The 138,135-nt window shown below is 51.7% G+C and overlaps 6 protein-coding genes and 2 non-coding genes across 16 annotated transcripts; 6 read left to right on the top strand and 2 right to left on the bottom strand.

Annotated features, from left to right (window-relative positions):
- The first annotated feature begins 17,533 nt into the window (after positions 1-17,533).
- On the top strand, positions 17,534-17,676 carry LOC129023763 (small Cajal body-specific RNA 17). Its single transcript, XR_008496911.1, has one exon. It is a non-coding gene; the product is annotated as a small Cajal body-specific RNA 17 (non-coding RNA).
- Positions 17,677-17,765: 89 nt separating this feature from the next.
- LOC129023761 (small Cajal body-specific RNA 18) lies at positions 17,766-17,848 on the top strand. The gene has a single exon (XR_008496908.1). It is a non-coding gene; the product is annotated as a small Cajal body-specific RNA 18 (non-coding RNA).
- Positions 17,849-17,997: 149 nt separating this feature from the next.
- LOC129022842 (RIMS-binding protein 3A) lies at positions 17,998-24,149 on the bottom strand. Its single transcript, XM_054469076.1, has one exon. The coding sequence runs from the start codon at positions 23,653-23,655 to the stop codon at positions 18,715-18,717; it is 4,941 nt and encodes a 1,646-aa protein (XP_054325051.1). The 5' UTR covers positions 23,656-24,149; the 3' UTR covers positions 17,998-18,714.
- A 16,629-nt stretch (positions 24,150-40,778) lies between these two features.
- On the top strand, positions 40,779-96,298 carry UBE2L3 (ubiquitin conjugating enzyme E2 L3). Its single transcript, XM_054469077.2, has 4 exons — positions 40,779-40,876; positions 65,981-66,076; positions 83,948-84,134; positions 94,316-96,298. Exons 1-4 carry the CDS (start codon positions 40,850-40,852, stop codon positions 94,468-94,470), a joined length of 465 nt encoding a protein of 154 aa, XP_054325052.1. The 5' UTR covers positions 40,779-40,849; the 3' UTR covers positions 94,471-96,298.
- A 4,593-nt stretch (positions 96,299-100,891) lies between these two features.
- YDJC (YdjC chitooligosaccharide deacetylase homolog) lies at positions 100,892-102,996 on the bottom strand. 2 transcript variants are annotated; one of them, XM_054469074.2, is made up of 5 exons: positions 102,653-102,991; positions 102,404-102,563; positions 102,110-102,209; positions 101,812-101,989; positions 100,892-101,590 (listed from the first exon to the last, which is right to left on the bottom strand). In XM_054469074.2, the coding sequence occupies exons 1-5, from the start codon at positions 102,814-102,816 to the stop codon at positions 101,221-101,223; spliced, it is 972 nt and encodes a 323-aa protein (XP_054325049.1). In that variant the 5' UTR covers positions 102,817-102,991; the 3' UTR covers positions 100,892-101,220. The 2 variants fall into 2 exon arrangements, with proteins under 2 accessions (XP_054325049.1, XP_054325050.1); XM_054469075.2 differs by lacking the exon at positions 101,812-101,989 and having other exon boundaries at positions 102,653-102,996.
- Positions 102,997-103,652: 656 nt separating this feature from the next.
- On the top strand, positions 103,653-110,174 carry CCDC116 (coiled-coil domain containing 116). 5 transcript variants are annotated; one of them, XM_054469073.2, is made up of 5 exons: positions 103,653-105,639; positions 105,932-106,065; positions 106,840-107,388; positions 107,503-108,102; positions 109,277-110,174. In XM_054469073.2, exons 2-5 carry the CDS (start codon positions 105,994-105,996, stop codon positions 109,985-109,987), a joined length of 1,932 nt encoding a protein of 643 aa, XP_054325048.2. In that variant the 5' UTR covers positions 103,653-105,639; positions 105,932-105,993; the 3' UTR covers positions 109,988-110,174. The 5 variants fall into 5 exon arrangements, with proteins under 5 accessions (XP_054325048.2, XP_054325046.2, XP_054325047.2 ...); XM_054469071.2 differs by having other exon boundaries at positions 106,834-107,388; XM_054469072.2 differs by having other exon boundaries at positions 105,910-106,065; positions 106,834-107,388.
- A 4,962-nt stretch (positions 110,175-115,136) lies between these two features.
- On the top strand, positions 115,137-117,156 carry SDF2L1 (stromal cell derived factor 2 like 1). Its single transcript, XM_054469068.2, has 3 exons — positions 115,137-115,380; positions 115,718-115,914; positions 116,751-117,156. Exons 1-3 carry the CDS (start codon positions 115,194-115,196, stop codon positions 117,030-117,032), a joined length of 666 nt encoding a protein of 221 aa, XP_054325043.2. The 5' UTR covers positions 115,137-115,193; the 3' UTR covers positions 117,033-117,156.
- Positions 117,157-125,029: 7,873 nt separating this feature from the next.
- Positions 125,030-135,253, top strand: LOC129022837 (uncharacterized). Of its 4 annotated transcripts, none has more exons than XR_010125858.1 (4): positions 125,030-125,172; positions 126,854-127,007; positions 131,086-131,282; positions 133,102-135,253. XR_010125858.1 is itself a non-coding variant. In XM_054469067.2 (4 exons), exons 1-4 carry the CDS (start codon positions 130,641-130,643, stop codon positions 134,785-134,787), a joined length of 669 nt encoding a protein of 222 aa, XP_054325042.2. In that variant the 5' UTR covers positions 128,724-130,640; the 3' UTR covers positions 134,788-135,253. The 4 variants fall into 4 exon arrangements, 2 of the variants coding, with proteins under 2 accessions (XP_054325042.2, XP_063518815.1); XM_054469067.2 differs by lacking the exons at positions 125,030-125,172; positions 126,854-127,007 and adding an exon at positions 128,724-130,828 and having other exon boundaries at positions 133,660-133,843; positions 134,688-135,253; XR_010125857.1 differs by having other exon boundaries at positions 125,036-125,172; positions 131,086-135,253.
- The last annotated feature ends 2,882 nt before the right edge of the window (positions 135,254-138,135 follow it).

Below are 138,135 nucleotides of genomic sequence, written 5' to 3'. Positions count from 1 at the left end.
GAGACGGGATTTCACCATATTGGTTGGCCAGGATGGTCTCGATCTCTTGACCTCTGGATCAACCCCCCTTGGCCTCCCAAAGTGCTGGGATTACAGGCGTGAGCCACCGCACCCGGCCACTTTTTTTTTCGGAGCCTTGCTTTGTCCCCCAGGCTGGAGTGCAGTGGCGCAATCTCGGCTCACTGCCAGCTCCGCCTCCTGGGTTTACGTCATTCTCCTACCTCAGCCTCCCGAGTAGCTGGGACTACAGGCGCCTGCCACCACGCCGGACTAATTTTTTGTATTTTTAGTAGAGACGGGGTTTCACCGTGTTAGCCAGGATGATCTTGATCTCCTGACCTCGTGATCTGCCCGCCTCAGCCTTCCAGAGTGCTGGGATTACAGGCTTGAGCCACCACGCCCGGCCCTCTTTTTTTTTGTTTGTTTTTTTTTGAGACAGATTCTCACTCTGTCGCCCCCAGGCTGGAGTGCAATGGCGCAATCTTGGCTCATTGCAACCTTTGCCTCCTGGTTTCAAGCAATTCTCTGCCTCAGCCTCCCGAGTAGCTGAGATTACAGGCGCCCACCACCACTCCCAGCTCATTTTTGTGTTTTTAGCAGAGACAGGGTTTCACCGTCTTGGCCAGACTGGTCTTGAACTCCTGACTTCGTGATCCACCAGCCTCGGCCTCCCAAAGTGCTGGGATTACAGGCTTGAGCCACGGCACCTGGCCATGCTCTTTCCTTTTTATTTGTATTTTTATCTGTTTTTTAGAGACAGGTTCTCACTCTGTCTTCCAGGCTGGAGTGCAGTGGTGCAATCATAACTCACTGCAGCCTCAAACTCATGGGCTCAAGGGATCCTCCTGCCTCAGTCTCCCAAGCAGCTGGGACTACAGGTGTGCACCACTATGCCCAGCTTTTTTTTTTTTTTTTTTGAGACAGAGTTATGCTCTGTCGCCCAGGCTGGAGTGCAGTGGCACCATCTCGGCTCACTGCAACCTCTGCCTCCCGGGTTCGAGTGATTCTCTGCTTCAACCTCCTGAGTAGCTGGATTACAGGTACCCACCACCATGCCAAGCTAATTTTTGATTTTTTTTTTTTTTTTGAGACGGAGTCTTGCTCTGTCACCCAGGCTGGAGTGCAGTGGCGCAATCTCGGCTCATTGCAAGCTCCATCTCCCAGGTTCACGCCATTCTCCTGCCTCAGCCTCCCGAGTAGCTGGGACTACAAGTGTCCGCCACCACGCCTGGCTAATTTTTTGTATTTTTAGTAGAGACGGGGTTTCACCATGTTAGCCAGGATGGTCTCGATCTCCTGACCTCGTGATCTGCCTGCCTCGGCCTCCGAAAGTGCTGGGATTACAGGCGTGAGCCACCGCGCCCGGCCTAATTTTTGTATTTTCAGTAGAGACACGGTTTCACCATCTTGGCCAAGCTGGTCTTGAACTCTTGACCTCATGATCCACCGGCCTCGGCCTCCCAAAGTGTTGGGGTTATAGGCGTGAGCCACCGTGTGTGGCCTGGCTCCACTTTCTTAGGGAGCTTTGCTTGCCCTCTGCTTGGGGTAGTTTGTGAATTCTCTGCTCTGTCTCCCCCAGGTCCTGGGTCTCCTGCTCCTGATCAGTCTGCCATGTGCCATTTGATCTCGGAGTTGTCTCCACCATTAGACTGGCGGGGTCTGTTTTCTGGGGTCTGTGTAGGATACAATGGCCCCAGGATGGGTAAAGGAGGGGACCCAGTTGTTCTTCTGTGATGGGTGGAGACAAGGGCCAGCAGGGCCAGCAGGCCTGTTTCTCGGTGAAACCCGTGGGGAGACAGTCGAACCAGGAACCAAATCCGGCCGGGCGCGGTGGCTCAAGCCTGTAATCCCAGCACTTTAGGAGGCCGAGGTGGGCGGATCACCTGAGTTCGGGAGTTGGAGACCAGCCTGACCAATATGGTGAAACCCCATCTGTACTAAAAAAAAATATACATATATATACAAAATTAGCCTGACGTGGTGGCACATGCCTGTAATCCCAGCTACTCGGGAGGCTGAGGCAGGAGAATCACTTGAAACTGGGAGGCGGAGGTTGCAGTGAGCCAAGATCACACCATTGCACTCCAGCCTGGGTGACAGAGACTCAGTCTCCAAAAAAAAAGTTGAAAAATTAAAAAAAAAAAAAAAAAATGCCGAACTCAGTGGCTCACACCTGTAATCCTACCACTTTCAGAGGCCGAGGCGGGCACGGTGGTGCGTACCTGTAATCCCAGCTACTCAGGAGGCTGAGGCAGAAGAATCACTTGAACCCGGGAGGCAGAGGTTGCAGTGAGGCGAGATCGTGCCACTACACTCCAGTGTGGTGACAGAGCGAGACTTGGTCTCAAAAAAAAAAAAAAAAAAAAAAATCCTGGCTGTGCCACTAGGCCAGATGCCCTAGAACTGACTTCTATGGACCTTAGTTTTCGTACCTGTGAAATGGAACTCAGAGCCATATCTGCTTCATTGGGTTGTGTGAATGTGAGGTAGTTACAGGATGGAGCAGGCAGAAGGTCAGCACAGCCTCGGTGGTTGGAGGAGTGGGGGTCAAGTGGACAGAGAGGGTACCCCAGCGCCAAAGGTAGAGGCAAGGTGAAGCAATGCTTCATTTCCCTGCTGAGATTCCTCTCTAGCAGTTTGCAGGTGGGGCAGGAGTGGAGAAAACACATCCCCTCCTCCATCTGGGCTGAGGAACAGGGTTCTTGAGGCACCAAGAACCTCTTTGGGGCTCTGGCTTCTGTAGTGAAAGGGATGGGCTGTGTGCAATTAACTCACACCTGTAATCCCAACACTTTGGGAGACAGAGTCAGGAGGTCCAGAACAGCCTAGGCAACATAGCAAGACCCTGTTTCTACAAAAAAACTTTTTAAAAAATTAGCCAGGCGTGGTGGTGGCACCTGTAGTCCCAGCTACTTGGGAGGCTGAGGTGGGAGGATTGCTTGAGCCTGGAGAGGTTGAGGCTGAAGTAAGCTATGATAGCACCACTGTACTCCAGCCTGGGCAACAGAGTGAGACCCTGTGTCTAAAATAAAAAGAGGGCCTGGTGTGGTGGCTCACGCCTGTAATCCCAGCACTTTAGGAGGCCGAGGCAGGCAGATCACTCGAGGTCAGGAGTTCAAGACCAGCCTGGCCAACATGGTGAAACCCTGTCTCTACAGAAGTACAAAAATTAGTCGGGCGTGGTGTCAGGCGCCTGTAATCCCAGCTACTTGGGAAGCTGAGGTGGGAGAATCTCTTGAACCTGGGAGGCAGAGGTTGCAGTGAGCTGAGATCACACCATTGCACTCCAGCCTGGGCAACAAGAGCAAAACTCCATCTCAAAAAAAAAACTAATAATAATAATAACAATAATAAGAGGGTGGAAGTGGACCAAGGCCTAATGGCATAGAATTTCCAAATTCTATCTTCCTAGTTTTCTTTGGGGAGCCTTCCTCCATCACCAGGGCCCAGCAGGGCCTCAGATGGCAGGGGATGGGGGAGGCTACACATATCCCTCATGGCCAAGATGCTAGGAAGCCCCTGAGCTGGGGCAACAGCCTCTGCTCACAGTCACGAGGGAGGCTGGGTGCAGCAGCGCTTATCTCGCCTGACCTTGTGGAGACTGACCACTCCCTCCTTCTGGAAAATGTTGCCCCCTGCCCTCTCCACGGCGTCCTCCTTCTTACATCCCCTGGTCCTGGTTGGGGCCTCAGCACCCAATTCTACTCCTTGACCCACCATCCTGGGGTGCTTTTGCCAGGCCCCAGCCCACAGCCATCTGCCAAACGCCTCCCCCTGGAGTCCCTGCGGCGTCTCTGACTCAGCAGGTCTGTGCCTGCCCCTGCTATTCCCCCCACCCAGTGACTCTGCAGAGCACCCTGTTGCCCAAGCCCTGAGTGCTGGCCACTCCCAGGGCCTCACCCTCCCCCACCACCAGCACCACCAATTTGAATTCCTATCTCTCCCTCTGGCCTCCTCCCTAGACCCAGGCCCTGCCCCAGGGTGGGGGAAGGAATCCTACAGATAAGGGCATTGGTCAAAGGGACACACCTGGTTTCAGGCCCCCAGCTCTGCCCCCAACCTGCTAATGACGGTAACAAATGACCACACCCCTCTCCAAATCTGAGTTATTCCCTATGTAAAAGGGGGAAATAATTAAACTAGCTGGGTATGCTGTGCTGAGCAATATGTGAGCTCAGGAAAGGTCAGTTTTCCAGGGGAAGTATGGCTGCTGAGAGCCTCAGTCTAGTGCTTCTCATTCACGAGCCGGTTGGTGCCTTTCCTAAGTTGGAAATGGGTTGGTCCACAAATCCCGTTGCCTGGTCCACGCCACGTCCACGTACCTGCATTCAGGGTGCAGGGTGGAGTAAGACAGTCTGAAGGGAGAGGTGGCAGGATGAATGAGTAATTCCTGGGTGCATTTTGGGATTATGCCTAAGGGCTGTCCGAGCACGTGGGAGGGGTAGCTAAATCCTGTAAGGGAGGTGAGAATGGGGAAGGCTGCCTGCAAGAGGTGGTGGAGGGTGCTTTCAAAGGATACCTGGGAGTGAGCTGGCTGTAGGCACAGGGCAGCTGGAAGGCCAATTTTAGGGAAGAGGAAATTGAGGCTGAAAGTCAAAAAACAAAGGAACTGCCTGAGGTCTCTCAACTGAGAAGTGAGTGGGCCAGGGTTCGGATTCAGCCCCCACTCCATTCTCAGGCTGGGCAGGAAGGTACCTTGCCCTCGGGAGGGCACCTTCGACCCAAAGCACCCTGACCAAGAGGCTGTGCACCGTGGCAACCCTAAGACTGAGGCTCAGGTCCTGGAATTCCACCAAGGTAGGTACAACCAGCCAGGCCGTCAGTGACAGGAGGATTTACTGGGGCTTCTAGGAACCCCATGAAAGGGCAAAAAGATGGCACAAAAGCCTGTGGTTATCAGATATAGATAGTGAGGGCTAGGGCTTTATGGGGAGGGTGGATGGGCCCTGTGGGCGGGGGATGTTTAGGAGATCTTCCAAACAGAGCATTCCAGCCTGGGGGAACAACCCATTATGGACCCCACCCAGCACCTAAGACAGGGACAGGTGGGGCTGAGCCTGGAGGCTGGCAGGACCTGTGCGGCCGGCTGCGGTGTCAGCAGTGCCACCGTGTGTGGAACCTTCTGTGCCTAGGTTCCTGGAGCCGGCTCCACCTGGCAATATGCTTGGTTTCACAAGATTAGAGTTGGCCCATCTTGTTCCACCTCAGATGGAACACCTGACCTCCTGCACACCCCACCCAGCCTCCAAATTCAACCACCCCAGTAGTGAGACAGGGAGAGTAGGGTGTGACCAGAAGGTGGAATGAGCTTAAAATAGGCTGCAGAGATATCTCTGAGCTTTTAAAAAGTCATATCTTTCCTATCGTGTTCTTGTGAAATCTTCTCCAGATTTTTTACAATGACTCTGAAATTGATCAGTTAGCCTCATGCTTTCAAAATCCACAGCCGCAATGAGCGAGAGGGGGCAGGTCAGCTAGAGGTGGAGGGGACAGATGGGCCAGAGGCACCTGGGCAGGGGTGGATGGGGCCTGGACAGGCTTAGTGACCCTTGCACCAGAACTCTCTGGACACCGCCCCTTCGCCCACTCGTTAGGCTCCTCTGCCTTCGGGCCGGCTGGGCTGCCCATCCCCCCTTGTTCCCCTCCTGGGCAGGTCTGGACTGGACAGGTTTTGGGCCTCCAGGTCGTGCAGTCAGTCAGGGAAGGGGCCTGGTGCAGGCCACAGCCAGGCATCCACCTCTTTCCCAGCCTACCCCTACCCCCCAGCAGCCTGCCAATTTGCTAGACCTGTGCGGCCTTCCCTTCTGCTGAAAGTCTCCAGATTCTCAGGGCTCTGCACGGGGAGCCAAGCTGGGGCTTAGAACTGTGCTCCCTTGCCCCCACCCCTGACCGACCTGTGCCCTCATCAGCTTTCTTTTTTTTCTTTGAGACAGAGTCTCGCTCTGTCGCCCAGGCTGGAGTGCAGTGGTGCGATCTCAGCTCACTGCAACCTCTGCTTCCCGGGTTCAAGCAATTCTCCTGCCTCAGCCTCCTGAGTAGCTGGGAGTATAGGTGCGTGCCACCACGCCCTGCTAATTTTTTGTATTTTTAGTGGAGATGGGGTTTCACCATGTTGGCCAGGATGGTCTCAATCTCCTGACTTCGTGATCCACCTGCCTCGGCCTCCCAAAGTGCTGGGATTACAGGCATGAGCCACCGTGCCTGGCCTATTTTAAATTTTTTTTGTAGAGACAGAGTCTCACCATGTTGCCTAGGCTTTTCTTGAACTCCTGGTTGCAAGTGATCCTCCTGCCTCTGCCTCCCCCATAGCTGGGATTGCAGGCATAAGCCACGACGCCCCCCTTCTCATCAGCTGTCTGGGTCTTTCTCTGGGTCCTGACACCAGGCCAAGCGTTCTGCACACCTGACCTGCTCAAAACAAAACCAGTTCTGCCACAGTCTGGGAAAATGAGGCTCAGAGAGGCCTTGCAGCTGTCTGTGAGCAGGCTGGCATTTGGATCCAGTGACTGGGTTCTGGAGTCTCCAGTGGCTCTGTGGCCCTGCCTCTCTAGCCTTATGCTTCTTTTTTTTTTTTTTTTTTTGAGACAGAGTCTCACTCTGTTTCCCAGGCTGGAGTGCAGTGGCGCAATCTCAGCTCACTGCAAGCTCTGCCTCCTGGGTTCACGCCAATCTCCTGCCTCAGCTTCCCGGGTAGCTGGGACTACAGGTGCCTGCCACCATGCCGGGCTAATTTTTTTGTATTTTTAGTAGAGACGGGGTTTCACCGTGTTAGCCAGGATGGTCTCGATCTCTTGACCTTGTGATCCGCCCGCCTTGGCCTCCCAAACTGTTGGGATTACAGGCGTGAGCCACGGCGCCGGGCCCCTTATGCTTCTTTAAAACTGCCCATGGCCTCTGAAGTTGAGGATTTAGGGGAGCAGGGCTGCCAGAGGGGTGAAGAAGGAGATCTTTCTGTGGGTGGGTGTCAGAATGACCGGGCCTGACACTGGTCCCTGCTCCCCTGGAAGGACAGCCCCTCTCAGTATGTGGGGGGTGGCTGCCTAGGGTGCTCTGGGGAGAAAGGAGGGAGAGAATAGGGCTGGTCGGGTGGGGTGTGGATTCCAGGCCTGCTCGGTCAAAAAGATACAGTATTTCCTATTCCCCCTTACACTGGGCAGGCAGGTGTGGCCCAGGCAGCTCTGTCAGGTGTGCAGTCCCTGGAGAATGACCCTTAAGTGCACCTAGGCTGCCCCCTGGCGGAGGCATGAGGTCCTCCTCCCGGGACTTGTAACCCTCCCAGGGGGCGGAGGTCCACACCAGCTGATGGGTTGGCACCTGTCCCCAGTCCCTTTCTTCTTTCATGTGCCACTGCTCCCAGAGTTGCCCGAAACACACGATCAGGTGCAGTGGCTTGCACGAAACCCTGTCTCTACGGAAAATACAAAAATTAGCCAGGCATGGTGGCTCATGCCTACAGTCCCAGCTACTTGGGAGGTTTAGGTGGGAGGATCAACAGCCCAGGAAGTCAAGGCTGCAGTGAGCAGTGAGCTGTGGTTGCTCCACTGTATTCCATACTCTAGCCTGGGTGACAGAGTGAGACCTTGTCTTTTTTTTTTTTTTTTTTTTTTTTTTTTTGAGACGGAGTCTCGCTGTCTCGCCCAGGCTGAAGTGCAGTGGTGCGATCGGCTCACTGCAAGCTCCGCCTCCCGGGTTCACGCCATTCTCCTGCCTCAGCCTCCGGAGTAGCTGGGACTACAGGCGCCCGCTACCACACCTGGCTAATTTTTTTGTATTTTTAGTAGAGACGGCGTTTCACTGTGTTAGCCAGGATGGTCTCGATCTGCTGACTTCCGTGATCCACCCGCCTCGGCCTCCCAAAGTGCTAGGATTACAGGCTTGAGCCACTGCGCCTGGCCGAGACCTTGTCTTAATTTAAAAAAAAAAAGATAAAAACCTAGGTAACATGCTGGGGGGTGATGAGAGTTATGGAGGAAAATAAAACAGGTGGGGGCTGGAGTGAAGACTGGGGGTGCCCCTTCATAACTCTGACAAAGACTACAATGCAGCTGTCAGAAAAAAAAGCTGATTTGAGGCAATGGTCAGGGAAAGTTGTGAAATTAAGTAAAAAGTGATGGAACAGGCTAGGTGGGAAGTGGTGGCTCACACCAATAATCCGAGTGCTTTGAAAGGCCAAGCAGGAGGATCTCTTGAGGCCAGGTGTTTGAGATCAGCCTGGACAACATAGCAAGACCCTGTCTTTACAAAAAATGTAAAAATTAGCTGGGGGCTAGGCTCAGTGGCTCATGCCTGTAGGGAGGCCGAGGTAGGTGGATTGCTTGAGCCCAGGAATTTGAGACCAGCTTGGGCAACATGGCAAAATTCCATCTCTACAAAAAAATTGCCAGGCATGGTGGCTCACGCCTGTAATCCTAACACTTTGGGAGGCCAAGGTGGGCAGATTACCTGAGGTCAGGAGTTTTAGACCACCCTGACCAACATGGTGAAACCTCCTCTCTACTAAAAATACAAAAATTAGCTGGGCGTGGTGGCGCATGCCTGTAACCCCAGCTACTCGGGAGGCTGAAGCAGGAGAATTGCTTGAGCCTGGGAGACAGAGGTTGCAGTGAGCCTAGATCGTGCTACTGCACTCCAGCCTGTCTGAAAGAGCAAGACTATGTTTCCAAAAAAAAAAAATTAGCTAGGCGTGGTGACATGCACCTGTAGTCCCAGTTACTCAGGAGGCTGAGGTGAAAGGATCACTTGAGCTCAGAAAGTTGAGGCTATGATCGTGCTACTGCATTCCAGCCTGGGTGACAGCAAGATTCTGTCTCAAAAAACAAAACACAACAGGGCACAGTGGCTCACTTTGGCCTTCCAAAGTGCTGGGATTACAGGTCTGCACCACCATGGCTGGCCTGAGAGTGCATGAATTAAAGTTTCTATTCCCTTGCTAGTCTGTCATTGCTTCCCTAGTGTGTGGGAACCATACTTGTCCCCACTTCTCAGTCAGAGAGCAGCCTGCCAACCTCCAAGTCTGTTGCCCCTGACCAGAAAGGTCCCAGGCTGTCCTCTCGGCAGAAGCAGCTGTCTTGTGGCTTACTGTGCTCAGACTCCATTTCTAGGCTGTGGGCTCATCAGGGATCTAGTATTTGAAAAGTGTAAAGGAGAGCAGCAGTGTTATTCACAATAGCTAAAAGGTAGAAACAAACGAAGTGTCCATTGACAGATGAATGGATAAACAAAATGCATTACATACACACAATGGACTATTATTCAGCCTTAAAAAGGAAGGAGGCCAGGTGTGGTGGCTCACACCTATAATCCCAGCACTTTGGGAGACTGAGGCAGGCGAATCACTTGAAGCCAGGGGTTTGAAACCAGCATAGACAGCATGGGGAAACCCCCTCTCTACTAAAAATACAAAAGTTAGCCAGGTGTGGTGGCACATGCCTATAATCCCAGCTACTCTGGAGGCCAAGGCATGAGAATTGCTTGAACCTAGGAGGTGGAGGTTGCAGTGACCAAGATCATGCCACTGCACTCCAGCCCGGGTGACGGAGTGAGACACTGTCTCAAAAAAAAAAAAAAAAAAAAAGGTGGGGTGGAAGAAGGGAAGAAAATTGGCCAGGCACACTCTGGTAGGGGATGGTTGGATGACGAAACACAGACAATAGAAAAACCTAGATAAAGACCTGGTGCAATGGCTCATGCCTGTAATCCCAGCACTTTGGGAGGCCAAGGCGGGCGGATCACCTGAGGTCGGGAGTTAGATACCAGTCTGGCCAACATGGAGAAACCCCATCGCTACTAAAAATACAAAATTAGCTGGGTGTGGTGATGCGTGCCTGTAATCCCAACTACTCGGGAGGCTGAGGCAGGAGAATCGCTTGAACCCGGAGGGTGAGGTTGCAGTGAGCTGAGATTGTGCCATTGCACTCCAGCCCAGGCAACAAGAGTGAAACTCCGTCTCAAAAAAATAAAAATAAAAATAAAAAAGAAATAGACCGGGTGCAGTGGCTCACGCCTGTAATCCTAGCAATTTGGGAGGCCAAGGTGGGTGGATCACTTGAGGTCAGAAGTTCGAGACCAACCTGGCCAACATGGTGAAATCCCATCTCCACTAAAAACACAAAAAATTAGCTGAGCATGGTGGCGGGCACCTGTAATCCCAGCTACTCGAGAGGCTGAGGCAGGAGAATGGCTTGAACCTGGGAGGCGGAGGTTGCAGTGAGCCGAGATCACCCCACTGTACTCCAGCCTGGGCGACAGATTGAAGCTCTGTCTCAGAAAATAAATAAATAAATAAATAAATAAATAAGTAAATAAATAAATAAAATTTTTAAAAAGTAACAAGAAGAAAAAGAAAAAATATGAAAATAAAAAAAAAGGAAAAAAATAGGCCAGGCTCAGTGGCTCATGCCTGTAATCCCAGCACTTTGAGAGGCCGAGGCGGGCGGATCATGATGTCAGGAGTTCAAGACCAGCCTGGCCAACATAGTGAAACCTCGTTGCTACTAAAAATAGAAAGAAATTAGCTGGGCGTGGTGGGGGGCACCTGTAATCCCAGCTACTTGGGAGGCTGAGGCAGGAGAATCACTTGAACCCATGAGGCAGAGGTTGCAGTGAGGGGAGATTACGCCACTGCACTCCATTCCGGGTGACAATGCAAGACTCCATCAAAAAGAATATAAATAAATAAAATAAATAAATATTAATAATAATTTTAAACAATTAAAAACTATGGGTTTTTTTTGAGATGGAGTCTCGCTCTGTCACCCAGGCTGGAGTGCAGTGGCATGATCTCGGCTCACTGCAACCTCCGCCTCCTGGGTTCAAGTGATTCTTCTGCCTCAGCCTCCCAAGTAGCTGGGACTACAGGCACGTGCCACCACGCCCGGCTAATTTTTGTATTTTTAGTAGAGACGGGGTTTCACCATATTGGCCAGGCTGGTCTCGAACTCCTGACCTTGTGATCCACCTGCCTTGGCCTCCCAAACTGCTGGGACTATAGGTGTGAGCTGCTGCACTCAGCCAAAAAATATGTTTTTTGAAATAATAGAGATGAGGCCAGGTGTGGTGGCTCACACCTGTAATCTCAGCACGTTGGGATGCCAAGGTGGGCAGATCACTTGAGGTCAGGAGTTCGAGACCAGTCTTGGCAACATGGTGAAACCCTGCCTCTACTAAAAATACAAACCTTAGCTGGGCATGGTGACACATGCCTCTAGTCCCAGCTACTCGAGAGGCTGAGGCAAGAGAATCGCTTGAACCCGGGAGGTGGAGACTGCAGTGAGCCAAGATTGCGCCACTGCACTCCAGCCTAGAAGACAGAGCAAGACCCTGTCTCGAAAAATAAAATAAAATAAAATAAAAATAGAGATGAAGGCCAGGTACAGTGGCTCACGCCTGTAATCCCAACACTTTGGGAGGCCAAGGCAGGCAGATCACCTGAGGTCAGGAGTTAGAGAGCATCCTGGCCAACATGGTGAAACCCTGTTTGTACTAAAAATACAAAAAAATTAGCCAGGCGTTGTGGTGGGCGGCCAATAATCCTGGCTACTTGGGAGGCTGAGGCAGGAGAATCACTTGAACCTGGGAGGCGGAGGTTGCAGTGAGCCAAGATGGTGTTACTGCACTCCAGCTTGGGTGACAGAGCAAGACTCTGTCTCAAAATAATAATAATGGGTCGGGCACGGTGGCTCATGTCTGTAATCCCAGCACTTTGGGAGGCCGAGGCGGGTGGATCACAAGGTCAGGCAATCAAGACCATCCTGGCTAACATGGTGAAACCCTGTCTCTACTAAAAATACAAAAAATTAGCCAGGCGTGGTGGCAGGCGCCTGTAGTCCCAGCTACTTGGGAGGCTGAGGCAGGACAATGGCGTGAACCCGGGAGGTGAAGCTTGCAGTGAGCCAAGATCGCGCCATTGCACTCCAGCCTGGGCAACAGAGCGAAACTCCATCTCAAAAAATAATAATAAAATAAAATAAAATAAAAATAAAAAAATAATAATAGAGATGAGGTTTCGCCATGTTACCCAGGCTGGTCTCCAACTCCTTGGCTCAAGTGATCTGTCCACCTTGGCCTTCCAAAGTGCTGGAACTACAGGCTTGTGCCACCACCCTGGCCTTAAACAATTATTCATGAAAGGAAGGAAATTCTGACACATGCTACAAAATGGATGAAGCTCAAGGACATTATGCTAAGGGAAGGAAGCCAAGGACTTGCCAGCCGAGGTCCCAGGCCATCAAGGGCTCCGGTGAGCGAGCAGGATTGAGCAGGTCCCTGGGCTGAGCAGTGGGGACTCTGCTTTGCTGTGAGTGTGGCACGGGTGGTGGCAGCCTGTGGAGTCCAGGCTCTGTGGAGCAACTGGACACTCTGTTGAACGAAGTACAAGGTGGTAGGTTTTTGCTTTTTTTTTTTTTTCTGAGATGGAGTCTCACTCTGTCTCCCAGGCTGGAGTGCAGTGGCGTGATCTCGACTCATTGCAACCTCTGCCTCCCGGGTTCAAGCAATTCTCTGCCTCAGCCTCCTGAGTAGCTGGGATTACAGGCGCAAGCCACCATGCCCAGATAATTTTTTTTGTATTTTTGGAAGAGACGGGGTTTTACCATCTTGGCCAGGCTGGTCTCGGACTCCTGACCTCGTGATCCACCTGCCTCGGCCTCCCAAAGTGCTGGGATTACAGGTGTGAGCCACCGCGCCCGGCCACAAGGTGGTAGTCTTTCTCAAGGACGCTGGGGCAACCCCATTGCATCTTCACCAACACCCTGGTACGGATCCTGCAGCTGCAGTCTACCCCACATACAACATGTTCAATGATCCCTAGCTAGACAGGCATTGAAAACTTCCATAGGCCGGGTGCAGTGGCTCCCACCTGTAATCCCAGCAGTTTGGGAGCAAGGTGGGTAGATCATCTGAGGTCAGGAGTTCGAGACCAGTCTGGCCAACATAGTGAAACACCGTCTCTACTAAAATACAAAAAATTAGCTGGGTGTGGTGGTGCATGCCTGTAATCCCAGCTACTTGGGAGGCTGAGACATGAGAATCACTTGCACCAGAAGGCGGAGGTTGCAATGAGCCGAGATCACACTACTGTACTCCAGCCTGGGTGACAGAGTGAGAATCTGTCTCAAAAAAAAAAAAAAAAAAAAATTAACTGGGCATGGTGGCATGCACCTGCAGGCCCAGCTACTCAGGAGGCTGAGGCAGGAGAATCGCTTGAACCCGGAAGGCTGCAGTGAGCCAAGATCGAATCACTGCACTGCAGCCTGAGTGACAGAGTGAGACTCCATCTCAAAAAAACAACAAAAAAAATCGACTATTCCATGGGAGGCAGAGGCAGGAGGATGGCTTCAGGCCAGGAGTTGGAGCCAAGCTAGGCAACATAGCGAGAACTCCTCATCTCTGCACACACACATTAATTAGCTGGATGTGGTGGTGCATGCCTCCAGATACTCAGGAGGCTGAGTGGAAAGGATGGTTTGAGCCCTGGAGGTTGAGGCTGCAGTGAGCTATCATCACACCATGACAGAATGGGGACCAGGTGGAGGAACTGAAAACATTGGGGATCCACTCATCCACTCCACCCTTTCAAATGGAAAGAAATACCAAGACTCAAAATGAGGGTGCCCAGGTCTTCACTGAGCAGAGACTCACTGCTAAAAAAAAAGCCTTACCTATTTGGGTTTTCACTAATAAGCTAACAACTCCTAATACTGATCTTTATGGTTTGTAAGCAGTTGGTGATTTTAGTTTGTCTGGGTTTCAGCCAAGAATATTCTATTGTAAACTTAATTATAACAACTGCACTGTAATAATTCAATCCTATTATGATATTGTTATAGACAAAATTTGCCTTTACATTGTCATTTATTTTATTTTTCTTTTGAGACAGGGTCTCACTCTGTCACCCAGGCTGGAGTGCAGTAGCTCGATCTTGGCTCACTGAAACCACTGCTTCCCAGGCTCAAGCGATTCTCCCACCTCAGCTTCTCGAGTAGTTGGGACCATAGGTGTGAACCACCATACCAGGCCAATTTTTGTATTTTTAGTAGATACGGGGTTTCGACATGTTGCCCAGGCTGGTCTTGAATTCCTGTGCTCAAGCGATCCACTTGCCTCGCCTCCCAAAGTGCTGAGATTACAAGTATGAGCCATTGACATTTAATCTTCCTTCCTTCCTTCCCTCCCTCCCTCCCTCCCTCCTTGCTTTCTTTTTTTTTTGAGACGGAGTCTCGCTCTGTCGCCCAGGCTGGAGTGCAGTGGTGCGATCTCGGCTCACTGCAAGCTCCACCTCCCGGGTTCAAGCGTTTCTCCTGTCTCAGCCTCCCAAGTAGCTGGGACTATAGGCGCGGGCCACCACGCCCAGTTATTTTTTATTTTTATTTTTTTTGAGACGGAGTCTTGCTCTGTCACCAGGCTGGAGTGCAGTGGCGCATTCTTGGCTCACTGCAACCCTTGAACCTCCACCTCCAGGGTTCAAGCAATTCTCTGTCTCAGCCTCCCGAGTAGCTGGGATTACAGGCACCCGCCACCACACCCAGCTAATTTTTGTATTTTTAGTAGGGATGGGGTTTCACCATGTTGGTCAGGCTGGTCTTGAACTCCTGACCTCGTGATCCATCCACCTCGGCCTCCCAAAGTTCTGGGATTACAGGCGTGAGCCACCACACCCGGCCTACTTTTTTAAACTTAAATTTAAAAAAAAAAAAAGTTTATTTTTAATGTTATTTATTTATTTATTTAATTTTTAGATGGAGTCTTGCTCTGTCACCCAGGCTGGGGTGTAGTGGCGCTATCTTGGCTCACTGCAACCTCTGCCTCCCGGGTTCAAGTGATTCTTCTGCCTAGCCTCCCGAGTAGCTGGGGCTACAGCTGTGTGCCACCACGTCCAGCTAATTTTTTTGTGTTTTTAGTAGAGACAGTGTTTCACTGTATTGGTCAGGCTCGTCTTGAACTCTTGACCTTGTGATCCGCCTGCCTCGGCCTTCCAAAGTGCTGGGATTACAGGTGTGAGCCATGGCACCAGGCCTATTTATTTATTTATTTATTTATTTTATTTTTTTTGAGATGGAGTTTTGCTCTCTCACCCAGGCTGGAGTGCAGTGGCGCAATCTCGGCTCACTGCAAGCTCCGCCTCCCGGGTTCATGCCATTCTCCTGCCTCAGTCTCCCGAGTATCTGGGACTACAGGCGCCCACCACCACGCCTGGCTAATTTTTTTGTATTTTTAGGAGAGATGGGGTTTCACCATGTTAGCCAGGATGGTCTCGATCTCTTGACCTCGTGATCCACCCACCTTGGCCTCCCAAAGTGCTGGGATTATAGGCGTAAGCCACGGCACCTGGCCCTATTTATTTATTTTTAAAGAGATGGGGTCTCACTATGTTGCTCAGGCTGGAGTGCTGTGGAGCTATCTTGGCTCACTGCAACTTCTGCTTCCCGGGTTCAAGTGATTCTCCTGCGTCAGCCTTCCGAGTAGCTGGGACTACAGGAATGCACCACCATGTCTGGCTAATTTTTGTGTTTTTAGTAGAGATGGGGTTTCAACATGTTGCCCAGGCTGGTCTCAAACTCCTTACCTCAGGTGATCTGCCCGCCTTGGCCTCTCAAAGTGCTGGGATTACAGGCATGAGCCACCGCACTCGGCCATCTCCTGTGTTCTTTGAGGATAAGGCAGCAGTAAGTGTGTTAGGTTGAGATAGACCTCAGGCCTGCACCTTCCCTGTCCCCACCTTTAGCCCCAGGGACAGCGTGGTAGAACCCAGTGGCCTCAGTTCATGAACTTGCCATGGAACCAGTTGGTGGCTCTGGTCCTTCTGCACCAGGGTGCTTTCGGTCATTTCTGATGACACCGGAGAAGGCAGTGTCCTTTCCTTATTGTCTCTTTTTTTTTTTTTTTTTACCTGGGTATTCTGGAAGTGTCTTTCCTCTGACAGTGTTGTTGGACATGGGGAAACAAAAGGGTATCAAAGAGAAGGAGAGAAGGATAAAGACCACCCCTCATTCCCGCCCTCCCAGAGGGGCAGCCTGGGAAGTCTATGGAGGAGGTGACTTTGAGCCATGATGTGAGCTTAGATGAGGGGGCCCCTCTGAGCCTCAGGAAGCTCTTCTGCAAAATGGGGCAAATAAAGAAATACCCTCTGTGTGCAGTGGCTCAGGGCCTGTAATCCCAGCACTTCGGGAGGCCAAAGCAGGAGAATCACTTGAGCGCAGGAGTTCCAGACCAACCTGGGCAACATAGTGGGACCCTATCTCTACCAAAAAATTTAAAAATTAGCCAGGCATCAGGTGTGGTGGCTCAGGCCTGTAATCCCAACACTTTGGGAGGTTGAGGCAGGCGAATTGCTTGAGCCCAGGAATTTGAGACCAGCCTGGGCAACACAGTGAGACCCCTGCTTCTATGCACACACCAAATTAGCTAGGTGTGGTGGTGCACATCTGTAGTCCCAGCTACTTGGGAGGCTGAGGTGAGAGAATAATTTGAGCCCTGAAGCTCAAGACTGCAGTGAGCTGTGATTGTGCCACTGCCCTCCAGCCTGGGCAACAGACCAAGACTCTGTCTCAAAAAAAGGAAAGGGCCGGGCGCAGTGGCTCACGCCTGTAATCCCAGCACTTTGGGAGGCTGAAGTGGGCAGATAATGAGGTCAGGAGATCGAGACCATCCTGGCTAACACAGTGAAACCCCGTCTCTACTAAAAATACAAAAAATTAGCCAGGCGTGGTGGCGGGCGCCTGTAGTCCCAGCTACTCAGGAGGCTGAGGCAGGAGAATGGCGTGAACCCGGGAGGCAGAGCTTGCAGTGAACTAAGATCGCACCACTGCACTCCAGCCTGGGCAACAGAGCAAGACTCCAACTCAAAAAGAAAAAAAAAAAACAGAAAAGAAGAAAAGAAGGCCGGACGTGGTGGCTCATGCCTGTAATCCCAGCACTTTGGGAGGCTGAGGCGGGCGGATCACGAGGTCAGGAGTTTGAGACTAGTCTGGCCAACATAGTGAAACCCCGTCTCTACTAAAAAATGCAAAAAATTAGCCAGGTGTAATGCTGTGCACCTGTAATCCCAGCTACTCGGGAGGCTAAGGCCGGATAATCGTGTGAACCTGGGAGACAGAGGTTGTGGTGAGCCAAGATTGTGCCATTGCACCTCAGCCTGGGTGACAGTGTGAGACTCTGTCACCAAAGAAAAAAAAAAAGGAAAAGAAATGCCATCCCAAGGTGATCCCTCACAGGAAGTGACTCAGACAAGCGGTGAGCTACGAAAGCTATCTGAATGAAGCAAGATCGTCATCTGGGAGACACTGACTACCCACTTAGCAAAGGGCTCAGCAGCACACGGCCTCCCTGCGGGGATGCCCTCAGGGAAGATGTGGCCCAGAGGAGTTTTTTGGGCCTTGCTCCTCAGTCCTGGCTCTTAGTAGGACCCTCTGCAGCCAAACTAGCACATCCTGAGCTAGGCTGACCTTAAAAAGTAAGTATTCAGGGCCTAGGGACCTTGGGCAAAGCAGAGAAGCTGGTGTCAGATGAGGTGCAGCAGGTATAGTGGGATAAGGTGTTCTCAGGTCCCCAGTGCAGCCCCAAGATGAGCCTGCAGTATTTTCCTTATATGATCTGGTCCTACCGTGGGCAGCGCTGCTGCCCAGAGCCTGAGAGGATTATGAAAACATGGCAACGGAAGTGAGGCCAGGGGACCCAGCATGGGGGCATGAGGAGCAGGCAGGGGACAGCGGGTGGGGCTAGAGGAGAGGGAGGTTTAGGGAGGCCTCTGCTGCTGTGACTGTGAGCCCCAGCCAATGATGACGTGGCCACTGCACAATCTGAGTTCTGGGAACCATGTGATGGAATGTGTTCTGGGAATAGACTGCAGCCAGGAAAAAAAAAGCAGAAGGGTGCACCCTCCCTTCCCTGGCCAGGAAAACATTTCTGTAGCCCTTGCGGACCCAATGCACAGAAGTGAGAGGGAGGAAAGCCAGGCTCATGTTTCCTTGGTTGTGCTTCAACTTCTAAAATATGTTTTTTCTATGAACATTTTAATGAGGGGTTGGACATAAGACATAAAAATAACATTCTGAGAGCTCATTTGGAGGTTCTAGCAGGGGAGCACAGCTACTCTTATACTCTTGACTGAAGACCGATCGTCCTCTATTGGGGATGGTCATCCTCTTCCACTGAGCGCACAGCTTCTGGAGGGACATACTTGGAGTGGTGAGGGAGGAAGGGATACCCGCCTAGTCAGCCAGATCAGCCGAATCAACCCTGGTGATCAATGGGGTGACACATGTCGCAGCCAGATCACCCTCACATCCCAAAAATAACATTCAGATTGCTTTTTTCTTTTTAAGATGTAGACTTTTCTTGAGACTTTCGTACAAGGCAATGGATAGATAATCTTAACCTCCTAGAGAAAACACACATTGGCCACAGAAAAAGGCGCTTCTCCATATACCTGCCATAGTTATCAGCAACTTTGAAATGGCCTCTCAAACTCTCAGGGGTTGGCTTGTTGTGTTTGCTTTCGCAAATAACTCAGGCTTAAGTCCTGCTACTTACAGAGCCTAGGGGACGCTTAAGGACTACCATCAGTTTAAGGACTACCATCAGTTTAACACAGTGGCAGTTGGAGCACATGCTACTTATGGTGGTGAGGAGGGGTGCTGGTGTGAGGGTCTGAAAGCTTGTTTCTCCTCTGGCAGGGTGTGAGCAGCCAGAGGCCACTACCTGGGCAAGAATGCTTGCTCAGTGTCCATGGAGGGACATGTGATCCAGCAGGTGGGCAGGAACCAGGCCCCTGTGGCCGCCCAACTCTCCATAATAGAATCCTTGGTCATCCCTAGGCCCATAAACCATGACCACGTCCCCTGCCCTCAGCGCCAGCCTGCCCTTCGCATGGCCCCCCATTTGCCCATCCCCAGGATCGTAGTCCAGAGCTGCTATCATGATCTTTGGAGTCCACAGTGGGAGTCTCTCGGAGTTCCCTTGGAGCACTAGGGAGGAACCCTGGGGGATGGTGAGCCCCTGAAAATCTTCAAGGTGGGCCACAGAAGGCAGGTGCCCTTGGGCCGGCAAATGCCGCCTCCTATCAGTCTGCTCTGTGCCCACCTCCATCTCAGCCACTAGGTGCCCAGGGATATTGCCCACTTGCCTGTTGCACTTGCTGAGGTAGAAGTCGTGGGTGTCCTGAGAGCCCCACACTCTTAGCAACTGCCTTTTCTGGAAGACCAGCTCCTCCTCTGCAGCCTTGGGGTTGGCAGACATCACCAGGGGGTTGTAATCAGAGAGGGCCACAAAGACCCTTGCTGGAGTGTTGGCACCCGTCCCCAGCTGTTGGGGGCCACCCCTGGGCGTCTTGATGACTTTGGCGGATGGAGCTGGACACAGTGCTGAGCTGGGCTCATGGAGCTGGCACTCTCTCTTGACCCCCAGAGCTTGTCCTTGACTGCTGTGGGGCTTGGGCTCCCTCCTCTCCTCTCGCCTCTCTGTGCCCCACAGATCCAAGCACAGTGCCTCCTGCTTCTCCTCCAAAATGTTATGGAAGTCAGATGCATACTGTTGGCTGGCGCCCAGCTGGGGAGGTGTGAACCCTTGGGCATCTTGCTTTTGCCAAAGTACCCTCTCAAGGGCAGCCTTTTCCTGACACGGTTCCTTCCTGGGCCCACACTCGGTATGTAGACAGATGAATCCTGCAGCAGGGCTTTTGCTGGTGCCCATGTGCCCGTAGCAATTTTCCTTCTCCCCAGGCTGGTCACTGACCAAAGGTGGCCTGTGGTTCTGGGGACTCTTCTGAAAGAGCAGGTCCTTTCTACAGCCCTCCCAGCCCTCTGCAAGCTCCTGGGCTTGGCTGCCAGCCCCTGAACTCAGACATTCTCCTTCTGAGCCCAGGTTGGACACTGGGGATTGCCTCCTTGGGGGTTCTTCAAAGAATGCTTCTAGGAACTTGGCCTGGGGCTCCCCGCAGCTTCCAGGGTTGTGGGGGCTGGCCTTGGCACTCAGAGGAGCCAGTGCCAGCTTCTGGGGGCAGACGGGGAAGGTGACTCTGTAGGTGGATGGGTCGCCACAAGTGTAGCTAAAAGGTGGAGTCTCTGGCCATCGGTGACACATGAAGCAGTCCTCGGGGATCTGAGCCGGCACTGAATCCAGGGACTCACCACAGAGTGACATGGTTCTCACTGAGACCTTCTGCCACGTGAGGGGCACCTGTAGCTGGGAGAATTCCAATAGGGTGCTCCCAGCAGTGGCATCGGCGACCTCACAAACCTTAAGCCCATCTGCATACACAGCATAACCGGTGACCTGGACTCCATTGGAGGACCCAGCTGAGTCAATGGTCACAGGGAGCCAGCTGACCACCAGGACACCTGGCGAGGCATGGTGCTCCACCAGCACATCCAGCGGCGGGTGGGGAGGTCCTGCCAAGAGTGTGTCAAAGGTGATGGTGGAGGACATAGTTCCCCAATACACCTGCAGCAAGTCCCATGGCAGCCGCACCTCCACCCACGCCCGGTAGTGCGTGCCGGGGCACAGGCCCTGGAAGGTGTAGCAGCTCACGCCTGCTGGGGTCAGGGCATGCTCTCGGTCATCAAGATATACCACATGAGGGTGGCAGTGGCTGCTGTAGACCCAGGTGATCTTGGCCGATGTGGCTGTGACATTCTGCAGGTGCAGCTGCATGGGAGCCATACGGAGCACCCCTTTGGACCCCAGAAGGGGTCTGGAGAGGCCCTGCTTCCCCATGCTCTGCAGCAAGCCCAGCTGGCAGGCTTCCATCTTGGTATCCAGGATCTCTGTTGCTACTTCTGTCCTGGAGCCCACCCTGACCATCTGGCACAGCCCTCTGTCCACCACTCCCTGGGCTTCCCCAGGTAATAAGCTGTCTTCCTCCAGAGCTTCGTCCTGCCCAGCTGGGAGTTGATTGGGGCCAAGGTCAGGGGATTTGGCAGGCAGGCAGCCTGGGATGTAGCTGTCTGGAATCTGCTCCACGAAGTTGGAGGGCACCAGCCCCCGCCGGCCATCCTCAAGCTCCCCCTCATAGAAGCCATCCTCATCCATGTCCCCAAAGATATATATGTAGTCCCCAGCTGTGAGGGGCAGCTCACCCTCAGGGTGATCATTGGGCCCCTCAAATGGGTTGTAGTTATACTGAGCCATGAAGATCTTGAGCTTGGGAGCAGCAGGAGCCGCCGAGCCCCCCATTTCCAGGGCCAGGGACACGCTGTCAGGCTCCAGCTCATCCACCTCACTGGCTGTGTCCGTGTCCAGAGTAGGGCAGGATGGCACGGTGGCCCACATCGACCCCTCAGAGGAGGAGTTTGACCGGGAGCTGGTTTTCCTGGACAGAGGTTGGCTGGCAGGGACTGTCTCTGAAACTTGGGGGACACTGGCTGGCTCCCCAAGGGCAACTGGGCTCTCCTCGAGGGAGGCTTCTCTTTTCTCCTGTATGTCTCTGTTGGGCTGTGACACTGCGTAGTCTTCAGGCCGTGCCTGGAACTTGGGCCTTCTGCTACCTTTAACTTGGGACTCCGGCATTTGACTGGTCTCCCAGGGCTCTTCGGGAGGGTGACCAGGCCGACACTGGAGCGCCTGTATCTCCTTCCGGGAAGCATGGAGGTCACACAGGGCCTTCTGCGGGTCGCGTTGCAGCTGCTGCTGCCTGTCCTGCCCGCACGCCGCCTGCTGCAGCAGCTGTTCGGCGATCAAGCCGGCGGCATCGCGCTCTTGACACACGCGGCCCAGGTGGCCGCGCACTTCGCTATTCTCAGCCTCCACCTTCCTCACCCAGTCGGTCTTGGCCTGCAGCCGCCCATTCTCCTCCGTCAGCCAGGCGTTTTTGAGAAGCGCCGCCTGCAGCTGTGTCTCGGCCTCCTCGCCTCGTCGCCGCGCCGCCGCCGCCTGCGCGCCCAGCTCCTGGCACTCGCGCCGCCGCTGGTCCAGCTCGCGCTCCAGCGCCAGCATCTGCCGTCGCACCTCCTCGCAGGTTGCGCTCTGGCCGCCCGCCTCGGGCCGGGCGCCACCGTTTCCCTGCTGAAGCGTCAACTGCCTCTGCAGGCGCAGCACTTCCCTCTGGGACTCGCGCTGCAGGCGGTCTAAGTCTCTGACGTTGAGCCACTGGGTGCAGGGGCCGCCCCTTCCAGTATGCAGGTCGCTGCAGGGACCCGAGGCGAGACGCGCCTGCAGGAGGTGGCACTCCTGCCGCAGCTCTTCGATCTGCTTGTCCTTGGCCAGCAGCGCGCTCGCCTGTTCCGACAGGTCCCGAACGCGCTGGCGGGCAAAGACTTGGCATAGCTCCAGGCCGGCGCAACTCTCGCTGGGCACAGGTGCGCTCACGGCCCAGAGACTGGTCTCCTGCAGCTTGCGGGCGCGGTCAGCTAGGCGCCGCGCGAGCCCCGTCAGCTCCGCGCGCTTTACCTTGAGCCGCTTCACCTTCTCGTCTGCCTGGTAGGGGCAGCCTGCACGCCGCAGCTGCTTGTTCTCCTCTTGCAGGGTAGAACAGCGGCGCGCCAGCACCCACAACGCCTTGGCCAGCAGCCAGTTCAGCTTTATCAGCTCTTGGTGGCCCAGGCCCGGGGGTGAGGGAGTAAGGACTTCGCAGGGCCGGCTCTCAGAGCCTTCTTCTCCCCGCGGGTTGCTGAGTTTCCTGTGGACTGATGGTGGTGGTGGCGGCGGGAGTGGCGATGGTGGCGGCGGGAGTGGCGATGGTGGCGGCGGGAGCCTCCGGGAGCCAGGGGTGGAGGTGTCTGGTGAGGAGGGCCGCTCCTCGGATTTGGAGGCCTTGGGGAGGCTCCGGGTGCTGTCAAGCGAGCGGGAACGCGCAGGTGCGAAGCAATCAAGGGAGCTGGCGTGCGTGGAGAGCAGACTGTCTAGGGAGCTGGAGCACTCAGAGGACACCAGGTCTAGCGAGCCGGAGCGCACACCGACTTCAGCACTCAGGCTGTCTAGAGATCCGAGTTGACAGGCGGGTTTGGGGGCGTGGCAAGAGCCGCTGGAGGTCTGGGGCAGCAGTTCTTCCAAGGAATGCACAGCTTGGGGGTCCGGTGATCCCGATGAAACCGGGTGCCCGCGGAAGTGCGCCAGGATGTACTTGAGGAAGAGCTGGCGCTCCACCTCCAGCGCCGCCTGCAGATAGCGGATGCGCGCCGCCTGCTCGCCGTCAGTCTGCCAGCGAAGCTGCGCCAACACTTCCTGCAGGCGACAGCGGCACTGCGCCGCGGAGACCTCGGACGCCCCCGGGCGGCTACAGTGGCCGCGGTTCACCAGCTCCTCGGCCAGCTGGCGCTGCAGCTCCCGGGCTTGGCGCATCACGCCATCGCGCTCCCGGTGCAGCAGCTGCTGCAGCTGCCGCTGCTCGGCCTCCTTCCAGCGCAGCAGCTGCCGGATCTCGGCCTCGCGTTCCCGCTGCATCTCCTCTTGCAGCTGCCGCAACTCCCGGCCGAGCTGTGCCTCCCACTTGGAGCGCAGATGGTCAGCCAGCTGCCGCCGCTCCCGCTCGGCCTCCTCACGCAGCTGGCGCTCCTGGGCAGCGAAGCGCCGCCGTTCAGCCCGCCAGCCTGCCCGCTCCGCCTCCAGCTCTGCCCGTAGCTTCTCCAGCTCCCGCCTCTGGTTCTCTAGCATTGCCGCCGCCGGGCTGGAGCAGCCTGGCTTCTTGGGCGACGCGCCTAAGGGGCTGGGCGAGTCCTTGGCCATTGCGGCCGCGGCCCGGCTAGTCTCCAGACTTCGCCTGGCAGGCCTCAGCTCGCCAACGGCCGCCGCCCCGGCAGCGGCCAACCGCCCGGCGCGCCCCTTCCGGCGCCCCCTGGGGGTCTCCGCGTGCCCCTTCCGCCTCTTGGCATGTTCCCCCGCCTCCTGCCGCGGATGTCTGGTCCACGCACCTCTCCACCTGGCAAGGCCAGGGCTGGACTCTCACGCCCCTGCTCAAACTGGCCCATGTCCCTTCCAGGATGCATGGGGGCTTTTCCGGTCCCTACACTTTTCCTGCTTCTAGCACCATGTCCCTTGTGACCCTCCCCAGGCACCCTCCCAGGCACTGTGCAGTCCCAAGCAGGCCGCGGTGCCCTGAGGGAAGACTGGGCTGCTCCTGGACTTGGAGAAAAGCGCAGGGTGTGTGTGTCAAGGCCACCCATGGGGTGTGGGAATACCTGGTGGTGGGTTCAGGTGGTGTATTTGGGCCAGGTGGCTGGAAAATGCAGCAGGATATGCCTCAACTTGGCTAGACCTGGACTCCCCAGGACCCTTCAGCCCCCTAACAGCCCTGATCACCCAACTGGTCATCCACCTTTTGGGGAAAGCATGTGCCTGATACACATTTGTGTTACTGCACAGAGTCGGCTCAGAGGAGGTGTAAGCGAAAAGACCCTCCCCAGCAAGGTGGCATAGGGACCCAGGGCCAGATAGGCATGAGGGGCACTGCCCAAACTGGCCATCTGACCTGTCTACCTCCCACATCCAGGTACCACCTGGTGACAAACGCTGGAGCCCCAGTGTCTGGGCTACTCATTGGCATCTTAGGTAGAGGCCTCAGGATGGGCCAGGAGTGAGGGTGAGGCTTCAGCAGAAATGTTGGAGGCATCCTGAGCTGCAGAAGAAACACACACACACACACAGAGCTGCAGAAGAAACATACATACACACACACACACACTGAGCTGAAGGAATACACACACACACACTGAGCTGAAGGAATACACACACACACACACACACACACTGAGCTGCAGAAGAAACATACATACACACACACACACTGAGCTGAAGGAATACACACACACACACTGAGCTGAAGTAATACACACACACACACACTGAGCTGCAGAAGAAACATACATACACACACACTGAACTGAAGAAATACACATACACACACACACACACACACACACACACACACAGCCTCTCTGACTTGTGGCCACCTGTGTGGCTTGGGAGCTAAGAAGCTCTGCTTCAGTCTGGCTCCTCTTTGCCTTTCCTGTCTGCTCCTGGTGCCAAGTGGCTTTTGGGAGACATGGATGGACACCTGATACCTGGCCGTCTGCATTGAGACATTGATTTTTTTTTTTTTTTTTTTGAGATGGAGCCTCACTCTGTCGCCAGGCTGGAGTGCAGTGGCGCAATCTTGGCTCATTGCAACCTCTGCCTTCCAGGTTCAAGAGATTCTCCTGCCTCAGCCTCCCAAGTAGCTGGGATTACAGGCTCCAGCCACCATGTCCAGCTAATTTTTTGTACTTTTTAGTAGAGACAGGGTTTCAGCATGTTGGCCAGGATGGTCTTGAACTTCTGATCTCAAGTGATCCACCCGCCTCGGCATCTTAAAATGCTGCAATTACAGGCATGAGCCACTGTGCCCGACAAGACCTTGATATTGAAGTCACATCAGAGGCCCCTTTGCTTCTTGGTCTGTCTGTCGTGTCTCCCTGTCCCCAGGAAGCACCTGGGATCTCTCACAACTGCTGTGTTCACTCAGCTTATGGCCCTCTGGCTCCGCTCCTTTACAACACTCAAGTTTTTCAAATCAGTTTCCCCGGAACCCACAGAACATGCCTTTAGGCAGTGTCAAGTAACAAGAACAACGGGAATTATGGCTCCAGATGTTCTTTTTTTTTTTTTTTTTTTGAGAGATGGGAGTCTCGCTCTGTTGCCCAGGCTGGAGTGCAGTGGTGCGATCTGCTCACTGCAAGCTCTGCCTCCCGAGTTCACGCCATTCTCCTGCCTCAGCCTCTTGAGTAGCTGGGACTACAGGCGCCCGCCACTATGCCTGGCTAATTTTTTTGTATTTTCAGTAGAGATGGGGTTTCACCGTGTTAACCAGGATGGTCTCAATCTCCTGACCTTGTGATCCGCCTGCCTCGCCCTCCCAAAGTGCTGGGATTACAGATGTGAGCCACCACGCATGGCCCTTTATTTTTTTTATTTTTATCTGTCACCAGGCTGGCATGAAGTGGCACGATTTCGGCTCACTGCAACCTCCGACTCCCTCATTCAAGTGATTCTCCTGCCTCAGCCTCCCAAGTAGCTGGGATTACAGGCATGCGCCACCACGCCCAGCTAATTTTTGTATTTTTAATAGAGACAGGGTTTCATCATGTTGGCCAGGATGGTTTCGATCTCCTGACCTTGTGATCTGCCCGCTTTGGCCTCCCAAAATGCTGGGATTACAGGTGTGAGCCACCGTGGCCAGCCCAGATGTTCTTTATGAGAGGTGAGGCAGATGTAGTGTGTGTGTCAGAGGGAGGGGAGGTGAGATACAGGGATGGCCTTAGCCTTGAACTGGTGCTGGGCTCCTGGACATGGTAGCCACAGGGAGGACTATCTTCAGAGAATCTTCATCACAGCCCTGTTTTATGGAAGAGAACCTGAGGCTCAGTGGGAGCCACTGGCTTGCCAGGGCACATGGGCAACTGAGGCAGAGCTGGTGGGTGGGGCTCCATAGCCTGGATGCCCTGCTGCAGTCTCCAGTAGGGCCTCAACTGTCAGGTCAGGAGGGCAGATTGGGCTGGGCATGGTGGCACAGACCTGTAATCCCAGCCCTTTGGGTGACCAGAGTGGGATGATCACTTGAGCCCAGGAGCTCAAGACCTGCCTAAGCATCACAGGGAGACCCTGTCTCTACAAAAAAATATTTTAGCTGGGCATGCTAGTGCATGCCTGTAGTGCCAGCTACCCAGGAGGCTGAGACGGGAGGGTCACTTGAGCCCGGGAGTTTGAGACTAGCCTGGGCAACAGAGTGAGTGAGACCCAGTCTGTAGTTCCAGCTGAGATGAAATGATTGCTTTAGCCGACAAGGTGAGGTCAAAGTCACAATGAGCTGTGATGGCACCACTGCACTCCAGCCTGGGCAACAGAGCAAGACTGTCACAAAAAAAAAAAAAAAAGGCTGGGTGCGGTGGCTCACTCCTGTAATCCCAGCACTTTGGGAGGCCAAGGCAGGCGGATCATGAGGTCAGGAGATAGAGACCATCCTGGCTAACATGGTGAAACCCCGTCTCTACTAAAAATACAGAAAATTAGCCGTTAGCCAGGCGTGGTGGCGGCCACCTGTAGTCTCACTTACTTGGGAGGCTGAGGCAGGAGAATGGCATGAACTCGGGAGGTGGAGCTTACAGTGGGCCGAGATCTCGCCACTGCACTCCAGCCTGGGCGACAGAGCGAGAATCCATCTCAAAAAAAAAATAAAAATAAAAGTAAAAAAAAGAGAGTAGGCTGTCATCAAGAAAAAGGACACTGGGGTGGATGGGTCTCTGGGAACCCCACAGTTACCATCCGGCAGCTGCCCCAAAGTATGTCAAAAGCGTTCGGGAATGTTGGTTGAGTGGATGAGCAAAGCCAGGCTTCCCCAGGACTGGGTTTCTGCCATCCCTGTTCTCATCATGTTGTGCAGTGATTGTCCAGTGACCTGCCTGTCACCCCCATCAACTCTGATCTTAGGGAGAGCAGAAGCCATGTTTTCCCTTGTCCCTATTGCATCCCTGCATGTGACTTAGCACATACATCATTGGTGCCCAAGACATATGAGAATGAGTTGCAGACTGAGAGGCAGGAGTCCCAGCATGAGCTCACCATGCTGCTGCCTTCTCCAGGTTCAACTTTCTCACCTATTAAATGAAAGAGATGGTTTCTTTTTTTTTTTCTTTGAGATGGAGTCTCACTCTGTCACCCAGGCTGGAGTGCAGTGGCATGATCTCAGCTCACTGCAACCTTCATCTCCTGGGTTCACGTAATTCTCCTGCTTCAGCCTCTCAAATAGCTGGGATTACAAATACCTGCCACCATGCCTAGCTGATTTTCATAGTTTTAGTAGAGACAAGGTTTCGCCATGTTGGCCAGGCTGGTCTTGAACTCCTGACCTCAAGTGATCCACAGGCCTCAGCCTCCCAAAGTGCTAGGATTACAGGCATGAGCCACCATGCCCAGCCTGAAAGTAGTGGTTTCAAACTGGGTTCTTTAGGACTCCAGGGTTCCTTGGAAATATAGAACTGCTGGGCACACGCCTATACTCCCAGCTACTTGGGAGGCTGAGGCAGGAGGCGTGCTTGGATCCAGGACTTCTGGATTGTAATGTACTATACTGATGGGATGTCTGCACTAAATTTGGCATAAATTGGTGACTTCCTGGGAGCAGGAAACCACCAGCTTGTCTAAGGAGAGGTGAACTGTCCCAGGTTAGAAAAGGAGCACGTTGGCCGGGCTTGGTGGCTCACACCTGTAATCCCAGCACTTTGGGAGGCCAAGGCGGGCAGGTCACCTGAGGTCAGGAGTTCGAGACCCGCCTGGCCAACACGGTGAAAACCCATCTCTACTAAAAATGCAAAAATTAGCTAGGCATTGTGGCGCACGCACGCCTAATCCCAGCTACTCGGCAGGCTGAGGCAGGAGAATTGCTTGAATCTGGGAGGTGGAGGTTGCAGCAAGCTGAGATTGCACCACTGCACTCCAGCCTGGGCGACAGAGTGAGATTCCATCTCAAAAAAAAAAAAAAAAAAAGAAAGAAAGAAAGAAAAAGGAAAATGAAAAGGAGCAGGTCAAAACTTCTGTGCTGGCCGGGCGCAGTGGCTCACGCCTGTAATCCCAGCACTTTGGGGAGTTCAAGACCAGCCTGACCAACATAGTGAAACCCCATCTCTACTAAAAATACAAAAAATTAGCTGGGCGTGGTGGCGAGTGCCTGTAATCTCAGCTTCTCGGGAGGCTGAGGCAGAAGAATCGCTTGAACCCGCAAGGCAGAGGTTGCAGTGAGCCGAAATCATGCCATTGCACTCTAGCCTGGGTGACAGTGCAAGACTCCATCTCAAAAAAAAAAAATTTTTTTTTTGTAGGCTGGGTGCCGTGACTCATGCCTGTAATCCCAGCACTTTAGGAGGCCAAGGCGGGTGGATCACTTGAGATCAGGAGTTCAAGACCAGCTTGGCCAACATGGTGAAACCCTGTCTCTATTAAAAATACAAAACTTAGCCAGGCATGGTGGCACGCGCCTGTAATCCCAGCTACTTGAGAGGCTGAGGCAGGAGAATCACTTGAACGCAGGAGGTGGAGGTTACAATGGGCTGAGATCGTGCCATTGCACTCCAGCCTGGGCAACAGAATGAGACTCCATCTCAAAAAGAAATAAAAAAATTGTGGCCCAGAATGGTGTCTTAAGCCTGTATTCCCAGCACTTTGGGAGGCGGGGATGGGTGGATTACTTGAGCTCTGAAGTTTGAGACCAGCCTGGGCAACATGACACACACCTCTACAAAAAACACAAAAATTAACTGGGCATGGTGTTGCATGCCTGTAGTCCTAGATACTTGGGAGGCTGAGGTGGGAAGATTGCTTGAGCCTGGGACGTCAAGACTGAAGTGAGCCATGAGTGAGTCACCGCACTCCTGCCAAGGAGACACGGTGACACTCTGTTTCTAAAACAAACAAAAAAAAGCCAGGCATAGTGGCGTGTGCCTGTAGCCCCAGCTACTTGGGAGGCTGAAGTGGGAGAATAGTTTGAGCCCAAGAATTCAAAGCTGCAGTGAGCAATGATCATGCCACTGCACTCCAGCCTGGGCTACAGAGAGAGACTCCATCTCTAAAAAAAAGTAAAATAAAATAAATTTTAAAGTTGTTTTATTATTTATTTTTTGGAGGCAGGGTCTTGCTCTGTCATCCAGGCTGGAGTGCAGTGGCGTGATCTCGGCATACTGCAACGTTCGCCTCCCAGACTCAAGCAATCCTCTCACTTCAGCCTCCCGAGTAGCTGTGACTACAGGCTAGCACCACCATGCCCGGCTAATTTTTCTTTTCTTTCTTTCTTTTTTTTTTTTCGTTTTTTTTTTTTTTTGTAGAGATAGGGTCTTACCATGTTGCCCAGGCTGGTCTTAAACTCCTGACCTCGAGCAATCCACCTGCCTCAGCCTCCCAAAGTACTGAGATTACAGGCATGAGCCACCACACCCGGCCAATAAAAAAATTAACAGGCTGGGCTCAGTGGCTCATGCCTGTAATCCCAGTAAGGAGGCCGAGGTGGGCAGATTGCGAGGTCAGGAGTTTGAGACCAGCCTGGCCAATATGGTGAAACACTGTCTCTACTAAAAATAAAAAAATTAGCTGGGCATGGTGGCAGGTGCCTGTAATCCCAGCTACTCGGGAGGCTGAGGCAGGAGAATTGCTTGAACCCGGGAGGTGGAGGTTGCAGTGAGCTGAGATCACGCCATTGCACTCCAGCCTGGGCAACAGATCGAGAGTCTGAGTCAAAAAAAAAAAAAGAAAAAAAAATTAACAACAGGCCAGATGTGATGGCTCATGCCTGTAATCCCACCACTATGGGAGGCTGAGACGGGCAGATCACTTGAGCTAGGAGTCCAAGACCAGCCTAGGCAACATGGCAAGGCTGAATCTCTATTAAAAAAATACAAAATTTAGCCGGGCATGGCGGTGCACGCCTGTAGTTCCAGCTATTTGGGAGGCTGAGATGGAAGGATACCTTGAGCCTGGGAGGCAGAGATTACAGTGGACTGAGATTGTGCCACTCCACTTCCACCTGGACAAAAGAGCCAGACCCTGTTTCAAACAACCAAAAAAACAAAAAAACCAACCCCCAAAATAAAAACAATAATAATAAATAAAACAGAAATACCATAGGCCTGTTGGGAGGAGATATGCAGGAAGCGGATGGGGAGAGACACTGCCCCTACTTGCTTCAATGGGCAGATCTACTCTTTTTTTTTTGAGACAGGGTCTCACTCTGTCACCAGGCTGGAGTGCAGTGGCGCTATCTTGGCTCACTGCAACCTCCGCCTCACGGGTTCATGCCATTCTCCTGCCTCAGCCTCCCGAGTAGCTGGGACTACAGGCGCCCGCCACCGAGCCCAGCTAATTTTTTGTATTTTTAGTAGAGATGGGGTTTCACCGTGCCAGCCAAGATGTTCTCGATCTCCTGACCTCGTGATCCACCCTCTTCGGCCTTCCAAAGTGCTGGGATTACAGGTGTGAGCCACTGCGCCCGGCCGGCAGATCTACTCTTAAGTGTCATTTATCAGATTCGAAGAAGGGTTTTGGTTTAATAAAGGGTTATGCTCCTTGAAACAAGTTTGAGAACCCCTGGGTTAGAGGACCTCTTGCCCATTGTGTGCTCACACACACACGACACACACATACGCCATCCCAGTACGTAATGACCTCCCTGACCCAGAGAGAAGGTGATATGTCCCCCTTACATCTCAGTTGGCTCCACATTGCCAGCTCTGTATTCCACTTTCCCTCTCTCTACAACCCTAGTCTATGAATTTTGGGCCATGGAGTCTGGGTTTCTGGGCAACCTGATTCACATCCTTCTCCTGACGGCATGGCCTGGCTCCATTTCTGTTTGTCTACCAAAGCCCCAGGCTTTGTAGAGCCTGCCTGGCCTTGAGGAGGGGAATGGGCTCCATCCTGAGAGACTGCAGGAGGGTTTAAGCTTCCCATCCCCCATTGCTACAGTAGCTCCCCCAGCTTATAATTGCATATCCTTTATTTTTATTTATTAAAAACTTAATTTTTGGCCAGGCGCAGTGGCTCACATCTGTAATCCCAACACTTTGGGAGGCTGAGGCGGGTGGATCACGGGGTCAGGAGATCAAGATAATCCTGGCTAACACGGTGAAAACCCGTCTCCACTAAAAATACAAAAAATAGCCGGGTGTGGTGGCGGGCGCCTGTAGTCCCAGCTACTTGGGAGACTGAGGCAGGAGAATGGTGTGAACCCGGGAGGTGGAGCTTGTAGTGAGTCGAGATAGCACCACTGCACTCCAGCCTGGTGACAGAGTGAGACTCTGTCTCAAAAAAAAAAAAAAAAAACCAACAGCAACACTTAATTTTTTTTTTTTTTTTTTTTGTAGAGACAGGGTCTCCCTATGTTGCCTGGGCTGGTCTCAAACTCTTAATCTCGAGTGATCCTCCCACCTCAGCCTCCCAGAGTGCTGGGATTACAGGCATGAGCCACCACACCCAGCTGCATATTTTTTATTTTTGTTTCTATGTGTTTTCTGTCTGTTCTTTGCTGTCTCCTCCATGTCTAGAACAGTGCCTGGCACATGATAGGTGCTCAGTAAATACAGGACTGAAGAAGACAGAGGCAGACAGGCCAGATGTGGCTGCTGTCCTCAGGGAATTGACAGTCCATGATCTATGAGAATGAGCTGCAGACTGGGAGGCAGGTGTCCCAGCATGGGCTCACCAAGCTCCTGCCCTCTCCCGGTCCAGCTTTCTCACCTATTAAATAAAAGTGAAGCTGGACATGGTGGCCCACGCCTGTAATCTCAGCACTTTGGGAGGCCAAGGTGGGTGGATCGCTTGAGATCAGGAGATTGAGACCAGCCTGGCTAACATGGTGAAACCCCATCTCTACTAAAAAACACAAAAATTAGCAGGGCATGGTGGCAGGTGCCTGTAATCCCAGCTACTCGGGAGGCTGAGGCAGGAGAATTGCTTTAACCTGGGAAGTGGAGGTTACAGTGAGCTGAGGTTGTGCCACTGCACTTCAGCCTGGGTGACAGAGCAAGACTCTGTGTCAAAATAAATAAATAAATAAACAAACAAACAATAAATGAAAGTGATGGATTACATGAATGGTTTTCAAACTGGGTTCCTCAGGGCTCAGTTTGGGGGAGAATGCAAAGGTTAAATACAAATAACAATGGAATGTAGTAACATTGGCGCTTGGGCGAGTGCTCTGGGTGAGGAATATGGTGCTCATGGGGAGAAGAGCCGCATCAGAGCAGGCTTCCTGGATGAGGCAAGGAGGAAACACAAGAGCTGAGAGCTGAAGGAGAGGGAGTGAGGGCTGCCAGAAGAACTGAGAGGCGATTTCAGGCAGTGGGAACTGGAGCTGCAAACCCCCAGCCTCCCGCAGTCTGGCTGTCTGTACCAGCCCTCACCCATGCCCACCACCCTCAGGGCACGCACATCCCTTCTTGCACTGATATTTTCCTGTCCTATTATGACCCTCCTTTGAGGGTGCAGGGAGGACTGGAGCTCAGAGAGGGAGGGTCATCTGGCCGGACTCTAACCAGCTGAGTTCCAGTGGAGTTCCTTCTATCCCCCAGCACTGGATGGGGCTGGATACCTGGAGAGGGACCGTGCTGCTCTTCCTGGGCCCTGCAGCCTGCCCGGCTGGTCCACATCTTCCTGGGCCAGGAGGGCAGCATTGTGCCAGCTTCTAGCTCTCTGGCTGGGGCCCCCTGGCCTGCTGGGCTGGCTTCCTGCCCTGGTGGCCCTGGCCCAGCTCCCCAGCTCATGTGCCTCTGCAGCAAGTGGTCAGCCCCTTCCCATCTGCACTTTATAAGCCTCATCCCTGAATCCTCCCCATAGCCAGGGAGCCTGGCACTATCCTCTCCAGAGAAGGAAACTGTCCAGGGTCACACAGGGAATTATGTGCAGGTCTGTGTGACCTGAGTCTGGGCTCTGAACTGGTGCTCGCAGGGTCTTGCCCACTGGCTCTGGCAGCCTGAGTGTTACTGTAATCCCCGAGCCTTTGGACAAGCAGGCACTGCTTCCTGAGATCCCCATTGCTGCTGTCAGCGTCTCTGTTTCCCAGCTCCACACTGCTGCCAGGACAGACGTATCTTCTGTCTTCTAGCATCTCCATTTCTCTTCCCTTTAGATCTATTTTTCTTTTTTTTTTTTTGAGATGGAGTCTCGTTCTGTCATCCAGGCTGGAGTGCAGTGGCGCGATCTTGGCTCACTGTAAACTCTGTCTCCTGGATTCAAGCGATTCTTCTGCCTCAGCCACCCAAGTAGCTGGGATTACAGGCGCGTGCCACCATGCCTGGCTAATTTTTGTATTTTTAGCAGAGACGAGGTTTCACCACGTTGGCCAGGCTGGTCTCAAACTCCTGACCTCAGGTGATCTGCCCACCTCAGCCTCCCAAAGTGCTGAGATTACAGGCATGAGCCACCGCTCCCAGCCTGGATCTATTTCAATCACCCTCCTTACTCTGCAGCCTGAAACTTGAGGCTTTGCCCACTTCCCAAAGGCACGAGTAGCAATGACCATTTGTTCTGTCATTTGGCCATAGCTCTAGGTCAGAGGACAGTCCTTCATCAAATGTTTGTTGAGCATCCAATCTAGCCAGGGGATGACAAGCGTCAAGTAATGTGTTAATTTCTTCATTCACTAAGCACAGAGAATGGAGTAGAAGGAAGGTGGAAAGAAGGAAGGAAAAGAGAGAAGAAGGAGGATAGAAAGGAAGGAAGGTGGGAGGGAGAAAGGAAAGAAAGAGGGAGTCCTTTAGGTTATCTAAGCCCCGTCAGGACTTGGTCTGGTCCTCACAGTGCAAGAACAGACTTGGGCTTGAGCCTCTGACCAGCCAGATGACTGAGAAGCTGAGGAACAGCTTGAGCCTCAGTTTTTTCCACTGTAAATGGGGTTGATAGCAGTTCTGACCCAGAGGGCTGTTGGGGGAGTCACAGAGATGCTGGGTGCTGCCTTTGCACTCAAAAGGGTCCAGGCTAGGTGTGGTGGCTAACACCTGTAATCCCAGTACTTTGGGATGCTGAGGTGGCAGAATCTCTTCAGTCCATGAGTTACAGACCAGCCTGGATAATACAGAGACAACCTGTCTCTACAAAATTTTTTTTTCCAAAAATTAACCAGGCATGGAGGTGTGCACCTGTAGTTCTAGCTAGTTGAGAGTCTGAAGTGGGAGGATAACTTGAGTACAGGAGGTTGAGGCTGCACTGAGCCATGATCACACCACTATACTCCAGCCTGGGTGACAGAGCCAGACCCTATCCCCAAAAAAAAAAAAAAAAAAAAATTCAAAGGGGTCCAGCATGCATCTTACTGTCAGCTTACCTAAGGGAGCATGATAAATTGAGTCCCTGCCATGATGGACATGGGGAGTGTAGGGGGAGGGAATGGCAAAGGCACCACAGGCAGAGGGAACAGCACGGGCACAGTGGGGGGTGTGATGTGGCACACCACTGATTGTGGGAAGCGAGAGATGTGGGAGATGAGGCTTCAGGTAGTCAGAGGGAGGTTGAGGCAAAGCCTCACCTGCATGCTCTAGATGAGGTCCAATTCCTGGTACCCAGCTTCTTAGCCCAATGATGGGCCACTTCTCCCAGGGCCACAGTTTTCTCTCCTATCAAATAGAACATCTTAGCACTGCTTTATGCTGCCAATGAAGGGTATAAGTGTCCAGTGCCCATTTCCTGCCCCAGCAGAGGCACTTTCTTTTCCTTGTCCTCTTGCTTAATGGGGAACTCCTTCCATCCCTGGTTCCTCACCCAGCTTCTGCGAGGCCCCTCCTCTGAGCCCCCACACCTCATCAAACCCTCAACACTCTCTGGTGTTTTCCTTGGTACCTCCTCAAGATGCTGTGAGCTCCTTGGGGGCAGGTGGTGCCTGTGTACCTCTTTTTTTTTTTTTTTTTTTTTGAGACGGAGTCTCGCTCTGTCGCCCAGGCTGGAGTGCAGTGGCGCGATCTCGGCTCACTGCAAGCTCCACCTCCCGGGTTCACGCCATTCTCCTGCCTCAGTTTCTTGAGTAGCTGGTACTACAGGGGCCCGCCACCGCGCCCGGCTAATTTTTTCTTTTTTTTTGAGACGGAGTCTCGCTCTGTCGCCCAGGCTGGAGTGCAGTGGCACAATCTCCACTCACTGCAAACTCCGCCTCCTGGGTTCACGCCATTCTCCTGCCTCAGCCTCCTGAGTAGCTGGGACCACAAGCACCCGCCACCACACCCAGCTAATTTTTTGTGTTTTTAGTAGAGACGGGGTTTCACCGTGTTAGCCAGGATGGTCTCGATCTCCTGACCTCGTGATCTGCCTGCCTCGGCCTCCCAAAGTGCTAGGATTACAGGTGTGAGCCACGATGCCTGGCCTTTTTTTTTTTGTATTTTTAGTAGAGATGGGCTTTCCCCGTGGTCTCGATCTCCTGACCTCTTGATCCATCCGCCTCGGCCTCCCAAGGTGCTGGGATTCCAGGCGTGAGCCACCGCGCCCGGCACTGTGTATCTCTTTTTCTGGACCTGGGCCCAAGGCCTAATAGGTGAGTGCCCAAGACTCCATGCTGACTGGAGTGGTCAATGTGAGCAGAAGGGCCTGGTAGTCCAGGAGGAGGAAGAAGCCACTTCTTTTCAAAAAAATTTATTGCCAGGCGCAGCAGCTCACGCCTGTAATCCCAGCACTTTGGGAGGCTGAAGCGGGCGGATCACTAGGTCAGAAGTTCGAGACCAGCCTGACCAACATGGTGAAACCCCGTCTCTACTAAAAATGCAAAAATTAGCTGGGCATAGAGGCGCGCACATGTAATCCCAGCTACTCGGGAGGCTGGGGCAGGAAAATCGCTTGAACCCAGGAGGCGGAGGTTGCAGTGAGCTGAGATTGCGCCACTGCACTCCAGCCTGGGCAACAGGGCAAGACTCCGTCTCAAAAAAAAAAAAAAAAAAAAAATTTATTACTGGCTGGGCGTGGTGGCTCACGCCTATAATCCTAGCACTTTGGGAGGCCAAGGCGGGCAGATCACGAGGTCAGGAGATCGAGATCATCCTGCCTAACACAGTGAAACCCCATCTCTACTAAAAATACCAAAAAAAAAAAAAAAAAAAATTAGCTGGGCGTGGTGGCGGGCTCCTGTAGTTCCAGCCACTCAGGAGGCTGAGGCAGGAGAATGGCGTGAACCCGGGAGGCGGAGGTTGCAGTGAGCCGAGATCGCGCCACAGCACTCCAGCCTGGGCGAAGCGCGAGACTCCGTCTCAAAAAAAGAAAAAATTATTACTTTTTTTAAAATTTTGAGATGGACTCTCACTCTGTCACCCAGGTTGGAGTGCAATGGCGTGATCTCGGCTCACTGCAACCTCCACCTCCCAGGTTCGAGCGATTCTCCCACCTCAGCCTCCTAAGTAGCTGGGACTATAGGCGCCCGCCACCACACCCAGCTAATTTTTGTATTTTTAGTAGAGACAGCATTTCACTATGTTGGCCAGGCTGGTCTCGAACTACTGACCTCGTGATCCGCCTGCCTCAGCTTCCCAAAGTGCTGGGATTACAGGTGTGAGCCACCGTACCTGGCCTATTTATTTTTGTAGATATGGTGGTCTTACTATGTTGCCCAGGCCGGTCTTGAACTCCGGGCCTCAAGTAATTCTCCCGGCTCAGCCTCCTAAAGTGCTGGGATTATAGGTGTGAGACTGTGCCCAGACAAAAAAGTCTACTTCTTTTTTTCTTTTCTTTCTTTCTTTCTTTTTTTTTTTTTTTGAGACATGGTCTCACTCTTTCACACAGGCTTGAGTGCAGTGGCACGATCACGGCTCACTGTAGCGTCAATCTCCCGGGCTCAAGTGATCCTCTCACTTCAGCCTCCCAAGTAGCTAGAATTACTTGGCCATCACACCTGGCTAATTCTTTTTTTATTTTTTGTAGAGACGGGGTCTCCCTATGTTGCCCAGGATGGTCTCAAACTCTTGGGCTCAAGCAATCCTCCTGCCTTGGCCTCCCCAAGTGCTAGGATTACAGGCCTGAGTCACCACAAGGTTACTTCTGATGGGAGGCTTGGGGAGATGGCACAGAAAGGATAGGTCTGTATGAACAAGGTTTGGCTGAGTGGACGGGATCGGGTATGACTAGAAGCCAGGCCTGCTAGAGGGAGCAATGAAGGTTTAGAGCAGGAAAGGGGCCCCAAAGGCCAGGCAGCCCTTCCACTGGGACTGGGTACATTTCCTGAGTGCTTGTTTAGTAAAAGCACTTTGTAGCTCAGTGGCTTGACTCCCCACCTGCAAAGTGCAAGGGAGTCATCTTGTAGGCAGTGGTAAGGATGCAAGAAGATGCCATGGCAAAGGCTAGTCCTTGACATTGAGCCTCTGATGATCCCACTCTGTATTCTCAGCTTAACACATCCGGTCAAAGATATGAATCATGCTTCCTCAACTGGCTTGGAATTTCTCAGCGTAAGGGTCCTTTTCCTCTGTAATTCTCCACAGAGGAAAGCAGTTCCCAATAAAGCTATGTTTTTTCTTTGTCCTGGGCCCAGTCAGGGCAGGTCCTGTGCTCACAGTAGACCTGAGTCAGTCCCAGGCTTCTAAGTCCCACCATGACCTTAGAGAGCTGATGGGGTCCCTCATACATATGCTGAATGTGTATTGAACACCCAGTGTACTGGCCTTGGGGGAGGTAAAAGGCAGGCAGAATCGCTGACCACATGAGACTTGTCATCTAGTTTCTCCCTCCTTTACTGTGTGAAGCCTGGGCTCCCAAGATGAGTGTGAGGCCAGCCTCATTCCAGGATATGTATATCTATATATATATTTTTTGAGACGGAGTCTCGCTGTGTTACCCAGGCTGGAGTGCAGTGGCGCGATCTCGGCTCACTGCAAGCTCCACCTCCCGGGTTCACGCCATTCTCCTGCCTCAGCCTCTCGAGTAGCTGGGACTACAGGCGCCCGCCACCACGCCCGGCTCATATTTTGTATTTTTAGTAGAGACGGGCTTTCACCGTGTTAGCCAGGATGGTCTCGATCTCCTGACCTCGTGATCCACCCACCTCGGCCTCCCAAAGTGCTGGGATTACAGGCGTGAGCCACTGCGCCCGGCCCCAGGATATATTATTTCCAGTTCCCTTTCCTTCTCGCCTTTCAGGAGAAACCCACTGTTCTTAGAAATGGAGAAAAATGTCCAGCCCCAGTGACTCACACCCATAATCCCAGCACTTCGGGAGGCCAAGGTGGGTGGATCACTTGAGGTCAGGAGTTCGAGACCATCCTGGCCAAAAACGCTAAAACCCTGTCTCTACTAAAAATACAAAAATTAGCTGGGCATGGTGGCAGGTGCCTATAATCTATGCTACTCAGGAGGCTGAGGCAGGAGAATCACTTGAACCCGGGAGGCGGAGGTTACAGTGAGCTGAGATCATGCCATTGCACTCCACCCTGGGTGACAGAGTTAAACTGTGTCTCAAAAAAAAAAAAAAAAAAAAGAGAGAGAAAAACTCCTTAAGAAGGTCTGAGTATATTCTGAAGCTATGTTCTTCTCTCTGCATTGCTACCTGAGGTCCAAACCACTGTCACCTCTTTGCCTGAATGATTGCAACCGGTTTCCAAGTGGCCCCTGCTCCCCTTCTTATCCTCTTACTCACCTCCATTCCCCATTTTCCAATCAGAGTACTCTTTTTTTTTTTTTAAGACGGAGTCTTACTCTGCTGCCCAGGCTGGAGTGCAGTGGCGCGGTATTGGCTCACTGCAACCTCTGCCTCCCAGGTTCAAGCGATTCTCCTGCCTCAGCCTCCTGAGTAGCTGGGATTACGGTCGCCTGCCACCACACCTGGCTAATTTTTGTATTTTTAGTAGAGACAGAGTTTCAGCATGTTGGTCAGGCTGGCCTCAAACTCCTGACCTCAAGTGATCCACCCGTCTCAGCCTCCCAAAGTGCTGGGATTACAGGCATTAGCCACTGCGCTGAACCCCAAATTACTCTTTAAAACACGCATCTCAGCCCAGGTGTGGTCGCTCATGCCTGTAATCCCACCACTTTGGGAGGTTGAGGCGGGAGGACTGCTCAGGAGTTTGAGACCAGCCTGGGCAAGACAGTGAGACTTCATTTCTACAAAAAATAAAAAAAAACTTAGCAGGGTGTGGTGGAATGTGCCTGTAGTCCCAGTTAATTGGGAGGCGAAGCAGGAGGATCCCTTGAGCCTAGGAGGTCGAGGCAGCAGTGAGCTGTTATTGTGCCACTGTACTTCAGCGTGGGTGACAGATCAAGACTCTGTCTCAAAAAAAAAAAAAATCATCTGACCATGGGGTCGATACTCATATCTATCAAAGACCTCTCACAGAACATGGAATAGAAACCAACTCTTCCCCTTTCTACAAGACCCTCCATGGTCTGTCCCCTGCCTCCCTCCCACCCTATAATCCTTTTACTCCATTCTGGACACTGAGACAGCCTCATGGTCTTTGCCAGTGCTGCTTCCTCTGCTCGAAACGTTCTCCTCCAGTCCTCCCAGCTGTTTCTTCCCATTTTCCAGGTCCCAGCATTGGCTTTGGAGCCAGCAGCCCACCTGTGACAGGAGCCTGACTCTGCTCCTAGCTGACCGTGTGACCTTGGGCAAGTCACTGGCTTCTTCTATGCTTCTGTTTATTGTGAAATGAGGATGTTAATGCTAATGTATCCCAGAGGATGGTTCCAAGGATTAAAGAAAATAAAGCACTAGAGAGAGGTCTGGCACTTAATAGGGCCATTTCCTCTATTTGGCTTCCTTGACCTCTCAAAGTATGTCCCCACTGTCACTTTCCTATCACCGAGTTTTCTTCACAGAGCTTGGCAGTGCCTGTAGTGCCTGAAATAACCTTGGTTATTCAACTTTTTTTTTTCCCCCAAGACGGAGTCTTCCTCTGTCACCCAGGCTGGAGCGTAGTGGCAAGATCTTGGCTCACTGCAACCTCTGCCTCCCGGGTTCAAGCGATTCTCCTGCCTCAGCCTCCTGAGTAGCAGAGATTACAGGCGCCCGCCATCACGCCTGGCTAATTTTTTGTATTTTTAGTAGAGACCAGGTTTCACCACGTTGGCCAGGCTGGTCTCGAACTCCTGACCTCGTGATCCACCCGCCTCGGTTTCCCAAAGTGCTGGGATTACAGGCGTGAGCCCCCGCGCCCGGCCAACTATTTTATGCAATCAATATTTATTATGCTCCTACTATGTGCCAGGCACTGGTTGTAACTGCCATCTGATTGGATGATCCGTAAACGCTGCGGCGGCCCAGTCTGTGCGGTTCACTCGTATTCCTCCACGCGCCCCCCCAGCACGGTGGGAAGCACACAGTAGGTGCTCCGCTCTGCTCCTGTGCCCCGCCCCGCGGCCCCTCCCCCGCTCCAGGAAGTGCGGGGGCTCCAGCCGCCCGGCCGGCCGCAATGCATTCTGGGGAAGGAGCAGCACCAAATCCAAGATGGCGGCCAGCAGGAGGCTGATGAAGGTAAAAGCCATTCTCTGGCAGCGGCCGGGCGTGGGGCGGCGTCCCAGGCTCCGGATCCCCGAGGCAGGCGGCGGCTTCTCAGGGCGCTGCCGTCTGGCTTCCTGCCCTACACGGCCTCGTCGGTTCCCTGGGCCGCGCGCAGGCTCAAGGCGCTAACGGGGCTGGCCTAGGCCGCAGCCTGGGCGGGAGCGCAAGGCCGCGCTGGGAGCCGCTGTCGGCCCCTCAGCCCGGCCCGGGGCGTTCACGCCACTCTCCGCCCGGAGCTTGGCCGCGTCCCCCTGTCGCGGAGGCCGCGGTCCGATCCGAGGGCGTCGTTAATGTGAGAGCCCGGTTGGGAGGCTCCAAACCGGGCGCCTTCGGGGAAGGCCCGAGCGCCGGAGCCCCTGCCCGGAGCCCGCGCCGCGGAACCGCCCCGCCCTGGGCCGCAGTGCGCTGGGCTTGCAGCTCCGCTTGGCCCGGCCACAGCTCGGGAGTCTGGGAGGTTCGGGTTAGGAAAGAGAGGAGGAGGCCAGGCGGCCAAAGTTAGGTCAGTTTGTTGGTGGGTCGTTTGGAATTGCGCTGGGTCCTAGCAAACTGTCGCCTTGTGACTGCAGAGTCACACAGCGGGTAAGTTCCAACTCCAGGAAGGCCTGAGGTCGGCCCCGATCGCGGCGCGGTTCTGCTTCCCTCTCCTCCACGCAGTCATCCCGATCTCCCTTCCCTGATAAAGCAAAGTGCCATTTCTTGGCGGGGAGAACGGTTGATTTCAGTCGTTCGAATCAAAACGGGCCAAAGTTTATAATAATAACTTGGTACTTTGGATCTTGAATGCAGCAGGGTGCTTTCTTGCTAATTGGCACCTTTTGGTGAGGAACACATGCTAAATTGGCTTAGTTCTTTTGCCAGTGGATTTGCCAAGGTCCTCCGTAGCCCACCCCGCTAGCATCTGTGAGTCGGCGGCTGGGTAGTGCTGCCGGCCTGCAACGGGCCGGAAATTTAAAAAAGGCCCGGGAGCCGGTTTCCTGAGGGGAGATAAAGAGCTGGGGTTCGTTCTGGGCAGAGCAGTGCTTGGTAGAGCTAGGCATTGAACTTGGAGCCACAGTCTCTGAGCCTTCCCTCCCTCCCTGGGAACGTTTTCTTTCTTTTGTTCCCTAAGGGCTAGAGAGGACATTAACTTTATAAAACTGGAGTGGAAGTGGGCACAAAAGAACAGTCAGAGGACTTCAGACCTCTCCTCATCTCTTAAGCTAGTCACACCACCATTCACCAGATAAGGGGTCGGTTAATGGTTTTCTTTCCTACCCTACTCCCAGGTGCAGTCGTCCATTAACCCTTGTGGATTTAAACTTAGAAAGATTTCGGGAGTGCAGGCCGGGCGCGATGGCTCACGCCTGTAATCCCAGCACTCCTGGGAGACCGAGGCGGGCGCATCACTTGAGGTCAGGAGTTCAAGACCAGCCTGGCCAACATGGTGAAACCCTGTCTCTACTAAAAATATAAAAATTAGCTGGGCGTGGTTGCATTCGCCTGTAATCTCAGCTACCCGGGAGGCTGAGGTGGAAGAGTCGCTTGAACCCGGGAGGTGGAGGTTGCAGTGAGCCAAGTTTGCACCACTGCACTCCAGCCAGGGCGACAGAGTGAGACTCCATCTCAAAAAAAAAAAAAAAAAAAAGATTTCTGGAGTGCATGCCTTGCTTTCTAATGTTACTGAAATTACTCTGAATCTGTATCCTCATCTCTCAGGTGCCCTCCCAAGTGCTCTCCTCCCCAGACTACCCCTGACGGACACCAGAGTTCTTTTAAAGCAGATAACTCAATTCTTTCACTCCTGTTAAAAACCTCTATGGTCTTATTGTCCTCAGCAGTTAATCCTAACCTCTTACTTGGCATGCAGGACCTTTCTTAGACTGGCTGAAAGCAATCTGTTGAGCCTCATCTCCTGCCCTTTGGTTTCCCACAATTCTTGCACCTAATCACAGTAGCTACTATTTTTCCAGCTTTTACTTCGTGCTTTATATGCATGACCATGTTTAATCCTTCCTGTGAAGTAGACATTGTGATTTCCATTTTATCGATGAGAAAAGATTCTTTGGCTTGCTCAGGGTTACCTAGCTAGGGAGAGTGAGTTGTGATCGAACTTGGTTCTTTCTCCAAAGCAAAGTCTCCTGCTCTTACTTGCTGTCTGGTGTCCCTTTGCACGTGTTGTTTGCTCTACCCAAGAAAAGCTGCCTTCTCCTCACTTCTCCCTTCCAGAGAAGTCCCAGGTTCAACTCCAGTGCCAACTACTCTGTGAGCCCCTGCTCCCACATCCCCCTTCAGAGTGAGTTGTTTCCTCCTTTGTGTGACCACAGCGCTTTCTTTATATTTCTCTTTGAGCACTTGTCACAATCTCTTTGTGTTACAGACTTGTCTTTCCTATACTGGGTTCTGAGATCCCGAAGGGCAGGGATCTTGACCTAATTCATCCTGGTAGCCCCCTAGCCTATCCCAGTTGACCCAGTTTGGAATCTCCAGGCTCTCAGTGGTCTAAGAGGGGACTTATTATGGTTTTAAAATTATTACTCTGTTTCTAAAAAAAAAAACAGACCTTGGGAAAAAATTGTAACATTAACTATTTATTAAATATTAGGTTATTTACGTAAGTTATCTTTTCAACACTGAAAGTTAGTGTATTGTCATTTGTATTTTTTATAAATGAGGACATTGTGAGGTTAAATAGGTTAAGGGAGTTACCTAAGGTAGAATTGTAGAACATGGTGGGGAGAGAGAAGACGCTGACTCTTCCTGGCTCCAGGACCCAAATTCCATGCCTCTTGTCAGGCTGTCTTTCTTACTCAAAGGCTGCATGGAGCGGTGTGTTGTTTCTTAAGTTGAGGATGGAAAGGCTTTCAGTTCACTAGGGGAACACCAGTTATGTAATGCTGATCATTGGCTGTGAGAATCAATGTTTAAGACTGGTTTTTTTTTTTTTTAAAGGAAGAAAAATTAGTGATACAAGTTGATAAACAGAGTCTTTTCGGTACATAGGGTGGAAATAAAGTGATTTTCGTTGGTGAAAAATTGGGGCTTAGTGCATGGAACAGTGCCTTAGGCATAGCAATCTAGCAAATGTTGAATGATCAAATTAATTACATCTTAAAAGAACTTTAGATTTCTGTTAAAAATGTTTTCTAGGACATTCCGCAGCAAAGATTTCTTTGTAACAATGGACTGTCTGCAGATAGTGTAAAACACATTATTAAAAGTAGAGTGATTTGCATATACTACACTGAGAAGTTATTTTAGGCAAAGTGAGTATGATAGTCTTTTATTTCAAAAGCACTTGCCAGGAGGATTAACCTCTTTTAGAAACCTTTTTAGGGATTACAGTGTTAATAAAACATTAAGTACATTTTAATTTGCAAGCAGCTAATTTAGCATTGTTGGCCACAACCAGATTGTAACCATTGCTTCAATCAGGATGGGGAAATTGCTACAAAAGCCAAAAGTGAAACCTTTATGTGTGGCTTAGGCAACTGATTGCCATCTGATCATTTCTTTGCAGCTTCACACTGCACACATTTCCCCTAAGGGCCCTCCTGTTGAGTAGCTTCCCAGAAGGGCTTTTCTCAGAGGGGAAATCTGTGGATTTAGAGGGGTGTGTGTGTAATGTCTTGTTACTTATCATGACATAACTGTTGAGTTAAGGAGTTTCGCTCTTGTTGCCCAGGCTGGAATGCGATGGCACGATCTCTGTGCACTACAACCTCTGCCTCCCAGGTTCAAGCGATTCTCCTGCCTCAGCCTCCCAAGTAGCTGGTACTATAGGTGTGCACCACCACTCCCTGCTAATTTTGTGTAGAGAGGAGGTTTCACCATGTTTGCCACACTGGTCTCGAACTCCTAACCTCAGGTGATCTGCCCGCCGAGGCCTCCCAAAGTGCTGGGTTTACAGGTGTGAGCCACTGCGCCCAGCATAATGCTATTTAAAAATGTTCACTCAGAACTTCATATTGTTATATTTTCTCCCGGTCCATAGTCATAGTAGGAGGAACCTCTAAAAGTTCATTCCTTGGGTTTCGTTGTATTAAGCAGTGAGGTAGTTTGCTTTTGAGTGTAGGTTTAGATTCTGAGGTTGGGTGATTAAGGAGATAGAGCAATAAGTATGTCACATGTTTCAGGAGGTGAGGGGAGTTGTATATGTGATGTTATGCCAGTATAAATGTCCTGAATCCACTGAGGCTTTGTGAATTGAGAAAAACGTTGCATCTTTTTTTCTAAATTCATGCATTCCAGTAAGTTGGGACTGTTTCTGCCTGCCTTAATGGTATTCTTTGTAAATGTTTGGGACAGGTGATGGGAAGGAGTATACTCAATTATTGCAACATTTGGGACCTTTTAAGGTATTTACTAGAAAACTCTGAGGCAGGCTAGGCGCGGTGGCTCACACCTGTAATCCCAGCACTTTGGGAGGCCGAGGCAGGCGGATCATGAGATCAGGAGTTCGAGGCCAGCCAGGCCAACATAGTGAAACCCCGTCTCTACTAAAAATACAAAAAATTAGCCGGGCGTGGTGGTGGGTGCCTGTAATCCCAGCTACTTGGGAGGCTGAGGCAGGAGAATTGCTTGAACCCGGGAGGCAGAGGTTGCAGTGAGCCGAGATTGTGCCATTGCATTCCAGTGCGAGACTCCGTCTCAAAAAAAAAAAGGAAACCCTGAGACAAAAACTCTTGTCTCAGGGTACTGGGGCCTTTTCTGATCTTGTTAAAACTCTAAATTAGGAGACTGTTGCTTTAACATTTTATTGTAAGAGGACACTTGAAAGTATTCTCATTTTATTGGAACGTTTGTTACGTTTGAGATATTTCTATATTCTTTGCTACAGCAGTAAATGTGAGAGCCACATTTCTTTGCAGCTTCACACTGCACACACTTCACACTGCACACACTGTGCTCATTAGAGAGCCACAGAGACGTTCCTCCTGAGCCAGACTCCAACCACTTCCAGAGTTTTCTTGGGAACGGCGCATAGATCTGTAGGCATCTAAGTCTTAGCTCCTCCTGTGACTCTCTCCCTCTGGCCCCATGCATCTCCTGCTGTCCCACCTTAGTTCATGGTTCACTTGTTTACTCAGTTGCTCAAGGAAAAAATGCCAGCGGAGCCCTTCTCGGCTCTTCCTTCCTTGTCTGGTCACCTGGTGGATTCTGCTGAACTATGCCTTCAGTCTCTGTTCTCTGCCTGTCTTCTCTCCATCCCCCCTCCCACTCCCACTCCCAATGCCACTGCCACTCCCACTGCCTCAGTTCAGGCCATCCCTGTTTGTGGTAGACACCTGCATCGAGTTCCTTAATGGTTCGTCTAAACTCCTTACTGGTCAGCGCACTCTCTGTCCCACACTATTCCTAACCAGCAGTGCATCAGAGTAGTGTGTGGTGTGTTGTGCAGTAGAGAAATGCACATGACCAGGCCCTGCTCTCAGAGATTGGAGCAGAATTTAGTAGGGTGAGGATGAGGCTGGGACTCTGGAATACAAGTGCACATTCCTTAGCTTTTTCCTTCAAGGTCTTGTCTCACCAGCCTTGTCTCGCCCCACTTGCCCGTTGAGTCCCCTAAAAACAGCATGCTTTGCACACTCTGGATCTCGTGATTGGCATCCCTGTCTCTTCTTTGTACCAGGGTAACTTTTTGACCTTTGAGACTCAGCTCAAGGGGCAATTCCTCTGCCCTTGAGCTCAACAGAGGAGAAAAATGGCATGTACCTGGAACAAATAAATCCTGGGCTGGCCACTCTGTGCTAGATGTCTGCCACCTGACTAATGGCTTGCAGGAGAGGGAAAGACCCCCTCTGACACTGAGGAGGAGGTCGAACTTGGCCTGGCCCTTTAAGCACGAGTAGGGTTTCAGCAGTTGAAGAAGAGGGACCGGGTGGCCAGTGAGGTTGAGTCTCTCTCATCCCTCAGGAGGGCTGTGGGCAGTGCCTATGGGAAATGCCTTGAGGAGCCCCAGAGACCATCTGCCTACTCCCCAGTGCTGCTTGCATCTGACCTTGTGCTGTCCCACTTTGGGTTTTTGTTAGGCTAGCCCCTGAGATGCTTTCCAGAAGTGTTGAGGCATTGGCTTGATTTTGCCCCAGATTGGCATGTCTAGCGCACCTGGTTCCTCCAGAGCTAGGAGACCTCCCTCTGCCAGGCCAGCCTTGGAGGGTGAGCTACCTCTCTATAGGGGGGGTCACTGAGGGCAGTGCTGATGGATTTAAGGACAGGTGGCAGAGACGCCATAGCCTTTAGGTTGAGGGGCCAGATCTACATATCTCCTGGATGCTACAGCTATCCAGGGGAAGTGGCATGCCACTCACTCGGGAAGGGCTTTGCATGTATCTCCTGTGGCGAGCTTCATCATGTCTGTTCTTGGGGGACATAAATAAGCCTAATCTCCCCAAGCCCCCCACCCATATAAGAAAGGGAGGAAGGGGCTTTTGCTCAGAGCAAAGCTGTTTAGAGGAAGACTACAGCATAGCAGTTAAAAGCTCAGGTTCTGGAGTTTCAATCCTGGGCCTGCCATGTCTTAGCTGAGTGACCCTGGGCAAGTTACTTTACTTCTCTGTGCCTTAGTTACTTCGTCTGTGTGTGAAGGTTAAATGAGTTAATATATACCAACTGCTTAGAAGAGTGCCTGGCATATAGTTAAGTGTGGGCTACTTGTAGATATTATTATTGGGAATAACCAAGACATGTTCCAGGGCAGGGAGATGACCAGCCTGACAGGAGGGGAGGATTTGGAGGAGTGATAGGAGATGGTACTGCAAAGGTGTTTTTGGGCCAGGTTGTGGCCAGCCTGCCTGGACATACCCTCATCACTGAGAGCCCATTCTCTTACCTGTGGTACTCTCTTATTCTGTAGGTTGGAGAAAGAGTTACTGAGACAGCTGTGTGAATGTTTGTTTAAAAATGTTGGCTGGGGGCCAGGCGTGGTGGCTCACACCTGTAATCCTAGCACTTTGGGAGGCCAAGGCGGGCGGATCATGAGGTCAGGAGATTGAGACCATCCTGGCCAACATGGTGAAACCCCATCTCTACCAAAAATACAAAAACTAACCAGGCCTGGTGGTGCGTGCCTGTAATCCCAGCTACTAGGGAGGGGGAGGCACAAGAATTGCTTGAACCTGAGAGGCAGAGGTTGCAGTGAGCTGAGATCGTGCCACTGCACTCCAGCCTGGGCGACAGAGTGAGACTCTGTCTCAAAAAATGTTGGCCTGGCACAGTGGCTCACACCTGTAATCCCAGCACTTTGGGAGGCTGAGGCAGGTGGATCACTTGAGGTCAGGAGTTCGAGACCAGCCTGGTCAACATGGTGAAACCCCAACTCTACTAGAATCACAGAAAAATTAGCTGGGTGTGGTGGCACGTGCCTGTAATCCCAGCTACTTGGGAGGCTGAGGCAGGAGAATCGCTTGAACCCGGGAGGCAGAGGTTGCAGTGAGCCAAGATCATGCCACTGCACTCTGGCCTGGGCAACAGGGTAAGACTCCATCCCAAAAAAAAAAAAAAAAAATGAAAAGAAAAAAGAAAAATGTTTACTTGGCTGGGCGTGATGGCTCACGCCCGAATCCCAGCACTCTGAGAGGTCAAGGCGGGTGGATCACTTGAGGAGACCAGCCATGGGAAACATGGCGAAACCCCATCTCTACTTAAAAAAAAAAAAAACAAAAACAAAAATCAGCCGAGTGTGGTGGTGCATGCCTGTAATCCCGGCAGCTACTCTGGAGGCTGAGGCAGGAGAATCACTTGAATCCAGAAGGCAGAGGTTGCAGTGAGCTGAGATGGCGCCACTGCTCTCCAGCCTGGGTGATAGAGTGAGACTCTCAAAAAAAGAGAAAAGTTTACTTTTCCCAACAAAGTTGAATAGCTTTTTTTTTTTTTTTGGAGACGGAGTCTCACTCTATCACCCAGGCTGGAGTGCAGTGGCGCCATCTCAGCTCACTGCAACCTCTGCCTCCCATGTTCAAGCCATTCCTCCTGCCTCAGCGTCCCGAGTAGCTGGAACTACAGGCATGTGCCACCATACCCGGCTGATTTTGTATTTTTAATAGAGACGGGGTTTCGCTGATCTCGAACTCCTGCCCTCAGGCGATCCACCCACCTTAGCCTCCCAAAGGATTACAGGCATGAGCCACTGTGCCCAGCTTAAAATTGAATAGCTCTTGAACTCAAAAATTTGTCTTCCTAATATCTCAGAAATTTACCTTGCATATTGTAAACATCCAGTGTAGTGTGACAGTCACCGTGTCCAAAGATGAGCATAGGTGCTATGGAAGGCTCCCATAGGTGCTGAACTGGGGCAGGGGTGGAGGTTTGAAAGCAACTTTTTTTTTTTTTTTGAGGCAGAGTCTCGCTCTTTCACCCAGGCTGAAGTACAGTGGTGTGATCTTGGTTCACTGCAACCTCCGCCTCCCGGGTTCAAGCAATTCTTCTGCCTCAGCCTCCTGAATAGCTGGGATTACAGGCGCACGCCACCACGCCTGGCTAATTTTTGCGTTTTTGTATTTTTTTTTTTTTTTGAGATGGAATCTTGCTCTGGCGCCCATGCTGGAGTGCAGTGGTGTGATCTCGGCTCACTGTATGCTCCGCCTCCCAGGTTCACGCCGTTCTCCTGTCTCAGCCTCCCGAGTAGCCAGGACTACAGGTGCCCGCCACCACGCCTGGCTAATTTTTTTGTATTTTTAGTAGAGACAGGGTTTCACCATGTTAGTCAGGATGGTCTCGATCTCCTGACTTTATGATCCTCCCTCCTCGGTCTCCCAAAGTGCTGGGATTACAGGCGTGAGCCACTGCGCCTGGCCCCCAATTTTTGTATTTTTAGTAGAGATGGGGTTTCACCATGTTGGTTAGGCTGGTCTCAAACTCCTGACCTTGTGATCCGCCCACCTTGGCCTCCCAAAATTCTGGCATTACAGATGTGAGCCACTGCGCCTGGCCAAAAGCAACTCTTGATTGAGAAGTTGAGGTCTCAGATGTAATATTCTTGCTTCTTGTCTTCTCTTTCCATTTTTTTTTTTTTTTTTTTGAGACGCAGTCTCGCTGTCGCCCAAGCTGGAGTGCAGTGGCACTATCTTGGCTCACTGCAACCTTCACCTCTGGGTTTGAGCAATTCTCCCTGCCTCAGTCTCCTGAGTAGCTGTAATTACAGGCATGTGCCACCATGCCTGGCTAATTTTTTTTTTTTTTGAGATGGAGTCTCGCTGTGCTGCCCAGGCTGGAGTGCAGTGGCGCAATCTTGGCTCACTGCAAGCTCCGCCTCCTGGGTTCACGCCATTCTTCTGCTTCACCCTCTCGAGTAGCTGGGACTACAGGCGCTCGCCACTACACCCAGCTAATCTTTTGTATTTTTAGTAGAAACGGGGTTTCACCATGTTAGCCAGGATGGTCTCGATCTCCTGACTTCATGATCCACCCACCTTGGCCTCCTGAAGTGCTGGTATTACAGGCGTGAGCCACCGTGCCTGGCCTAATTTTTGTATTTTTTAGTAGAGATGGGGTTTCGCCGTGTTGGCCAGGCTGGTCGTGAACTCCTAACCTCAGGTGATCCGCCTGCCTCAGCTTCCCAAATAGCTGGGATTACAGGCGTGAGCTGCCGCGCCCAGCCCTTGTCTTCTCTTTCAACCTTGAAGCAGAAAGTTAAGAAAGTTGCTTCTGGTGGCTGTGTAGTTTCTCCTTCTGACCCTTGCTGCACACATACTCTAGAATTCCAGAGCTGTGTGAGGGATCTTGGAAAGCAGACACCAGTGGCCTCTGTTTACAGATGAGGAGGCTGAAGTCAGTGGTGGAGCCAGGCCCAGTGTCAAGGTCCCCTGCTCTCTGGGCCTTGCTCTTGCTTTTTAGATGGTTGCTTTTGGTCTTGAGGAAGGGACAAGATGGAGAGGAAGAGGGTTCATTTCAGAATTCGGTGGCTGTTTGGGTTTTGTTTGTTTTGGTTGTTAACACTTCCAGGGCTGTGTTGATTATAGTTTTCTGTATTTCATTTTCTTGTCAGATTTTGTCCCCACTTTCCTAGCATAGGTAGGCAGAGCGGGGAACATTCTCTTTTGACAGCCCTTAGCCCAGCAGGCACATCTGCAACCAAAGCAGGTGCTAATGTCAAAGGGCTCATGGGCTAATGTCAGGGCTCATGTGGTGCTCCATCTTTCTGAGAGGGGACCCACCTGACTCACGGTGAGGGAGAGGGTGTAACTCAGAGGTTGAATAGCCTCTGAACCCATCTGAGATGGCTTGTAAAAAAAAGTGTTTCACACCAGCATGCCTCTCATTAAGAACAGTCAGCGGCCGGGCACGGTGGCTCAGGCCTGTAATCCCAGCACTTTGGGAGGCTGAGGCGGGAGGATCACGAGGTCAAGAGATCGAGACCATCCTGGCTAACACAGTGAAACCCTGTTTCTACTAAAAATACAAAAAAAATTAGCTGGGCATGGTGGTGGGCACCTGTAGTCCCAGCTACTCAGGAGGCTGAGGCAGGAGAATGGCGTGAAGCCGGGAGGCGGAGCTTATAGTGAGCCGGGATTGCGCCACTGCACTCCAGCCTGGGCGACAGAGCAAGACTCTGTCTCAAAAGAAAAAAAAAAAAGAACAGTCAGCATAAGAAAACCTAAGCTTCCTGAAGGATTCTCCACGAGTTTTACACAGGCAGTTCCCGTCGTGCCCATTTGTCCTGTGTCAGGCTTTGTGTGGTTGAGTCTGTTGTGGACAGACTTGAAGAGGTCGGTGTCCCAGCCCTCAAGGAGCTGTCAGTCTGGTAGAGGGGTGCTGGACTCTGGAGTTTGTAATGGAGGTCAGGAATGCCAGGCACACCCATGTACAGATGGACACGGAAACACCTTCCAGGAATGAGGCCCGGCAGCCAGAAGCTGGGGTCAAGGCCTGCTGAGTTGGAGCTTTGGCCATGCTTCCCCCATGCTTACTGTGGAGGTTGTGGGCAGTGCGTTCCTCTAAGCCTCTGTTGAGTGTTTTCTTTGTCATGTCCTCTTAGAATGACCGCCCGAGAAGGAGTGTGCTGTAACCTCTGAGAAGCAGTGTGCTGTGATAGAGTAAGAGTTCAGATGTAGATTTCTGCCTTTGACTCCTTAGTGTTGTGCCTTTGAGTCTCAGTGCCCTGATTTGTCCAGCGGATGATGAGATGACTTCATAAAGTTATGATCATAGCTAAGTGTATTATTTATTTATTTATTTTTTGAGATGGAGTTTCACTTTTGTCACCCAGGCTGGAGTGCAATGGTGTGATCTCGGCTCACTGCAACGTCTGCCTCCCAGGTTCACTCAATTCTCCTGCCTCAGCCTCCCGAGTAGCTGGGACTACAGGTGCCCGCCACCATGCCTGGCTAATTTTTGTATTTTTAGTAGAGATGGGGTTTCACCATGTGAAATTTTGTATTTTTAGTAGAGACGGGGTTTAGTAGAGACGGGGTTTCACCATGTTGGCCAGGATGGTCTCGAACTTCTGACCTCAGGTGATCCACCTGCCTTGGCCTCCCAGAGTGCTGGGATTACAGGCGTGAGCCACCATGCCTAGCCCAGGTGTAATTAGTTATGATGATAACTAAATGTAAGATAGCTACCATACTGCTGACCTATGGAAGGGATGATGTCTTGGCATGGGTCCTGCCCCCTTAGCTAAATGTTAGTTGAAATGAGAGAATTGCATTAGAAGGCCATGAGGCTTATGTTTAGATTTTCAGTATATTGAATTACATTTAAGTCATGATTCAGTGGCCAGGCACAGTGGCTCATGCCTATAATCCCAGCACTTAGGAAGGCTGAGGCAGGAGGATCACTTGAGCCTAGAAATTTGAGACCAGTCTGCCCAACAGTGAGACCCTGTCTCTACAAAAAATAAAATGATTAACTGGGCACATTGGCACATGCCTGTAGTTGCAGCTTCTCAGAAGGCTGAGGTGGGAGGATCGCTTGAGCTCTGGAGGTTGAGACTGCAGTGAGCCGTGATCATGCCACTGCACTCCAGCCTGGGCAACAAAGCAAGGCCCTGTCTCAGGGGGGAAAAAAAAGTCATGATTTTAGTGTCATTGCTAACGGTTGCCTTATGCAAGCTTGGAAAGTTTGCATTTCTGTTACAATTATTTACTTTGATAGACCAGTTATACTGGAATTTGGTAGATTTAAGGCAGGTTTATGTAACTTTCCTCAGATGTCCAGCTCCATCTGCCAGGTTTTGTTTTGCCTGAGCAGTAGGAGCCTAGAAATATTCCTTGCACAACACAGGCACATAATGACTAGCTGTGCAGGACTAGGGAAAATACTGAATATGTTCGTGTTTTTGTTGATGTAAATATTGGTCAATACTATTCCAGAGCAAGCTAAGCACTCCTGGGATCCCACAGAGTAAACAGGAACACCTGCTCTGTCCGTTTCTAATGGGAGCATTAACTCACTGCTTTGGGTGGCTGAGATAGTCAAAAAAGAGCAATTTCAGTGCAGGTTCTAGTCCTGGGCGTGCTCTATACAAGTTCTTTGACTTGGACATCTCTGAGCCTTGGCCTTACCATCTGTGAAATGGGGCTAATATGCCCCACTTGCCCATCTCAGGACTGTGAATTGTAAACAGTGCAGAATGGCCTCATAATTGACCACTTCCTCTCAAGCCATGGCTACCCCTTTCCCAGCATCTCTCTGTTTTCTGTTCTTGTTAGAATTACTTTTCTTTTCTTTCTCTTTTTTATTTTCTTTGAGATGGACTCTCACTCTGTTGCCCAGGCTGGAGTGCAGTGGCGCGATCTCGGCTTACTGCAACCTCTGCCTCCTGAGTTCAAGCAGTTCTCCTGCCTTAGCCTCCCGAGTAGTTGGGACTACAGGCACACGCCATCATGCCTGGCTAAGTTTTTTGTATTTTTAGTAGAGACAGGGTTTTACCATGTTGTTCAGGCTGGTCTCAAACTCCTGACCTTGTGATCCCCCAACCTCAGCCTCCCAAAATGAGGGATTACGGGTGTGAGCCATCGTACTCGACCTAATTTTTGTATTTTTAGTAGAGACGAGGTTTCACCATGTTGGCCAGGCTGGCCTCGAACTCCTGACCTCATATGATCTGCCGGCCTCAGCCTCCCAAAGTGCTGGGATTACAGACATGAGCCACCATGCCTGGCCTCTTTTCTTTAAGAGACAAGGTCTTGCTCTGTTGCCCAGGCTGGAGTGCAGTGGCATGATCATAACTCATTATAACCTTGAATTCCTGGGCTCAAAGGATCATCCTGCCTCAGCCTCTTGGGTAGCTGGGACTACAGGTGTGTGCCACCATGCTCGGCTAATTATTTTATTTTATTTTTTTTTGAGATGGAGTCTCACCCTGTTGCCCAGGCTGGAGTGCAGTGGTGCAATCTTGGCTTATTGCAACCTCCGCCTCCCAGGTTCAAACAATTCTCCCACCTCAGCCCCCCAAGTAGCTGAAGACTATGGGTGAACACTACCATACACAGCTAATTTTTGCATTTTTTGGTAGAGATGGGGTTTTGCCATGTTGTCCAGGCTAGTCTGAAACCCCTGGGCTCAAGCAGTCCACCCACCTTGGCTTCCCAAAGTGCTGGGATTATATGTGTGAGCAACCATGCCTGGCCATTTTGTTATTCTTATTATTTGTAGAGATGGGATCTTGCTATGTTGCCTAGACTGGTCTTGAACTCCTGGCCTCAAACGATCCTCCTACCTTGACTTCCCAAAATGCTGGGATTATAGGTGTGAGCCACTGTGCTGGCTGGTGTTCACTTAAAGGAAAAAAAAATTCAGGCTGGGCGCGGTGGCTCACGCTTGTAATCCCAGCACTTTAGGAGGCCTAGATGGGCAGATCACCTGAGGTCGGGAGTTCGAGACCAGCCTGACCAACATGAAGAAACCCTCGACTCTACTGAAAATACAAAATTAGCCGGGCATGGTGGCGGGTGCCTGTAATCCCAGCTACTCGGGAGTCTGAGGCAGGAGAATCACTTGAACCTGGGAGGCGGAGGTTGTGGTTAGCTGAGATCATAACACTGCACTCCAGCCTGGGCAACAATAGTGAAACTGTCTCAAAAAAAAAAAGAAAAAAAAAAATTCAGAGCAAGCTGTGCCCAGTAGCTCATGCCTATAATCCCAGCACTTTGGGAGGCTGAGGCAGGTTTATCACCTGAGGTCAGGAGTTCCAGACCATCCTGGCCAACATGGCAAAACCCCATGTCTACTAAAAAAAAAAAAAGCAAAAAAAATTAGCCAGGCATGGTGGCACCTGCCTGTAGTCCCAGCTACTTAGGAGGCTGAGGCAGGAGAATCTCTTAAACCTGGGAGGCGGAGGTTGCAGCAAGCCAAGATCGCACTACTGCACTCCAGTCTGGGTGACGGAGTGAGACTTCATCTCAAAAAAAAAAAAAAAAAAGGTTCAGAACAATGTCTGGGTTTTGGTGCTTATAGATTTGTAGTCAGAGGGATTTTTTTCCATGTGCTTAGCTCAGTGGGAGGTTTTATTCCCTTTAGGAGCTTGTTTCTAGCTGTAGAAATGACACTGCATTCATCAAGGCTCCAGTTTTTTCCTTGCCAAGAGACTGGGTGGTATGAATGTGGTGTTTTTTTTTGGTTTTTTTTTTTTTTTTTTTTTTGCTATGGAGTCTCGCTGTGTCACCCAGGCTGGAGTGCAGTGGTGCGATCTCCGTCCACTGCAACCTCTGCCTCCCAGGTTCAGGCTATTCTCCTACCTCAGCCTCCCAAGTAGCTGGGATTACAGGCATGCACCACGACTCCTGGCTAATTTTTGTAGTTTTTTGTTTTTTGAGACGGAGTTTCACTATTGTTGCCCAGCCTGGAGTGCGATGGCGCGATCTCGGCTCACTGCAACCTCTGCCTCCCGGGTTCAAGCAGTTCTCCTGCCTCAGCCACCCGAGTAGCTGGGATTATAGGCGCTCGCCACCACGCCCAGTGAATTTATGTATTTTTAGTAGAGACGAGGTTTCACCATGTTGGCCAGGCTGCTGTTGAACTCCTGACCTCAGGTTCCACCTGCCTCAGCCTCCCAAAGTGCTGGGATTACAGGCGTGAGCCACCGTGCCCGGCCCTCAATGTGGTAATTCTTAAGCAGAGCAGGGGTTGCACATCACAGTCATCTGGGAGCACTCCCCTCACAAAGGTACCCATCTTGTACTGGAGGCTGATGCAATAAGCAGGTCCTAGATGGCGCCTAGGCACAGTCAGCTCTCCTTCCTTCTCCTCTGTACCCCTCTAACCCCTTCCCCTGCCTCTCTGCATAGGAGTATTAAACAGCCCCCAGGGGCTTGGCCATGCACCCTGGCTGAAAGTTCTGGCCCTGATGATGACTGCCCTGAGTTGGTAAACACTGCAGCTAAAGTGGCTTCCTTTCTGCTTCCCTAACGCCCCCGCTGATTTCTGCCCTCTCTGTCTCTGCATACACATTTCCCACACATGGACACCTGTTCTCTAGCAGTTCTGTCTTCCCCCGTCTTTCAAGGCCCATCTCAGAGCCTGTCTTCCACAAAGCTGTTCCCTCCACTGGTGTCTGCTAGACTTTCCTCACTGTGACCTAAAGGTTCCTAGAGCAGCGTTTCTCAGTTCTTTTAACCCACCCTCAACAGCCAATAAAAGTGGCCTTAAGCTTTACTTTTCTTTAGGGATACTACAGGCCTTTTGCCATTTAACAGATATAAAATGATACAGTGGTATGGAATATGCTTGTTTACATTGTACCAGTGTGCTTGCATCGAGACTTGCTGCCCATAGTACTGCTGTGACATCTGAAGCATCCCTGACTGGCCCCACTGGTTATTCTTCTGCACGTCTGTTCACCTGCTCCTGGCACTGACTTCAGAGGAGACTCAAGAGGGTGTATAGTACAGTCCTGCCCAGTGCAGATGGCTTCTTTCTGACAGCCCTGGCCGCTGGCAGCCCTGTCTGCCCCACCCATTTGAGTATCTATAATGACATGACGACTGCTGCCCCAAGTCAAGGGGGCGTAGACCACGTGGAGGTGGCATTAAAGAGTTTGGCACTGAGTCAAAAGCTGCCTGGGATAGTGAACGCTTACTGGCCCCAATTCTTTCTTCTTTACTCATATAGAAGGTTGAATCCTTTGCAGGTGAACTTTTTAAATTTAAATTTTTTTTTTCTTTTGAGGTGGAGTTTTACTCGTTGCCCAGGCTGGAGTTCAGTGGCGTGATCTTGGCTCACTGCAACCTCCTGCCTCCTGGGTTCAAGCGATTCTCCTGCCTCAGCCTCCTGAGTAGCTAGGATTACAGGCGCACGCCACCATGCTGGGCTAATTTTGTATTTTTAGTAGAGACGGGGTTTCTCCATGTAGGTCAGGCTGGTCTCGAACTCCCAACCTCAGGTGATCCATCTGCCTCGGCCTCCCAAAGTGCTGGGATTACAGGCATGAGCCACCGTGCCTGGCCTAAATTTTTTTTTTTTTTTTTTTTTGAGACAGTCTCGCTCTGTCACCCAGACTGGAGTGCAGTGGCGTGATCTCAGCTCACTGCAACCTCCACCTCCCGGGTTCAAGCGATTCTTCTGCCTCAGCCTCCTGAGTAGCTGGGACTACAGGTGTCACCACCACGCCTGGCTAAGTTTTGTATTTTTAGTAGAGATGGGGTTTCACCATATTGGCCAGGCTGGTGTTGAACTCTAGACCTTGTGATCTGCCTGCCTTGGCCTCCCAAAGTGCTGGAATTACAGGCATGAGCCACCGCACCCGGCCCCGGCCTAAATTTTAAATTTTAAGTTTTATTTGATTTTTATTTTTTTGAGACAAGGTCTTACTCTGTCACCCAGACTAAAGTGCAGTGGCATGATCATGGCTCACTGCAGCCTGAGCCTCCTGGGCTCAGGCAGTCCTTCTGCTTCATTTTTTGATTTTTTTGTAGAGATGAGGTCTTACTCTGTTGCCCAGGCTGGTCTCCAACTCCTGGCCTCAAGTGATTTTCCTGCTTCGGCATCCCATGGGATTACAGGAGCACTTTGGGAGGCCGAGGCGGGTGGATCCCTTGAGGTTAGGAGTTGGAGACCAGCCTGGCCAACATGGCAAAACCCTATCTCTACTAAAAATACAAAAATGAGCTGGGCGTGGTGGTGCGTGCCTGTAGTCTCAGCTACTCAGGAGGCTGAGGCATAAGAAGCACTTGAGCCTGGGAGGTGGAGGTTGGAGTGAGCTGAGATCACGCCTCCACACTCCAGCCTGGAGAGCGAGACTCTGTCTCAAAACAAACAAACAAAAAACAACAAAATGTGGAATTACTGGCATAAGCCGCTTCGTCCAGCCAGCAGGTGAACTTTTTAACGTTTGAAGACAGATGTGTGTCATCTTCACATCTCTTTAGGCCGTAGGTTTCTGGACCTTTTGATTGTTCCTGGTAGGACATGGTCCTTGCTGTTCTTGTCCTGAGCAGCGCTTATTTGATGTGGTCTTCTAAAGTATGGTGTCCAGAACTGGACACAGCATTTGGCTCTGAATAGTTCAGGGTGGCCTGGACGCTAAACACGGCACAAACGATTGGTCAGCTAAACCAGTCAGTTTTTCACACTGCTGCTAAGGTTCATGCCTTGTGCTTGGTGAAAAATTAAGTGTTTGGAACCAAGTCCAGGTCTTTACTGGATCTCTAAAATATTTCATTTTGTGACTTGGGGTGTTGTTTTGCTATCAAGGACCCTTAGAAGTTTGGTCTTTAAGCCTGTATTCATTCCTTCCCTGATATGTGGTACCTAACTACATCTCTCAGCCCACTTCCCACCAGGGTGACTTCAGGCCACCAGTTCTAAAGCCATTCGATTCTCCTCAGCTCTTCTTGATCCAGCCTCTGTTTATCCATTTTGTACAGAAACATTGCAGTGGCTGTTGAGAGAAAGGAGCATCACTTTTAGCCAGGGCTTGGGGAGCTCCTTAGAGGAACAGGCATTTGAGAGAGGCTTTCAATGATGAGCATGTTGGGGATGTGGGGCTGGTGATAGGCAGGACAGTTAGGGACATCCTTCCAGGAGACATCCTGGGGAAAGACATAGAGGGGGGAAATCACCAGGCTGACTTGGTAGGATTCTGCACACTGCTCATTTGGGTTGCACCAAAGAGCTTTAGTTGGAATTACTGGGTTGCATCAAAGAGTTTTAGCTGGAAATATTGGATGGAAGGATTCCTACATATTTTGCAGGGGGAAGGGTCGTCTAGTGCTGTTGGATTTCTTTTCTTGTTTTTCTTTTTTGAGACAGGGTCTCGCTCTGTTGACCAGGCTGGAGTGTAGTGGCGCCATCATAGCTCACTGCAGCCTCAACCTTTTGGACTCAACTGGTCATCCCAAGTCAGCCTCCTGAGTAGCTGGGACCACAGGCATACATCAGCACACCTGGCTAATTTTTTAATTTTTTTATTTTTGTAGAGATAGGGTCTTGCTATATTGCCCAGGCTGGTCTTGAGTTCCTGAGCTTAAGTGATCCTCCTGCCTTGACCACCCAGTGTTGGGATTACAGGTGTGAGCCACCGCCCCTGGCTCCTGGCCTAGATTTATTTTATTTATTTTATTTTTTTGAGACGGAGTCTCACTCTGGGAGTCTGCACCCAGGCTGGAGTGCAGTGGCGTGATCTCAGCTCACTGCAACCTCCACTTCCCGGGTTCAAGCAATTCTCCTGCCTCAGCCTCCTGAGTAACTGAGACTATAGGTGCATGCCGCCACGCCCAGCTAATTTTTGTATTTTTAGTAGAGACGAGGTTTCATCTTGTTGGCCAGGCTGGTTCTCAAACTCCTGACCTCAAGTGATCCACCCACCTCGGACTCCCAAAGTGCTGGGATTACAGGCTTGAGCTACTGCACCCAGCCTTTTTTTTTTTTTTGAGACGGAGTCTTGCTCTGTCACCCAGGCTCAAGTGCAGTGGCGTGATCGCAGCTCACCACAACCTCCACCTCCCGGGTTCCAGTGATTCTCCAGCCTCACCCTCCCAAGTAGCTGGGAATACAGGAGTCTACCACCATGCCCGGATAATTTTTGTATTTTTAGTAGAGACAGGGTTTTACCATGTTGGCCAGGCTGCTCTCAAACTCCTGTCCTCAAGTGATCCACCCGCCTCAGCCTCCCAAAGTGTTGAAGTGTTGGGATTACAGGCGTGAGCCACTGCGCCCAGCCTTTTTTTTTTTTTTTTTTTTTTTTAAGATAGGGTCTCGCTCTGTCGCCCAGGCTGGAGTTGGAGTACAGTGGTGTGATCTTGGCTCACGGCAACCTCTGTCTCACTGGTTCAAGCAATTCTCATGCCTCAGCCTCCCGAGTAGCTGGAACTACAGGCATGCACCCCTCGGCCCGGCTAATTTTTGTATTTTTAGTAGAGACGGGGTTTCACCATGTCAGCCAGGCTGGTCTCAAACTCCTGGGCTCAAGTGATCCACCTGCTTTGGCCTCCCAAAATGCTGGGATTACAGGCATGAACCACCACGCCTGGCGCTGGCATAGATTCCTTTTTTTTTTTTTTAAGACTAAGTCTTGCTCTGTCACCAGGCTGGAGTGCAGTGGCGCGATCTCGGCTCACTGCAAGCTCCGCCTCCCTGGTTCAAGCTATTCTCCTGCCTCAGCCTCCCGAGTAGCCGGGACTATAGGCACCCGCCACCATGTCCAGCTAATTTTTGTATTTTTAGTAGAGACGGGGTTTCACCATGTGGTCTCGATCTCCTGACCTCGTGATCCACCTGCCTCGGCCTCCCAAAGTGCTGGGATTACAGGCGTGAGCCACCGCACCTGGCCTAGATTTCTTGATTAGTGGCTCCTGAGGGATTCTGAAACCTGGCCTTATGTGAGGGTTACCTGGGGAGATTTTGAACAGTTTTCTAGGCCTCATTGTAGACCCCAAAAACAAGCAAAAGAGGAACTTTGTTAACTGCTTTGCCAAGACGCAGGTGTGTACATCTGAGCTGTGTGACTGAGCGCGGGCTATACACAGCAGTCTCCTGTTCTCCCATCTCCTCTCAGGACTTGAGTCCATGGCCTTCTGCTGGGGCCTAGGGCCCATCTCTCCTGTTAGTGCTTGCAAAGCTGTTAAGTAACCATCCCTCTCTGCCATGCTCCATACTTTGCCCTGGAGTGGGCATCAAGCTCTCTGGGCTTGAGTTTGGGGCATGGGTGTTTTCCATTTTCAGGAGCTGGGTGGCACCACTGAGATCTTTCAGTTCCCCTCTATACACTGAAGTCTATTTGGGCTCCGAAGTGGACCTCATTCTGAGAAGCATTGCCCTCTTTCTCCTGCACCACCTGCCCTGGTTGGGAAGCCTGCTGTCCCCATCAAGAGAAGGAACGTGTGAGCTGCCTGGTGCTTTCCCTTGAACTCTTTCTCCATTTGTCAGCACTGCACCATCAGCCCTGAGCAGCTGACTTGGGTTGCTTCTTGCTCTGAGCAGAACTGAAACAAACCTTTGTGGGAGTGTTATTTGTAAGCGTCTGTCATTCTTGGCTTTGGTCTTCCTAACTCTGTTCTAGAGCTGGGCTGCTCTTGCGGTTTTTATCAGGTCCTTTCTTCTGTCATTTGTAACATCCTTTTGAATTCCACTTCTTGGAATTTACATTGGTTTCCTTCAATTCCTTCCCTATTTCTTCACTGTCAGGACCATTCTCAGTTATCGGGGCACAGTTTTGCTTGAGGGTTTACAACCATCTTGAGGTTTTGAGTCATCTGGCCTTTTGAGTCTCAGATATTCAGATGGAACTGATCTCTGAATGATTCCAATTTTACTTCTTCTTTCTTTTTTTTTTTTTTTTTTTTTTTGAGATAGGGTCTCACTCCAGTTGCCCTGGCTGGAGTGCAGTGGTTGTAATCTTGACTCACTGCGCAGCCTTGACTGCCAGGGCTCAGGTGATTCTTCCACTTCACCTCTCAGCCTCCTAAGTAGCTGGGACCACAGGCGTGCACCACCATGCCTGGCTACTTTTTTTTATTTTTTATTTTTATTTATTTATTTTTGAGACAGAGTCTTGCTCTGTCACTCAGGCTGTAGTGCAATGGCGCAATCTTGGCTCACTACAACTTCCGCCTCCTGGGTTCAAGCAGTTCTCTGCCTCAGCCTCCCGAGTAGCTGGGATTATAGGTGCCTGCCACCACACCCAGTTAATTTTTTGTATTTTTATTAGAGATGGGGTTTCACCATCTTGGCCAGGCTGGTCTTGAACTCCTGACCTCGTGATCTACCTGCCTTGGCCTCCTAAAGTGTTGGGATTACAGGCGTGAGCCACTGCACCCGGGCTGTATTTTTTTTAGTATAGACAGTGTTTTGCCATGTTGGCCAGGCTGATCTTGAATTCCTGGGCTCAAGCAGTCTGCCCGCCTTGGCCTCCCAAAATGCTGGGATTACAGGTGTGAACCACTGTGCCTGGCCTGAATTTATCTTCTTGAAGTTGTTTTCCTCAGTGGAGGCATGATTGGAATTTTTTTTTTTTTTTTTTTTTTTGAGACGGAATCTTGCTCTGTCACCCAGGCTGGAGTGCAGTGGCGCAATCTCGGCTGACTGCAAGCTCTGCCTCCTGGGTTCACGCCTTTCTCCTGCCTCAGCCTCTCGAGTAGCTTGGACTACAGGCGCCCGCCACCACGCCCAGCTAATTTTTTTTGTATTTTTAGTAGAGACGGGGTTTCACCGTGTTAGCCAGGATGGTCTTGATCTCCTGACCTTGTGATCTGCCCGCCTCGGCCTCCCGAAGTGCTGGGATTACAGGCGTGAGCCACTGCGCCAGGCATGATTGGCATTTTGGGCTAAATAGTTTCTGTCCACAGGACCGTCTTGTGCAATGCAGGTCTTTTAGCATCCTGGCCACTCATAGTGCCTGTGGTTCTCAGTGGAAGCTGTAGAGGACGTTGGGAAATTGGGGTGGGTTGATCACAGTGCCTGGCATCTGTCTCAGGGTAAGAGCTTGGGAGGCTCAAGTGCAGAGTTGTATCTGGATGCCAGCAACACCCTGTTGAGAAACTTTCTACTATGGGATGCTCATCATTCTCTGAAGATGTCAGGGCCTGTTTGTTTGTTTGCCTGTTTCTCTCACTTCTGCCTTATAATCAGTTCTTCCTTGTTGGTTAGAATTATGTAAAGGAGGTTGCCTCTTCTGGCTTTGGAGAGCTTAACTTGACGGCAAGGTAAGTTGGGAGTTTATCTGATAACCCTACTTTGGAGTCTCTGAGCTTCCCAACCCTGCTGTCATTAGCATCCTCAGGGTTGCCCATTCTTCTTTCTGGCCAGGTGTGTGGCTCACTCCCATGGCAGTATTACTTTTATCTTTGTCTGTGGCTTCCCTGGATCTCCTTGATACCAAAGCACCAGTAAGTGTCCTTTCTGCACCCCCTGCCCTTAGTGCTCCTCACTGACTGCTTCCTCTCCTTTTTCTTGAGCAAGATACAGTTTTTCACTCTTATGTTACAGTTGAGTTCCATCTTGCCATATTTTTGTAATTCTTGTGAAATTTACCTTGTGTTTATCATCCCTACTTTATTTTTTTATTTTTTTGAGACTGAGTTTTTCTCTCGTCGCCCAAGCTGGAGTGCAGTGGTGCGATCTTAGTTCACTGCAACCTCTGCCTCCCGGGGTTGAGCGATTCTCCTGCCTCAGCCTCCCGAGTAACTAGGATTACAAGCACCCACCACCACACCCGGCTAATTTTTGTGTTTTTAGTGGAGATGGGGTTTCGCCATGTTGGCCAGGCTTGTCTCGAACTCCTGACCTCAGGTGATCCACCCACCTTGGCCTCCCAAAGTGTTGGGATTACAGGCGTGAGCCAACGCACCCAGCCATCACCCATGCTTTATACTGTTGGAGTGTGGATTTCTGAAACCATAAAGTATATTTACAGATGATTTTAAAATTTGTTTTCTCCCATAAATGTTAGATATCTTCACTGTTGTTTCTTCTTTTTTTAGTTGTCTAGTTTCAAAGTTCTGTCTGGCATGTTTTTTTCCTATCTGTATTTGGTTTAAAACATTTTGTTTGCTAGGACTCCAGCCTTAAGGGACATGCATGGTATATCCTGTCCTTAGCCAAGAATCTTACTCTAGTATCTTGAGCCAAGGTCAAAAAAGCCAAACACAGCATTGGAACTGTATTTATAGAAAATCCTTCCCACCCCAGATTCTTTTTTCCTCCCAAAGCCCCAGCTTCCCATCCACCCACCAGCCTGGTCATTAAGCACATGTTTGAGCACCACTGTGAGCCAGGCCCTGGCAGGACCGGGGCTTCCTGATCCCTGCCCTCGTTGAGCTTACATTCTATTTGGAGAGTGGAAGGAGGTGGCAGTGTGGGTGTGAGATATCTTCCCCTTTCTGAGTCTGCCCAGGCTTCATAATCCCCAGGGGAGCATTTCTTATGCGTCCTGTGAGCAGGAAGACCAGGTGGCAGTTGGCAGGTTGGAGTGGTCCCTCAGGTTCCATACCTCCTTATGCAGGGAAAGAGGGGCCTCATGCAGGTGGAGAGGGGCCAGGCCACCCCATTCCTCACTGCAGGAGGTTGCAGCCCATGCCACTAACGCCTCCTCAGGGAGAAATGGATCCGTCATCGCTCCCAGCAGTGCCTCTTCTCTCACCACAGGTATAGCCTGTGAGAAATCCCTATGTTCAGGCTCCACCCACATTTGCTGGACCAGAATTTCTGGGGCTGGGCCCGGGCCCAAGTCCAGGTGATTGTGGTGGGCAGATGAGGGTGACAGGCAGGAGCACCCTATGGGGGGAAACTTGTGCCTGTTGCCTGCTATGAAGCACCAGTGTGTTCCACCTCTTCCGTGTGTTCATTCACTGCACTCTCCCTCTCTGCTGCTCTGGGCCGGGCGCCCAGCACATCTTCCTACTCAGAACCAGTAACCTGGGCTCCGTCCAGTTCCCCCTTCCTGCAAATTGTTTCCTTCCCTGCCTGTGTAGCCTCAGGGTGCCTTTTAAACTACCACTGTGTGATGGAAGTATGAGGTGCAAGGATCTTTTGGGCTTGATGTGGGGGCTGATAGGGAGCCCCCAAGCCACTGTGAGTTGAAGTACCATATAAGGAGGTTCTGGAGGGTGCTGGAGCTGGGCCAGAGGAAGCAGCCTGGCAAAGGAGGCAGGGCTCAGCTGGATGGTGCTCGGGCTGCAGAAGAGAAGGTGCCTGACAGGTGTGGAGGCGGCTTTTGTGCCACTGGATGGGAGGCCGGGCTGAGGTGGGTAGAGTGGCACTTCATGTGTCAGAGTGGAGGAATGTTGGCGAGGCTGGTGTTCTGGCGGGAGGACATTGCTGGGTGGTTTGGGTTATAGCGCCTGCCAGGCATTCACTGAGGTGTTGGAGGCAATGGAAAATGTCAGGCTGGTGCACAGTTGAAAAACAGGTGACAGATAGTTCTGAAGACATCTCAGGCAGGACCCTGAAGTCGTAAAGTTGTGCTTTCTGGGTGAAATGGCACTTGCTGCATTGACTGTTTATATAACAATAACCCCACATATTTGCAAGGGGTCCTGTTGCCCACAACATGGCTTCCCTTTCCTTTTCTGCAGTCTGGGTCTGTTTTGCAGCTGAGGAAACAGGCCCAGTGAAGGTTTCCCGTCCCCACCCCCCCACTCCCACCCCAGTCCCAGACTGGATGGTTCTCTTTGCTGTGTGCCCATGTTGAGGTGGAGTCCTTCTGAAATCACACTTATAGCACTGGGTAGAAAACTGGATATGCGTTTGTGTCTGGTTTGTTCCCAGTCCCCAGTTTTATTCATCTTTAGCTTCTCAGCATCTGATGCATAATCAGTGCTTAATGAATCTTGATTGGAAGGTATTAGGTGTACAGCACCTCAGTATAGCTCCTGCCACGTGTCTGCCCTATGCAGGGTGCTGAGGGATTTAAACAGCCATGGTGACCAACCCAAAGAGGAGATGGTACCTCCGCAGAAGCATGGTTCCCCCTGTCCTATTCAGGGGGGTTCACTGAGGTGGGGGCTTGTCTTGGTCTGGGGCATGGGTAGAGGCAACGACCTTGCAGAGGGGACCGCCATGGCAGCTCCATGCCTCCTTAACCACTCCAAGCACAATTTAGTCCTCGCTCTCCAATTTTGTCATTGGCGTTGTTGGCACTTGGTTTAATTTGAGGGCATCAGGAGGGATCTTAATATGTGGTGCTTTCCCCTATTTGACACCCCTTTATGCTTTGTCAATCAACAGGAGCTTGAAGAAATCCGCAAATGTGGGATGAAAAACTTCCGTAACATCCAGGTTGATGAAGCTAATTTATTGACTTGGCAAGGGCTTATTGTTCCTGTGAGTATTGAACACTTCCACTTCCTACCAGATTATTCTTTAAGGTGATGTGTGTGCTGTTGGGCTTGTTTTTCTGCTCCTTAGTAGGCTCTTAGTCTAGGCAGCCAGCAGCTGCACAGAAGTGGCTGTCGCTCTAGGGTGATAAGGTAGGGAGTGTAGCCTTGGGTCCTGAGTAGAGTCACATCTTGGCACTGGTTTTGTCAAATTCAGGGGGTCCTGAGCTTTGCAGATCTGTAGACACAGAGAAAAGGAGTGTGTCTGTGCTCCTGCTCTTTCCTGACTTCCCTGCTCCTGGCCTGATGGATCAGCAGGACCTTCTTCTCTGAGCTCCTCAGGAGGGGACAAGCATTCCCCTCTAGATATTTTGCTTTCTCTCTTGGTTTTGCATTCATGTCTCTAACCCTTTGGATACCTGTATTTCAGGCTTTATTCCTGGTCCCCTCCAACCTGTGCCTTCCATTTGTCTCAAGTCCCTTTTCCTAATTGTCCACATGTTCCCCTCACCCCATGTCTTTTCTGGGGCTTATGCCTCCAGTGTCTGCCCCCACAGCCCGGCTTCCCCATCTGACAGACTTCTGCCTTCTGATGGGCTCAAGCCCCTCCTAACAATGGCTTTCCCTGGACCTTAGCACCCTCTTAGTGCCTACTCTTTTCTGCATCCTTTGATCCCCTCCCCTTCAAGAGACTTGTCTTACAATTAACTCCAGTTTGCAATCCCCCTTCCTCTCACTCTCCTAAAACCACGTCATACCCAGCCCACAGGCTGCCCCCGCTTTTGTCACACCTCTAGCTCGGCAGTGCTGGCATCATGGCCCTTGCTTGCCTCCTGAGCTTTTGGAGCACGGGCAACGTTCCAGCCCCCAGTCCTGTGACCAGCCTGCCACTCGCTCCTGTTCTGCCACTCCTTCCTCCTCACTCTTAAACATGACTCTTGTTGGTCTCCTGCTGTTCTCCTGTTCTGTTTTGTCTCTGGGGACCCTACTACTTTCAGCATCATAGATGATTATGCCGGACATGAAGGATTCCCACACCTGTCTCCATTCCTGCCTTCTCCCCGGAAGCTGCACCATCTGTCCACCAGGCGGCCTCCCTTGGTCGTTGTATAGCCTTCAGCTATCCCAGCTCACACCCTTATCCTGCGTGAGTGCCCTCCTTTCCTGTTCTTCCTCATCCACTCACCTTCTCTCTTCCTTTTCTTTCCCACTTTGCACATCTGAGCCTCTGGCCCTTGCCCTGTGCCTGCCCCTGTCCTGTATATAATTTGTTCTCATGGATGGATTGGCTGCTTTGCCAAAGCAGAGCATGGAGCATACGTCCTCCTGTAGATGCTTCTTCCTGATGCTGGTTATAAGGTCATGAGCATGGAGCATGCTTCCTCCTGTAGATGCTTCCTCCTGTAGATGTTTTCTTCCTGTAGATGCTTTCTTCCTGATGCTGGTTATAAGGTGAGCATGGAGCATGCTTCCTCCTGTAGATGCTTTCTTCTTGATGCTGGTTATAAGGTGAGCATGGAGCATGCTCCCTCATAGATGCTTTCTTCTTGATGCTGGTTATAAAGTCATGCTTTTTTTTTTTTTTTTAAGTCCCTGAATTTGATCAGCAGTTATTGGATTTGTAGTTTATTTCCATAATCATTTGGATAACTAAGGAAAGATATGCTTTGTAATGATTTAGTATGCTCAGAATGTTTAAATCTGGGAGCTTCCAGTCTGATTTTGAAGATGAGTCCTTTAGATTTCTTTAGGCTTGATGGTGTTAGAGACACCTCTGCATGGGAGGGGTTGGCCTGTGAGTGCAGCCCTTGCCTACTCTAGGAACATGAAGATGGCCGGGACCATCTGACCTCTTGTCCCTTTTCTAATTGAGATTGTGTAGTTTACTGAGCAAAGAAATGAACAGTTAATCTGTGGCTCTTTGGAAAATGATAAAAATGAATGGAATGGTTTTAAGTGGTAAGGCTTGGGCAGTCTGGCCCTGAGAATTTAGTGGCCTGAGAGCCTGCTAGCTGGCTCCAAGGGTAGATTGCTGCTGGGCATGCTCTGCCCTAACTCATGCAAAGGCCTCCCTCTGGTTTCATGCTGGCAGGGGCTATGGAGCAGTGGGCTAAGATCTTACTAGGGCAAAGGTGGAGGCTGGCTGGTAGAATCCCAGTGTGCTTGGGCTGAGGCTCTGGGGAGCTATCCAGGCCAAAGTTTCGCCTTGGAGACAGTAAGCAACAGCCAGGGCTGCTCTTGTCCCTGTGTATACCACTTCTTCTCGGTCCTCTCCCTTGCTTTCTTCCAGGGCCCCTGGGTTTGTATGAGGAATGTTTCAATGAAGTCTTCTTCCTTCTTCAGAGCAGTTAAGGCATTCTTGACATCTGACATCCCCAGGGTCCACACTTGTACCCCAGCCTGGGCCTTAGGTCTTCCTGCATTGGACGGGCTGGGCCAGCATGGGAATTTACTATATACAAACTCACCTGAGGTCTGCCCAGTTGCGGTGAAAGTAGAGCCATGCCGATGAAGGCGTGGCAGCCCAGCCCTGGTCCTTAGTGGAGGGTGCTGTCCTTGGGTAGCCATCTAGCGATTGCGCTGGTCGTAGTGCACAGAGGAGGGCAGGTGGGAGGGAAGGCCGGGGAGGTACTTCCTAGAGACTTCATTGTTGCCAACGCAACTCAGGTCTATTCCCTTTAAACATTTGTTTTTCTGTAATTTTTTTCATCTAAGATGCTAAGGTAATGTCTAAGGAAGAAAATATTACCCATAATCACATCATCAAGAAATTCAGTTACATTTTGGGTACTGCCCTTTAGAAACTAGAGGTGTGGTGGTGAACCTTTTTGAAGCTTCTAGCCCAGTGAATGTGTTCAATCTTAACCTTCAGCATACTTCCTCTCAGCCTTTTTTCATGCAGTTTCTTTTTTTTCTTTTTAATTGAGTTGGAGTCTCACTCTGTCGCTATGCAGTGGCACGATCTCAGCTCACTGCAACCTCCGCCTCCCGGGTTCAAGCGATTCTCCTGCCTCAGCCTCCCAAGTAGCTGGGACTACAGGTGCGTGCCACCACACCCCGCTAATTTTTGTATTTTTAGTAAAGACGGGGTTTCACCATGTTGGCCAGGATGGTCTCAGTCTCTTGACCTTGTGATCCACCCACCTCGGTCTCCCAAAGTGCTGGGATTACAAGTGTGAGCCACCATGCCTGGCCTTCATGGAGTTTTTAATAAACCATTTCATAACTTCATAATAATGTTTTGGTTTTTTGAGGCAGGGTTTTGTGCTGTCACCCAGGCTAGGGTGCAGTGGTGTGATCATGGCCCATTGCAGCCTTGAATTTCTGGGCTCAAGCGATCCTCCTGAGTAGCCAGGACTACAGGTGTGTGCCACCACACCCAGCCAATTTCTTTTTATTTTATTCCATTTTATTTTATTTTTTGAGACAGTCTTACTCTGTCACCCAGGCTGGAGTGCAGTGGTGTGATTTTGGTTCACTGCAACCTCAGCCTCCTGGGTTCAAGTGATTCTTATACATCAGCCTCCCGAGTAGCTGGGATTGCAGGTGTGCACCACCATGCCCAGCTAATTTTTGTTCTTGTTTTTGAGACAGAGCCTTGCTCTGTTGCCCAGGCTGGGGAGTGCAATGATGCGATCTTGGCTCTCTGCAACCTCCATCTCCCGGGTTCAAGCAATTTTGGCTAATTTTTGTACTTTTAGTAGAGACTGGGTTTCTCCATGTTGGTCAGGCTGGTCTTGAACTCCCGACCTCAGGTGATCCGCCCACCTCAGCCTCTCAAAGTGCTGGGATTATAGGCATAAGCCATTGCGCCCATCCTGTAACGTCTTAAATTTCCACTACAAAGGTTCCAGTTCGTCCACATCCTTGCTAACATTTGTTATTTTACTTTTTTTTCTTTTTATGTTACAGCCATTCTAGTTGGTATGTAGTGCTGTCTCAATGTGGTTTTGATTTCTATTTTCTTCATACTAAGGATGTAAACATGTTTTTGCGTGGCGTGTTTTTTGTTTTTTGGTCTTTTTTTGAGACAGGGTCTCGCTCTGTTGCCCAGGCCAGAATGCAGAAGCACGATCTCGTGTCACTGCAACCTCTGCCTCCCAGGTTCAAGTGATTCTCCCACCTCAGCCTCCCGAGCAGCTGGGACTATAGGTGTGCACCACCACACCTGGCTAATTTTTGTATTTTTTGGTAGAGACAGGATTTTACCATGTTGGCCAGGCTGGTCTCGAACTCCTGACCTCAAGTGATCCATCCGCCTCAGCCTCCGAAAGTGCTGGGATTATAGGCGTGAGCCACTGTGCCTGGCCTGATGCACTAAAGTTTAAAAATTTTTAATTTAATTTTTATTTTTAGAGAAGGGGTCTTGCTCTGTCATCCAGGCTGGACTGCAGTGGCTCAGTAATGGCTCTCTGCAGCCCCAGACTCCTGGGCTCAAGCAGTCTTCCCAAGTAGCTGGCACTATAGGCACATGCTGCGACACCCAGCTAATTTTAATTTTTTTTCCTGTAGAGATGGAGTCTTGCTGTGTTGCCCAGGCTAGTCTTGAACTCCTGGGCTCAAGTGGTCCTCCTGGCTTGGCCTCTGAAGGCTCTGGGATTTACAGATGTGAGCCATCACACCTGGCCTTAAATTTTTAATAAAGAAGTCCAATTTATCTATTTTTAATTTTGTTGCCTATACTTTGGTTTGATTTTTAAGACACTGTTGCCAAATCCAAGGTCATGCAAATTTTCCTGAGTTTTCTTCTAAGAGTTTTATAGTTTTAGCTCTTAAATTTGGATGTTTGATCCATTTATATGTAGATTTTTTTTTTTTTTTTTTTTTTTTTTGAGACAGGGTCTCGTTCTGTTGCCCAGGCTGGAGTACAGTGGCATGATCATGGCTCACCACAGCCTCAACCTCCCATGCTCAAGCGATCCTCCCACCTCAGCCTCCAGAGTAGCTGGTACTGAAGGCATGAGCCACCACACCCAGCTAATTTTTGTATTTTGGTTTTTTTTGTAGAGATGGGGTTTTGCCATATTGCACAGGCTGGTCTTGAACTCCTAGACTCAAGTGATCGCCTGCCTCAGCCTCCCAAATTGCTGGGATTACAGGCATGAGCCACCATGCCCAGCCTCATTTCTTATTTTAATGAGTCTTTTCTCTTTTTCCTTTTATCAGTCTAGCTAAAGCTTTTTCAGTTTTGTTGATCTATTCAAGGAAGGTTTCATTAATGTGTGTGTGTGTGTTTGTGTGTGTTTTACTTTCATTTATCTCCTCTGTGCTTACTATTTACTTCTTTCTTGTGTTGTTCCTTTCTTTGTTCCTTAAAGTATCCAGTTAGATTATTGATTTCAGACTTGGTTTTTCAATGTAGGTATTTAAAGCTGTAGATTCCCTTTGAGCACTACTTTTGCTGCATAACTTAAGTTTTGGTATGTCATTTTTGTTTCTGAGGATATTTTCTAATTTCCCTTGTGATTTCTTCTTTGACCCATTGCTTGTTAGAGAGTACGTTTAATTTCTCCATAATTGTGAGTTTTCTAGTTCTGTTATTGATTTCTAGTTCCCTTTTCTTCTCCCTTTCCCTTTCCTTTTTTTTTTTTTTTTTTTTTAATAAATAGAGATGGGGGCTTGGTGCAGTGGCTCACACCTATATTCCCAGCACGTTGGGAGGCTGGGGTGGAAGGATTGCTTGAGCCTAGGAGTTCAAAACCAGCTTGGGCAATATAGCGGGACGCCATCTCTATTTTATTATAATAATAATAATAAATGGGTTCTCCCTATGTTGCCCAGGCTGGTCTCAAACTCCTGGACTCAAGCGATCCTCCTGCCTCAGCCTCCCAAAGTGCTGGAATTACAAGCATGAGCCACCATGCCCCCACCCGCCTAGTTCCTTTTTTTTTTTTTTTTTTTTTTGAGACAGTCACTCTGTCTCCCAGGCTGAAGTGCAGTGGTGTGATCTCGGCTCACTACAGCCTCTACCTCCTGGGTTCAAGCAATCTTGTGCCTCAGCCTCCCTGGCAGCTGGGGCTACAGGCATGCACCACCACGCCCGGCTAATTTTTTTGTATTTTTAGTAGAAACGGGGTTTCGCCATGTTGGCCAGGCTGGTCTTGAACTCCTGACCTCTTTCACCTTTTTGCAGTTACATTTGTAGTTAGACCTCTCACCTTCTTTCTGCAAGCTTATTTGCACAGCAGTTGCTCCTAAAATCCACGCCCACCAGATGCCTTATTCCTCCTTTCTGCACTGCCCCTCTCGCCTTTGATGGGAGCTGCATCCTGCCTCCCTGGGCTCAGCGCTTGCCTGTAATTGTCAGTTCTTTTCTGCTTCCTGCTAATTGTGCTACTCTGCCTTCTCCCTCCCCTACTTCCATCTCCTGTAGCTGTAATGGTTGAGACCAATGAGGGCAGCCCTGTTTTCTGAGGGCACACTGGAGTTGTTTTGGGGAGAAAGAGTATCCCGCTACGTTGATGGGGCTGTTGAGCTCCTATCACAACCAGACACAAGGTTCTATGGACAGAGGCCGCAGAGAAGCCACCCTCCTGGAATCCATGGTCTCTTAAGCACTGAGTGTGGCTCCACCTGCAAGGCACTTAAGACCAAACAGAAGTGGGGCAGCGGTGGGTGGGAGGGTGACAACATCTGGACTGCATAGTGGAAGGCAATGTGAGCAGAAACTATGAAAAAATATAGGCAGTGTGAGGACATACGTGTAGTTTGCATAGATGTACAGAAATTAAGGCCTTTGAGAGCACCATGTATGCACAGAGAACATTCTCAGGCTGTGCAGCAGAGGCCTGACAGCATCCTGGGGAATGGGATGTCTGGTGGGGTTTTTTGTTTGTTTTGTTTTTTTCACTTCTATTTTTGGTGTGAGTGCTGTATTTTTTCCATTCTTGGGAGAAAAGTGAATTATGTATGAGAAGTACTCATGGCTATTTGAGCTCAAAGGAAGGAATGGTCTTTGTCAAATTCGGTTAATGGAGATTGTGATTTTAATTGTAGATACAATTCAGAAGGTAGTTTATGAACATTATGAAGTCATGAAAGATTGGAAAACCAGTTCTAAAATACTTATTCCTGGCTGGGCGCGGTGCCTCATGCCAGTAATCCCAGCACTTTGGGAGGCCGAGGCAAGTGGATCACCTGAGGTCAGGAGTTTGAGACCAGCCTGGCCAACGTGGCAAAACCCCGTCTCTACTAAAAATACAAAAAATTAGCCGGGCCTGGTGGTGGGCGCCTGTAATCCCAGCAATTTGGGAGGCTCAGCCAGGAGAATCACTTGAACCGGGGAGGTGGAGGTTGTGGTGAGCCGAGATCGTGCCATTGTGCTCTAGCCTGGGCAACAAGAGCAAAACTCCATCTCAAAACAAAACAAAACAAAACAAAAAACTTATTCCTACTAATATTTACTTCCAAAGGGAATACGATTGAACTCTTTGGTGTTGAAATATTTGTTGCCGGCCGGGTGCAGTGGCTTGTGCCTGTAATCCCAGCACTTTGGGAGGCCAGGGGAGGCGGATCACTTGAGGTCGGGAGTTCAAGACCAGCCTGGCCAACATGGCAAAACCCTATCTCTACTAAAAATATAAAAATTAGCCGGGCGTGGTGGCAGGCACCTGTAATCCCAGATACTAGAGAGGCTGAGGCAGGAGAATTACTTGAACCCGGGAGGCAGAGGCCGCAGTGAGCCGAGATCGCACCACTGCTCTCCAGCCTGGGCGACAGAGTGAGACTCCGTCTCAAAAAAAAAAAAAAGAAATATTTGTTGCCAAAGAACTGTATTATGAAAAATCCCCAAAACCAAATTGTTGAAAACAGTACAAAGAAGTCATCTTCAGGAACCAATATTAGAACAAGATGAATCTCATGTGGCAGATTTTGTGATTCAAATAACCAAAAAGCCTGTTTTCAGAAGAGACAATAAATACTTAAAGGCAAGGAGGGGCGTGGTGGCTCACACCTGTAATCCCAGCACTTTGTGGGGCCGAGGAGGGTGGATCACCTGAGGCCAGGAGTTTGCGACCAGCCTGGCCAACATGATGAAACCCTATCTCTACTAAAAATACAAAAAATTAGCTGGGTGTGGTGGCAGGTGCCTGTAATCCCAGCTACTTGGGAGGCAGAGGCAGGAGAATTGCTTGAACCCAGGAGGTGGAGGTTGCAGTGAGCCAAGATCGCGTCATTGCACTCCAGCCTGGGTGACAGAGCGAGACTCTTTCAAAGAAAAATCAATCAATCAATCAATCCTTAAAGGCAATTTACAAAGTTCTTGTGACTTTCAAACATGGAGTAAGGACATATTCCATGTTCAGAAGTCACAAGAACTTAACCTCCTAAACTTAACTCTTTTGGGTTTTTTTGTTTTTTTGTTTTTGAGACAGAGTCTCTCTCGTCCCCCAGGCTGGAGTGCAGTGGTGTGATCTCAGCTCACTGCAACCTCTGTCTTCCGGGTTCAAGCGATTCTCCTGCCTCAGCCTCCTAAGTAGCTGGGATTACAGGCGTGTACCACTACGCCTGGCTAATTTTTTTGTATTTTTAGTAGAGATGGGATTTCACCATGTTGGTCAGGCTGGTCTCGAACTCCTGACTTCAAGTGATCCACTCACCTCAGCATCCCAAAGTGCTGGGATTATAGGTATGAGCCACTGTGCCTGGCCTAACTCAGCTCTTGACAAGGTTCCAGAGTGGATCACGAAGGCTTGAGAGCATAGAAACCAGCCTGGGGCAGGGCCGGGCACGGTGGCTCACGCCTGTAATCCCAGCACTTTGGGAGGCCGAGGCAGGCGGGTCACGAGGTTGGGAGATCGAGACCATCCTGGCTAACACGGTGAAACCCTGTCTCTACTAAAAATACAAAAAAATTAGCCGGGCATGGTGGCGGGCACCTGTAGTTCCAGCTACTCGGGAGGTTGAGGCAGGAGAATGGTGTGAACCTGGGAGGTGGAGCTTGCAGTGAGCCGAGATTGCACCACTGAACTCCAGCCTCAGCGACAGAGTGAGACTCCATCTCAAAAAAAAAAAAAAAAAAAAGACAAACCAGCCTGGGGCACTCCGAGCAGGGCAGGCCGCATCCCCTTGTTCTCTCTTAACAGGGGACTGGACTGTGTAGGGATAGGCAGCCCACAGGGCTGGTCTCAGTAGACATCCCTGTGGCAGGGAAAGCTTCGGCTTTGTTAGTTCACTGGGTGAAAAAGGTTAGCCACAGGGAAAGGACGCTGCTGTGGAGTCGCTACCAAGCTAGACAGAAGTGACAACAGTGCACAGGACCCTTCAGTCCATCTGAAGCCTGGCATGAAGAAGGAGCAGCATGCTAGTTAGATCCAAGCTAGGATCCAGCTCTTCAGGTCAGCCATGAGTCCTGTCTGTGGTGTCCTACAGCCAGCTAGGAACACATCACAAGGACGTGCCATGTAGCAGCAGTCCGAAGCAGTCAGACAACCAGAAGACACCTTGACTTCCTCTGGCTGCCAGAGAGCTGTATGGTGGTCTTCACTGCTTCACAGCAGTGACATGAAACTGTGATTTCTGTGGGATGAAGGACTCTGGGTCTTTACTTGGGAAGGGAAAACATAAAGTGGAATGGGGTTTTAGGATTCTTGAAAGGTTGCCATGGGAAAGGAAGATTAGATTTGACCACAGGGTTAGAGCTAGGACAAGTGGGTGAAAGACCCCAGATAGTTCGGTGCTATATGGCAAAGAGCTTCCTCTTAGTCTTAGCTGCCACAAAATGGCTTTGTGCCATGGGAGGTTGATATCAAGAGCTGTGAAGGATCTGAGATTTTTACCCTACTTGCAACCTAAAAAGGTGTCCTGCCAATTTATTGGATGTCGGTGGAATACTCGAGAAAAAGGCTAGTTCCCCTCGTCCCCGCGTCCCACAAAGGTGATGAGGATGGGCCCAGATGGATACCTGCAGATGCAGAGGGTTGTGTTCTGGGACAGGAAGGCTGAGTTTAGGGGAGGTCTCAGGCCAGTCACTCAATCGTACTTCACTTGCTCCATTTCCCAATGCAAGTGATGGCAGCACTGGCTTCCCAGGGCTGTTGTTAGGGGACCAGGAGGGGCGGAATATGGGCTGGAGATGGCACGGAAAAGCACCTGGCATCTAAGTACTTGAGAAACTTTGGTCAAATTTTTTTAAATTGGCTTTCTCAGGTTGAAATGATCAACTCTTATTTACATGCATGCATATAATGACTAGAAGCAAATACAGGAAAATGTTAGCCATACTATATATAAAAGAAAATCCACTTTAAAACCGTTATCTTTCTTTCTTTATAAATAGCAAGTGGGCCGGGCGCGGTGGCTCACACCTGTAATCCCAGCACTTTGGGAGGCCGAGGCAGGCAAATCACCTGAGGTCAGGAGTTCGAGACCAGCCTGGCCAACATGGTGAAACCTTGTCTCTAGTAAAAATACAAAAAAATTAGCTGAGAGTTGTGGTGCATGCCTGTAGTCCCAGCTACGTGGGAGGGTGAGGCAGGAGAATCGCTTGAACTCAGGAGGTGGAGGCTGCAGTGAACCGAGATTGTGCCACTGCACTCCAGCCTGGGTGACAGAGTGAGACTCCGTCTTAAAAGAAAAAAAAAAAAAAGACAAGTAGGCTGGTCGCGGTGGCTCACACCTGTAATCCCAGCACTTTGGGAGGCTGAGGCGGGAGGATCATGAGGTCAGGAGATCGAAACCATCCTGGTTAACATGGTGAAACCCCGTCTCTACTAAAAACACAAAAAATTAGCCGGGCGTGGTGGTGGGCACCTGTAGTCCCAGCTACTCGGAAGGCTGAGGCAGGAGAATGGCATGAGAGGCGGAGCTTGCAGTGTGCCGAGATCGTGCCACTGCACTCCAGCCTGGGCGACAGAGCCAGACTCCGTCTCAAAAAAAAAAAAAAGACAAGTGGATAAAAAGTCTGTCCTAGAATTTAGACATGGATTGAAAAGGTGTTTTTTGATGTTTTTTTTTTTTGAGACAGGGTCTCACTCTTGCCTAGGCTGGAATGCAGTGGTGTAATCATAACTCACTGCAGCCTCAAACTCCTGGGCTCAAGCGATCCTCCCACCTCGGCCTTCCAAAGTGCTGGAGTTTAAGTTTGTGAACTAGTTTAGAGTGTGTAAAATTATCATAAGGAATTAATTTACATCTCAAATGATTTTCTCAATACAGCAGTATGAGCTTAGGGAGCACAAGACAGTCAAATAAAGGCAGGCATAACAGAAAAACACTAGTCATGTTCATGTGAAGATAATGCTGAAATCAGCCTGGCGTGGTGGCTCACGCCTGTAATCCTAGCACCTTGGGAGGCTGACATGGGTGGATTTTCTGAGCTCAGGAGTTCAAGACCAGCCTGGGCAACACGGTGAAACCCCGTCTCTACTAAAATACAAAAAATTAGATGGACGTGGCAGCCTGCGCCTGTAATCCCAGCTACTTTGGAGGCTGAGACAGGACAATCGTTTGAACCTGGGAGGCGGAGGTTGCAGTGAGCCGAGATCCCACCATTGCACTCCAGCCTGGGCAAGCGTGAGACTCTATCTCTAAATAAATAGATAATGCTAAAACTTTGGTTTATTTGACATTGAAATGTTGCAGCTTAAGTTGGAGGCAAATTTTCTGCAATGTTGTATAATATATATATATTTTTACAACAAAACCATGTTTTTTCATTAACATCCCTTGTTATTTCTGAGCGGCCTTCCCAAAGGGCAAGTTTGGCTCTAATGTTAAAATTCACTTGTAGAGCTGTAGGCCTTTACCCGGAAGGTATATCTTATGTTTTAATTTTTGCACGCCTCTTTCACCAAAAATCTCTGGGACAGGCACATAGTTTGTGTGACTTGTGCATACCTGAGCCACTCCTTTGACCATCCACACATCCCCAGACTAGGAAAGAGGCCCAGAGAAGTTCAGATGAGTTTGGCCAAGTTCCCTGGGTGGTGAGAGGCCTGGCCTGCCTCATGTAGCAACAGAACTGCTGCTTTTTTTTCTTCCTCTTTTTGGAAGAAAAAAGAGGCAGGATCTCACTGTCTTGTCCAGGCTGGAAGGCAGTGGTGTGATCATGGCTCACTACAGCCTTAACAACTAACAACTTAAAACTATAGCCTCAAACAGTCCTCCTACCTCAGCCTCCTGAGTGGCTAGGACTACAGGTGTGCACCAGCAGCACGCACAGCTAATTTAAAAAAATTTTTAGCAACAAAGTGAGATCCTGTCTCTACAAAAGGATTTGTTTTTGTTTTATTTTGTTTTTTTGAGACAATGCCTTGCTCTGTCGCCTAGGCAGGAGTGCAGTGGTATAGTCTTGGCTCACTGCAGCGGTGTGGTCTTGGCTCACTGCAGCCAGTGCCTCCTGGGTTCAACCAGTTCTCATGCCTCAGCCTCCTGAATAGATGTGATTACAGGTGCGTGCCACCATGCCCAGCTAATTTTTTTGTATTTTTAGTAGAGACAGGGTTTCACCATGTTAGGCAGGATGGTCTCAATCTCCTGATCTCGTGATCTGCCTGCCTCGGCCTTTTTTTAGTATAGATGGGGTTTCTTTTTCTTTTTCTTTTTCTTTTTTTTTTTTTTTTTTGAGATGGATTTTCATTTTTGTTGCCCAGGCTGGAGTGCAATGGCACGATCTCAGCTCACCACCTCTGCCTCCCAGGTTCAGGTGATTCTCCTGCCTCAGCCTCCCAAGTAGCTGGGATTACAGGCATGTGCCACCACGCCTGGCTAATTTTTGTATTTTTAGTAGAAATGGTGTTTCACATGTTGGCCAGACTTGTCTCAAAACTCCTGGCCTCAAGTGATCTGCACACTTCAGCCTCCCAAAGTGCTGGGATTACAGGCATGAGCCACTGCACCCAGTCTGTTTTGGCTTTTTTGAGACAGGGTCTCATTCTGTCACCCAGGCTAGAGTGTAGAGGTGCGATCATGGCTCACTGCAGCCTCAACCTCCTGGGCTCTTGTGATCCTCCTGCCTTAGCCTCCCAAAGTGTTGGGATTACAGGCATGAGCCACTGCACCCAGCCAAATCTGCTTCTCTTGAGCTTTGCCCATGTGTCAGGCATGTAGGACTTTATAGTCCTTATCTCTCATCATGAACTCTGGTTACAGGCTGTTGCTACTCCCATTTTACAGATGTACAGGAACATTCTCAGACTCTTTAAGCTAGGAAGAGGCAGAGTCTGAGGCTAGACCTGCTAACTTGGGGCCAGACGGCCTCGTTCATGCTTGACCCCAGCTCCTCGGACAGGACCTGGCCCACAGTGGGGAACAGGGGAGGTTGGTCAGTCCTGGACAATCAGTGAAGACCTTTAGCAGATTTCACCAACCAAAAGTCATGCAGGAAAGCGTGTGTGTGTGTGTGTTGGTGTGTGTGTGTTTTGTGTGTGTGTGTGTGTGTGTGTGTGTCAGGGTCTTACTCTGTTGCCCAGGCTGGAGTGCAGTGGCACAATCTTGGCTCACTGCAACCTCTGCCTCCCAGGTTCAAGTGATTGTCCTGGCTCAGCCTCCCAGTGTGCCACCACACCCAGTGAGAGAAAGGTATTTTTACATGGCTCAAGCAGTGTAAATGACAATTATGTTTACTTACTTCCCCCCCACCACCACCATTTAATTCTCCTCTTGAAAACTAAAAGCTGGCTGGGTATGGTGCATCACTCCTATAATCCCAGCACTCCAGCACTTTGGGAGGCTGAGGTGGGAGGATCACTTGAACTCAGGAGTTTGAGGCCAGCCTGGACAACATAGTGAGATGCCATCACTATAAGAAATAAAAAATTAGCTGAGTGTGGTGGCATATGCCTGTAGTCCCAGCTACTTGGGAGGCTGAGGTCGGAGGATTGCTAGAGCCCGGGAAGTCAAGGCTGCAGTGAACCGTGATTGCCCTCTGCACTCCAGCCTGGGTGACTCCCCACAGATGAATATGCTGACAGTGGTTTCAGCTGCTCGGTGGTGATTCAGACCTGGATGCGTGGCTTCAGTAGCCCTGGGGCCACACTGCCTCCCCGCAGCCTCCTGTCTTGCTCTATGCTATTCCTTCCAAGTCCCTGCCATCTAGGCTTTAGTCCTCTCTGCCTGGGAGGCCTCTTCCGCTCCTCAGCCTTATGTCATCTTATCCATCCTTTAAGGCCCTTGCTCCATGCCTCCCCTCCCAGGGCAGGGCTTGGATGTAAGAGAATGTGGAGAACTGGTGCATGCCAGCTTTGCTCCCCAGCAGAGGAGCTCTGTTTACTGGAGTGCGTACTTAGGCCACGGTTTGAAGATATGGGGCTGGGGTGTAGGGCTGTCAAGATTGTTCCTGGGGCCAGGTGCAGTAGTTCACTCCTGTAATCCCAACACTTTGGGAGGCCGAGGCCGGCGGTTCACCTGAGGTCAGGAGTTCAAGACCAGGCTGGCCAACATGGTGAAACCCCATCTCTACTAAAAATACAAAAAAAAAAAAAAAAAAATTAGTTGGGCAGGATAGCGGGTACCTGTAATCCCAGCTACTTAGGAGGCTGAGGCGGGAGAATTGCATGAACCAGGGAGGCAGAGGTTGCAGTGAGCTGAGATCACGCCACTGCATTCCAGCCTGGGTGACAGAGCGAGACTCCGTCTTAAAAAAAAAAAAAAAAAAAAAAAGATTGTTCTTGGGCTCTCTGTGAAGCTTGGCTTTCTTTGGGTTGGGTGTGCCATGGCAGACCTGGGTGAGGGAAAAGGGAGTACAATGGGAAGGGCTTCCCCAGCTCTGGAGATAGGTAGGGTTGGGGAGAGGCCAAAAGGCTCTTGCTGGGTCATCTCTCAGGCTCCTGGGGCCATCAGAGTGTCCAGGCCCCAAAGGTGGTTTTTGGGTTCTAGGGGCAAGGGGCTAGGGCATGGTGCTGGCCCTGCCTGGTGATCACCTGTTGAGTGACCAGCTCAGGTGCCCAGGGTCCAGCCATTGAGCTGACTACTGCTTCTACCCTGGGAAGATTGAGCTGGCCAGGACTTGGCATCAAGGCCGTTATTTGGACTTCTAGTACTCACGGTGTATTCTGGTTGGGTTGTAACTTACCTCTGGTACAAATCTACTTGTATCTTCAGAGAAGATCAAGAGATATTTGCAAAAACATAATATGATAAAGGACTGTCTAAAGGAGAAAGAACACTTAAAACTCTATAATAAGAAAACAACAATAAATAACACCGTGCACCTCTTAGAATGACCAAAATCCAGAACACTGCCAAATGCTGCTGAGGACGTAGAGCAACAGGAACTCTCGCTGTTTCCTGGTGGGAATGCAAAATAGTGCAGCCACTTTGGAAGACAAGTTAGACAGTTTCTTTCATTTATTTATTCATAAAATCTTTTTAACAAAGAAATTGAGTCTCTCTCTTGCCCAAAATGGAGTGCAGAAGCGTGATCACAGCTTACTGCATTCTCAAACTCCTGGGCCTAAGAAGTCCACCCTTCTTAGGCTCTCAAGTAGCTGAGACTACAGGCACACGCCACCATGCCAGGCCAATATATTTATTTTGTTATTATTTTTTGAGACGGAATCTTGCTCTGTCCCCCAGGCTGGAGTGTAGTGGCACAACCTCAGTTCACTGCAATCTCTGCCTCCCGGGTTTAAGTGATTCTCCTACCTCAGCCTCCCAAGTAGCTGGACTACAGGTGTGCACCACTACGCTCTGCTAATTTTTTTGTATTTTTAGTAGAGACAGGGTTTTACCACATTGGCCAGGCTGGTCTTGAACTCCTGACCTCAAGTGATCTACCCAGCTTAGCCTCCCAAAGTGCTGGGATTATAGGTGTGAGCCACTGAGCCTGGCCCAGGCTAATATATTTAATTTTTTTTTTTTTTTTTTTTTTGGTAGAGATGGGGTCTTGTTATGTCTCACAAACTGGTCTTGAACTCCCAGCCTCAAGTGATCTTCCCTCCCTGGCCTCCCAGAGTGCTCAGATTACAGACATGAGTCACTGCTCCTGGCCCAGTTTGGCAGTTTTTTTTTTTTTTGAGACTCAGTTTCGCTCTTTCGTCCAGGCCGGACTGCAGTGGCACAGTCTCGGCTCACTGCAAGCTCCGCTTCCCGGGTTCATGCCATTCTCCTGCCTCAGCCTCCCAAGTAGCTGGGACTACAGGTGCCCACCACCACGTCCAGCTAATTTTTTTTTTTTTTAGTGGGGACGGGGTTTCACTGTGTTAGCCAGGATGGTCTCGATCTCCTGACCTCGTGATCCGCCCGCCTCGGCCTCCCAAAGTGCTGGGATTACAGGCGTGAGCCACCGCGCCCGGCCGGCAGTTTCTTACAAAACTAAACATACGTCTTACCATTGGATCCAGCAATTACATTCCTTGGTATTTAGCCAAATGAATTGAAAACTTGTATCCACACAGATGCTTATAACAGCCTTATTCATTAATTGCTAAGGTTTGAAAGCAAGATGTCCTTCAGTGGGTTAATGGATAAATTGTGGTATATCTAGACAAATGACATTCAACACTAAGAAGAAATGAGGCTGGGTGCAGTGGCTCACACCTGTAATCCTAGCACTTTGGGAGGCTGAGACAGGCAGATCTCTTGAGCCCAGGAGTTTGAGACCAGCCTGGACAACATAGTAAAACCTGGTCTCTACAAAAATACAAAAAAATTAGCTGGGGGTGGTGGTGCCTATCTGTAGTCTCAGCTACTTGGGAGGCTGAGGTGGGAGGATTGCTTGAGCCTGTGAAGTCAAGGTTGCAATGAGCCAAGATCGTGCTACTATCCAGTGGGCAACAGAGCAAGACCCTGTCAAAAATAAATAAGTATGAAGCAGGGAAAAACAAGTAACGGCTGGGCACAGTGGCTCACGCTTATAAACCCTGCATTTTGGGAGGCTGAGGCAGGCGGATCACTTGAGGTCAGGAGTTCAAGACCAGCCTGGCCAACATGGTGAAACCGCATCTCTACTAAAGATACAAAAATTAGCTGGGCATTGAGGCGGGTGCCTGTAATCCCAGCTACTTGGGAGGCTGAGGCAGGAGAATTGCTTGAACCCAGGAGGCAGAGGTTGCGGTGAGCCAAGATCGTGCCATTGCACTCTAGCCTGGGCAACAGACTCTGAAAAAAAAATAAAAAGAACAAATAGCTTCTAACAACAAATTTATTTCTCACTTATTGAGGCTGGGAAGTCTGAAGATCAAGGTGCCAGCAGATTCAGTGGCAACTGAGGGCGTGCTTCATGGTTTATAGATGGTGCCTTTTCACTGTGTCTTTATATGATGGAAAGGGCAAGGCAGTTCTCAGGGGCCTCTTTGATAAGGACACGAATCCCATCATGACCTAATCACTTCCCAGTGGCCCCAACTCCTAATACCATCACATTGGTGATTAGGTTTCAACATAAGATTTTTGGGGAGATACATTCAGACATAGCAGCTACATATTGCATGATTTCAGCTATCATGTCTGATAACCACACAAAACCTATAGAATGTGCAACACCAAGTGTGAGCCCTAACGTAAACTAGGGAAGTTGAGTGGTAATGATGTGTTAAGGTAAAAGGTTCATTGATGGTAACAAATTTGCTCCTCTGGTGAGGAATGCTGATAGTGGGAAAAGCTGTGTGTGTTTAGGGGCAGGGGGTATTTAGGAATTCTCTGTCCTTTCCTCTCAGTTTTGCCGTATACCTAAAGGTGTTCTAAAAAGTAAAGTCTATTTTTTAAAAAAGTATGAAGAGACCAGGACATCAATCTCAAGCCCTTTCTCAGTTTAGCAGATATCTTGCTCTAGAAATACTAATGGGTGGCTGGGTTGTCCTGAAGGTGGCAGGGCTTCAGTTGATACTTGAATCCCTTGAAATAAATTGATTTTTCAGATAAACAATTGAAACATTCCTATCTTGGCCATAGGTTTATGAACCATGGTGTGTTCATTTTGATCTCTCTTTCCTTCCAGGACAACCCTCCATATGATAAGGGGGCCTTCAGAATCGAAATCAACTTTCCAGCAGAGTACCCATTCAAACCACCGAAGATCACATTTAAAACAAAGATCTATCACCCGAACATCGACGAAAAGGGGCAGGTCTGTCTGCCAGTAATTAGTGCTGAAAACTGGAAGCCAGCCACCAAAACCGACCAAGGTAAGACATGTGCCTGTGTCTTCCTCGGAGGGGGTCTTTGGGAGTGCTGCTCTGGGGTGGGGGCTTCTGATACCAGATCAGACAGAGTCCAGAGAATCTTTCAGGTACACGCAAAATGTAGCTGAGGTCCTGTCAGACCTTGTGGGAATGGCTCATCTCAGCTGAACTTTTGACCTGTACAGGGATTGAGGAGGCCTTCCCAGTGCTCAGCCCTGGGCTGCCATCCACAGTGGGAACACACATGGACAGACAAGCCCAGTGGCTTGCTGCTGGTGCAGAGGGGTGCAGGCACTGGTCCCTGGAAGGGATGAAGGACTATGGGGTTGCCTACAAGGGGAAGGGAGAGTGGGATTTAAGGTGGCCTCATGCAGTAGTTAGTGCCTGAACTCATGCAGTAGTTAGTGCCTGAACTCAGACTTGAAGGAGGAAAGGAGGTTGAAGAGGGCCTTCCAGGCTATAGGAAGGGCATGAGCTAGAGCCTAGTGGCTCGGGTGATGTGACGGGAGGGACAGAGGCAGATGTAAGGGCAGTATTCCTAGATGAAGGCACGTGGTTGACTTTAGTGGGCCTGGGATTCCCTGGAGTTGGATGTGGCTGTGCGTGGTGCACATGTCCGTGTGTGGCTGTGTGAACATAAACATGCTCATTCTTCTGGGAAAAATATTTGAGTCAGTATTGTGGTTGTCCTCCCTTTTGTCCCCTAGAAGTGACTAGTTTGTTATGGACTGTGTCTGGTTTTCATTTAATTCCAGACTTTCTTTTGAAGTCCTAATCTCATATTTTGGTGGCTTCCTTTTAAGTACCTAAACCAGTATAAAGTCTGTTTAGATTAGAGTGGATGAAGCTAGCACTTGAGAGGCTGCAAGTGGAGGGTTTCTTTGGGGAGTGATGCTCTGGGGTAGGGGCTCATGGGTCCTTCCTGATGCCAGATCAGACAGAGTCCAGAGAACTCCTACCTTACCAGGTGCACGCAAAGTATGGCTGAGGTCCCACCAGTCCCTGTGGGAATAACTCAGCTGAACTTTTGACCTGCACAGGGATTGAGGAGGTCCCTTGTTTCAGTGATTGAGAAAAGCCCTGGAAGGTGGAGTTCAAAGCCTTTCACAAGAAAAATCAAGCCTCACTTGTTGGAAATAATCACCATGAAAGGTGCCCATTAGACTCCCACACTGAGTAGAAGAAAGGAGTGGGTGCTAAACATTCAGTCAGGGCAGAACAGTCTCTAGTGGGCTTGGTCCTTGTTTGTGTACAAGCTGATGTTTATAAAAGCTTGACACAGTTCTCCTCAGTGCCCATGGCCTGGTTTTTTCTTTTTTTTTTGGAAACGGAGTCTCGCTCTGTCACCAGGCTGGAGTGCGGTGGCGCGATCTCTGCTCACTGCAACCTCCGCCTCCCGAGTTCGCGCCATTCTCCTGCCTCAGCCTCCCGAGTAGCTGGGACTACAGGCACCCGCCACGACGCCCGGCTAATTTTTTTTTTATTTTTAGTAGAGACGGCGTTTCACCGTGTTAGCCAGGAGGCCTCGATCTCCTGACCTCGTGATCAGCCCGCCTTGGCCTCCCAAAGTGCTGGGATTACAGGCCTAAGCCACCGCACCCGGCCGATTTTTTCTTTTCTTTTTTTTTTTTGAGACGGACTCACCCAGGCTGGAGTGCAATGATGCCATCCCAGATCACTGCAACCTCCGCCTCCCGGGTTCAAGCAGTTCTCCTGCCTCAGCCTCCCGAGTAGCTGGGATTACAGCCACCACACTCGGCTAATTTTTGTATTTGTAGTAGAGACGGGGTTTCACCACGTTGACCAGGCTGGTCTCGAACTCCTGACCTTAGATGATCCACCCACCTCAGCCTCCCAAAGTGCTAGGATTACAGGCATGAGCCACCATGCCCGGCGAGCCTGGTTTTTTTCTATACAGATTCCTAGCACTGTCGAAAGCCTATAGCTGCATTTGATCAAGAGCGTTCAATAATTCCTGGAGTCCTTGCCAAGTCATGTCTGTTAACCCATCGTGCCTGGGGAGTGGCAGTCGTTCCAGACCAGGTTGCCCAGGAAAGCCCTGCACCTCAGGTTCTGGCCACAAAGAGTTCTGGGACTCCTCCCTTACCTGTAGACTGAGAGGGTGGGGCTAGGGCCAGGGAGGCTCTCAGGAGATGGATGCACGTGCTTTGCCACCTCTCATGGGGCTGCTGCAAAGAAGGCTGTGGCAGGATTATTCACTTTTTACCTTCCTATCCAGGTGCACTGCCAAAATGCTCTGCTTTTTCAGACTGTGGCTGCCTCCCCCCCACCCCCAAGAGCCAAATAACTTAGGGGCAGCTTTTAATTTTTTTTTGTAAAAAGTACTGTTGACTTGGGATTTTTAAGGTAAAAATTTTGGTACAGGAGCTATTCTGTGTGCCATGATGGACAGAACCGGAATTGCTATTTTGTGATTTGGGACAGTTGAGGATTCTTTCCTAGAACATTATTATGTAGATTGTTTGTGGCATGGCCTTGATCCCCATCCTCACATACATCAAGAATGTTGTTCCTGGCACTTGATGGCCACATTCCCATGTTTGTTATCTATTACTGCATTATAACCCCTATCAAAACTTTGTGGCTTAAAGTAACACCAGTTTATTAGTTTTTACTCTGGAGGTTGGCTGGGCTCAGCTACATGGTTCTACAGCTGACTGTTTGTTCCTGGGGTCACTCATGCAGCTGTATTGAGGTGGGAACTCAGCTTGGCTGGGAAGTGCTGGTAGGCATAGTACACATGTGCAGAAATGGTATTAGCTAAGGCACTTCGGTTCTCTTTGTGTTCTCTTATTTTCCACAAGGCTAGATTGGACCCCTTCATAGCATGGTGGTCTCAGGGTTCCAGGTGAAGGCATAGAACTTGTACAGTGTCACTTCTGTGGATTCTTTTGGTCAGGCAAGTCCAGATTTAATGAGAGGGAAAATAGACTTCAGCTCTTGATGGGAGGAGTACGCAGGATGGGAGATATGATGGCAGAGGTGGGACAGGCAGGCAAGGATGCTGAGTCCCCTTGCTGCCTCTTCAGGCCCACTTGGGCCTGCTTTTCCCAAATGGCAGCTCTTCTGAACATGCCATTCCTTCTCTCACCTGCCTGATTCTTCATATGTTGGGTGTCCCTGTTTTTCTGGTGCTGTTTCCTGACTGCTGTTCAGCTGCCACTGTCCTGCAAAGCCTGCCTTTTTAAATGCCTCACCATTCCTTCATTTGTTTCTTAAATATGGGAAGTGAAAGTGCCTCTTGAGGCCAGGCACAGTGGCTCACGCCTGTAATCCCAGCGTTTTGGGAGGCTGGGGCAGGCAGATTGCTTGAGCCAAGGAGTTTGAGACCAGCCTGAGGAACATGGTAAAACCCCGTCTGTACCAAAAGAAAGAAAGAAAGGAAAGAAAGAAAGGGAGAAAGCCACTTGTGCCACCCTCCTGCTGTAATCTTCCAGCGCTCTTCCTTTGTCCCCAGAGCACCTGCTCATGATTTTTGTCTCCTGCCTTTGTCCTTAGAAACTTCAACATTCCCAATTATGGCTTCTCCCAGATCCAGCCTTGAAGTTCTTTGACCTCCTCAATTCACAACCTCTAGCTCACTTTAGCCATCCACAAGTACAGAAAAGTAAGCATAATGGAAGAAATAGTAATATGAAAAGATGCTCATATGACCCAGCAATTCCACTCTTAGCTATATCTACCCAAGAGAAATGAAAACATATGCCCAATAAAAACTTGTACACAGATGTTCATAGCACCATTATTCACAATGGATAAGAAGTGGAAAGAGCCCAAATGTCCATCAGTTGGTGAGTGAATAAACAAAATGTGAGCCGGGCATGGTGGCTCACGCCTGTAATCCCAGCACTTTGGGAGGCTGAGGTGGGCAGATCACCTGAGGTCCGGAGTTCAAGACCAGACTGGGCAACATGGTGAAACCCTATCTGTACTAAAAATACAAAAAGTTAGTTGGGCGTGGTGGCGGGCGCCTGTAATCCCAGCTACTTGGGAGGCTGAAGCAGGAGAATCACTTGAACCTGGGAGGCAGAGGTTGCAGTGAGCCAAGATTGCGCCATTGCACTCCAGCCTGGGCAACAAGAGCCAAACTCCGTCTCAAAACAAAACAAAACAAACAACAAAAAAGTGGTGTATCTCTACAATTAAATATTGTTTAGTCATAAAAAGCAATGAAGTACTGTCTTATGGTACATAAACCTTGAAAATATGCTAAATGAAAGAACCATCCACGGAAGGCCACATATCGTATGATTCCATTTGTAGTTGAGCCTCATTGTTCATAGAGTCTGTGTTTGCAAATTTGCCTACTCACTAAAGTTTTTTGTAGTCCCAAAATCAATACTCTCGGCACTTGTGGTCTATCACAGATGTGTGCATGTGCAGAACAGCAAAAAATTTGAAGTACCCCATGCACGTGTTCCAGCTGAGGTTGTGTGGTTGAACAGTGCGATGCCCTGCCTTCTTGTTTCAGCTCTCAGCTGAAGCAAGTGAGCTGTCTAATGCCACACTTCTTGGATTTTGTGCTTTTTGTTGGTGATTTTGCTTTGGCCCCAAATGTGGTGCTGAAGTGCTGTCTAGTATTCCTGAGCACAGAAGGTCATGATATGCCTTTTGGAGAAAATACATGTGTGAGATAAGCTTTATTTGGGCATGAGTTATAGTGCTGCTGAGTCAATATTACCTATTAAATAAGGTGTCTTTAAACACACATAAAACAAAGTTATATATTAATCAGCTGGCAAAAATGTGAGCAGAGGCTTGTTTGAACCTAAACCTCTGTTTCCCTTAGGAGCAATGATTCAGTATCATTAATTCAATGTTCATGGCAAGTTTATAGAACATAAGCACTACAGATAAAATTCAGCTGTATATGGGATGCTCAGACTAGGGTGGATCCATTGAGACAGAGTAGATTAGTGATTGTCAGGGTCTAGGAGGAGGAGAATAGGAAGTGACTACTGAGAGTGGGTTTTCTTTTTGGGGGATGAAAATGTTCCAGGCTGGGCGTGGTGGGTCACGCCTGTAATCCCAGCACTTTGGGAGGCCGAGGTGGGCGGATCACAAGGTCAAGAGATCCAGACCATCCTGGCCAACGTGGTGAAACCCCGTCCCTACTAAAAATACAAAAAAAATTAGCTGGGCACGATGGCGTGCGCCTGTAGTCCCAGCTACTCAGAAGGCTGAGGCAGGAGAATCACTTGAACCCAAGAGGCAGAGGTTGCAGTGAGCTGAGATCACGCTGCTACACTCCAGCCTGGGTGACAGAGCGAGAGCAAGACTCCATCTCCAAAAAAAAAAAAAAAAATTAGCCGGGCATGCTGACAGACACCTGTAATCCCAGCTACTTGGGAGGCAAAAAAAAAAAAAAAAAAAAAAAAAAAAACACACCTTTTTTTTTTTTTTTTTTTTAGCACATTCCATGGAAGGCTACAACATTGCTTATCTTCTTGGGTTGAAGGTACATTGACATTTTATTCTTTGACAATGAAGCTCCCTGGATTTTTATGAAAAGGAGGGGAAATCACAAATATTGCTTACATCCGCTATTGCAGAGAAACTGTGATTAAGAACAAAAGGGCCAGGCGCGGTGGCTCATGTCTGTAATCCCAGCACTTTGGGAGGCCGAGGCGGGCAGATCACGAGGTCAGGAGATCGACACCATCCTGGCTAACACGGTGAAACCCCGTCTCTACTAAAAACACAAAAAATTAGCCGGGCGTGGTCGCGGGCACCTGTAGTCCCAACTGCTGCCACTGCACTCCAGCCTGGGCAACAGAGCGAAACTCCGTCTTAAAAAGAAAAGAAAAGAAAAAGAACAAAAGGAAGGAAATATAGGCTTTATTCTCTGATGAGAATATAGTGAGAGTAAAAGGTAAAATTGGCTAATTTGTTGTGTGGGTTTTTTGTTTTTTGTTTTTTGTTGGGGGGACAGAGTCTTACTTTGTCACCCAGGCTGGAGTACAGTGGCATAATCTTGGCTCATTGCAACCTCCGCCTCCTGGATTCAAGCATTTCTCCTCCCTCACCTCCCGTGTAGCTGGGACTACAGGCGCATGCCACCACGCCTGGCTAGTTTTTTGTATTTTAGTAGAGACAAGGTTTCATCGTATTGCCCAGGCTGGTCTTGAACTCCTGAGCTCAGACAGTCTGCCCACTTCAGCTTCCCAAAGTGCTAAGATTACAAGTGTGAGCTGCTGCGCCTGGCCTGTTGTATGTTTTTAAGCCCCTACATTTTGCAGAAAAAAAAATACTTCTGAGGAGCATTTGGGTCACAGAAGAGACCAAGAACCCAGGGCTGGATGGTTTCTAAAATACGATTTAATATGCTGTCCTATATATGAAAAATGTTGATAGAGGGCCACAGTTGTAGTTTGTAAAGCAGACAATCTGTCAAGTGTTCTTACTAGCAAAACAAGTTCAGCTCAGCTGAAGTTTATTATAGTTTAGCTAAGGAGCCAGAAATGCACCCAAGGGAACACCAAAAGAATGAAATACTTATCAGAACTACTAAGTAAATTTAAAAATACTCAGACTTGAGGCCGGGCATGGTGGCTCATGCCTGTATTCCCAGCACTTTGGGAGGATGAGGTGGGTGGATCATGAGGTCAGGAGATCAAGACCATCCTGGGTAACATGGTGAAACCTCATCTTTACTAAAATTACAAAGAATTAGCCAGGCATGGTGGCAGATGCCTGTAGTCCCAGCTACTCGGGAGGTTGAGGCAGGAGAATCGCTTGAACCCAGGAGGTGGAGGTTTCAGTGAGCTGAGATTGTGCCACTGCACTCCAGCCTGGACGACAGAGTGAGACTCCATCTCAATTAAAAAAAAAAAAATTCAGACTTGATCAAATTAGTGAAAGTGAAACTATAAAAAATAACGAAATAGACAAATGGCATCTTTTGAGAAATAGGTCTTTAAATTTTTATTTTGCCAGGTGCAGTGGCTCATGCCTGTAATCCCAGCACTTTGGGAGGCCGAGGCGGGTGGATCACGAGGTCAGGAGATGGAGACCATCCTGGCTAACACGGTGAAACCCCGTCTCTACTAAAAAATTACAGAAAATTAGCCGGGCATGGTGGCAGGTGCCTGTAATTCCACTACCCGGGAGGCTGAGGCAGGAGAATGGCGTGAACCTGGGAGGTGGAGCTTGCAGTGAGCCGAGATTGTGAGCTGTGATTGTGCCACTGTACTCAGCCTGGGCGACAGAGTGAGACTCCATCTCAAAAAAAAAAAAAAAAATTTATTATTTTTTTTTTTGCGATAGGGTCTCACTGTGTCGCCCAGGCTGAGTATAGTGGCACAATCACAGCTCACTACAGCCTCAATATTGTGGGCCCAAGCAATCATCCCACCTCAGCCTCCCAAGGAGCTGGGACTACAGGCAAGTACCACCACGACTGGCTAATTTTATTTTTTATTTTTTGTAGAGGCCAGGTCTTGCTATGTTGCCCAGGCTGGTCTCAGACTCCTGGCCTCAAGTGATCCTTCCTCCTTGGCCTCCCAAAGTGCTGGGAATATAGGTGTGAGCCACCAACCTCTGCATTAGTTACCAAGGTGATGATAGTGAGAAGTAGAGAGCCTAAGTATTCATATCAGACAGTGAGGTGAAAACTCCTGAGTGTGCCCCTAACGAAGTACTCAGCCTGTCCTTAGCCCAGCGAGGTTTCTAAAATGCTAATGCGGTGGTAATTCTCCTGTTACAGGGCCATTTCTAATCATGGGAAAGGAAGGGGAGCCACCTATTTGTGCTCTTAGGCAACTGTGGCTCAATTTCCATCCCTGAAGTCAAGAACAGCCAGGAAAAAGGGAGCAGTCTCACACTGAGGGTGGTGTGCACTGAAATACACTGTGGCCAGTCAGCCAAGGGTGGGCTTCGTTTATTAAATAAATAAATAAATGTTTATTAAATAAAAATATACCTCCAGGGCCTGCTGCCTCTAGAGGTACAGGTGGCTTGTACAGGGAGGTGATACCATCTACCCCTGAGGAGGCTTGGAGACTGAATTAGAGGCCACCCTGGCCTGCAGAGAGCTTTCCAGGCCCCTTGCCCCTGCTTGCTGTTCACAGTCCACCCTCCTTGCCCAACCACCCCCCAGCCCCAACAAACGTGGAACCTGTCAGCGTTGCATGCGCAATACCCTCTTCGCCTCTGCCCCACTGCTTCACCTCTACCCGCTGTGGCCACAGGAGCCCTCTCTTTCCCATTCTCACCAGGCACAGTAAGAAGCAGAGGTTAGGCAGGTGGGTTTTGGACACCAGGCCAGGAGTACTTTGTGCTGTGGCCCTCACTTAGTGTGTGCTGTTGAATGATTATGCCTTTGCATATGACTCAGCCAGCATCAGCATTTTGTTTTATTTATTTACTTTTGAGACAGAGTCTCGCTCTGTCGCCCAAGCTAGAGTGCAGTGGCACGATCTCGGCTCACTGCAACTGCCGTCTCCCGGGTTCAAGCGATTCTCCTGCCTCAGCCTCCTGAGTAGCTGGGACTATAGGCATGGGCCACCATGCCTGGCTAATTTTTGTATTTTTAGTAGAGACAGGGTTTCACCATGTTGCCCAGGCTGGTCTTGAGCTCCTGACCTCAGGTGATCTGCCTGGCTAGCATCTGCATTTTAATCCATTTCTTGTAATGCTGAATGAACAATATGAGCCCTCAATAAAGGAATTGACCAGGTGCAGTGGCTTCATGCCTGTCATCCTAGCACTTTTGGGAGGATGAGGCGGGAGGATCACTCAAGCCCAGGAGTTTGAGACCAGCCTGGGCAACATAGTGAGACCCCATCTCCACAAAAAACTAGGCCAGGAGCGGTGGCTAACACCTGTAATCCCAACTACTCTCAAGGCCAAGGTGGGAGGATTGTTTGAGCCCAGGAGGTCAGACTGCAGTGAGTTGTGATTGCACCACTGTACTCTAGCCTGGGTTAAAAAAAAAAATTAGCTGGACGTGATGGCATGTGCTTGTAGTCTCAGCTACTCAGGAAGCTGAGGCAGGAGGATCACTTACACCCAGGAGTTTGAGGGTACCATGCAGTAAAGTATGATTGAGCCACTGCACTCCAGCCTGAGTGACAGCAAGACTCTGTCTAAAGAAAATAAAAAGGAATTTGTGGCATCAGCAGTTCGGAGAAGAGGGAAGGAACATTCTGAGGGTGCTGGTCCTGACAGGGTCAGGGGGCAACTGTGGCAAAGTATGTGAGGAGGTGTGGGTAGCAGCTGCTTCTGATTCCCCACTATCCTTCCACCCTGGGGCACATCTGGGCTACGGCACCTAGGGGGAGTACTGTGGCACCCATCAGAGCCATCAGCGTGACATCTGCCTGTGGTCTTGACAATGTGATGCGATGGCGGTTGTCAGCTTCCCATTGGCTGACCCCAGTGACCCTTTCTAGAGGGTTCAGAAACTCCTAAGGGTCTTCCAGAGTTGGGTCATTGCGCATTGACAAGCGCAGCGCCGTCACATACCCTTCTCTCTAATGCCCCCTCAGTCACCTTAACCGAAACTTCCCTGAGCCGAGCATGGTGCTGGGTGCTGGGTGCTGGGCTGATGCAGGGAAGTTCTACCTGGTCCTGCCCTGAAGAAAGTGACCCTGTGTGCATGTGTGAGAGTGAGCAGTTCAATACTAGGCCTCCTATCTCCAGAGCACACAAGAGGACTGGATTAGCCAGGCATGGTGGTGCACGACTGTAGTCCTGGCTACTCGGGGGACTGAGGCTGGAGGATTGCTTGAAGTCAACCCAGGAGGTTGAGGCTGTAGTGAGCCAAGATGGTGCCACTGCACTGCAGCCTAGGTGACAGAGTGAGACCCTGTCCCTCCTCCCCAACCCCCCGCCAAGAAAAAAGGGCTGGGAGTGACTGAGGGCTAAGACCTCCCCAGGTGTCAGGTCAGGAAGGCTTCCTGGAGGCGGAAGCACATCACTGTGAACAATTATCCACCGTAGTGTTAGCTATTTGTTGTCCATCAATGTCTCCTAATCACAGAGGAAAGATGAGTTTTCTGGCAGTCAGAATTTTGGATAAATAGGAGGCAGCTTTGGCTTAAAAGCACATTAGCTGTAAACCAGTGGTAAAGCCAGAGTTTTGTTCTCAGGATTAGCTGCCTCTTGCCTGTGCCATTTCTGAGACTGTGTTAACCCCCCATGCCTTGTCCTTCTCTTGGCAGTAATCCAGTCCCTCATAGCACTGGTGAATGACCCCCAGCCCGAGCACCCACTTCGGGCTGACCTAGCTGAAGAATACTCTAAGGACCGTAAAAAATTCTGTAAGAATGCTGAAGAGTTTACAAAGAAATATGGGGAAAAGCGACCTGTGGACTAAAATCTGCCACGATTGGTTCCAGCAAGTGTGAGCAGAGACCCCGTGCAGTGCATTCAGACACCCCGCAAAGCAGGACTCTGTGGAAATTGACACGTGCCACCGCCTGGCGTTCGCTTGTGGCAGTTACTAACTTTCTACAGTTTTCTTAATCAAAAGTGGTCTAGGTAACCTGTAAAGAAAGGATTAAAAATTTAAGATGTTCTAGTTCTGCTCTCTTTGTTTTAAAAATCACTGCTTCAATCTACTTCAAAAGAATGGTGTTTCTTTTCTTGTCCAATTTTATCCAAAATCTTCAAGTTACATTTAACCCATAAGGTTTTAAAAAAAGGAAAAAAAAAAGGTTGTGGTTCCCTTTCTTCCCTACCCTTGCCACTCCCACTTTCTGGCACCAAGTTTATTTTTCACTTACTTACTTCCCCAGACCCCGGGCTCGCCTCCACAAAGGAGAAGAGACTGCCCTGGCGGTCCTGGTGGCTTTTCTTAGCACGTGTGGGACTGTTGCCCAGTGTGGGAGTTGGTTTAAATTATCCTGACTCCAGTTTATAACATCCTTTTAAAAAATTTAAAAACAAACAGCCACACCCCTCCTCCAGTCCTTCTCCTCAGTTCTTATGTGAAACTCCAGCTGATGTTACCACAGTAACATCAGTTAATTGGGCAAGCCCTGATGTCAGTGTGTGTAACTGACCTCTGGCCTGGCCTGCACAGAGAAACCCTATAATCACAGGTCTATGGTGGCCCCGAAATGGGGGGCCTGCTAGTCAGGAGGATGCTGTGCACACTGTGTGTGATGAATCTCGCCAGAAAGGCTCCTGAGGTCCCAGGTTGGCACTTCTCCCTGCAGCCATTGTAGAAGATCTGCTGGTCCTTGCAGACAAAGCTACAGCCAGAATGTCCGTTTGAAATTCCCAGCTCATCTGTCACCGAGCTTCATCCGAATGTGCCACGGAGCTTGCTCTCCACTTCCTCCGTGCAGCGGCCCTGCCACAGCTCTCCCTCGGCACACTTTGACCCTTTGTAGGATTGGAATTAGCAGGACTCGGCTATTTAAAGCACCAGTCTGGGGTCGCCTGGGCCCCTGCTGACCCCTTCCTCCAGAGCAGCCAGCCCAGCCCGGGAACAAGACGGACTTCCTCTCCCTTTGGACTCACAGCCTTTGCAGAGTCAAGCTCCACTTGAAGCTCACTCAGTAATATCCTTTCAATGTGTTTTATATTGTTTTGACTGCCTTTTTTTGTAGAAATAAAAATTGACCTTAGAATTTATCATCAGATAAACTTGTAAAGATTTGAATATTAATGTCTTTTCAAGGCAAATGGGATTGTCCCCGCACTAGTAGAGAATCCATGTCGCTCTGACACCCCAAGGAAGCCGACGATCTAAATGCTGTGTGTCACCAACCCTGCTTCTGCCACTGGCGGCTTCCCTTCTTGGCTCTTGGAGGGGGACTAGATCCTGTGGAGAAGATGACTTAAACTTTGCTTTTTGTTTTAATTTTAATTCTATAACTTGAGATCTTTCCGGGGCCTACAGGCGTGTAAGACAGCTTGGTCTGGTCTGTGCAGAAGTGAGGAGTGATGGGCAGGTTCGGCAGCCTAACATTGTTCAGGCGCGTGGCCCCTGCGGCGTGTACATGAACTCAGCTTCTTTTGTCCTAGGTACGCCAAGGGCAGGTTTCTAGAGACTCTCTTGTGCCCGGGATGGCAAGGGCACCAGGCTGGTGTTTCCACATCTGTCTTCATTAGCAGAAAAGTGATGATGGATTTTATTTCATTCACACTCCAGTTTGTAATAAAATGCCAAATTCTGTCAGAAGCTATCCAAACAAGCCACCATTTGTTCTTGTTGCTTCTCTGGATCCAGAAATGTTGCCATTCTTGGAAACTGTCCCATTGCTTCGTATTTCTGCCAACGTAGCTCTGCCTGCCTGTCACCCCCTCACTGCACTCTGCTCACCATGGGAGGATACCTGTGTGCTGGCAGCCCCTCAGGGACTCTCAGCCCTGGCACTGGCACCACAGGGTTGGCCCCGTCAGCAGAGGCCTGGCTTTCGAGCCAGTGGGTGTCTCTCCTTCGGGCCTGGGCGGCTTGCTCCTGCCAGCCGTGCCTTCAGGGTAGGCTCTGAGCAAGCTGGCGAACAGCCCTGGCTGCTCCAAAACCAAAAAGCTGGGTCCTCTGGAGGAGGGGCGAGCTGTGGAGCAGCCACCCCCCGCTGCCCCAAGCTCACTCAGGAATTCACACCCGCCTGGTTTCTTGAAGTGTGCCGGGTCCTTCCCTCTGCTCCCTACTCCCCACCACGGCAGAGAATAGGCTTTCTAAGATGCTGCGATCCCGTTCTGCTGCCCTTAATAAAAATGCTCTCAGACACTGGTTAGTCGTGTGGGTTTCTTCCTTCCTGGGAGCAGGCAGTGCCAGGGGCCTATGCTCTTGGAGATGGGAGGGCTGGCTGGGGCCCAGGTCTGGGGCTTCTGATCTCTCTCCCCATTCCCAGCCTCTCCAAAAGAGGTACATAGAGGTGTTCCTGCCTCCCTAGAGGGAAGGAGATGAGGTATAATCAACAAGAAAGCCGGAGACTCCAGACAGTTGGGGCCTGCGGAGGGCGCTCTTGGGCATCTCGTTGAGGGGACAGGGACTAAAGTGTGGGTGCATCACTTACATGCGTGGGTCATCCTGGAGCCTCCTGGGAGTGTTATAGTCCATGTTTAGAAGAGGCAAACCTGGGGTCCCAAGAGGTCACAGAATTGATAAGGGTGTGCCTGAGGGTGGAGCTGGGCCATGTCCATGAATGGTGCCAGCCAGAAACACTCTTGAGTCCCCAGTACAGCCCGCTGCCAGGGTGCTGCGGCAGTGGTGCTGACTCAGCAAGGGCTCAGCCAGGCCCAGGACTTTTTTGGCCAGGCCTTCCCTGCCTGGAATTTGACACCAGCTGAGACTAGGCCTGCACTGTTCAGCTAGATCTGCAGGTCTTGGGGAAGGAAGCTTCCTGGGGTGTCATTTTACTAGCCTTTAACATACCTAGCACTTTACCCTCTGAGTCTCAGGAGAGCCCTGTGGCATCCTTATCCCTGCTTTTAAAGACAACCAAGACCCCTGGCCTGTTTTTGTTCACATTCTGACTGCAGAGCCTGTTGCATTCCACCACTTGGCACATTTCCTCCCACAGGGTCCCTCTGAGCCCAGAAACAGCCAGTTACCACCTTCCCCAAAGCCAGAGACCTTTAAGCCCCTCTGTCAACTTCCTCTTCCCTACAGCCATCAGCCACCATTTTTGGCCGTGTTCACTATTAATTGTTCAGCATGAAATAAGCATCCATTTCATCACTCCTGTAGCCGCTGCAGCCTGACTTCCGTCACCTGCTGCCCCTTGCTGCTTCTCCTTTCATTTGGTGCCATCTAACCCAGCCCTGAAAGAAGCCAGAGCTGCTCTCAGCATTTCCCACCCTGTCCTGCCTGGCTCTTCCTTCTCTCTCTGCTTCCCAGGTATGGCATGGGGGAAGGGCACCAACCCAGAACAGAGGGGAGCTGAGGGTACCATTGCTCCCAGTGCAGTGCAGTGCCTAGCCCGGTCCATGCCTGGTAAGTGGCCATTTCCCAGATTATTGGAATGTGTTCTTGTTCACAGAGGGCTCCTAGGGAACCCTGGAGGCCTCAGAGGATCAGAGTGGAAAGGACCACCGTGCAGAGGCCATAACTGAGGCCTTGGGAAGGAAGTCACTTCCAGAGAGCATTCCCCACCCGGTGCTGGCCAGGTTCGGAAACCTCCCTGTGGCTCCACATGTTGCCGCGGGTTTCTCCTACATCTTCCTCTGTGTGTCACTGGATGACACTGGATGACTGTCCCTGTATGTACCAGACTGGGAGCTCCTTGCAGACCAGGCCATTTCAGCTCCAGCCCTGGCCTAGCACAGAGTGGACCCTCCAGACACGAATGCTGAGTGGGTGGATAACAGCGAACCACTTGGCTAAGACACTGTTGGTGCCCCCACAACCCCTGTGGGCCACCAGTCACCACCCTAGCAGGTCCTTATCACTTTCACCTCCTTGTGAGGTGGGCCTCATTATAATCAGGTGGGCCTGATTATCCTACCAGTCTATGCCCCCTCACTTCAGTTTTTTTTTTTTTTTTTTTGAGTCGGGCTCACTCTGTCACCCAGGCTAGAGTGCAGTGGCACGATCACTGCTCCCTGCAGCCTCTACCTCCCAGGCTCAGTCGATCCTCCTATCTCTGCCTCCTGAGTAGATGGAACTATAGGCTCGTGTCACTACACCTGGCTAATTTTTGTATTTTTTATAGAGACAGGGTTTTGGCATGTTACACAGTCTGGTCTCAATCTGCTAGCCTCAAGCCTTCCTCCCGACTCAGCCTCCCAAAGTGCTGGGATTACAGGCGTGAGCCACTATGCCCAGCCATTATTTTTTCTTTTTTAAATAACAGAAATGAGGTCTTAGTGTGTTGTCTAGGCTGGTCTCGAACTCCAGAGCTCAAGCGATCCTCCCACTTCAGCCTCCCAAAGTGCTGGGATGATAGGCGTGAGCCACTGTGCCTGGCTTCACTTCACTCAAATGCTCATGGTCAGCCGGGTGCTGTGGCTGACGCCTGTAATTCCAACACTTTAGGAAAGGCCAAGGCAACCAGATCTCTTGAGCCCAGCAGTTTGAGACCAGCATGGGCAACATGCCAAAACCCCATCTCTACAAAAAATACAAAAATGAACCAGGCATGCCTGTGTTCCCAGCTCCTCAGGAGGCCAAGGTGGGATGATCACCTGAGCCTGGGGAGGTGGAGAACTGCAGAGACGTGATTGTGCCACTGTACTCCAGCCTGGGTGACAGGATGAGATCCTGTCTTTAAAAAGAAAAAAAAAAGTCTCATGGTCCCCAGGGCTGCTGTCGACTCTGCTCATCCCTCCTTCCCTCCCTGGGTGACAGTAGCCACTCATCTAGCATCTGTGCAGACCCCCAGGTCTCTCCTGCCCACCCACACCTTTCCTGAGCCTAAAGCTGCACAACCAGCTGCCTCCTCCTCTCAGAACACTTCCATAACAGAAGCCCCTCAAGGGAGCTGTGTCTGTACCCCCGGCTAACTTCAGGCCACCCCTCTCCCAGCCTTAGCCAGCAGCCTGCAGGAGTGTGGCCAGATCTCAGCAGGCTGAGGCGAGGAGGTGGAGGCTAGGCAGCAGGAGGAGCAACTGTACAGTGAATCCAGCTCCCAAGCATGGGTGCAAGAAAGCAGGAAAAGTGCTGCAGATGGAAGAGTCCAAGTCTAGTGAAGGTCAAGATGGAAGACGAGTGTGGAGCCAGAAAAAGGGACTGAAGCCACAGTCAAGGGGATGGGGCATGGGTGAGTAGAAGCAGGAAGGAGGAGCGACATCCCACACTCACCCTTCAGAAAGCCACATGTCTCTCTAAGCTGCCTAGGCTGGGTGAGAGCTCTCTTGGCCCCTGATTCCATGTTTGGCCCAGGCTAGGGCCCAGTGCACGTTAAATAAATGAATGAGTAGTTTCAAAGCCCTGCTCTGCCACTCCTGCCTCTACCCCTGTAAAATGGGGACATCGGTGCCTGCCTCATAGATGCTATTTCATGAAATGAGACAAGGACCACATGGTATTCCATCTGCCTTTCCAGCCTGCGGAGTGGTGCAGAAGGACTCTGTGCTCCAGAGGACTCCCACTGCCTTCCCCATCTGCTCCTGCACCTCAGGAGCTTTCACCTAAGCCACATGGGGCCCCAGTCCACAGGGCATCCCTACATTGCCAGAAGTTAGGAACCATGGTATCCCATTTCCTGGGAAGACTGCTCCTCCTAGAAAAATTTAAATGTATTCTCACAGGGTTGCAGGATCTCCTCACGCCTATCCCCTAGAATGGCTTACATCTAAACAGATGACTTCTTTTTTTTTAAGACAGAATTTCGCTCTTGTTACCCAGGCTGGAGTGCAGGGGCGCGATCTCGGCTCATCACAACCTCCACCTCCCGGGTTCAAGCGATTCTCCTGCCTCAGCCTCTCCAGTAGCTGGGATTACAGACATGCACCACCAATGCCCAGCTAATTTTGTATTTTTAGTAGAGATGGGGTTTCTCCATGTTGGTCAGACTGGTCTCACACTCCCGACCTCAGGTGATCCGCCCGCCTCGGCCTCCCAAAGTGCTGGGATTACAGGTGTGAGCCACCACACTCAGCCTACAGGTGACTTCTTAAATCAATACTGAGATTATAGTATTATGCCTCTTCAAAAGCAGCCTGGTGAGGACAATCTCCCACTCCTACCCTAAAAAGGAATAAAGAAAACCGCAGCATGAACAAAACCAGAACGGAGAATGGGTCATTTCCTGGAGTGGTTTGAGCCAAGAGGGAGCTGCTCTTTGTCCGTGCTTGTTTCTGTGAGGGTCTCCTGGGCACAGCTGATAAAACCACCCAAGTTTGAAAGACACACGTTATTTTATTAATATAGCCATCTCTCCCCACTGCCCCAGTGGTGAAGATGTTTGCACTGCAACATGGAGGGGCACCAAATGCTCTGCGGGCCCTAGCCCGCTGCCACAGGCTGGGCCTGCCTACAGCCAAGAAGGCTGCTCAAACTCTAGATGCCATTTGGAGCCATGAGGACCTGGGCCCAGAGGTGGCAGTGTCCTACCCAGGGAAGTCAACAGATCGTGCTCCAGGGCCCGGCTGTGGGCTGGGCCGGGACTAAATCCTGGCTCCCCTTTCTTGGTACTAAGGGGATTAGTGCTTGGTTGTCTGTAGGGGGTCAGAGTAGGGAGGGTTCCAGGAAGGCTTCCAGAGTGGCCTCACAGGGGACCTCCTCCCCTGGCCTCTTGGAGTCTAGGTCGTCGAGGGCGCAAAGCTGCACGCCATCCTGGGCAAGCTGGGCCCGCAGCGTGGGCGCGGTGAGGACGCGCAGCTCATGCAGCCGCTCCCAAGAGCAAGAGAAAGCGTCGGGGCCTTCACCGCAGCCGCCGGTGGGAGGCACACTGGGGTAGCCGGGGTGCGCCATCAGCTCGGCTGTCAGGGTGTGGCCCGCTAGGGTACCTTCCAGGACCCGCGCCAGGGCCCCGGACACGCGGTGAGCGGACATGTGCCGGCCGCAAGTGCTCAGGCCCACGAAGGCGTCTGTCCACCTGCGGGGGGCGGGACATCAGCGGTGGGACCAGGCCGGGCCATGGCCAAGGCTAGGTAGGCTAGGGAAGGGACGGCGGGGTGGGAGGGGGTAACTGGGGTGGCGGCAGCGGTCGACGCCAAACTCGCTATCGGGTTGAGAAACGGACACAGCTAGCCAGGTGAACAGCCAGTGCGGAGGGACTGAGGCAGCTATGGTAGGAGACGGGGCAGGGAGCCTCACCGCAGGCCGTGGCGGGAGAAGGGGCCCACGGCGGCCCGGGCGTCGCGCTCCACGGCGCAGGCGAAGGCGCGCGCGGGGGCCTCCAGCCAAGTGCAGCCACCCACACCGCGCTCCAGCGGCAGTCGCGTAAAGCGCACCCCATAGGCCTGCAGCGCCTCGGCGAACACCTGGCACACGCCTGCGGGCGGAGCGGGTCAGGGAGGAGCACGTCCCTTCACCTGGGGGCATCGAACTTCCCCTACTCCCCCAGCCCCGCCTGGGAGTAACGCCCTCCAAACTGGGATCACTAACCACGCACCTGGGAGCACGTGCACGTGCTGGTGCCCGTCCACGTGCGTGGGGGCCCTGCCCAGCAGCTCCCGGAAGCAGCTTAGTTGGGCCTCGAGCTCCTCCCGCACCTAGAGGGCGAGCGAGAGACACCTTGAGCGACCGAGAGTAGCTGCCGAAGATACCCTCCTCGTGCTTCCGTGTGGCGGCTCCAGTGTTTGAATGAGGAAGTCATCCACCGCCAGCTCCTAACGCCCTCACAGTACCCTCCGGGCGGAGCTCTGGGGGTCCTCGCGAGCATCCTCCTGTAGCTGCGGCTCCGCACCTGAGGCAAATCCACGTCTCCGGCCGCCACTGCCTCCCGGAATCCCATCTTGCCAAGGAAGAAGCCTTCCGGGCCGAGCAGCGACGAGGCGCCACGGCGGGCCGGACCCACGGGGCGGCCCTCGGACAGGTTGGCGTGGAGGCCCGTGGGGATGCTGTGCCTGAGGGCGGAGCGCGAGCTGGAGCACTAGCGGCCGCGGAGCCGCGCGCCCCAAGCCGATCGCCGCCCTGCTAGGGGCCTTCCCCTCACCTGCGGGCCAACTCCGCCGCGCTCTCCGTGGCCGCACCGTTGACCAGCAGGGACACGCTGGTCACGGCCCCGGCCAGAAAGGCCTCCACGATACCCTCATCGCGTCGCGGGCAGTAACCAAAGTCGTCCGCGGTGACCACCAGGCGCATGCGAGGGCGGGACATGGCCGCCTGGGTCCACCGCTCGCGCTCCCGGGGGAGTGGGCCGGACAGCACAGGCCCCGCCCCCGGACGCTGCACAGGCCCCGCCCCGACGCACACTCCCAGGTGCGGCTGCACTTCGCCTTTGTTCTCGCCACCTAGCGATCCGGCGTGCCCCTGCAAGGACCCGGCAACGGCTCCCGCGCTAACCAGACCCGTGATGGATTCGTTGCAACGCGGAACTTTCCTTGACTGCAAAAGTGATATTTAATATGTAAAATACCAAAAGGAAGCTGGGCGCAGTGGCTCACGCCTGTAATCCCAACACTTTGGGAGGCCGAGGCGGGTGGATCACGAGGTCAGGAGTTCAGGACCAGCCTGGCCAACATGGGGAAACCCCGTCTCTACTAAAAATACAAAAATTAGCCGGGAGTGGTGGCACGCGCCTGTAATCCCAGCTACTCGGGAGGCTGAGGCAGGAGCATGGCTTGAACCCGGGAGGCGAAGGTTGTGGTGAGCCGAGATCGCACCACTGCACTCTAGCCTGGGCGATAGAGCGAGACTGCGTCTCAAAAAACAAACAACCAAACAAAAAAAAGACTCTCCTGCCCTTCCCAGAGATTGCCATTGTAAACTTTCTGGGTTGTATCCTTCCAGTGTTTTCTCTAAGCAAATAAACACACCCAACTCGCTTTCTTCCCAACCCAACTTTTTTGTGTGTTGTTTTGAGAACATAAAGATGATTACATCAATGTTATCACATTCTAGTAGTTTCTTAGATAGCAGTGCGAACGAAAATTTTCATATTATTAGCTATTTTTATTCTTTTTCAAATTGCCTATTGATCTTTTGCAGATTTTTCTAAAAGCAGGCATTTTCTTGATTTGTTGATTTTTTTTTTCTTGCGCTCTAGACACTAAGAAAATGAAAGAAAGCATATACACTAAGGCTTCATTTGAGAAAACATTATCTCCTGTTTCCATCTTGAGCTCTCTGCCAGGCTACAGCTTTTACATTCATAACTTCACTGTTTTCTCTTTGGTCCAGAAAAGCTTTCCTTACCCATGACTGTATAAATAGTCATTGGTTGGCAGCCACAGTTTCCACTGCAATGTGGCAGTCTTGATTTTTCCCATGGAAAGTGTGGTGTTTGTGTTCCGGCTATGAAATTGGTAATGTCATTCCTGTTTCACAGATGAGGAAACTGGGGTTCAGAGAGCGAAAGTGTGGTCCTGCCAGGAGTAGTGGAGCTAAGACTGAACCTCACAGCTCGGGGCCAGCACCCAGGCCTGCTACGTCCTCTCTGTCCCTGACCTAGTGGGTAGCCAGAGCTGAGAGGACAGAGCAGAACTTGAGAGGAACAATATTTCGTGAGGCATGTGAGGATTGAAAGCCTCATAGAGTCCTTCAACCATGCTCTTGGCATAAGGACTGTTGTGTTTATAGTGACCGGTGAATTGTCAGACCTCAACCAACCACCATTCTCCACTGGAAGCTGATCTTGGAAAGGTCAGAGGTCCCGAGGGTCTGCAGATGGGAAGGAGGAGACTGACATTTATTGAGCACCTACTTGGTGCCAGACACTGAAAGTATTAGAGATTAAGGGTGACTTGCCTCAGTTCTGGCCCCAAAGAAGCACCATCTGATAGAAAAATAAGTAGCAACATGGTATGGTAGAGTCTGGAATGGGGTTTACTGTGAATTGCGTAGGACGCGGCAGAATTCACAGTAAAAGCTTTTTGGAAGAAGTGACACCATGGAGGGGTATTACTGAGCAAAGGGGAAAAGGAGGGAGGGAGAGGAGGTAAGAATATACAAGGCTCCGCCGGGCGAGGTGGCTCAGGCCTGTAATCCCAGCACTTTGGGAGGCCAAGGGCAGGCGGATCACAAGGTCAGGAAATCGAGACCATCCTGGCTAACACGGTGAAACCTTGTCTCTACTAAAACTACAAAAAAATTAGCCGGGCGTGGTGGCGGGCGCCTGTAATCCCAGCTACTCGGGAGGCTGAGGCAGGAGAATGGCGTGAACACGGGAGGCGGAGCTTGCAGTGAGCCGAGATCGCGCCACTGCACTCCAGCCTGGGCGACTGAGGGAGACTCCGTCTCCAAATAAATAAATTAATTAATTAAAGAATACACAAGGCTCCACTGGGGTACTGGGTGTGTTGTAGGGAGATTTTATTGAATCCTATACTCCCATATTCGAAGAACGCTCAAGCCCATTTACAGTGTGGGACTAATGCTAAGAGAGGTTGAGTCACATTGGCAGGAAAGAGCAGAGCCAGGAACTGAAGCCAGGTCTGTGACTTAGAGCCAGCACTCTTTCCACTGCAGAGGGGAGAGGTCTCAAGGCAGAACCTGGGGCTGTGCACACCGCGGGAGGGGCGGAGGCCCCTGGAAACGAACAGGAGCAGGAGGCCCAGGGCTGCGCAGCGACAAAGGAGGACACGAGGAAGGTGCTTGTGCCACCGGTGGAAGACGTGGCTTTGGCTTTTAGGCTCCCCTCGGGGCAGGAGCAGATCAAAGAGCCTAGCCCCAGCTTCGGTGGTGGGTGGGGGGTCCTCCCGGCAGCGGGGAGCGTGGGCACCAGCATCCTCAGCCTGCGGCTCCCAGGCGAGGCGAGTGTGGGAGGGCAGAGCCCAGAGGATTGGAGGTGGGGCCAATGTGGGCCCCGCCCCCAACCATTGTGTCGGAGAGGGAAGTGGACGAGCTCCTCGGTAAGAACCAATGAGGATGTGGTATGCAAATAAGCAAGTGGAGGCCGCCAGCCGACTTCCTCGCACTGTGCAGCCGCTCCAGTGAGGGCGCAGACTGTACTGGCCTGTGCGGAGCAAGGCGGTGTTTCTGGTGAGTCTGTTGATTCTGGGCTGGGGCGAAAGCCAGGTTGCCCAGGGTTTGGGAGGAGGGAGGGTCGAGCACACGCAGATCCAAAGATGATCGGAGACAGGATTGTCCTCAGCGATTCCACCCCGATGACTCTGGAAACTGCCTGCCTGCAGACGCATGGGGGCCGTGGAGCAGAGGAAGGGCTGGATGCATGAAGGAGGCGGGGTGCGGGGAGCGAGGGACCCGCAGACTCCAGGGCCACAGATGCATGGACCTATTGGAGACCCTCAGGTTGTCTCCCCACCCCACGCAGAGAGGAATGTGCAGCTGAAGAGAGAGGTGGGCAGCAGGCCCGGTCACCTGCCAGGTGACCACATGGCCAGGTGCCGCCACCACTCGGGTTACCTGGCCGACGACGAGGCCAGCCACTCCATGTGCAGTGCACGGGTAAGTGTGCCCAGCAGGGCCCCGACCCTTGAGGCCACAACATGTTCCCCACCAACCCTGGCACCCAAGACCACAGCCCCCATTTCTCATTGTCTATGGACTTCTCTGGGCCTCTTAGTGAAGTCTTTATTGCCTTGACTTCTCCTATGACACCCACTGCTTGCCCCTGTCACACTCAATTTCATTCCTTGTTTCCTCCTGACTTCCAGCGACCCAGAAGTTGCTTGGGTGGACTGGGACCCTACAGTGGGAGCATGGAGTTGACTAGGTGCCTATGGCTCAAGTTGGAGAAACAGGCCCGGGTAGCACAGGGCTCAAGACCTCAGGTGTTGTCTGCACTCAAGACCTCAGATGTTGTTTGCAGTCCTGCCATGGAGACAGGGATGGCCTGCTGCATGGACAGATGAGGAGGTGGAGGGAGACTCCGAGAGGTTCATGATTGCTCATCCTGCCACGTGTCAGGGCAGAAGCAGGCTTGCAGACTCCTTAGCCAGGACTTGTGTGTGTGAAATGTAGGTGTTAGGAAAGCTTCCGGGCGACCCTGAATAGACCTCCACTTTGCAGATGAGGACATTGGACCTCAAGAGGGGCCATCTTGCACACTGTCATCAGGCTGTAGGTGGCAGAGCCAGGGTCCAAACCCAGGGCTTCCAGACTCCAAAATGCAGCTCCTTCCACTACTCACTCCCACCCAGGTCCTAGTGTCACCCCAGGGAACCCTTCACCTGTAGGGCACCCCTGCCCCCTGTGACATACCTGTCTGCTCAGGTGCAGCTGCCCAAGAAGCCACTGGTCCCAGAAATGGGGCCAGCCTGCAAGCCGGGCCGTGTGCCACACCTACCATCCACATGTGGCAGCTCAGCGCTCCAGGGCCAACGCCGAAACAAGAGGCACCCTCAGCCCTTTGGCCACTTTCTGGATTTCCTAACTGAGAGCCAGGTCCTGGACAGCCTGGAGACAGTGGTGGAGAAGGCGACTGAGCGCATGGCTGCCATGAAGACGGAGGCTGGGGTGCCGCTTGTGGAGGTGCAGGACCCAGTGGAGGTGCCAAGTGGTGGACGGCGGGCACATGCCCGGCCCAGCCTCAGCACCGTACACCGGCACCGTGTACAGCCGACCCTCTGCACTGGACACCCCAACAACTACCCATCCAGCTCCAGCTCCATGTCCAACTGCCATAGCAGCCTCATGGCCGGCTATCTGGGCTCCCACAGCCGGGACAGTGACCTAGGTGCCCAAGGCTTAGGCTCATTGCCACCTGTGAGGGACAAACTCCTGCTGGAGAAGAACCTCAAGCGGCTGCTACAGCTGGAGAGGAAAGGGGTGAGAGCCGGGGCCATGGCTGGGTGGGGTGGACTCCCACGGAGAGCCCAGGGCCAGGGTCAGCCCTGGCTTGGCTGCTCCTGAACACTTCACAGAGTCACCCTCTTTCTGCAGAAAGGCCTCAGTCAGTCCTGCTCCCAGAGGGACTCCTTGCTGTGGGATTCGCTGGGTAGCCAGACCAGCTTTCAGTGGACCCAGGAGCAGCCCTTGTCCTGGTTCTCAGGGCTGCTGGGCTCAAGCTCTGGCGTGCCTGAAGCATCAGAGCCCAGGCCTGGAGAACAGGAGCCAATTTTCCGCAAGCGAGAGTTCAATAAGGAGATCAAGTCATTACTGAGCCAGCTGGAGTCCCTCGACCTGCCTGGCTACTGTCCGCTCCGTGAGCCCCATCGCACGCTGAACTTTCTGGCTGACCACCGCCTCTTCCCCGCCCTGCAAAGCGTGGTCAGCCAGGCTGTGGATAAGCTCCGTGGCGCCCGCTGCCGCAACGGCCGTCCTCTGTTCCCCACCAGCTTGGAGCCCACCTCAGAGCTGCAGGTTGATGGCAATCTGCCGCCTCTGGGCTCTGAGCCGGCTACACCCACCAATGGCGGGCAGCCCCAAGCTTCCCCCCGCCCCACAGTCTCCAGCCCCAAGATGCTTCAGAGAAAACGCAAGGACAGAGGAGGCTCCCCCTCCATGTCTAGTGCCCAGGTGGCCACCAGATTCAAACTCAAGGTGACACCCACGGAGAAGCCCAATGTCCCCAGCCCCTCACTCCACTCCAGAGAGGAGGCACCTGACTCAGATCCCAAATTACAAAACACACCTGTTTCCCTGAGCTCCAGCCAGAAGGCCCAGCCCTGGCAGGGCCTGTACCTCACCCTGCCCGTGCCCGGGATTGTGGTGGAGGTGGACTGCAGCCAGGGCCACCTCAGGGGCCCTGTCACACCTCCACTTGCCTCCCCCTCCCCGTCCCCCCGCTCTTCCTGCTACCTTCTCTGTGAGCTCTCCCCAGTTGCCTCTTCATCTCCCGCCTCACTGTGTCCAGAGGTGACCTCCTCGAAAGTAGGACCGGGCATGAGTTTGCAGGAGAAGGGCTCCTTGACCCACCACTCCTAGCAGCCACTGTCACTGACAGGTGCTCAAGGTCAAGGTCTCTTGCTCTGCACTGTGGAAACCTTCTGGGCAGGGGTCATGCTGATGGCGGCCCATGAATCCTGGCCTAGCTACTACCAGGTGTTGTCACAGATAAATAAAGGCTATTTTTTATGCTGGGTATTTTTTCTAATGTTTGTATGTGAATCTAGAGACGCTCCTACATGGGGGTGGAAGGTCCCGTCCCTTGTGGACAGCAGCCCTAGCCTGGCTGGGGCCTTGCCTCCTAGGTCTAGCTCCCTTGAATCCAGCTGCCTCGAGCAGGACTCTCCAGTCTCTGGACTTTGCCGAGGGGAAGTTGCCCAGGGAGAATGTCTACAAGACGTAGGTGGCCTCACACTGGTGGGTCTCCAGCATGGTCCCTCGACCCTTTCCTCAGCCATCAAGGCCCCTGCAGGTGTCTCTCTGGGCACAGGCCTGGGCAGGAGGCTGCCCAAACCCAGTTGTCAAGGCTCAGATTAGCCTTACCCTGTGACAGGTCCCTGCCCCTGCCCCAGGCCTAACAAGTTGTAGGAGGTGTGATGGTGAGGTGAGCATGAGAGTAGGCAGTTGAGTGCGACAGCATAGCAGATGTGGTAAGGCTGTACCCTTCGTGTGGCAAGTGTGTTTGTCACACTAAGTGTACCCATTCATGTTTGTGATGGGCAGGGCTGGCAGGGCTCTGAGGAGGGCACAGTGGCTGGAAGGGGTGTCACAGAGGGATGGGGCTGGCAGGTGTGACATGTGTCCCTTTCCCTCCCCGGCTGCTATGCAGAGCCCCCGCAGCAGCAGCAGGTTCATGAAGAAGAAGCCGCTGCCCTCCATCTCGTCGAAGTCCAGCATGTCTCACTTCTCCAACCGCCTTTATGAGGAGCTCGCCGACTTCCTGACCCAGCAGGCAGCCTCCTTGGTCATCCGCAAGTACGAGTTCGAAAAGGACCTCAGTAAGCAGCTGGGCTTCTTCTCCTTCCCCGTCACCCACGTGCTCAGGGACCTTTCCCTGGGCTTAAAGAAGGTGAAAGGCTCCCGCATCCACCTGTCCTCGGAGACCCACCGGAGCTGCCTGCTGCGTAAACTGGAGGAGGCCAAAATGGCCCGGCAGGCCTCCCGGCTCAGCACCTCCCACCGCAGCACAGAGATACCCTCTGTGCAGCAGGAACCGGCCACCCACACTGCCCAGGACCAGGCCACAGAGCCCTGCCGCTCCCTCTACACCAACTTGCCAGCCAGCCTGCAGCTCAGCCCTTTGGAGCCCAAGCTCTCAGTGTCTGCCCGCACCAGCATGGGTTCCAGTCCCCCCAAGTCCAAGGACATGGACAATGAGGGCCGTGATAAAGCCGAGGTTGAAGATGAAGATGAGGATGAGTTCAAGGATGAGGACCAGGATGAGGACAAGGATGAGGATGGAGTCCAGAGCCTCCCAGAGCCTGGAGAGGAGGCCTCGGTCAGCCACTCTGTGGATGTGGGCCACGGTGACCCACCATGAAGTCCCCACTAGCCACTCGATTCCCTGCTCTGTCAGAGTTGCTACCCATCACACCAGCCCCTGCCATGAGCAGGAGTCACCACAGGCTGAATGCCCACAAGGAACTGTGCTGAGACTCTCAAGGGAGCCAGTGAAAGAAATAGAAATAAAGCCTGTGTTGCTGGGACACAGGTTTGCTGTCCTGAGATTTTAGCCGCCATTTTATTTATTTACTTATTTGTTTATTTGTATTTAAGATGAAGTCTTGGCTGGGCTCATGCCTGTAATCCCAACACTTTGAGAGGCTGGTGTGGGCAGATCACTTGAGGCCAAGAGTTGGAGACCAGCCTGGCCAATATGGTGAAACCCTGTCTCTACTAAATACAAAAATTAGCCAGGTGTGGTGGCAGGTGCCTGTAATCCCAGCTACTTGGGAGGTTGAAGCAGGAGAATTGCTTTAACCCGGGGAAGCAGAGGTTGCAGTGAGCCAAGATTGCATCACTGCACTCTAGCCTGGGTGACAGAGTGAGACTGTGTCTAAAAAAAAAAAAAGAAAAAAAAAAAAGTCTTGCTCTGTCTCCCAGGCTGAAGTGCAGTGGCGTGATCTCAGCTCGCTGCAACCTCCACTTCCTGGCTTCAGACAATTCTGCCTCCTCAGCCTCCTGAGTTGCTGGGACTACAGGCACCCACCACCATGCCCAGTTAATTTTTGTATTTTTAGTAGAGATGGGGTTTCACCATGTTAGCCAGGGTGGTCTTGAATTCCTGACCTCAAGTGATCCGCCAACCTCTGTATCCCAAAGTGCAGGGATTACAGGCATGAACCACCATGCCTGGCCACTAATTTTTTTTGTATTTTTAGTAGAGATGGCGTTTCACTATGTTGGACAGGCTGGTCTCGAACTCCTGACCTCAGTTGATCTGCCCGCTTCAGCCTCCCATAGTGCTGGGATTACACACATGAACTACCACACCCGGCTTTTATTTTTATTTTTATTTTTTGAGATGGAGTCTCACTCTGTTGCCCAGGCTGGAGTGCCTTGGGGCAATCCCGGCTCACCACAACCTCTACCTCCCGGGTTCAAGGGGTTCTCCTGCCTCAGCCTCTTGAGTAGCTGGGACTACAGGCGTGCGCCACCTGCCGGGCTAAATTTTTTTTTTTTTTTTTTTTGGAGACGGAGTCTTGCCCTGTCACCCAGGCTGGAGTGCAGTGGCGTGATCTCTGCTCACTGCAAGCTCCGCCTCCTGGGTTCATGCCATTCTCCTGCCTCAGCCTCCTGAGTAGCTGGGACTACAGGCACCCGCCACCACGCCTGGCTAATTTTTTTGTATTTTTAGTAGAGACGAGGTTTCACCGTGTTAGCCAGGGTGGTCTCGATCTCCTGACCTCGTGATCCATCTGCCTCGGCCTCCCAAAGTGCTGGGATTACAGGTGTGAGCCACTGCGCCTGGCCAATTTTGGATTTTTAATAGAGACGGGGTTTCACTGTATTGGCCAGGCTGGTCTCGAACTCCTGGGCTCAAGCGATCCGCCCACCTCGGCCTGCCAAAGCACTGGGATTAACGGCATGAGCCACCGTGCCCCGCCCAACACTGGAGTTTAACAGGCTCAGTGGAGTAGTGGTGTACATTGGAGTTGCTCATGTGACTGCTTTCAGCTGCTCATTGAACTGAGGCTGGAGCATTCCAGGGTCCTTCTCTATGTGGCCTCTTACCACGCAGTAATCTGGCACTTCATTACAGCAAGGTGCATTGTCTAGCTTCCTAGAAGGATAAAGCCAGACCTGCCAGCGTTCTTATGGCTGGTGCTCAGAAGTCCCCAAACAGCACTTCTTCGGCATTCGATTAGTCAAAACAAGTTGCGTAGTGGGGCGCGGTGGCTCACGCCTGTAATCCCAGCACTTTGGGAGGCCGAGGCGGGCGGATCACAAGGTCAGGAGATCGAGACCAAGGTGAAACCCCGTCTCTACTAAAAATACAAAAAATTAGCCGGGCTCGGTGGTGGGCGCCTGTAGTCCCAGCTACTCGGGAGGCTGAGGCAGGAGAATGGTGTGAATCCGGGAGGCGGAGCTTGCAGTGAGCCGAGATCGCGCCACTGTACTCCAGCCTGGGCGACAGAGCGAGACTCCGTCTCAAAAAAAACAAAACAAAACAAAACAAACAAAAAACAAGTTGCGCTACCTACTCAGATCAAGGAAAGGGGAAATGGACTCCATGTCTTTTCTTTGGCTTATGGGAATGGGAGGAATTGTTAGTGGTCATATTTGGAGACTAGCTACCACCCTTCCTCCTCTCCACAGCCGGTTGTACCTTGAGCAGCCCTTGTTGAGCCAATCAGATTATCTCTTGAGAACCTGAATCTTAAGACAAATTATGGTTGGTAGGTGGAGGGCACTGGAGATGCCATAATCAGCCCTGAGGAGCTGCCCATAGGGTGAGCAGGGGAAGGTGGTCTGCAGCAGGAGGCCGGAGAAGGGAACAGCAAAGAGAGGCGACGAGGCTGCCCGTGAGAGTCAAGGGAGTGCTACGTTGGCTTCCCCCACTCTGGGTCTGGTATCTCAGCCTACTTAGAATCCTATCTTGCTTGTCAGGAAGATTGCCTGCTGTGTTCTCAGCCTCCTATGGTCCTAAATGCAACTGGGAAATGGCTGGCAGGTTCTAGCAGGGAACTGGCATGATCTTTTGATCTATGCTTTTACCACTTTTCTTTTGAGAAGAAGTCTTACTTTATTGCCCAGGATGGAGGACAGTGGTGCGATCTTGGCTCACTGCAACCTCTGCCTCCTGGGTTCAAGCGATTCTCCCACCTCCGCCTTCCGAGCAGCTGGGATTACAGGCACATGAGACCATGTCTGGCTAATTTTTGCATTTTTAGTAGAGACGGGGTTTCACCATGTTGGCCTGGCTGGTCTTGAACTCCTGACCTCAGGTGATCCGCCTGCCTTGGCCTCCCAAAGTGCTGGGATTACAGGTGTGAGCCACCGGGCCCGGCCTATACCTGTAATCTTAACACTTTGGAAGGCCAAGGCGGGTAGATCACCTGAGGTCAGGAGTTCAAGACCAGCCAGGCCAACATGGTGAAACCCCGTCTCAACTAAAAGTACACAAATTAGCCAGGCCAACATGGTGAAAACCTGTCTCTACTAAAAATACAAAAATTAGCTGGGTGTGGTGGTACATGCCTGTAATCCCAGCTACTCAGGGGGCTGACGCAGGAGAATTGCCTGAACCCGGGAGGCAGAGGTTGCAGCAGTGAGCCGAGATCGTGCCACCGCACTCCAGCCTGGGCGATAGAGTAAGACTCTGCCTCAAAAAAAAAAAAAAAAAAAAAAAAAAGACTTCTTAAATGATGCACACGTGGAGACTCAAAAGTTTAAAAAAAAAAAAAAGGCTGGGTGCGGTGGCTCATGCCTGTAATCCCAGCACTTTGGGAGGCTGAGGCAGGTGGATCACCTGAGGTCAGAAGTTTGAGACCAGCCTGGTCAACATGGCAAAACCCTGTCTCTACTAAATATACAAAAAAAAGTAGCCGGACGTGATGATGCATGCCTTGTAATCCCAGATACTCAGGAGGCTGAGGCAGGAGAATCACTTGAACTCAGGAGGTGGAGGTTGCAGTGAGCCGAGATCACGCCATTGCACTCCAGCCTGGGTAACAAGAGCAAAACTCCGTCTTAAAGAAAAAAAAAAATTGTTGAATGAGATGTGAGGAGCAAGGTAAAGAGACGAATGAAAGAAGAATCCCAAGTTTTGGGCCTGAGCATCTGCTGAATGGAGGTGCCATTTACTGAGACTCATAAGCCTGGGGGAGGGGTAGTTTGAGGGCGGAGACCAGGAATTCTGCTTTGGATGTGCTGATTTTGAGATGATGGCTGACATGTCCAAGAGTATATATCCATCGCCTCTCAGATAGTACTTCAGCTCTTCCACCCTAGACTGGAGACCCCTCAAGTGCAGGGACTACCAAATCCAGGGCAGACTGACCTTTAACTGTTTGGACACCTAAATGCTGAAAAGATCAAGGTGTCTTATACTACATGTAACTCAAAATAAAAACAATATTAAACAGGAAACCCCCAAAATAACATGTTGCTGTAATGAAAATGGCTTTACTCTGGATTTTCTGAACGCAAAATTCTGGATGATTTAATTAAATATGAACTTTTCTCTCTGCTTTGCCTGTGCTTCAACCACACCCTAGTCAGACTCTTGAGCCCAGAGCTATTTCCTCTGTGACCCCACAGGATCTGGAGTGAAGCTGCTGTAACAATGTCCCATGAATGAATAAATAAATAGTGGTGTAAGTTTTCCTCCCTTGAAGGTTGAGCTGACAACACTCTGAGAAGGCGGCAAGAAGGAGACCTACTCATGGCCAGGAGACCTGGGACACAGTCGCCCAGCCTTGGTTCCCACAGCCCCTTGGTCTCCTTGGACTCTGATTTCCTAAGACAGTTTTGGGACTTTCTGGTGAGAAGCTGCCATTATTCTCAACGCCACAGCTCCCTGCTGCCCTCTCCTGCCCGATGACCCAGTGACCACGAGATTTAGCCACGAAAGGAGTCAAATGTATAAGCGGCCAGGGGAATTCAGAAACCCCAGGGTCTAGGGACTGTGGTGACCCAGTATCAGAGACGGCCTAGGGCCGAATGACTGAGGGCTTCATTAATCCAGGGGTCCAGGGACTGAAGGACCAGACGATTCAGTGACTCTGGGATCTACTTTGTGACCATAAAATCTAGCGATCCAACAACCTCAAGACCCTGCAGCTGCGGGTCCAGGTTCTGAGGGGAGAGACTCATTACTCAGTGCCCAGGAGTCCAGGATCAAGGGGCGTCGTGAAAACGTGCCTGCAGGGTCCTAAGGATCCTGAGCCGGTGTCCAGGGACTCAGCGGCTGCGGGGATCCGCGTCTTCACCAACTGCTCACGCTCACTCTCCGCCGCTCGGAGACTCAGCCACCCTTCCCTGGGCACTCATTGGTAAGTCCTCGGAAGCGTGGACCAATCAAAACCCTCCTCGTGTCTCCAGTCCCCGCCCAGCTACGGCTCTCGAGAGCCGGGGGCGGGCCGGGGGCGGGCCCTCCCCGCGCTGACCCAGTGGCAGTGCAAGCGGAGTGCCGCGCGGGCCGACTATTGGCTGCCGCGAGCGGGCGCTGTCAGAACCGGATTGGGCCGCGGCGGGAACGGAAGCGGCCCCAGGGCCCGAGGGGCAGGAGCCGGGCCGGGGCGATGTGGAGCGCGGGCCGCGGCGGGGCTGCCCGGCCGGTGCTGTTGGGGCTGCTGCTGGCGCTGTTAGTGCCGGGCGGTGGTGCCGCCAAGACCGGTGCGGGGCTCGTGACCTGCGGGTCGGTGCTGAAGCTGCTCAATACGCACCACCGCGTGCGGCTGCACTCGCACGACATCAAATACGGATCTGGTGCGTGGGGCCAGCGACTGGGAGAGCGCGGGGAACGGGGGCTCGGGGTTGGGAGTGTGGAGACAGGGTGGTCACGGGGGTCTGTGGGCCGTCTGGAAGCCGGGCGGCGGGGGCTCTTGAGTCGTTGGGGGATCGAGGGGCCAAGGCTTTGAGGGTGTCGAGGATATTGAGGGCGGGGACGGTCGTCGGGGAACTGCGAGCCCAAAGACAGAGGGGGTGTCAGGCGGGGGCTGGGGGTGAGCCCTTGGGGTCCCCGGGACATGTTATGGTCCCAGGGCGAGGGTCCGGGGTTCCGCGATTGACGGAGACCCTGGGTGTGTGGGGTGTCACTCCTCAGGCAGCGGCCAGCAATCGGTGACCGGCGTAGAGGCGTCGGACGACGCCAATAGCTACTGGCGGATCCGCGGCGGCTCGGAGGGCGGGTGCCCGCGCGGGTCCCCGGTGCGCTGCGGGCAGGCGGTGCGGCTCACGCATGTGCTTACGGGCAAGAACCTGCACACGCACCACTTCCCGTCGCCGCTGTCCAACAACCAGGTGAGCCCCTCCCGGAGCCCCCAGAGAGACTCCTGGCCTGTGTGAGGGGCCAGAGACAGAGCCCTGGGTTCCAATCCGAGCCTCAGCTTCTTCGTGAAATGGAAATTTCACTTCAGAGATGGTTACTGAGCGCCCCCTCGGGGGACACAGAGTAACTCCGCCAGGATCCTGCCCCCAGGTGCTCCCGGCCCGGCAGGGAGAACGACGGGAGAGAGAGATCCGGAGAGATACGCCTGGATAGCTCTTCCTCTGGTGGCAAGTGGGACCCAGGAGGGGAATCTACACAGCCTTGAGGGTGGGGAATAGGAAACTCCCCAGGGGAGGAGGAACTCAGGCTAGATCTGAAAGGATGATTAGGAGTCCTCCAAGCCACAAAGGGGAAAGAGAGACTTCCCAGTCCAGCAGAAGAGATTGTGCCAATGCATGGAGGTCATTGGAATTCAGGGGATTGGAATGGAACAGTGGGTGCCCTTGGGGAGCTGGTGGAAGAAAATGTTTGAGATAGATAGACAGCTTGACTGTTAGCCTGAGGGGCTGAATTTTAGGCTGAAGGTAGGTCAGAGGGGTTAGGACTGGGAAAATATGGAGGAGGAGGCCTTAGCTCCGTGGGGACCAGTGGTCTCTGCACAGACAGATGCAATGGTGTGTGCATGTGTCTGAAGAGCCCATGCTGGGGAGGAAGTGCTAGAGGTTGCAGGGGCGGGTCATGGTGTCACCTTTTGCGGCTGTGGGAGCTGAGGCTCCGGAAAGGGGAAGGAAGAACCCTAGGCTCAGTGTACTAGGTGCGAATGCCGCCTTCTGTGTGACCACTGTCTTCTCATCCTCTGCACCTATAGGAGGTGAGTGCCTTTGGGGAAGACGGCGAGGGTGACGACCTGGACCTATGGACAGTGCGCTGCTCTGGACAGCACTGGGAGCGTGAGGCTGCTGTGCGCTTCCAGCACGTGGGCACCTCTGTGTTCCTGTCAGTCACGGGTGAGCAGTATGGAAGCCCGATCCGTGGGCAGCATGAGGTCCATGGCATGCCCAGTGCCAACACGCACAATACGTGGAAGGCCATGGAAGGCATCTTCATCAAGCCTAGTGTGGAGCCCTCTGCAGGTCACGACGAACTCTGAGTGTGTGGATGGATGGGTGGTTGGAGGGTGGCAGGTGGGGCATCTGCAGGGCCACTCTTGGCGGAGACTTTGGGTTTGTAGGGGTCCTCAAGTGCCTTTGTGATTAAAGAATGTTGGTCTATGATTGTGTTTCACTGTGAGCCTGAGGATGACCAGGAGGTGCCAGCCCAGGCCTAGTTGATTATTTCTTCCTCAGTGCAAAACCTGTCTCCAGCCCAGCCTGACTGCTGAATCTGTCCAACTACTTTATTATTATTTTTTTTGGGAGGGGGAGGGGGGGAGGTTTGCTTTTTTTTTTTTTTTTTTTTTTTTGAGACGAACTCTCGCTCTTGTCCCCCAGGCTGGAGTGCAATGGTGCAATCTCAGCTCACTGCCACCTCCGTCTCCCGGGTTCAAGTGATTCTCCTGCCTCAGCCTCCCGAGTAGCTGGGATTACAGGCATCTGCCACCACACCCGGTTAATTTATATATATTTTTTTTTAAGTAGAGATGGGGGTTTCACCATGTTGGCCAGGCTGCTCTCGAACTCCTGACCTCAGGTGATCTGCCTACCTCAGCCTCCCAAAGTGCTGGGATTACAGGTGTGAGCCACCACGGCTGGCCTGGGTTTTGCTTTTCTTTTTTCTTTTTTTTTTTTTTGAGGTGGAGTCTTGCTCTGTCGCCCAGGCTGGAGTGCAGTGGCGCTATCTCGGTTCACTGCAAGCTCCGCCTCCCGGGTTCACACCATTCTCCTGCCTCAGCCTCCCAAGTAGCTGGGACTACAGGCACCCGCCACTGCGCCCGGCTAATTTTTTTTGTATTTTTAGTAGAGATGGAGTTTCACCATGTTAGCCAGGATGGTCTCAATCTCCTGACCTCGTGATTCACCTGCCTCAGCCTCCCAAAGTGTTGGGATTACAGGCATGAGCCACCGCGCCAGGCCAGTTTTGCTTTTTTAGAGATGGTCTCACTCCATTGCCCAGTCTGGAGTGCAGTGGCATGATCATGGCTCACTGTAAACTTGAACTCCTGGGCTCAGCCTCCTGAGTAGCTGGGACTACAGGCACACACCACCATGCCCAGCTAATTATTATTTCTGATGAGGCAGGATCTTGCTCTGTCATCCAGGCTGGTGTACAGTGTCAGTGATCATAGCTCACTGCATCCTGGGCTCAAGTGATTTTCCCACCTCAGCCTTCCAAGTAGCTGGGTCTACAGGCATGTGCCACCATGCCTGGCTAATTTTTTTTGTTTGTTTGAGATGACATCTTGCTCTGTCGCCAGGCTGGAATGCAGTGGCACAATCTCCGCTCACTGCAGACTCCGCCTCCCAGGTTCAAGCCATTCTCCTGCCTCAGCCTCCTGAGTAGCTGGGATTACAGACACACGCCACCACACCCAGCTAATGTTTGCATTTTTAGTAGGGACGGGGTTTCATCATGTTGGCCAGGCTGGTCTCCAGCTCCCAACCTCAGGTGATCTGCCCACCTCGCCCTCCCAAAGTGCCGGGATTATAGGCATGAGCCACTGTGTCTGCCCCCTCTGGCTAATTTTTAAAATTGTTTTAGTAGAGACAAGGTCTCACTGTGTTGCCCTGGTGGGTCTCAAATTCCTGAGCTCAAATGATCCTTCCACCTCTGCCCCCATAAAGTGCTGGGATTACAGCTGTATTACTTTTATTTTGAGACAGGGTCTTACTATTTTGTCCTGGCTGGTCTCGAACTGCATGGCTCAAGCCTTCTCCTGCCTCAGTCTCTCAAGTCAGTGGCTGGGATTACAGGCGGGTGCCACTGTGCAGTCTTTTTTTTTTTTTTGAGACGAAGTCTCGCTCTGTCACCCAGGCTGGAGTGCAGTGGCGCTATCTCGGCTCACTGCAAGCTCTGCCTCCCAGGTTCACACCATTCTCCTGCCTCAGCCTCCCAAGTAGCTGGGACTACAGGCATCTGCCACCACGCCTAGCTAATTTTTTTGTATTTTTAGTAGAGACGGGGTTTCACCGTGTTAGCCAGGATGGTCTCGATCTCCTGACCTCGTGATCTGCCTGCCTTGGCCTCCCAACGTACTGGGATTACAGGCATGTGCCACCGCGCCCAGCTGCCACTGTGCAATCTTAACCTTTTCAGTGGTCTTCCATGTACTCCAGTGCTGCCCTGGGCATCCCCCTCTCCACCCTGAGGCGGTCTGATGGCAAGTGACCCCAGGTCCCCAGCCCCTTAGCTTTATAAACCTTCTTGTTAAGGGCCAAGGCCAGACCTCAGAGCAGGATGGATGGGAGCCCCATTCCCTGTCAGCTGGGATGGGGCACAAGCTCTCCAGCTCCCTCATCCCTAGATGTGAGGAGCTCACTCTCCTGTCAGTTGTGGCAGTCTTGACACCTGTATTTGACCAAGGGACAGGTGAGGATGCTGCCCATCTGCTGGAAAGTAGCATCACAGTTTCCCTCACTCGGTGCAAATGGCACCCCACCCACCCTAGCCAGCCTAGGCACATGGCATCTCAGGCCCCCACCACGACCTTTGAAAGTCTCAGTGAGATAACAGAACTGCAGAAGATATTGCAAGGGAAGAAAGCCACATAAAACTGCTACCTGCAGAGATCTGAGAAGGCTGCCTGGAAGAGTAGGCACAATTTGAGCAGGCCAGACTATGGTACCTTTAAGGCAGGAACAGACGAAATAGGAGAGCCCTAATAAAGGAAGATAACTGTTAGCTTTGCTGGTGTGTTGGTGGCCTCTAGCGGTTATGGCAGAGATTACAGGCTTCCTGGACTTGATAACTCAGCTGGGCTGCTGTGGGTCGGCCATGGGAGCTACTGAGTATAATGGTTTGCTTCCCTGAAGCAGAACAAAAGAGCCCAAGGAGAGGCTAGGGGTGGCAACTGGCTGGAAGAGGCTGGGAGTAGTGTGGACAGAGCACCTTGCATTGGAGAAATCAATTGACCTTTCGTGTTTTTTTGTTGTTGTTGTTGTTGTCAATGCCTCTGTTGCCCAGGCTGGAGTGAACTGGTGCAATCTCGGTTCACTGCAACCTCCACCTCACAGGTTTAAATGATCTTCCCACCTCAGCCTCCGGAGTAGCTGGGACTACAGGCATGCACCACCACAGCCAGCTAATTGTATTTTTTCTAGAGACAGGGTTTTGCCATGTTGCTCACACTTGTCTCGAACTCCTGGACTCAAGTGATCTGCTCACCTCAGCCTGCCAAAGTGCTGGGATTACAGGCTTGCACCACCACGCCTGGCCTCAGTTGACCTTATTAAAGGATGGAGCAGCTGGACATGGTGGCACATGCCTGTAATCTCAGTGCTTTGGGAAGCTGAAGTGGAAGGATTGCTTGAGCCCAAGAGTTGGAGACTGCAGTGAGCTCTGATGGTGCTACTGCATTCCAGCTGGGCAACAGACTCTGTCTCTTTAAAAAAAAAAAAAAAAAAAAGGCCAGGTGTGGTGGCTCACGCCTGTAATCCTAGCACTTTGGGAGGCTGAGGCAGGCAGATCACAAGGTCAGGAGATCGAGACCATCCTGGCTAACACGGTGAAACCCCATCCCTACTAAAAATACAAAAATTAGCCAGGCGTGGTGGCAGGCGCCTGTAGTCCCAGCTACTTGGGAGGCTGAGGCAGGAAAATGGCATGAACCCGGGAGGCAGAGGTTGCAGTGAGCTGAGATCGCTCCACTGCACTCACTCCAGCCTGGGCGACAGAGCGAGACTCCATCTCAGAAAAAAAAAAAAAAGGCCGGGCACGGTGGCTTACGCCTGTAATCCCAACACTTTGGGAGGCCGAGGCAGGTGAATCACGAGGTCAGGAGATTGAGACCATCCTGGCTAACATGGTGAAACTCCATCTCTATTAAAAATACAAAAATATTAGCTGGACGTGGTGGCGGCGCCTGTAGTCCCAGCTACTCGGGAGGCTGAGGTAGGAGAATGGCGTGAACCTGGAAGGTGGAGCTTGCAGTGAGCCAAGATCGTGCCACTGCACTCCAGCCTGGGCAACAGAGCGAGATCCCATCTCAGGAAAAAAAAAAAAAAGCCTCAGGGTGGGGTGAGGGGGTGGGAGAAAAGCTCTAGCCAATTGTGAATTTGGACTCCTGGGCTTAAGCAATTCTCCCATCTCAGCCTCCCAAAGTGTTGGGATTGTAGGCGTAAGCCACAGCACCTGGCTTTTTCTTTTTTATTTTTTTGGGGAGATAGGATCTTGGTCTGTCACCCAGGCTGGAGTATAGTGGCGCAATCACAGCTCACTGCAGCCTCTACCTCCTGGGCTTAAGAGGTTGTCCCATCTCAGCCTCCTGAGTAGCTGGGACCACAGGCATGCCATACCACACCTGGCTAATTGTTAAATTTTATGTAGAGATAGGGTTTTGCTATATTGCCCAGGCTGGTCTCAAACTCCTGGGCTCGAGTGATCCTCCCACTTTGGTTTCCTGTTTTTTTGAGATGGAGTCTCACTCTGTCGCCCAGGCAGTGCCATGGCTCAATGCAACCTCCACCTCCCAGGTTCAAGTAATTCTCCTGCCTAGCCTCCCGAATAGCTGGGATTACAGGCATGTGCCACCACATCTGGCTAATTTTTGTATTGTAGAGATGGGCTTTCGCCATGTTGGCCAGGCTGGTCTCGAACTCCTGACCTCAGGTGATGTGCCTGCCTCGGCCTCCCAAAATGCTGGGATTGCAGGCATGAGCCACTGTGCCTGGCCCCCGCCTTGGCTTCTGAAAGTGCTGGAATTACAGCCTGAGCCACTGCACCCGGCTTCATCGTTAAACTTCTTGAGGATCATCTACAAGTCTATCCACCTCTCCCATTACTCATCTGACCTGAGAGGATTTGAATGAAGTATATTGTTGGGAGGTGATTCCAGAAAATGCTGGCACGGAGGAATGGGGCTGTGAGAGGGGAAGGGAAAGAAGCCAGTGAAAGGTGCATTATTGAGCAAGTTACCCCTGTGGGCAACTGGAGCTCAATCCCACTGGGGATCTCTGGGACCCAGTGCAGAATGTGCATCAAAGTTATCCCACCCAGCTGGGTGCAGTGGCTCTCACGTGTAATCCCAGTACATTGGGAGACCAAGGTGGGCGGATCACTTGAAGCTAGGAGTTGGAGACCAGTCTGGCCAAGAAGGCGAAACCCCAGCTCTACTAACAAAAAATACAAAAATTAACTGGGCGTGGTGATGCATGCCCGTAATCCCAGCTACTTGGGTGGCTGAGGCACTCCAGCCTGGGTGACAGAGTGAGAGTCTGTCTCAATAAATAAATAAATAAATAAATAAATAAATAAATAAATAAAAGCTATTCCACCCAAGGGGCAAGGAAGTGAGGTACTTACCTCCCAAAGTAGTTTACCTCACAGGCTGGGTCTGCTGAGTGGGTGGGGTGAGCCACTCTGTAGCACTTTGCACTGGCCTTGTACACTGGGTAAGGGACTTCTGAAGCCAGAATAAGGCCCCCAGGCTGAGCCTCAGGTGCTGGCCATGAGCATCCTTTCTGTAGAGGTAAGTGCCAAGGGGATATGGGTGGGGCACCGACAGGGTAGACTACATCTTATGTATTCATACTTTCTCACACTGCTATAAAGATATTACCTGAGGCTGGGCACGGTGGCTCATCCCTTTGGGAGGCAGAGGCAGGCGGATCACCTGAGGGCAGGAGTTCGAGACCAGCCTGGCCAACATGGTGAAACCTTGTCTCTACTAAAAATACAAAAATTCGCTGGGAGTGGCCGGGCACGGTGACTCACGCCTGTAATCCCACCACTTTGGGAGGCCGAGGCGGGTGGATCACCTGAGGTCAGGCATTTGAGACCAGCCTGCCCAACATGGTAAAACCCCGTCTCTACTAAAAATACAAAAAATTAGCTGGGCTTGGTGGCGGGCTCCTGTAATCCCAGCTACTCTGGAGAGTGAGGCAGGAGAATCACTTGAACCCGGGAGGCGGAAGTCGCAGTGAGCTGAGATCGCACCATTGCATTCCAGCCTGGGTGACAGGAGTGAAACTCCCTCACAAAACAAAAACAAAAATTAGCTGGGAATAGTGGTGGGCACCTGTAATCCCAGCTGCTTAGGAGGCTGAGGCAGGAGAATTGCTTGAAACCTGGGAGGCAGAGGTTGCAGTGAGCCAAGATGGTGCCATTGCACTCCAGCCTAGGTGATGAGAGCGAAACTCTGTCTCAGTTAGAAAAAAAAAAATGATACTACTTGAGACTGGGTAACTTATAAACAAGAGATTTAATTGACTCACAGTTCTACATGGCTGGAGAGGCCTTAGGAAACTTATAGTCCTGGTGGAAGGCACAGGGGAAGCAAGCCATGTCTTACACAGTGACAGGAGAGAGAGAGAGTGCTCAGGGGAAACTGCCACTTTTATTTATTTTTGAGATGGAGTCTCGCTTTGTCGCCCAGGCTGGAGTGCAGTGGTGTGATATCGGCTTACTGCAACCTCCACCTCCCAGGTTCAAGTGATTCTCCTGCCTCAGTCTCCTGAGTAGCTGGGACTACAGGCGTACACCACCACACCTGGCTAATTTTTGTATTTTTAGTAGAGACAGGGTTTCACCATGTTGGCCAGGCTGGGAAACTGCCACTTTTAAAACTATCAGATCTTGTGAGAACTCCTTCACTGTCACGAGAACAGCATGGGGGAAAGTGCCCCCATGATCCAATCACCTCCCGCCAGGTCCCTCCCTTGACACTTGGGGATTACAATTCTAGGTGAGATTAGGCTGGGGACACAAAGCCAAACCATATCACCCTGCAAATCCAAGGGGGCACTCCTCTGGTCCAGCCCCAGCTCCTATGGGCTGTCAAAGCCCACTCCTCCCTCTCTGTCTATTCCCCCACCCCCATTACCACACACGGGTAAGCAGTGAGGTGAGGAGTGTTGACTAAGAGGAACCCAACAGTGCACAAGTGGGAATCCCTGGGCAACCAAAGCCCAAGCTGTGGGAGCAGATAAGATTGTTCCAGGCAGAATGCAGGACAAGACCAAAAATAAAAACTGTAGTGGCAGCAGAACTCACTTTCAGTGAACACTTACTAAATGCCAGGTGCTGGGCCAACAATTTACACAGCATCTCATTTGCTGCTGGCAACAGCCAGCCCTATGGGGCAGGTTTGATTGCCATCTCAATTTTGCAAGAAGGCAACGGGTTCATAAAGATTCAAAACCACCTCTGCCTGCCTCAAAAACATTTGCTCTCAGCCATTGGACTGATAATAAAGCAGGAGGGGTTGCAGGGGCACAGTTGTCTAAGCACAGCTGCTCCCTTCCCCCTAGGAGCCGTTCAAGAGCCCGGTGACCAATATACTTCCTAGTCATCAGCGAAGGGTAGGCGCTTAGTGAATGCTTCTCTGCAAAGTGGATCACAATCACGAAGAAACCAAAGCTTACACTTCCGTTCCACATATCTCCCACAGATCCAAAAGACCACGGGGCCCGGGACCGGGTCTCCATAGCCCAGCCATACCCGAGGGTTTTCAGGAAAGCCTCACTCGCGTCCTGCCGGGCGATCCGGGGTGGTTGAGTTGGGAGGGGGGCTACCCCAGTTCGGAAGCCCACCACGTCCGAATATCCCATCCAGGAGGCGCAGAGAGCAACCTCAGCATGCATAACAAAGCAGCCCGCGGCCGCGTTCACAGCAGGCTTGGCGGGGGGGTTCAGGAATTTCCACAGGGTCTCGGCCTCCCCCACTGTGGGCTCGCGCCTGGCGCCCCTCACCGGGCTTCCAAGCGCTCTTGTCGGTGTCGCTAGAAAACCCGCAGAGATTGGAGCTGAGAAAAGGCGGGCAAAGTTCCTTTTGATAAGTTATGAATGGGGAAAAAGTGTTTGTAGAACTCATTGTTAAAACCACGGAGCCGGAGACTCGGCCGGCGCCGGGCCAATCGGAACCCGGAGGCTATTTTGAAATCTCTTCCGTCTCAGCCAATAGGCATGCAGGAGGCGAATCCCCGCGCCAGCGCCGGCCAATGACCGCAGCGCTATGCTAAGGAGTCGGGGGCCCGGCCCCTCCGACTGTCAGCGGGTTAAAGATGGAGCCGGCAGGCAAGGGGCCGCCACGAGGTGCAGGGTCGTCTGGCTGGGGACCCGGGGGCAGACGATGGCCGGGATCCTCCTCCATCTAACCCTCCGCGTCCTGACCCGGCCCTGGGCGGAAGGGATGTCTGCGTGAGTAGCTGGGTCTGAGGAGGGGATCCTGGGTTGGGCTGGGCTGGGCTGGGCTGGGCTGGGCTGGGCTGGGCTGGGCTGGGCGGCCCTACCCGGCGGGTCAGGCGGAGGGGCGCGGCCGGGATCCCGGGCGCCCTCTTTGGAGCAGGGAACTCCAGAAGGGCGGGGACCCCCCCATCCTCTGCTCCGCTCTGGGCCTCCAGGCAGAAGAATATGTTAGAAAAGAACCCAGAGTCTATCTAGTGCAGGGCAAGGGGCCAGGGATGGGGTCGTCATCTAGAAGGGGTGCGTCGTCCCGGGGTGGGGCCGCCCTTTTTCTCCTGGAGCCCCGGGCCATGTCAGGGCGCAGGGTCGTCGGGCTGTACCTGCTCCGCTCCGGGCGCTAGCCGGCTTTCGACTGCGGCTGAGCGCGGGTCCGTCTTTGTGTGTGCGCCCGCTCCCCTGCGTGGCCCGTCAGCTCCTGCTCCGGGATTGGAACTACCCCCTAGTCTGGGGTTTCTCCTCCACCTCAATCCGGAGCTTTCTGGGAAAGGCCTGCCTGTCCTGGGTTCTGAAGACCCCAAGGACGCACCCCGCTGGGGTCTCCTTCCCTGCCCGGATGGACTGGAAGGGGGCTCTGCCCCACCCACCCATCCATGGTTGAGCTTCCCGCCCTGCGTGTATTGGGGGTGGTGGGGTCCCCCCTGCTGGCCGCAGGTGCTCTGACGAGGTTGCACTACTGTGCTCTGAGAAGCAGTGCAATGATATTGTCAAAGCATCTGGGACCAGCCTTGGGGATCTCCCTCCCTACAATCCTCACCTCCCACTCCCCAGGCAGGGCCCCTTGGGCTTGCAGGCCCTCCCCTCCCCCCTGCCCAATTCGCTCCCTTCTCCATGGAAACTTGAGATTCTAGCCAGGCCTGGGCCTCTGGGGTCAGAGGGCACCCTTCCCCCCGGCAGAGGCCCCGCCCCAGCCAGCCTGCATTCCAGGTCTCAGATCCCTACAGACCACCCTGGGGGAGGCACTGGCAGGCCTGCCCGACACTCTTTCCCTGTTGCACTACTATGGGCCGCTGGGAAGCAGTGCAATGATGAAAGGGCATCGGTCAGGTCCGGCCTGCTACCCTTGGAGGGGGAAGGGAGCTTGCTGCCTCACTCCACTTTCCAGTTGAGAAAGTTGAGGTGCCCAGAGGGTAAGTGTTTCCACTGATTAGGCACAGATGTGAAGCTGGACTGGACCCTCCATCAGAGGATCAGGTGGGTGCAGAGCTGGAGAATCATCCCTAAACTCTCCCTCCTGTCATGGCTGGACAGGTGCAGGAGAAGACCTCCCCAGGTTCTGAAAAGCTCTTGTTTGAAGGTCTTTCCACATTGGGTCCCTGGGGTAAGACTGAAACTCCAGGCCTGGTCAGGGTCTTAGGGGAAATACAGGCCCAGTCTTTTGCATGGAAGATCATTCTGGGCCTGGCTTGGACCCAGTCCTTGCGGAAGCTTGAACAGGGCCAGGCTCTGGAGAGAATGTTCTTCTGGGTGGCAGTTGGTTAAGGGGATAAGGCAGGCCTTTCAGGAGGCAGCCTTCACCCCAGGACATCAGTTGTATCTGGACTCAGCTGGAGTGGTACTATGTGAGATGGATGGGTGGACTTGGGATACAAAGCCTGCAAATGATGTCTACCAACCATGCCAGTTTGTTCTCTTACAGAGAGGTGTGCCCTGAACCTGCAGGAGGGACTGAGGTGTCTAGCATGCCAACCATCCTAGCTGGAATACTGGGTTGGAGCTGAACTTCAAGGAGCCTGACCCCAGGCATGCTTGGATGACCACCTCTACCATCAAGACCTGACACAGTGCAAAAGGTTTCTATGTGCCCAGTCACAGTCATTCAAATCTTCTTTAGAGGAGGACTAGGTTTCCAGATGGGCTTTTGGGAGTTCCCCTTACCCCTAGCTGGGCACATTGGGAAACTGCTTTACCCCTACCCTGGGGAGAGAAGCCCTGGCACCCGTGGGAGGAATAGGGGCAATGACACATGCTCCTTGGCTTCCTAGTCCTGATCCCTTGGGGTTCCTTGATCCCAGGGTCATCTGACTTAGATCCATCCTCCCTTCCTCTAGGCACCAGGGGCCATGGCTGGAGGTGGCCACCCCTCAGTCCTATATAGATTCTGTACCCACTGGCTGGAGACCCCCATGCAGCTGTCTCCTGCTCTTGCTGGGGGGAGACTGAACTCAGGGCTCTGCTCATGGGCTCCCTCCCAGTGGAAGCCTTCTCTGGGCTTCACAGCATTGAATATTCCTCCAGCACAGGTTGTTAAATCAAATTTTTTTTTTTAGATGGAGTCTTGCTCTGTCGCCCAGGCTGGAGTTCAGTGGCACGATCTTGGCTCACTGCAACGTCTGCCTCCCAGATTCAAGCGATTCTTCTGCCTCAGCCTCCCGAGTAGCTGGGACTACAGGTGCGTGCCACCACACCCAGCTAATTTTTGTATTTTTAGTAGAAACAGGGTTTCACTATGTTGGCCAGGCTAGTCTCGAACTCCTGACCTCATGATCTGCCCTTCTGGGCTTCCCAAAGTGCTGGGATTACAGGCATGAGCCACCGCACCTGGCCTAAATCAAAATTTTCTCCCTGTGGCAGAAGTGTCCATTAGACTGGGAGCCCCTGAGGACAGAGACAACTGTCACTTTAAAAATCTCTGGCCAGGCGCAGTGGCTCATGCCTGTAATCCCAGCACTTTGGGAGGCCGAGGCAGGTGGATCATCTAAGTTCGGGAGTTTGAGACCAGCCTGACCAACATGGAGAAACCCCATCTCTACTAAATATACAAAATTAGGCTGGGCGCAGTGGCTCACACCTGTAATCCCATCACTTTGGGAGGCCGAGACAGGTGTGTCCGAGGTCAGGAGTTCAAGACCAGCCTGGCCAAGATGATGAAACCCTGTCTCTACTAAAAATACAAAAAAAAAAAAAAAAAAAAAAAAATAGCCGGGTGTGTTGGTGGGCACCTGTAATCCCAGCTACTAGGGAGGCTGAGGCAGAGAATTGCTTGAACCCGGAAGTTAGAGGTTGCAGTGACCCAAGATTGCGCCACTACACTCCAACCTGGATGACAGGACAAGACTCCCTCTTGAAAATATAAAAAAATAAATATACAAAATTAGCCAGGTGTGGTGGCGCATGCCTATAATCCCAGCTACTCGGGAGGCTGAGGCAGGAGAATCACTTGAATCCAGGAGGGAGAGGTTGCGGTGAGCTGAGATTGCACCATTGCACTCCAGCCTAGGCAACAAGAGGGAAACTCCGTCTCAAAAAAAAAAAAAAAAAAAAAAATCTCTTGGCAGTGTCTGACAAAGAGGAGGGGCCCAATACCACCCCCCCCCCTTTTTTTTTTGAGACGGAGTTTCGCTCTTGTTGCCCAGGCTGGAGTGCAATGGTGCGATCTCGCCTCACCGCAACCTCTGCCTCCTGGGTTCAAGCGATTCTCCTGCCTCAGCCTTCCAGGTGGCTGGGATTACAGGAATGTGCTACCACGCCCGGCTAATTTTTGTATTTTTAGTAGAGACGGGGTTTTGCCATGTTTGCTAGGCTGGTCTCGAATTCCTGACCTCAGGTGATCCACCCGCCTCGGCCTCCCAAAGTGCTGGGAGCCGTAAGCCACCATGCCTGGCCTACACTTTTTAAAAATACAAATACAGGTATAAAGTGTGAAGCATGGGTTACTAGAACAACATGATGGGTGGGTGATTAGGGATCTGCTCGACCCTTAAGGGGATGCTTGTCCTGTATGAAAAAAGGCACATACTGGCCAGGCATGGTGGCTCACGCCTGTAATCCCAGCACTTTGGGAGGCTGAGGCGGGGGGGAATCACCTGAGGTCTGGAGTTCAAGACCAGCCTGGCTAATATGGAGAAACCCCGCCTCTACTAAAAATACAAAAATTAGCTGGGTATGATGGTGTATGCCTGTAGTCCCAGCTAGTCCGGAGGCTGACGCAGGAGAATCTTTTGAACCCGGGAGGCGGAGGTTGCAGCGAGCTGAGATCGTGCTATTGCACTCCAGCCTGGCGACAAAGTGAGACTCCGACAAGAAAGAGAGAGAGAGAAAGAAAAAAGAAAGAAAGAAAGAAAGAAAAAGAGAAAGAAAGAAAAAAAGGCACATACTATAGATTTTAAAGTTTCATTTTGTAAGTCACACCAGGGCAGGAAGCAGAATAGAGATTTGAGCCCAGGTGTACCTGAGCGAGTCTCTCTGCCTGCATTCCTAGACAAGATGATCAGGACAGACCTCATTCTTCTTTGGTTGTCCCCAGGCAGGAGGAAATAAATGCCACTTCCTATGTTGGAATAGCTGAGGGCTGGTGGTTTAGCAGTAAGAGATGAAAAATCTGATTAAACGTCTCAGGCACACTATGGATCTCAGGGCTGATGGAGGACAAGGAGGGGACAAGGGAGGACGCAGTCCAGGGTGCACCCCCTTGTTAGTGGCTGGGGTCAGTGGCTGACCAAGTAGGAGGGGAGAGGGTAAGAAAAGTAGCTTTCAGGGAGAACAAGCTGTGCGTGAATGTGGACATGTTCAGCATGAGATGCCCAAGAATCGTCCCCAGTGGTCATTTGGATGTGGGTCTGGAGCTGAAGGGTGAGACACAGTGGGTGTGTTTTTCAGTCAGTTATGGGTTCTAATCAGGACCAAGAAGTGTGTAAGATCGTCCCAGATGAGACGGTGAAGCCAGGACCTTCAGAAACGCATTCGAAGGGCAAGAGGAAAAGGACAGTGAGGTGGAGCAGGAGGAACAGGACCCTGAGCAGGGGCCGGAGATGCAGCGAGTACAGAGCAAACAAGTGGCTGTAAAGGGGAGGAGAGCGCAGAATCTGGGGAGGCCGCTGGAGAGTGAAGGAGAGGGAGGAGGGTGAAAAGTCCGAACTAGAGGGGTTAGGGGCGGAGGGAAGTTCTCGGGGCGTTGCCTGGATGAGGCCCGGGAGGCTACAGACAGCGAGGAGGGGCGCCCGTCGGAGGGGACTGGAGGCTTGCCGAGAGATGGGTGCCTTAAAGAAGTTGCTGACCAACCACGTCCTCGGCGCAGCCAAGAGCCCGGGCGGGGTCAAAGGCTCGATGGCCCCTGCGGAACTGTGCCAGGACCCGCGCAGCCGCGTTCGCCCCCTCGAGGTCGTGAGCGCGCGTGCCCAGAGCAACGGGCATTGTCGCCTGCGGCAGGCGCCCGGAGATTGGCCCTGCCCCCGGCTTCCACGCGGATTGGCTGGGGCGGCCCGGGGCGGGGCGGCTGCGGTAGGCTAGAGAGTCCGCACCTGCGCCGCGGCCGCGGGGAGAGAGGGTGAGTCCCGGCAGTCCCGCATGACGGGCCCCGCCTCCCTTGGTGACCCCACGCTCTGGCCTCGGGGCGAGTGGCGGTCGGCGCGCCGAGACCCTCGGGAGCCCCGCCCAGACGCCTGCTCCGCTTCCAGGCCGCCCGGGCTCTCCAGCAGCGCTCGCTCATGGAGATCCTAGACGAGTTCGACAGCGAGGTCCCGCAGAGGGAGACCTTCTGCCAGCAGATCTCCGAGAAAGACTTGGAGAGGCAGGCGGACACCTACATTGGGCGCGCGCTGCGCCACCTCGTCCGCAACCCGTCGCTGGCGGAGAGGGTGGTGCTGGCGGAGAGCGCGGGCTCTCTTTTCTCTGGGTGCGGCCGCCGGGCGTGGGACCGGCTGGGCGGGAACTGTCACTACCCGGGTCCGCCGTCCCCTAGGAAAGAGCTCCGACGGTTGGAGCTTTGGGGGCCGGGGATGGGGGTGGGGTGGCGAGGTAGCCGTCGGCCTAGCTGGGACTGCAGAGTAGGATCTATCAGAAAACCCAGGCTGCACAGCCTGGGGAGTGGAGCGGGCAGGCGTCTCATGGCCCGGACCTCCCCCTGCCCTGCCTCTCCTACTCTTGTTGCAGGCGAAGTTCTTCTGTGTTGTGCAGGGGGAAGCTGAACCATTGCAACAGCATGGGCGCCCTGGAGATGCACGAGCGGGTGGAGCAGCTGAAGCAGAGCATCCACGGCGTGCACCTCTACTCCCGGGGCAAGGATCAACCTCTCCCCGTGCTGGGCCCTGGGAGGGGTCTGAGCCCAGTGCAGCCAGGCCGAGGGCTAGGTGACCACCTCCACTCTTCCGGTTGGATTTGCCCTCCTTGGGTCAGGTTTTATCCAGAGCAGGAAGGGGCCTGGGCAGTCTGGACCTGGGAGGAGAGGCGCTGCCCCTAGCTAGATTCTTTAGTTAGGAGACTGACTTCAGCTCTGCTACTTCCTTCCTGGCTGCGTGATCCTGAGCAAGTTGGGCCACCTTTCCGAGAGAGAGAGCCCTCATTGCTCACCTTGGTGTGTTTTGGAGTGGTGGATGAAGGCCTGTAGGTAGGGCTGGCTCAAGCAACCCAGCAAACCTGACTCAATAGAAAAAAAAAGGCCGGGTGCGGTGGCTCATGCCTGTAATCCCAGCAGTTCGGTACAAGGCCGAGGCGGGCGGATCACAAGATTAGGGGTTCGAGACCAGCCTGACCAACATGGTGAAACCGCCGTCTCTACTAAAAATATAAAAATTAGCCAGGCATGGTGGTGCATGCCTGTAATCCCAGCTACTTAGGAGGCTGAGGCAGGAGAATTGCTTGAACCCAGGAGGCGGAGGTTGCAGTGAGCTGAGATAGCGCCACTGCACTCCAGCCTGGGCAACAGAGTGAGACTCCGTCTCAAAAAAAAAAAAAAAAGTTGAGAGAGTCCTGGCACCAACCAACCATGTCCTTGGTGTGGCCCTGTGGCTTGTCTCTGGCCCTGTGTTTGGCACTTAAAAAAAAAAAAGGCACTTTTTATTAGAGTAAACATGTACAAAACTAGAGATGACAGCGAACACCCCCAAGAACCTGTCGTCAGCCTCAGCAACTGTCCCCATCTTGCCAAATGTGTTTCACTCTCCGTAACCCTAGGCCTTTTTCTGAAGTATTTGAAGGGGAATCTCAGATATCATTGCACCTCTGACTACTTTAGAATGCATCTTAATTAAAAAATAATAATAAAAAAAAAAAAGGCAGAGCATGGTGGTTCACACCTGTAATCCCAGCATTTTGGGAGGCCGAGGCAGGTGGATCACCTGAGGTCAGGAGTTCAAGACCAGCCTGGCCAACATGGTGAAACCCCGTCTCAACTAAAAATGAAGAAAAATTAGCTTGGCTTGCCTGTAATCCCAGCTACTTCGGGAGGCTGAGGCAGAAGAATCGCTTGAACCTGGGAGGTAGAGGTTGCAGTGAGCCAAGATCGCACTACTGCACTCCAACCTGGGCGACAAGAGAAACTCCATCTCAAAAAAAAAAAAAAAAAAAGGCATTTGGCTGGGCACAGTAGCTCATGCCTGTAATCCCAGCACTTTGGGAAGCTGAGGTTAAGAGAATCTCTTGAGCCTAGGAGTTGGAGACCAGCCTGGGCAACTAGCAAGACCCCATCTCTATGAAAAAATTTTAAAAATAGCCAAGTGTGGTGGCACATGCCTGTAGTCCTGGCTACTTGGGAGGCTGAGGCAGGAGGATAGCTTGAGCCCAGGAGTTTGAAGTTATGGTGAGCTATGATCACACCAGTGTGCTCCAGCCTGGGCGATACAGAGTGAGACCCTGTCTCTATAAAGTGACAACTACAAAAACAAACATTTGCTGACATAATCACAATGTCATTGTTACACTTTACATAATTGACAACAGGTCTCTGACATCAGCTGGTCATAGTCACCTCTCCTAGATGGGCCACAAAAGTCTTTCTAGACTTGGTCTGTCACCTCAGGACCCTCAGGACCCAGTGAGACTCACATATTCATTATGTTTGGCTGTTAGGCCTCTTAGGTTCCTTTTAACTAGGGTGATTGTATAATTAGTGTCTAAATTGGGACACTCGTGAGAATGAAATGAAAGGCGGCCATATATGTGTCCACACAGGGGCAGCAAACGTACACTGGGATGGCCCTGGGTCCTTGGCCACTTCCGTTGAAGTCCCCTTTGAGGAGGGATAGCCTGTCTGGTGTCGTCCTCTGGCAAGTCCCACTTCCCGGGTTTGCGTCTGTTACGGTCTGCTGGTGGGTTGCTTCCTCCTCTGCCTGTATTTCTTGGACAGTTGCTCTAAAGCTCGATTGGATTCAGGCTCAGTTCCTTCAGTATGTGTTCGTGGGTGCCTACACTAGTGTGGGGCTACTCACTTCTGTGTCACATGGGGAGGCCCAGCTTACCTGGGGGTCCCACTTTCTGGGGTGCTGAGAGTGAGCCCTCCACTGATTGTTGGACCAACAGCACCTGTAGCCCCCCCAAGGTGAGGTTGGTGAGATGGAGCATGTTGGCCCCTGTCAGCAGTGGCTCTAGGTATTGTTCATGGTGCTCTTTGGGGCCCCCGTCCCTTTCTTGTTGGAGGGACTGCGTGAAGACACCACACCACTGTATTTGGCTCCCACTCTACCCTGCTCTGGCTGCAACATAGGCACTCACTGGCACCTTTTGCTGCAGACACCAAGAAGACGAGAAGGAAGCCAAGACAGAAGAAACCAGAACCCAACCTCTTATGGGACCGGTTGACCCCCCATGTCTGCCACCAACCCTGCTGCCACCTCTGCCACTACCAACACCATGGCCTCCGTGGTGACCCCATCAGCCCTTGGCACCTGGGGCTGCCTTGCTTGCCTACAGCCAAGTAGGTGGAGCCCCTGGGTGCCTTCAATCCCCACCCAACGCCTTAACCAGAGCAAACCCCGTCTATCTGCTTTATCCATCAAGACCCTGTCTGCAAAGAGGGGTCTGCTGCTTAAAAGCAGAGGGCTGAGATCCACGGCTACAGGCCCAGGAGAGCCCCTGAGATTGTTCTGAGCAGGGGGCACCCAGGACTGCCTGGAGTGGGGGAGGCTCCCACTGACCGACTTGCAGGGCAGTGGAGGGAAGGGACCAAAGACCCTAGGCATAGTGTAGACCAGACAGGATCCTGGGGCTCCCAAAGGACAGGTAGAAAACCAGGGGGCTCCTCCCACATCTCCAGCCCCACTCCTGCCTCTCCCTGTGGGCATGGCTCCCCATGCTACCCTGTGCCTGCAGTGCACTGGGTTAGAGCCAGGATGGTGTCTGGCCCCAGAGAGTTGAGGAGGCATGCTTACCAGGGGGAGCCAGGGCAATGGAGCTTGGGCACGCTGTTTCCAGCCACATATGAGAAATGGAAGCCTCCAGGGTTGAGAATCAAGGGAGTCAGATCAACCATGTGGCTGCAAGACAGGGCAGAGAGGGGACGTCAGCCCCAGGCCCCTCCACACCTCATGTGCAGTTCTACAGTATGGGCACAGGCGCTGCCCACACAGAGCCGACCTCTGAGCCCAGACCCCTCCCCTGTAAAATGAGAATAAGCACTCAGGATGGTTGTGAGGATTCACTAACAGACTGAGAAGAAATGGTGACCTAGCCTGGCACATGGGACACTCCCCAAGATGCTCCTTTTTCATTTCCCTCAAGCCCAGAGTAAACCCCTTCTACCTCCTTGGGTTTCGTGACAGGCCATTCCAGTTTAATTTCACTTCAGATCTTGAAATGTCCAAATTCTTCACCTGGAGGATAGAAAGGAAATCTCACGACAAGTTTGTTGGCCTCACTTGAAGAAAAGTACCTTATAGAAGAGCCATAAGAATGACGTGGCTTTCATTCACTCAGCAGATACATTGGGACCATCTCTTGTGCCCACCTTGAGCTTGGTTAGGGGTACAGGAGATGGGGTCGGGGGCGCTGGGAATGAAGGAGGTCTTAACCCATCCGCTGGGGATGGAGGACTGCCTGGAGGTGGAGGCCAGACCTGAATGAGTCACACAGGCTAAGTGGGGAGTCAAGAGGTGCAGGCAGTTAGGCCACCATACCTGGCCGCTCATCTTTTTTAGCATTGAATAATATTCCATTGCCTGGATATTCCACATTTTATCATTCACCCAATGAAGGATATCCTGGTTGCTTCCAAGTTTTGGCAATTATGAATAAAGCAGTATAAACATCTGTGTGGAGGTTTTAGAGTGTACATAACTTTTCAACTCATTTGGGTAAATACCAAGGAGCATGCTTGCTGAATCATAGGGTACGATAGCCAAACTGTCTTCCAAAATGACTTCCAAAATTCATTTTGCATCCAGCAATGAATAAGAATTCAAAGGCCTTGGCCGGGCACAGTGGCTCATACCTATAATCCCAGCACTTTAGGAGGCTGAGGCGGGCGGATCACGAGGTCAAGAGATCGAGACCGTCCTGACCAACATGGTGAAACCCTGCCTCTACTAAAAATACAAAAATTAGCTGGGCGTGGTGGCTCATGCCTGCAGTCCCAGCTACTTGGGAGGCTGAGGCAGAAGAATCGCTTAAACCCGGGAGGCAGAGGTGGCAGTGAGCCAAGATCGTGCCACTGAACTCCAGCCTGGCGACAAAGTGAGACTCTGTCTCAAAAAAAAAAAAAAAAAAAAAAGAATTCAGAGGACCTTTTATGTAAGGAACTCACACTGTTTTATAAAAAGACAATTCAGAATTCTGGCCGGGCATGGTGGTGCACTACTGTAATCCCAGCAATTTGGGAGGAGTGAGGTGGGGGATCATTCGAGCTCGGGTGTTCCAATTAGCCAGGCATGTTGGTGCACACCTGTGGTCCCAGCTACTTGGGAGGCGTGAGTGGGAGAATCTCTTGAGCCCAGGGTGTGGAGGCAGGCGCCTATAGTCCCAGCTACTTAGGAGGCTGAGGCAGGAGAATTGCCTGAACCCGGGAGGTGGAGCTTGCAGTGAGCCGAGATCACGCTACTGTACTCCAGCCTGGGCAACAGTGCGAGACTCCATCTCAAAAAAAAAAAAAAAGTAATAATAATAATAATAAATCTTTAAGTTCACCAATAACAATAGATGCAAAATACTCCATCAAACGGGTGGAACATCATTTACTCAACTGTTCTTGCTTATTGAAGTATTTCTCCAATGGGGTCAATTTTTAGGTTCTTGGTACATTTTGCTTTCTGACTGAGTCATCATAGTGCATCACCACAAATGGGTTATTTTTAATTGGTTTGTATTTATTTGTTTGCTTACTTATTTAGAGACAGAGTTGTGCTCTGTTGCCCAGGCTGGAGTGCAGCGGCGTGATCTTGGCTCACTGCAACCTCTGCCTCCCAGGTTCAAGCGATCACCATGCCTCAGCCTCCTGAGGAGCTGGGATCACAGGCACACGCCACCATGCCCAGCTAATTTTTGTATTTTTAATAGAGACAGGGCTTCACCATGTTGGCCAGGCTGGTCTCGAACTCCTGACCTCAGGTGATCCGCCCCTCTCGGCCTCCCAAAGTACTGGGATTACAGGCGTGAGCCACCGCACCGACTGTCCCCTCCCCACACCCTGGCCCTTTTTTAAAGAGACAGGATCTCACTCTGTTGCCCAGGCTAGAGTGCAGTGGCTTGATCATAGTTCACTGCAGCCTCAAACTCCTGGGCTCAAGTGATCCTCCCACTACAGCCTCCCTAGTAGCTGGAATCACAGGTGCTGCCACCATGCTGGGCCTAAGATTCCAGCCCTTAAGGAGCTACATCCCACTGTGTGTGTGTCATGGAGGCAGTGGGTGTGTCGGGGAGGGTGCTCATTAAACCGGGACACAGACTGAATTACACAGGATTACAAATTGTGAGGAATTGTGACAGACTCCATGGGAGATACATGGAAGTGAGTGGTTAGGGAAGGTCTCTCTGGGGAGGTGACACTTATGTTAAAACCTAGAGAATAAGAAGCCAGACATGAAATTAGGCAAAGATAGCTGGCTTTTGGTGACTGGGTGGATGGTGGTACTGCTCAGCAGAGTGGGGACTGGCAGAAGAGGGAGGATTGAAAATTCTGCTTTATGGCGGGGCGCGGTGGCTCATGCATGTAATCCCAGGACTTTGGGAGGGCTGAGGCAGGAGGATCACCTGAGGTCAGGAGTTTGAGACCAGCCTGACCAACATGGAGAAACCCCTTCTCTACTAAAAATACAAAATTAGCCAGGCGTGGTGGCGCATGCCTGTAATAATCCCAGCTACTTGGGAGACTGAGGCAAGAGAATCGCTTGAACCTGGGAGGTGGAGGTTGCAGTGAGCCGAGATCACACCGTTGCACTCCAGCCTGGGCAACAAGAGCAAAATTCCATGTCAAAAAAAAAAAAAAAAAGAAAATTCTACTTTGACCAGACACGTTAATTTAATTTAATTTTTTAAGGCAGAGTCACTCCGTCACCCAGGCTGGGATGCAGTGGCCTAATCTTGGCTCACGGCAACCTCTGCCTCTCCAGTTCAAGCTACTGTCTCAGCCTCCCAAGTAGCTGGAATTACAGGTGTGTGCCACCACACCAGGCTAATTTTTTGTATTTTTAGTAGAGATGGGGTTTTGCCATGTTGGCCAGGCTAGTCTTGAACTCCTGACCTCAAGTGATCTGCCTGCCTCAGCCTCTCAAAGTGCTGGGATTGGCCAGGCATGGTGGCTCACGACTGTAATCCCAGCACTTTGGGAGGCCGAGGCAGGCAGATCAGGTCGTCAGGAGATCGAGACCATCCTGGCTAACATGGTGAAACCCCATCTCTACTAAACACACACACACACACACAAAAGTGCTGGGATTACAGGCGTGAGCCACCACGCCCATCCAGACATGTTAAATTTCAGATCAGTGGTTACCCAAGTGGAGATCAGGAACCTGGAGTGCTGGTGACTTAGTACTGGGAGTCATGGGATACAAATGGCGTTTAAAATTAGGAGCCTAGGCAAGATTACCCTGGGCCTGAGTGTAGCTAGGGGCCCAAGGTACTGATCTGACCCAAGGGAAGGGTCTGGCAGAAGAGACAGAAGGGATCAGGTAGGGCTTTGGACCTCTAGGCTTGATGGCCACCTGCTGCTGGGCCTCCGAGGGGCCTGGAGGCGGTGGGGACCGAATATGCAGAGAGAATGAGAAGTGAGCGAGT

Source organism: Pongo pygmaeus, chromosome 23, assembly GCF_028885625.2.
Source record: "Pongo pygmaeus isolate AG05252 chromosome 23, NHGRI_mPonPyg2-v2.0_pri, whole genome shotgun sequence".
NCBI classification, from domain to species: domain Eukaryota; kingdom Metazoa; phylum Chordata; class Mammalia; order Primates; family Hominidae; genus Pongo; species Pongo pygmaeus.
This window is presented reverse-complemented; position numbering and strand designations above follow the sequence as displayed.

Bases quoted from the DNA above. Each gene is read 5' to 3' on its own strand.
- SDF2L1 (XM_054469068.2), top strand. From the start codon at position 115,194: ATGTGGAGCGCGGGCCGCGGCGGGGCTGCCCGGCCGGTGCTGTTGGGG. The intron at 115,381-115,717 runs GTGCGTGGGGCC...GTCACTCCTCAG, and splicing joins CGACATCAAATACGGATCTG to GCAGCGGCCAGCAATCGGTG. The intron at 115,915-116,750 runs GTGAGCCCCTCC...CTGCACCTATAG, and splicing joins CGCCGCTGTCCAACAACCAG to GAGGTGAGTGCCTTTGGGGA.
- UBE2L3 (XM_054469077.2), top strand. From the start codon at position 40,850: ATGGCGGCCAGCAGGAGGCTGATGAAG. The intron at 66,077-83,947 runs GTGAGTATTGAA...CTTTCCTTCCAG, and splicing joins GGCAAGGGCTTATTGTTCCT to GACAACCCTCCATATGATAA. The intron at 84,135-94,315 runs GTAAGACATGTG...TTCTCTTGGCAG, and splicing joins AGCCACCAAAACCGACCAAG to TAATCCAGTCCCTCATAGCA.
- LOC129022837 (XM_054469067.2), top strand. From the start codon at position 130,641: ATGGAGATCCTAGACGAGTTCGACAGCGAGGTCCCGCAGAGGGAGACC. The intron at 130,829-131,085 runs GTGCGGCCGCCG...CTCTTGTTGCAG, and splicing joins GCGGGCTCTCTTTTCTCTGG to GCGAAGTTCTTCTGTGTTGT. The intron at 133,844-134,687 runs GTAGGTGGAGCC...GTTTCGTGACAG, and splicing joins CCTTGCTTGCCTACAGCCAA to GCCATTCCAGTTTAATTTCA.
- LOC129022842 (XM_054469076.1), bottom strand. From the start codon at position 23,655: ATGGCCAAGGACTCGCCCAGCCCCTTAGGCGCGTCGCCCAAGAAGCCA.
- CCDC116 (XM_054469069.2), top strand. From the start codon at position 105,796: ATGGGGGCCGTGGAGCAGAGGAAGGGCTGGATGCATGAAGGAGGCGGG. The intron at 106,066-106,833 runs GTAAGTGTGCCC...CTGTCTGCTCAG, and splicing joins ACTCCATGTGCAGTGCACGG to GTGCAGCTGCCCAAGAAGCC. The intron at 108,103-109,276 runs GTGACACCCACG...GCTGCTATGCAG, and splicing joins CCACCAGATTCAAACTCAAG to AGCCCCCGCAGCAGCAGCAG.
- YDJC (XM_054469074.2), bottom strand. From the start codon at position 102,816: ATGTCCCGCCCTCGCATGCGCCTGGTGGTCACCGCGGACGACTTTGGT. The intron at 102,210-102,403 runs GTGCGGAGCCGC...CTCGCCCTCTAG, and splicing joins GAGACGTGGATTTGCCTCAG to GTGCGGGAGGAGCTCGAGGC. The intron at 101,990-102,109 runs GTGCGTGGTTAG...CTCCGCCCGCAG, and splicing joins GCACGTGCACGTGCTCCCAG to GCGTGTGCCAGGTGTTCGCC.